Below are 121,896 nucleotides of genomic sequence, written 5' to 3'. Positions count from 1 at the left end.
GGAGAACGTTCAAACTATTTGGACACATGAGCTTCTCACCAACCAAGAACTACTGATCTAACCTGTAAAGTTAATCTGAAAGATAAATAACACACGCAAACATATGTGTTGTTTTAAGTTGAGTAAAGTTGTGACGCTCCAGCGTCTCTAAACTGCTCCTCGCTTAATACCCGCCCTCCAGGGCCGTGCACGTGCTCACAGAGGAGGCGGAGGGAGCGAGCAGGAGGGAGCGCGCGGACACGCAGCACGCGCCGGGCTGTGTGGAGGACCGTGACGGTCCGGAGCGGTGAGAGTTGGAGGAGACGAGGAAACAGGAGCGGGAAAACCCTTGACGTAGCCCCTTCAACCGCCGCCGCACTCCCCCCTAGCTCTCTGCGGCGGAAACATGCGATTCGACGGAAATGTGCGTCCCCTCGCCCGGGCGCCCCGTCCGGGAGGCGATGTGTAGAGGAGCAGCCGGCCGCCGGAGCCCCGCGGAGTTTGGATGTAGAGACGGACGGTTTGTTGAAGCTGCGCCGCGGATGTAGCCTCCAGGAGAAGGGGGACGGTTCGGAAATCGAAACGCTGTACCTGCCACAGTGTCTCCCTCTTCTTTCTTTCTTCTTCTTCTTGTTTTTTTCGTCTTTCTCCCCGCGGGTCGTCCTCCTGTGAGCTCCGGTTCGTCTCGTAGTGCCACGGGAGAGGCGGCACCATGCAGGTGAAGAAGCACCGGGACTCGGACCGGAGCAGCGGGGACATGCTACAAGGAGACGGTCCCCGCAAAAAGTCCTCCTGCTTCTCAAATATCAAGATATTCTTGATATCGGAATGCGCCCTCATGTTGGCACAGGGTACCGTCGGAGCGTACCTGGTAAGTCCTCACAGTGTTTTTGCTGCCCTTTTTTAAATGTTTTATTCAAACTAAACAGGGACACGGGGATCTTTCTCCTCTATGGAGTCACATTCCTCTGTTAGTCATTATAATAAGAAAATCTCCATGTGTTTATCTGGTAATTCATCTCATGTGGCACAACTCAATCTGCCCGTGCTGGAGTTTCCACAGAATGCACTCAAAACTAGTCTTTTTCTCGTTTAGCCGCAAATATATTTGATCTGAACATCTTTAAGATGGTAATAAAAGACAATTTCACACCAAAATGTCATTCAAGGTCAAAGCCTCCTTTTCATATGTCCATATATATTTATATATAAACCGCAGTAGATCTTTAAGATAAAATATTCCAACTGGTGTGGATGATGTTTTTTATTGACTATTGATCCCATCAATAATAACATCCTATAATGTGAAAAATATAAGGAAGTCCACCAATCAATCAAAAATGTCTATTTGGTTGGCCAAAGCATGTGCATTTGGAGAGTTATTTAACCCAGATACACTTTGAAAACACCTGGTCTTCTCTAAAATATATTCCATAACTTGTTTTTTTTACACAAGACTTCTCGAACCCCAACATATCAGTTACCATTGACTGTATTCAAAGTCATAATACAAGTCAGTCATTCAAGCTATCACCCCCCCCTCCTCCCAATACTCAGTGTAAAATCGTGGATGTGGCAGTTCTGGCAATCACATACTATATAGTAATGTCTACCTCGCACGGCTAGCAATTTTTGTTAATGACTACTGATCCCAAGAAATGTTACAGTAACAATATTTTTCTTGTGATTTGAAAAAGATATGGAAGTCAGACTCAACCAAAAAAAAAACTGCCCAAAAAATACTTAATGGTATGAGCCAAAGTATGTGCAGAGTGAGTTGGGTGTCTGATTCAAACCTCCCACACTCTGAAAACCCCTGTCTACATTAAAATATGTTTCCATTTGTTTGTATATGACTCACAATGCGCCTGAAGTGTCTCTGTTTAGCAGACCTATTAAAATTTTAATAGATTGGAACAATATAGTACACAATGTCATTTGAGGTCAACTCCCTTCTCAGTCCCCTTGTTTCCTGATCTTTTAGTTTTATGCGTTTTCACTTTCTCTTTTGTGCATTTGTAGCATTATCAGTGTGGCATGGCAAATACTTTTTTTTGATGAATAGTTATACGTATTCCCAACACTGTTGCAATGAAGATAATAAAATGGAAACAAATCCAGCGCACACAGCCACTCCAAATATAGATTTTATTTTTTTATTTTTTTTTGCAACAAAGCTCCCTGATGTGCCCTGAAATTTTCCTCAAAGCATCCCAGAGGAGCTTCACAGCCTCGGGCCACCGCTGCGAACATTTAGTTTCGACATTAGCCATGTTTATTCTCCCAGATTCTTGCTGATTCCTCTGCTCATTCCCAATTAATAGACTAAATCCTTTGCTAAATGCCTCAGCCATATTTGGAGTGGAACATCTTATCTTCCCAGTTGCTGGATCTGCTGAGCATCAAGAATCCTGCGGCTCTGAGCAGCGGCACGGCAAGCTGGTACAACTCAGTCTGTCTGAATAAAAAAAGAAAGAGGAACTTTTTTTTTTTTGTTGTACAACTGAAAGTGGCAGTTCTGATATATGTCACATTCATTATGGACACCTGTTTAAACAATAAGTGAAGCACAGACCTGGAAGTGAGAGGAAGAATTAAACAAACACATGCAGCTTTTTTTTTGTCCTGCCTTTGTCAAAATCAAGAGAATGAATTTACAGGACATTCGGTCCTGGCGCAGTGACAATCTGACGAGCTGCTTGTCGACCTGCTTGAGCGACTGTGGCATCTCTGATTGGATGACGGCACTTAAGAGTGTTTGCTGGCAGCGGAGTGACAAAAGTGGACTATCATGGCCTCGTTGCTTTCTGTGAGCAGCTTACTCTACAAGACACTTAGCAAAGTGCTGCTTGCCCTGATTTAGCAGCTCGACTTTTAACCCGCACAAATACATACAGCAGAGCTGAGACACAGGTGTCGGTCCTGTGGACCTGCTGGCTTCTTTTCTATTTCCAGGCATTCACTGAGTTCGATTTTACCTTTGAAGTGGATCTGAGCTCTGGTGGCGATGCCATGGTAGAAGGATGAGCAGTAGCTATTTTTTTTATTGTCACCGTTGGGCCAGAAATTTTTACAACCGGCATGAAAATAGTTACACTTTAGTGATTAAATTGTATCTCTCAGACCCATCTTCTATACTGCTTTATCCAATTTAGCATGGTTAGAGGTTAGAGCCGATACCAGCTGATCCTTAGCGAAGGCAGAGTAATGCTTGGACTGATCACCGTTCCAGTAAAGGGCAAACGCAGTGAGGCGAAGTGGGTTACTCTTGTGAATTCAATAGTTCATTCAATAGTTTGAAAATGGAAAGGTTCTTGGTTTCAAGTGAGACTTTTCACTGCTGTCTCTCTTGGCTGGTGTGTGATTTGGCCCTTCCTGATTCAACCGAAGCTGTTTTGTGGGGTTAAGGGCCTTGCTCATGGACCCACAGTGGTGAACTGTGGGTTTTGAACTGATGAACTCACAAGGAAACCACAAGGCCAACTCTGCCCCAATGAGAGGTGGCACAAAAAAAAAAATCCAATTTGTTTTATTTTTAGTGGTTAAACCCTAAATCAGCTGCTCATAGAACTGTTACTTAATAGGCCAGCAGCTCAGTCACTGATACTGACCAAACTGGACGTATAGAATAGAAAACACATTATTAATCCCAGAGGGAGAATCTTTAATCTAAATAGAGGAGATATTCAGCAATTGTGTGATTTTTAGACATCTAAGCACATTGTCATGAGTTTTGTTGACCTTCAATCGGTCCAAACGTCTTTATTGACGACTCTTAACTGTGACAGTGAATGGTATATAAGAAGTATTAAATCCTGGTAGATGCTGTATATATCTTATATGCTCTCTTCGGTCAAACATAAGGCCCGTGGGCCAAAACCAGCCGTAAAAAGATTCAGTCTGGCCCCACAAACCATCTTCATATTGGTTCAGTTATCACATGTTGCAATTTTGTCGTCCACAGTGCATTAGAATGCACCGTTTCAGGTGTTTGTAGGGGGGGTAGGACAAAACAATTATTTTGCTCTATTTATTTATTTTCATTTTATGTTTACTTGATTTTGTTATGCGATGTATAGACAACCTGGAATTGAACTGGTTATGTGTCCTGCCAACATGAAGGTCACCCCTTTTTTAAAACAACATGAAATAAATAGTGTACCCATGATTAGAATGGTCTAATTCTACATGTTCGTTCTTAAAAAAAGAGCTCATTCAGTGCAGTTAAAGTACATTTATGTAACCTTCAGTCAACCTTCAGTGAGCGACACCTCGTAAAACTGAAAACTGAGAGGAAATCATTCTAAATAACTGAAGCTTTACTTATAAACAGCTGCTGGGCCATCACAAATAGCACGATTTCAGCACTTTTACATTAGCACTAAAACCTTAATGTCCTGAAGTGAATATCAGCAGTGAACAGCTTTTTTTTTTTTTTCTTTCTGCCTGCTGATAATACAGCCACATGTAGTGTTATCTATGTCCATATGTAGAGTGTATGGACCCTTGTATGCACCGTGAAATTGGGGATTCCTTGTGCTCATACAAGGCTTGCTCCTGTGTCGGGCAGCATGACGAGGTTTGTTTTGTTGCCGTGCAACAGATTAGACATTTCCAGAGGCCTGGGTTGTGATTTGGTTAAATGCGGCTGTGGCTGATGACCAGTATGCATTCTACTCAGTTTTTCCTATATAATTTGTGCCGTTTTAAATCCTCCTGGAAAGCTTTATGGTAAAGCCAGAAAGGGAGAGCACAAACATGTTGATCCTGCGCACGGGAACATAAATCATTCCCGAGAGTTTCTGTTACACAAGCTGCCAGTCACACACGTTCACTTACCTCCCTCAATAACAGGATGCGATCTGATTGGATTGGATAATGAGCACTCTCCTCCCTGTGCTGCTGTACTCGATTGCCGCGATGATATCGCTAAGCTGCAGTGTCAACAGGTTGGTGTTGTCTCTAAAAGCATAATGCGATGATGTCCGTGATCATGTGGCAGCCGGGCGGAGTCAGCCAGGCATGAATGCAACCAATTTAATTGGTTTGCGTTTGTGAGAAAGAGACACCGAAAGGGCAGAAAAAAAGCTTTGACTCATTCTGAAGCTTTCCATCCACTGAACTTTACTGAAGGACTCCGGCACGAACTATCATCCTCCCCGCGCTGTGATCCATAGTGAAGGAATGACTGCAGTTGTGTTCAGAGCTGCTGCAGGAATGACCTGTACTTCAGACTCGTAAAGGTCACAGAAAATAACTTCTTTTAAACTCGTATGACAAAACAAGTACCGTATATAATAATATATATATATATATTTTTTTTTTTTATGTTGACAGTGACATTCCAAACTGTGTGCATCAACTTTGGGATCAAACAAGGCAGCAATAATCTGCATAAATACGATGATGAAGTGTTACAGGGGTTATTTATCAGCCCTACAATGTCATTTTGACAGAAGAAAGTAAACTCTAACCTCATTCGCTCATATTTACACTGACATGCGTGACATTGGGATCAAACGTTGTTATCAGATATGACATCATTCCAACAATGGTGCTCTGTGCTGAGCTAAATGCGACACCTTTGTACTCTGGATTTTTATCAGTTAAGACATCACCAGCCGTTAATAAAACATGTATCGGTGTATCGATAGCGGCACTTCCGTTCCAAACAAATATATGGTGTGATTGGTGTGATTTAATTTATTGACGCACTGAGAACAGACTCAGTTTTCTTGTTTGGTTTGGATGGCACCATTCATTCACAGTCGCCTTAGAGTTTGGTTCAACAAGTTTGATCAAAAGCGGTTTTATGAATTATTAAAAAAAACTGCACATTGTAACAGTTTAAGCTTTAGCTTTGTGTTAAACACGAACAGAATGAAGTAAGACGTTGTGATTGTTATTGTTCATTCTAAGACCTGATCAGGCCTGTTCACAGGAAATATAAAAACACAAGGAAATAGAGGTGTGGCTGACAATGACTGTCAGTTTATGGTTCTCAGCAGAGATAATTTATTGATAGTTCCACAGAAGCAGATTCTGCTCTCGTGACAAAGATGGGTGAGTGTCTTTGACTCAAAAGAATGATTTAAAAAAAAAAAAATACAATAAGGTGATGTGGTCTGATAATCTTTCACAATGTTTGATGTTTGCATCTCCAGTCCTGAATATTTGATCCCTCCTGCGACAGGAATCCTGCATTTTTGTCATGCTGTAGTTTCCATACAGATTGCATAGTTGCCGAGGCACTGCAAGTTAGTAAAAGGTTGCTAATGTGGAACCAACCTTGAAATATCTCTATCCTGATGGGAGTGGTCTCTTAACGAAATCGCAGCGAGTTGAGCGTCAAACTTTGCCAAGGCAAGTTTGTATTAGTCCTTCCTTGAATTTGTCGCCTCTCAGTAACATGCAGTGTATTTCTCAGATGTAACGTGTGAACTGATGGATAGATGCCGAGTGCAACCAAATGTGGGAAAAGAACATCATGAATATTTCATGAATATTAGTCACTCGGTGCTGAATTTCTTACATGTTTTTTTTTTTTCCCCCATGTGATAAAGATACTGAGCTGCTGGCGTCACAATGATAATTCAATGTACTCAAACAACTTGGAAACCTAAACCAACTGCGCATTTAAAATTGTACATAATTGAGTATTCAATGGAAAAAAGCAAAACCACAAACTGGATGTTATTGTAAAATCTCCTACTTAAAAATAATTACTTTTTTTTTTTTTAAAGAAGTGTGTTTATGTTTTAGGATCTTTGACATTTTTTTTTTTCAGAGCTCAATCAAAACTTTTTAAACAAGCCAGTTGAGAAATGGAAAAATGTGGTGGCCTCCCAAGGACACTTTGTGCCAAGTTTATAAATAGCATTTTTACTGTGACACTGGTTCACATCGCAGGAAGAGACTGTTCCCACGTATCACAAGCAAACATGTCCTCGCTTCATTTTATCACATTCATTCACATTTAATAGAGTATTGCTAATATAATGCTGTCCATTTGAATGTTTTATGGCATTCAACTGTCTCACAAGTTTAATTTTCTTTGCATACCCCCCTAATAGACGCGTGTCCACAGTTTTGGTCACTAACCAGTGAATGTGACCAACTGTGTCTGCCAAATGACCTTCCCACCATGTTAGCTTCCTCTGGAAGTGACTTGTTGGCACTGTCTCTGGTGTGGATGGCAGCTGGTGTAAGAGGCGCTCGTGATGAGTCGCGTTGACTGCCCGGCAAACCAGAAGCAGAGGCCTGTTAGTAGGGAGGGGCTACAGTGTGCAACATCTGAACAGCTCATTAGTCAGGACCTTCCAGTGGAAAGAAGGTTGTTTAAACAGATGATGGTGAAAATGCACAAGCTCTGTTCCAACGCAGGTCTAATGGAATTGAATGCAGACGCTTGTTTGCGGCCAATGATGATGTGCGATCTATGTCTGGATGCATTTGATTATATGATAATGACATCTGTTACACTTGGCATCAGTAAGTGTCCATATTGTTATCATGTTTTGCTCTTTTGTTTTCACCTTCTCTCAATCGAAGTAGATGCAAATGACTTCCACCCCTATGAGTTTCCTGTAGCCTTTTCCAAAGCCTGTTTAAAAAAGATTTGAACTTGATTTTGTAGATTATCTTTTTTTAAATGGTTATGTACCTTTGTGGTGTGAATTTAGATTGGTTTTTCCTGAAATTGACAAAAAAAAAAAAAGTTGGGAATAAGATTAAACCATTTTACCATCTTGAATATCGCTTTAACCAAGTGATCCCAACTGGCAAGGCGCTCACCTTGGACAAGTCACCTATAGATCACAGGGCACACATATACAGTTTGTGCAATTAAGAGCCAAACCAACCATTACAGAAATGTCCTTTATTTATGAAATATAAGGCACTAAAGGAGTGAGTTATTGATGATTTTCATTCTCAAACCACACAGTGTGACTGCAAAAGAGCATGTAAGCCACATTGTCTGTGAAGGTCATACATTGGGGCTTTGGTTCCGGTCATGCGTTGCTGTAATGAGGCTGTCCGTTTGGCGGTTTGTGGTGGGAAAGTGTCTGTTCGGTGAAGTCATCTGCTCGTGGCCCACCGCAATGCTGCACCGGGGGCAAAAAAGATAAATTTTCTGCAAACCAGTGAAATTGTATTATTATGTGCATTTTTATAACCAAATGACTGTAACAGAGTTGCGTCTGTTCTCAAACAAAGCCCCTGCTCGTAGTTTTGGTGTTGGGTATAGAAAATGATGATCTAATGATTTAGAAAATTTCAAAGCCCTCACAGCAGCATCACTTCACTCTGACTCTTTCACATGATTTGCCCCGTTGTTTATAGGTGAGCGTGCTGACCACACTGGAGCGGCGCTTCAACCTGCAGAGCGCTGACGTTGGAGTGATAGCCAGCAGCTTTGAGATCGGCAACCTGGCGCTGATCTTGTTCGTCAGCTATTTCGGGGCCAAGGCACATCGGCCCCGTCTGATTGGCTGCGGAGGCATCGTCATGGCACTCGGCGCTTTCCTGTCCGCTTTGCCCGAGTTTCTGACCAAGCCGTACATGATTAAGGGAACGTCGAGGACCGACGTGGGCCGGGACATTTGTTCAAACAGCAGCAGTGCGCAGATCCAGGATGACGAGGACGCTGTGTGCGCCAACAGAACCAACACCAACATGATGTACCTGCTGCTGATCGGAGCCCAGGTCCTGCTTGGGATCGGAGCCACACCGGTGCAGCCTCTGGGGGTTTCCTACATCGATGATCACGTGAAGAAGAAGGACTCGTCACTCTATATAGGTGAGCCAATGCTATAAGTCATCTGTTGGATTCCCATTGCTCTGTGATATGTACGAATGGTTTCAGATTAAGTGCAAAATCTAACTCCGATAATATTAATTACACATTTCCAATGGTAATTTTTATCCATGCTTTTGCAGAGTTGGAGATAAAAGTTTCAGAAGTGGCATAATTTAGAAAAAAAAAATTTCACCAGCTCCCAAGGTGGAAAGATTCTGTCACGGTCGACAAACTGTTGTTACGATGCATGTGCATCTCTCCATCGCTCCCCGCCTCCCCTCTCGTCCCTGTAAACAAACATGGCAGACCCGTATTGGTGTGACTCGTGGTCCATATTCTAGTTCTCTCGCTCATGTCGATAGTTTAACAGTTGAGATTCACCCCTGATGGCATCCGATTCGTCATCAGTCCATACGAATGTCGGGTTGTCTCGATTTTGTTTACGTTTATTGCGCATTGTTCTCTGCACACGTCTGTGTGCTTCCATTACAAAAACGAGCGAGAGCACCCTCCCTGGGCCTGGCACATGAACGCCTTTTTTTTTTTTCCTGTGGGTTAGATGTTGTCACATGAAACGTTGTCGTATAAATGAGGCCGAAGTGTTCTCAAACAAGGATTTCTGGAAGCAGCTCAAACTGGTCCAATGTTAAGTCAACTACAGGGGTGTTTGTTCATCACCAGCAGGTGTTTACATAGTTTGAATCAACACAGCATGTGTGCGTTCTCCTCTGTAGCGCATCATGTCCCTTTGTTCATCGCTCGTTGACGTGAGTGCAAGGTGAGCACATCTCTCTGCTTTTTAATCTCCATTACTGAAGTTAAAGAGGCGAAGGGGCCAAGATGCGGCTGAAATGCGTCTGCTTTGCTCAGTCCCCTTTCAAAGGCGTGATGCTGCTGATGTGGCTCTTTGGGGTTTTCAAGGTGCATTCAAAGTGCTTTCAGTGCAAAAATCTGGATACACAAAGGGGTTATGTGGGGATGTGCTTTTGCTGTTGCATATCTAGTTTGCTATTTCGGTATACAGAGAGAAGCTCTATTTTGGGACCTATCTGAATTCAAGAAAGTGTACTTGCCTACACATGTACAAGTCTTTTTTTGTTGTTGTTGTTGTTTTTTACATGGGATATGTTTGTGTTTAGTTAACATAATCATTGAACCTCACGACTGAAATCAAAAGATGTAAAATATGTGATATATGTATATAATTTAAGATATTAGGGGCTATCTCTCAGTTTTCAGGTAGATTCAACTTTTCTATAGATGTCATAAAAAGTGTGAAAGTAGATGTATGCATGCCTAAATTTAGGCTATTGAAATTACGAGCTGGTATACCATCACTGATCTTCAAGAGCACTGATCACTGACGCTGTACAAACCGGTTTCCAAAGTGTCCCAATATCTCAAAACACTCCCAACAACACGTAACACGTTCGACTTGTGAACCACAGCATCAAACCTGTGCAATCGGAGCTTTCCTCGTGTCTGCTGGGCCTTTAGCTTGTCATCCAGACTGCCGCATGAAGCTTTGATGGAGTGGATGAGATGTGTCTGCACAGTGTGCGATGCTTGTTATCAGTGTGGAGCAGAGACAATGAGAGGCTGAATGTAGGATGGGTTCAGGCTGGCACACACCCTTCCTGATGCGTCCACGCAGCAGCGTGCTGTGTGGCTGCCTTTTGTCACCCAAGCACAGATGTTTTCTGTGAACAAAGGCGTCACTGTTGATCTGTAATCTCAGGCCCAAAGTAGATTTTTCTTAATTGCCAGTCATTGTGTTTATTTGTCCCGCACTTGAGCCGTTTTCTTTCTAGTAAAAGCACCTTGAGCTTTGTTGGAAACATTAAAGATCCTGACACAATGCCATGAAAACGGCTTGGGCCATTTTGCCCCATTGTGCCGTGGCTTGTTAGAGGTTAGTGTTGGGAAGTGGGCTGTGAGTGATTGAAGTTTGGCTGCCATAAGGGGCAGCGGAGATTTGGTTCTGTCGTCCTCCGATAAGCTGCAAGGAGAGTTGGAGGAAAACAAGCGGTGAGCTGCGAGGAACAATGTGGTATTGAGTCGTGCTCAGCTGATCGTCCTAATCCTTCTGCTGCAGGCATGTCATGTGCCCCTAGCTTGCATGAATGGCAGAGATTGTCTAAATTTCTCTGAGATTTCCTTTCATATACTGCTTGTATATGGATTATTCATCATCTTACGTCAGCGTCAACATTGGTACAGCACTGAAGTAAAGTATTGTTTTGTAACACTTGGTTGACGTGGCCAAATATTTTCTGATTTCCTGCAATATCGAAACGGGGTTTATTCAGCTTTGACTTCTTTCTCATGTTTAACATTTCATTTCTTGTGAAGACATTTATGAAGAGGCCCCCCCCCCCCCCCACACACACACAGGATGATCTCCTTTAAATGTACTTTGTGTTGTTGTCTTGAGATATAGCAAATTTTCCACATGTGGCTAAAACTAAAAGTTTTGCAAAATATTATAGAACCAATCCATCCATTGATCTTCAATATTGCTTAATCTAAGCAGAAACTTAAGCCAGCTCCACACAGATTTGTCATTTCAGCACGTACAGTAAAACTTCCTCCGCTTACAGTGCGGTCTCAGTTTCACACTGCAAAATAACAACCATTGCAAAACACTGTGTGCCACGTACACTTCAGCATTTGCGGCAGAAGTTCTGTTTACGTTTTGTTCAGTATGTACAGTTTTAACATTTGTGCGGGGTTAAATATGCCGTGGTTAACCCCAATTAAAGATGCATGACTCTGAATGTAACTGAGGCTGTTCTGTGCCTCGACACAACCCGACTCCTGCTGCTGTTGTCGGAGCATTCTTTTTCACCCAGTGACGAGGGATCGTTAAAATTAGACTCCAGGTAAAATGCACAGGTGAAAAGTGTGCGCCTTTTGAAGGAGGCAGGTCCCGCCCTGCAACAGTGCAGTGGTGCTCGGAGTGCACAGCCGAGAGGCCTGGAGAAGAGCCATAATTACAGAGTGAAGCAGGAATGCCAACCAGCCAGCCATGAGGTGGGTCTGTGTGGGCCTGGACGCACATGCATACCACGCAGGCCTGTGAAAAACAACCCCTCCGAAGGCTCCAGCTGCTTGATTATACTGTGTATGCTGCAGCAGACATGTCTCACTTCTGTTTGAACAACTCTAAAACACACTCTGCTGTGACTCCTCATAGAGTTCTTTGTCTCCTTTTCTTTGGGGGACGAAACGTGCTCACTGTCACTGTTTAGATTCTTTTGGGCAAGTACTACATGTTCGTCTTAAAAGGAAGTTGTTCAGCATTCTCAAGAAACCAGTTCGAGTGCCTTTGCCACCGTCATCAAACTTTAAATTGCACATCACCTTGTTTGGGATGAAGTTGTATTGCTTCGTTTCCCCAAGTCTAGACGTGGGCGCTCGTCGCAGGCCAAAGGAAATAAATATGATTGGACAGATTGCGTCAACAGGATCTGCATTCCCACTGCTCTATGACCTTTCACTATCCACTGCTAATTCTGGCTCTTCCCACCGGACCCCCGACTGCATAAATACACTGTACGGGACACACATTGAAGGGCTTCGAGCTGAGGTGGAACAGCACACGCTGTGAACTTCACCCAGCTGCCTTTCTAGGTTTGAGAAGCTTTTAAACAGCCAAGATGTCCTTCATTAAACTGTAATGTAAAGTATGTGGTGCCAGCAAGACAGTGCATCTATGGCAAGAGTGAAAAGTATGACATCAATTAATCACATCGGGTCAGCACTTCATCTGTGAAATCCCTCAGATTTCCACACGTGAACTTTTTGCATAATGGATACACAAAGAGTGTAGGTTTAATAAAGGTGTTAAAGTGTCCCTGAAATGTTTTTCAGATTTCATCTTTAGAAAGAAGAATAAATATGCTTTCGAAAGGTATATAACATTCCCAGATAAAAGTCCGAATTCCGACCCTTTTAATTGACTTTACATGATGCAGCAGACGACGGTATATTTGCGGGCCATAAATGTGAGCCGCCTGAGCTAGACCGGATATGACGTACGAGGGGTTATATGTCCCAGCCAAAACAACATCAGCTGATTGAAGAATGGAGGGGTTTGGCGATACAGAAGCACCTAGGAGCGATGTTAGCGAAGATTTAAGTGACGTATCGTTGGTTTTGGACGAAGATGAAGGAGAGGAATCATCGGAGGAAGAATTAGAAGAAAATCAAGGCGTTCAACCATACATGTTTGAGCCGTGAGTACATATTGTGTGTGACCGGGTATTTACCCGTGAGTACATATTGTGCGTGACCGGGTATTTACCCGTGTGCACATATTGTGCGTGACCGGGTATTTACCCGTGTGCACATATTGTGCGTGACCGGGTATTTACCCGTGTGCACATATTGTGCGTGACCGGGTATTTACCCGTGTGCACATATTGTGCGTGACCGGGTATTTACCCGTGTGCACATATTGTGCGTGACCGGGTATTTACCCTTGTGTCAGAGTGGGTGTTTTGCAAAGTTTATTGGTCTATTTGTCTTAAGTCTTAGCAGGTTTTAAAAAGACTTACTGAAGGTTGGGTTTAAAAATCCGTTAAAAAGCCGTTTAAAAATGGTGGGGACAGAACCAGGTTTCAGGATACGTTTCCTCTTCACAGCAAAACCAAGTGACTCTCGGATTGCGGGTGCTGTTTCGTAACAGTCATCTGTGAAATGTTGACTGCAGAGATAGGAGGCCTCTGTTGGTGTCCAGTTGGAGCGAGTGCGCTGCACTTGTTTTGTCCATAATCTCCTCAAAGTTTGATCTTTTGGGAATTTATGGACACTTACAGACGGACTGGGCATTTGGGAACACCCAGCCGCAACACAACGCTTAGGCATGGCTCTAAAAAACTGCTAAATAACGCGATAATGCAGAGCACATGTAAACAAGACGCTACGATCAGCTGTTGTGGGCGGAAGTAAATAACCCCTCATACGTCACAGCGCAAAACTACGGCAAGTTGGGAAAACTAGGTCAGATTCACAGGCCGGGAGATTTAAAGGCATATTTAGACGTTCGGCGCTCAAGAGCAAGATAGTGGTGTGATTGTCATTGGTGTGTCATATATCATTCGAAAGGGGGAAAATAATGCTAAATACTGGTGTATTTTAATAGAATTATTTCAGGGACACTTTAAGTCTATTTTTGGGGCGTTACCTTCCTTCCTCGCATTGACTCCCACTGAGGGTAAAGTCTATTTTTTGTGCACAAAATATTCAAAATGTATATTATTTTTAGTTTGGTATGTAAGCATGCTGACATTCTGATCAGTATTTCGAGGCGAGTGTTGATAAAGCAGGTTATTTGATAGCGCAAGACAGATTTACTTGGTTTTGGATTTTTTTTTTTCCATATTATCCAAAACAGTTGTTGAGGAATTTGAATTTGTAACAAAGTCTTGCATTGACAGTGCTCTGAAGCAGCAGAATATTTTACAGTATGATGAAAACAATGGTCTGGGATTCAGGTAATTTCATGATTTCTTGTGATGAGTAAATTTTCATCATGTCAACTCAATCAATCAAATTTACCTGGATGTGGGTGAAATGGATGTTTTTCCCTCCAAATGAACATTCAAAACCTTCTCCTGAAAGTTTCTGCTGTACTTTGGTGTTTAAAGACATCTAAGTGTTAATCATTTATACAGTTAAGGTCAGTAAACGTACACAGTAAACAATGTTTGCGGGAATGGAGACAATTTGACGCACATCTAAAAACGGGCTTGACGTTTTTAAAAGAAGTCAAGAATTCAATATTGGCAGCTAAACTAAAAGTTGTACAAAAAATAGGACCCAAGAAGCTCCTTCGGCCATGAAAACATACATGGTGAAGGAGCTTTATGCATGATGGAGGAGGATAGAGTTTAACCCCACTGAAGATAAAAATATATCAGCGGTGAGAGGGATAGAAGATCCACATCCTCATCCACACAAGTCGCACCCCATACATGTACTCTGTATCTATAATTTAAATCCAAAGCGCTCACTCTTCACCTTTAGGTTATTTCCTGAGATGCTGATATATTGTTGTTGGGGCATTTCTTTTGCTGCGACTTAACAGAAGAGATTTGATGTCCTTAAAATCGGTTAAAGAGCTTTTTCCTTAGTCAACAAGGACATGTGTCACATTTGTTTATACACTTGTGACATACTAAGAAAGAAACATGTATTTTTGCTGGCAAGCCAGCTCTGATATACTTGTGATGCAGTAAGTTGCTCACTTTGTTCTTTCTCTTACCAATATTATCAGCTCATCACTTAGTGAAACACATGTACACCTTCAACTGCTTGAGTTCTGCTGGAGCATCTCTGAGGACGATCCTCTCTTCATTTTAATAAGTGCATCTTTAACCCAGCATCAGTTGTGCCTGCAGACAGAAGTGAGTCATTAAGATTTCAGTTGGGCTTTTCGGTGTCGTTCAGCAGTGACAGACAGCAGCCCGAGCGTGCAACTGTGCGAAATCCTGCCACTTTTTATTGGCGGACACAAGCTGGTGTGAGTGCCTGTAGCAGACATGTGCTTTGAACTCTCCTTCCTCTCTCTTTCAGCCAAACAGCAGCATGAAAAGCTGTGGGTGAAACTTTTTTTTTTAACAGCATCTTCAGCCACAACATAAAAAAAAAAAAAGATGGCCACATGGCTCAGCATAAAAAAATAGTCTTTTAAGCCTCTGGACTTTTCTCCCAATAACAGTTTCTTTTTTTCATTCTTTTGCAGGATCTTTCACTAGCATGAAACCTACATACGTAGCATTCGCTGATGACCCATTTCAGTATTTTATATTCATTCAGGCTCTGCAGGAATAGATTTAACTTCAGTCTTGGTGAGGAAAAACCGACACCAGTAGTTGCAGTGACAAGGGTCTCAGAGGGATCCTCGAGAGACTTGTCAACATTCCTGCTAAAATGCTCCGACTCCATGCGCTTGCTGCAGCAGGCGCGTTTATATAAGCTACTTAAACTCAGCGCATGTTAATGTCATCTTGAAGGATTAGATTCTAAATGGGTTTTTCCGTCCCTGCAATAAGCTGCGCGCTGAGTTTGCCTAGCAACAGCATTTTGGTTTATCTCAAGATGATGGACGTCGTCGCAGAAGATGCTCGTCACACGACGGCTGCTTGCCCGCGTCGCCGCATGGAAGTGCGTGCGGCGTTCCAGTGCGCGTCACAGGACGCAAAAGTATCCTGTGCCGCGAGCCGAACGGCACAGATAATGTCTGCGTGGGGGCTGCAGTCCCGGATGTAGCGCCCACCTCCTGCTTAGTTACTCTTACTCTGGTCCTCGAGGGTCGAAAGGGCACCGGACACGAGATTATCTCGTATCCAACTGGTCGACAACATGCTGTCGTTTAGCTAATCAGCAATTATCCCCAAATACTCTGTATCCGTATCGTGTAAAAGAGTCAGAGAGGAGGAAATCTGTCGCTGCGCAGAGCAGAGGCAGGCTCTACACTTCACGCTGCAAGTCGGTGTGATTGATTAGCAACTTTGCCCAGCAGCAGAAGGAGTCACATGATGGGAGTCTGCTCTGCTTCCTCCACTCTAATAAGGTCATCGCTCAGGCCCGCAGAGCAGCAATGAGGCAAAACATACTGAGCAAATGTGTCCACTTTTAATAGTTAAAGATTTTTCTAGGGCTTCAGTTGGGAAATGACAACAGGCTCCAGGAGCAGTCTGTGTTTCATGCACAACTGACTAGGATCTCCTGGCAAAGAGCTGTCTGATGATGCAAGTTGTCCTCAGGTTGGTGCATGAACTTCAATGAAGACCAGAGCTGTTTAAGGCCAGTTAGAACTCCATTTAACAAGTTCTAATAATGTCATAGATGTGGCCACATATGAAACTTGGACTTGATTGTATTGTATTTATATACTATTGTACTGAGTTTTAAAACCAAGAGCCATCAACAAGACTTACTTTGAGGCGTTGGAGTAATACTAATGGGTCTTGTACTGCAAACGTTCATAAAAATTACAGTTTAAATTCATATTGTTCACACTGAACACTAATGTTTTAATCACACCCTGATGGCTCCAATGAGATACTCACTGAAACAAGGCCAGTTAAAGAGAACTGTTGCTGCTAGTTTTTTGGGGGTTTTTTTTATATCTGGCCCTCGGTAAAAAGAAAAAATATATATATAAGTTAGGGAACCTCTGATCTACGTACGAAATTGTCCGCACAGGAAGTTTGACTTGGACCTTCCAGAATCAGACTAATCACAAACGTTGACTAGCTCAATTACGAATTATTGATTAATAAAATCTTCACTTCAAACACAAAAGCTAGAACAATTACATATGTCCAAAAAGGAAAATGATCTTGCATAGTAATCATCATCAAACTTCTGTGCATCGTTGTATTCTATATATACAATTTATATTTTATAGATTTTTTTGTAGTTATTTTTCTATGTAGTATTTACAAATCCATATCACGTATATGTGATGCACACATGCCATGTACATATCTCCACACACATACACGTACAAATATAAATATAAACGTACACACACATGAACTTGTGTCTCTATAGTGCATCCACATATACATACATTTGGTATATAATTTCAGGGATAGTAATGCAGTGTTTGTTTCATCAAACAGCTGTTGGAATATAGTGAATGTCACTTTCTCTCCATTGAAACCTGATAAAGGTTGTAGTCTGCAGTGTGGAGATGATTCAAGGCTTCACATGACATTTGTATGTGACCTTTCACTTGACTGTTAAATAAACAAACAGAGGGCAAAGAATCCTCCAAAATAACCTCCAAATAGAAATGCATTTACAGTGGTTTATTGTATTTGTAGGTCGTCATTTAGTTTGATTTCAGTTCATGTCAGAACGCAATGAATCAATTGGTAATCAGGTGTTGATCGATTATAATTTCAGTTTTACTGCTTGAAGTGGAACATTTTAAAGCCGTATTAAACGTTTGAAGTCTTTTATCAGTTGAAAAAAGGCTTTGCTTTTCATTGGAAACAATTTGTTCCTGCACAGTTAATGTCTTTTGTCGCAATAAAAATATTTATGTTCTTTGTAAATACTTGCCAATTACAATCTCGGCCATATAAAGCTTAAGCAATTGTCTCATAAAAAAAAAAAAAAAGACTCATTTAATGCACTCATTTGTCAGTTCTCACATAAAGTCAAATACAACTTGAATTCCAATACATAATTAAAAAACTGAGATAATTAACTATTTCATGGAATGTCTTGATATTGGTTTGAACCCCGTTTATCATGATGTAACGTCAACACTGTTGCAACAACAGTCTGTAAATGTGTGGGAACTGAAGACACCATTTAGAATAGAGTAAAATAAAGTGCATTATCTCAGTTTACGGCAACAAAAAGATTAATTTGCTTGATTGTAGGGGGAGACAGGTCTGAATCCTGGTTTTGGAAGAAAGGGCATCTGGTGTAAAGAGTCGCCACGTTTATGGTGCAGGTGACGTTGCTGTGGCATCTCCTGTAACAGGAAGCTGCTGAATAGATGCTAATCAGGAGAGCGAAATTGCCCCATACTTGCCTAATAGTTGTTAAAAAAGAAAAGGTAACACAACAGTGAATCCACGCTTCTCAACCCGATGATTCAAATAATCCTCATACACATGGTTTCCCCACACAGCTGCCTGTCGGTTGTGAGAAAGTTAGTGGCGTTCCTAATCAGGCTGCTTCGTATCTGAAGAGTTTGACCCTCACAGGACCAGTTTGTGGTCCAGGAGATTTGTGATCCTCAGTTTTGCTGGGAAAGTGCGAGTTTTACCAGTAAATAGATCAAATCTACTGTGTGATTATGGATCATGTCTGGATGACAGATATGAAGAACTCGGGCTGTGTCACCAGAGCCGTCTGCTGAAACTTGTGGTTACTGCCAACAGCTTGGGTTTTTTTTTTTTTTTCCCCCGTTGTTTTTTTTTGCACGAGCTTGCCATCTGCAGCAGCAGAGACGGGGTGAGATGGCCTGAAAGGTGGAGCATCCTTCTTTTTATCACAGCCGGTATTTTGGCCTCAACACGCCCGTGGTATTCTGAGTTCTCGTAGCCTCCGTGAACCTCGTCCTGCCGGCCAGCCGTCTCCTTGAGGCAATGTGGGTCAGGCTCTGTCGCAGCTGATTAAAAAGAGGATTTTTTTTGGGGGGGGGGGATAAGAGGTGGGAGGAGACGCATCATAAACACAGTACTATCAGCAAAGCTGTTACTACAGAAACGGCTGCTTGTTTGGCTGCCTTTTTTTTTTTTAAGCTATGGGATTGAGCTGCTCTGTTGCTCCTCTGCTTCTGCTGTCGAGGATCCAGCTGTGGCTGCGCTGTGCTGGCGTGATCATCAAAGATTACACAGTTTACAAATCAAATAATTGGGAGACTCCTGATGGTCTGCACCTGCCTTGGACTTAGCAGACACTAAGCAGCTCATTTTGAAGAGTGTATGAAAAGTCCTGACCTTGGGCAAGGACTTTGCTCAGGAAATAGAGATTCACCGTGCACTCTTGGCTTTACCACAAATCCCGAGCCTCATTGATTGAGTGGGGCATAAGTGCGAGCTCTGTGGACTCCTAGGATTACTCCGAGGCATGTTCAGCACTTAATCCCCGTATCAGTGACGGCTGAGAGTGAAGGATAACAGTGCCTAATTAAATGGAGTCTGATCAATAGGTAGGTAGTAATTATAAATAACAGTTTGATTCAATCAAATTTGATACATTCGTTGTGGCAAACTGATGTTAGTTGTTCTCCTGTGGTTTCCTCCACAACCCTGCTGAAACACACCTGCTCTTAATGCTCAGTTTCACTCGGTTGTAAAGTTGTATAACCTTAATACTTTCATTAAAAGTGGAAGCCGACAGCGTTGTTAATTCGCTGAAATGTGATTACTGTCAGTCAGCGTAGTTCAACGTATCGACTACAAGTTGTAATATTTCTGACACTAAAAAGCAAAAAAACAGGAGTGTTTCATTAATAAAGATTAAGCTCATATCTTGAATACAATCTTAATCTGGTTCAGTGTCATGGGATTGCATAAAGTCCAGTCTGATCTCAATTTGGCCAAAGTGATAAATTAGCCTTTAAACACATGCAGCAAACTTTTTCTTTATTAACTGCAAAAAAACACATACTTTCTGAAGATGTTCACATTAATGTTTGAACGTGCAGTTGTTAGGCCTACCGACATGTCACTTCAGGGGAAAGTCCTGTTTCTCAGATAACAGGGTTTTTGCAGCATTTAGCATCCTTGTTTTTCACATACTTATAATGTGATTCGACAAGTAATACGGTAGTTTAACTGAACCATAACCGATCCGAGTTACAAGCCTTGCATATAATATACTTGCATAATATACATATAGGACCTAGAGATGACATAATTGAGTTGGAATGTTTACATGAGGAGTCTCTTAGTTTTGATTTGTGAAAGGTATTGGATGCACTATTATCATTCTGACATATTGAGCTCACTTACATTCACAGACACTGCAGTTGAATCAGACTTTTTGAGTCTTAAAAATTGATGTTCCATGTTCGCTCATTTGCCTGTATCTATAGCTGTTTAAAATTCATAAATGAATCATGGCCATATTGGTTACAGTACATCCTTTCTGTAATTATTGTTGTGTATGAATGAGGGCTTATTATTTGAAGATGTGCTCTGGCTTCATTTTCTTTGACAATGATGACGCTTTTTAACGTTTTCTTCACTGGGTGCAATGGACTTTAAATACGCATAAAAGAGGACACAAGTGTTTGATGCTTCATGTTGATGGTGAGATTTTTACCTGATCGGAAATCTATTAAACCACATTTTAATGTGCAACGCTTCTATTTGCCTCAGCATTCTGTGTTGGGCCGTTGCCCGCTCCTCTCTGTCTGGTTTCAACTCAAACGCCTCCCTCTTAACACCGTCTTTCATAACTTCTCCTCTTCCTCCGGACGTTGCACAATTACTGCTCCATTTTCACAAGTGGCAGACGTGATATCGTACAATCCGCCCCTGTACGATGTGCCCGCTTCTCCCGAGCTCCTGGAGGAAAAAGGGGAAAACCGGGCTGCTGGCATCTCCATCCTGATAATTAGGCCAAAGCACCTGCTGAAGAAGCTGCTACCAGCTGCTGTGGAAGAGCCCCACATCTCCCTGCGCTCCTCGGCTTCAATAGGGCAGCTGTGGCTCTCCAGCAGAGAGTACATACGCGCTGGTCTTTTGCCCTTTGCCTTCATCCTACCACGCTGCCTCACAACAATTGGGGCCGTTGTGTGGCGTCCTCTCTCTCTCTCTCTCCCCCAGCGTCTGAGGCCGATTACAAACGGGCCGCTGTGTGGTTTGGGCTGCTCTGCTCTGTTACCTTGCCTCCTACGCATCGTCTCTCCACCACCCGTCCCTTTGTGTCTGTCCTCTTGTGCTGACCCGCTGCTCACAGAGTCTGGCAGTCTGGGCCGAGTCCCTTTGAGCATCACACCGCCGCACTACCCCGTTTGAAAACATGCCCGGCCTGTTTATGTAATCTTACGGCGCAGACAGGCCGCCATTGTCATTATTGCAACAGCAGGCAGACTTTGCATTACTGTAACATTTGGAAATTGCAGGCCTTTCCACAGAGCGGGCACAACAACAGTGACTCACAGCGGCTTCAAAGTAAAAATCCCTGGTAATTAGTATTACGCGGGGCTTTTTTCGGTTCGCGCACACGCATCATTAATTAGGAGTGTGGACTTAAATGAAACAAATGTAAGTGGACCACGGTCAAGTCAGATCCATCTAATACTGCTGCCATTTAGGTTAATGAAGGCTTTTACTGCTTCCTGGAATAGTGTGATGACACAAGGTTAATTGGACTCAAAGATTAAGTTACTGCATGTCAAATTAAAGTAGCTTAATGGTATTGACCTACAAGGTGGAAAAGAAACTGATTGTGGGCATACCGGGCACAACATAAATACTCGTCAAGAAAGCTCTTGGCTTGTTTAAAGGAGGCACTAACAGAAGGAACAACAACATTGCCTTATCTGACTGTAAAGTATTTATGAAACTTATCTTATAAACCATAGAGTAAGTGTAAGATACTTTAAATATTATGTGAACGGTGACGGCCAGGGTATAATTAGAGCTGGTTTTACTGCAGATGCTGTGGTGGTGTGATTAATGTGTGTGTGACTGTTACGTAATGAAATTTACACTTGGCAACAGGCCAGTAAACAATACAGAGCTGAGCGGGACAACACTCCTGCTTGGTACTGTTAGGAAAAGATGAAACAACTTGGGTTTTTTTTCGTTTGTTTGTTTTTTTTAATTGCTATTCCTATCAATCATGCCACGATTCTTGCTTTACTGAGATTTACATGTTTACACTGAGCTGTTTGGTTCAATGTAGAATTGACTTGGTTTGGCACATTATCTGAAGTTCATTCAGTTTAAAAGTTTCCTTCTTGACGTGAATGACAAAAGCCGCCTGTCTCCGCACACGGCCCTGTTTGTATGAGTCCGTCAGCTTTGTATGAGACCACATGACCACATCAGTGGATACTTCGCTCAGTTTTGAATGTTCCAATTTCCATGTTTTCTAAGCACTTCGGGGACTTCCCAGGAGTGTTGACTTTGAGCTTTGTAAGCTTACATACTCGCGTATTTAAAAATTGATTCCATATATTCACTGTGATAATAGTAAACATATTTAAAAATCCACGCGATATGAATTTCTCTGCTCTTTTATTGGGATTACTGCAACGTCTCCACTTGGCAGCAGTATGGAGAAAAATAGCATTTCTGTGCATTTTTGTTGAGTTAAGGTGTAAAGGATGAAAATGTTTGTGCCGAGACTGAGTGGGCCGGTCCGTCATCCAAACTGGATGTTTTCACAAGCCTGTTTGCCGTTCATGTGATGCGTTACACAACGTTTACCGTCTTCGCTTTTCAAACAATCACCTGTAGTTTGAACATCCATAAGCATTCCGTTGTCAGGACATAGTATTTATCTGGTCAGGAGACACACACGCACGCACGCAGGATATAAACACACTGAAATGGAATCTGTTCCTCTCCCAAAGTTTAATATGATGGCCTTATATAATAGTAGGAGGGCCAGATGTGGATTTTTTTTTTTTGATTAAAAAAGCATTTATTTCCATGACAGGCCCTTCACTCTTGCCACTATGTCTTGCATCTCACTCGACAAAACCTTTTTTTTTTTTCCTCCATCTCCCATCCCGCTGCAGTGTTTTACTTAAGTGATTTTTCTCTGTATTGTCATCTGAGGGGATGTGGCAGCTTGGCTTTCACAGCAGCCTCTGAATTATAAAGTAAGACAGAGATCTGTTGGGCACAGATCATCTCTTTATTTTAGTTTTATTCTAAGGCAAAGACCAAAAGAGTATCTGGGTAGAACAAAACAATGTGTAATAGCTGTCATATGATTGTTTACAAGTTATTGTGATTTAATTGTTTCCGTCTTTCTAATTCTTTCAAATAATTTGCCACGTGTCAGTTAAACTGTCTAATTTCTTTCTAATCCGAAGCTTTAAAAAATGATATGACAACATACATAATGGTTGATGGATTGAACTCGAGGTGAATGAATCAATGAATGAACGAAGTGTATTTTGAACATAAAACAGTGAATAAAAAAAAAATACATTAAACAACCAAAGGAAAAGGAGCTTTATCAGTCTTAATATTGTCCTAATTTTTCTCAAATCTGCTAAATGTAAAATTTGTTTTAATGATTCAATTGTGTATTAACTTCATATGGCATTGACTTGTGTACTACCCCATTAAAACCTATAATCCCAGTGCATCACAAGTTGCAATTCATAACGACTAACATTTGTTGGAAAATGTACACTTCACCAAAATCACAAAAATTGTATATCTTGGATTAATTAATTGTGTTTGAATTGGTTATATTCTCAGTTGAAATCTATAAAAATGATATAATCTTGGTGTCATGAATCCCAGAAATCCTTAGCAAGCAACATCTATAACGAAGTTTAACACAATGATAAAACAATTGAAGTCACAATTTTGGTGCTCATGTTATTTTAATGCAATTGCTTTCAATAGTGCAATATGACGATCCTCCTGCTCCTGAAATCAGAAAATATTATGAACTCGACCAGGTAATTCAGAACCTTTTTAATTTTCTTTAAACCCTTTATTGTTGTTTATCACTGCAAGGTAAGACAAGTCATTGAAAACCTAATTTTACATATTTATTTTGATTTGTACCAAGATAAGAAAGCTGTGAATTACAGTAGATACAACGAAATATGTTAAATATACACGTAACCATGATTTAATAATCATGATTTCAATATAGATTGAAATAGTTCAGTTCATAGTTTTGAACATAATCATGCACCCCCAATTTTTTCTTTATCTTACTAGAGCTGGATTTAACTAAACCTGAAAAAATGAGGAGGTTTCATCATATAGTGGGGGATAAAAAAAAAAAATTTTTAAGTGTATTTTGGGATGAATTGGCAATAGCCACAGAGCAGAAGTGTCTACTTAAAGATAATCATGTGAGCTTTCAGCTCAGGGAAAGCCAGCTGCACTGAAAGATCTTCAGCTGTGGTCTAGACTTGTTCTGGGCGGAGCAGTCTGCTGATAGAAGGTCCTGAAGGCTTCAGCCAGGCCGGACAATGACCTCCTGTTTTAGCCGGCGACCTCTTTGTGCTTAAGTTGAGCCAGAGTTCGGCTTAACGCGACGAGGCGTTGAGGGAAGACGAACCCGCTTGGAGAGCCGGCGTGTCGGCCCGGGTGCCTGGGCCTGGACGCCGCTCTGCAGTAACCCCTCCCGCTCATCCTCTGGGTCAAAATGCTAATAGCATTAAACGTATCCTCGGGCCACAGCCTTCATATAGCCACCATATGGCTTCAGTGAAACCGTTTAAGCTCGCGTCTGCTCCAGTTCTGGCGAAAAGTCAGGGGAGGATGTGGCTGCGTTGATGTCGGGCCGTGTGCTGGGCGGGCTTCAGGTTGGGGCGTGGGGTTGACGTAAGCGGAAGTCAAAGTAGGATCATCCTGATGTAATGGTATTTGAATGCGGGTCGAGAGCCTACTTTAAGCTTTGGCATGCTATCTAGGTCATCACGGTGTGGAGTCAACAGGGTTACTGTAGGCTGCAGCCCACCAACGCACCACCTCACTTTGTGATTTAAGGTGGATAGAAAAAGTTAAGGTGTGAGATAAGCCAAGTTAGGTGGGTTTTTTTTTACTTCTGGATTGAGAGGACATCTTCACAAATGTAGAAATTACTTGCATTACTTTTTTGTTGTTTTAATGAGGCAGCAAGTCTCCATTTCAGTTTTGTTTAATTATTTGTAATCGGCCTCAAAATGAGAGTATAGTTGATTCTGTTGTCAGTTATACCAACACTCATACAATATATAATAATGAGCTGCAAAAAATGATAACCTGAAGGTTACCACAATTAGATCTTAAAAAATAAGTGATCTTCTTGAATATATTTAATTGTGCTGTATTTGTATATTTGCATAACTTTGAAGCTAAAATTCTGAAAAAACATTTATGCAAGAAATCTTTTAGTATATGTGTAATATTGCACTTTGCATGTTTTTGGTGAATGACGGTTAACCTATTTGAATGTGTTAATATATTAATATATAACAAACCTTGATCTTACAATTGCGATTTGACAAGCGTCCTTTTTATTTACCTTACTGAGCAAAGCCGTTGTCATATCTTCAGGTAGAATCAAAGCAATCCGTTCGAGACTTCCTGTCTTCGGGGTGAGTAAAGTTTTCTCTGACAACTGATGTTGACGTTGATACTAAAAGCCACTTAGGTGGGTTGAGGCCTCACTTCCTGTGGAGAAAGCTGCTGCCTAATGCTGTTAGCACTTACTTATGGTTGACTGAAGATTTGGTGGCCATTAATCTTCTTTGTGCAAAGTAGACTTCACCTTAAAAGCGACTTTGCCTGGACTTTTACCTGCTTGCAGCAGGAAGGAGGGGGGCCAAGTTTACATAACAACATGGTGGTGTCACTCTGTGATCATCGCTGGCTTTTGTGTGGCTGTAAATGTTTATGGAGCCCCGGTTGTGTTCCATCTCACACAGCATTTATTCACGGAGGTTTGCACGTCAGGTGTTGACCAAATGCCACAGCTGCCGAGCAACAGCGTGCGGGAAGAGATTGTTCTCGGTGTCGTTCAAAGACAAAACTGGAAGTGCTGCGTACGTAAGATGCGTAAGATAAGAATTAATTGTGTTGCTCCTGCGAGCGCTTGAAGACAAATGACTGTGAGATTGAGATCTGATGCGACAGCAGAAGAGACGTACTACAAAGGAACTACAAGACAAAACTGTACAGGACAATCAGCATGTTTTTGCTGATTCTTTAAGCCTTTAGACTTTACCTGAATTCATGTGAATTTTTCAAAAATTCATTCAGGAGCCGGATCCTGCCGGTGCAATGTGATTGTCAGAGGCAGTCTGAGTGAGGAGCAGATTTAAGAGGCTGCTAGAAGAGAGCCAGAAAGATTATGACAATGAAGGGCCTGAATGGCCTTTTTGCACGTGAATGATGATTATCTTCTTCATAAGACTGCTCCAGCAAATCTGTGTGTGGGTCTTTTCAACAATAACTGAGGTGGTTTGTAAAGTTTAGAAGGCAATGTGCACCGCAGACCAAGGTGGCCACTTTCGCATAAAAAATTTTTATTTATCATGAATTTTGCACTTGTCCCACGAGCATATTGGGACTGAAGTCAGCTTTGATCTCTGCCAATGACCAATCATTCTGATTGCACATGGAACTTGTAAATCCTGGACCTTTAGTGGTTTGAAAAATGCTCCTTTGCCCTAAACCTGCAAGGAAGATATAAAATGAAGGTTTCTTTGAAGCAGCTCATAAACAGGTTTACTAGTTTGCGCTTCAGCACAAACTAGAAGACCTGTAGGATTATGTAATGTCAACAACTTTTTCCAGGATATCCAATTTTCTTACTGTCTTGCTTATAGTCGGTAATCTTAATACAGAAACATCAGAACTGCTCATCTACTTTATTTTAGGTTTTTTTTTAATAGCCCACTATTGTCTGTAGCATCACCAAATAATACCTTCAGCTTGCAGTATATTCAAAGGGTAAAATGTTAAACTTCAGAAAGACGCACAATCAGTCAAACTGATCATCTTATACATCAGTCTAAAGGCTGCATTCTGAAAATATATTAATATGAAATCTGCAGTTCCACAGCTGACCACTGGGAAATACTGATCAGTGGTTAATTGAAGTTATCAACAATCATGTAACTTGAAAAAAAAAACCACTGTCAAAATGGGTTGTAAATAAACTATTTTAAAATACTACTTATAGTTTTGTGTCACATTGTGGGCGGACATACTTGCAAGTCAAGCAGGAAATCTTGCCTCAGGGCAGCACTTTTTCAACTTCAGCTGTGCAACTTTGACTACAGGGAATTTCGCAGTTCCAAGGGGTACAGGATTACTCTTTAAATTGCAGCATATTAAGGAAAGAGAGCTTGAATTAAGTATTTGTGAGCATATACAAGTTTCATACGTTAGCATATACTGTTATGGCCTTTCATTTTCCAACAAAACACACCGCAGGTCACGGCCCGATAATGATCGCAGGCTCATGACCACGACGTCGGCTGCTGTCCCTGACCCGGGCTCACGGTGCGACGTTACATCCACCGATCGGAGCTGCGGCCAAAGATTTCACCCCGACTCTCTCACAATTGCAATCTTTTGCCTGCGATAGCCAGAAATAGCAGTGTGTGTAGGGGGTATTACTGCCAGTTCCTGAGCAACCGCCATCCGGGATGTGAACGAGTTGTCGCACTAAACTCATTACTTCTCACTGATTTGGTGTTTCAAAAAGGCATAGACTCTTATTCTCAGCGTTGTTCTAAAGAAATATACCTCAACTTCAACACTGGATGAAGTGTAAAAGTCGATTCTCCTCCGTGGCTGGTTCCGGTTCAGTTTTCTTTCAACGCGCGCGTGCTGTTATTACGCTGTTGTGCAGCAGATGAAGTCAGTTGTTAGGCGTGGTGTGGGCCTTCTCCGAGTTGAGGCAATCGTCTGTCTGCGTTTGTGTCTTGGAGTGCGAGCGATGCCAGTTTTACTTCAGTGGACAAGCAAGAAATGGGCCGACACCTCAGGCCTGTTGGGGAGCTCCTCCTGAGGCTCCGCAGTCTGAAGTGGAATGTTTCACGACCTGATGTACGACAGAGGAGGAAGAGGAGGGCTTTGTGTGAAAGCTCTGTAAATCTTCCAAGCCTTTCAACTCTGGAAGCCACTTAGAATATAACCGTGAAATTGCGCCCCGGCTTAAAGCTGCCGTTGCTTTTTGTTTCTTGTTTTATTTGGGGACCCTCTGACGGGACCTCAGGTTTCAGTTCCAGAGACGACGAGCACAAACGTCATTTCTCAGCTTTGTATTTAGTGATCATTTAGCTCACTCTTGGTTTCAGTCTGCCACCCCCCCCCCCCCCCCTCGTGAAAGTGGCACAAGCTGTTGTTTGGCCTCCCACACTGCAGTGTCCCTCTGCTCTTATTTAGCTCAGGGGATTACAGAGCCAACTTGAGCGGGATTAAACAGAGGAGGAGAAGGAATTCCTTTTGTACAGTGAGGGCAGGAAATGAACTCAGGACGGCGCAGCTGTAATGCAGCTGACATTTCGATTACCGTGGGCTTTTCTGCTTAACCTCGTACTACGTTGTCTTGTGAGTTGAACTTTTTGAGGGTGTAAAGCAGGTTGTCGAGCTCATTTCAGGCCACATGCCCTATGCGACCTGATTTGATCTCAGTTGGGCCACAGTGGTAAAGTGATTGTGTAATAACCGACAACTGCCACGTCTCAACCAAATCTCATGTGAGCAACCTGAAAACCTCTCGACCACTCCACCCCTCTTCAGACAAATATGGTAAAAAAAAAAAAAAAGAAAAGCATGCCGCGTCCCGACAACACCGGATTGCTGCAGCGTGGATGGATGTTGACACAAAGTCTCCTTCCTGGAATCGCTGGGATGCCAACTGGATTCCGTTCGCAATAACATTGCTGGCTTTCACTCTCTGCATTGTTTCTGTCCGCGCTCTTTCACTGAACATTGCAGACAGTTCAGGAACGGTGCGACTCCCACTGGACAAATTCAGATCAGCAGTTATTGTCAATCAAAAGCTGCAGATGATGTCTTGTGTATTTGTGTGGGTTTTTTTTGTTTGTTTTTTTTTTACTTTTCAAGGTCATCACACAGGCTGGATTGAACCTTCCTTCTGACAAGCCATATTTTTCCCACCTGATCTAAAGAGACTTCATAACTTTTTTTTAAATTCTTTTTAGGTTTTCGTGTCGAACGGCATTAAATCGGTCTCTCTCTTTCGATTTCACCTGGAATGACGTTAATCTCAGGATTGCTTATATAAAGAGGTAGCAGCATTCCCGCCTGGGCTTAGAGTTGTAGAGTTTCGGCTCTTTATGCAAGTCAGTCACATGCAGGCATTTGTATAAACGTGTGCACATTATCTTTGTAGTGCATGGCATCAAGGAGGTCCATATGAATTACCCTGTGTTCTCTGCATGGATGCTTTTATATCCAACATTTGTTCTGATTTAACGTTGCACATTTCATCTGGGGGTTCATTCGTATGTGGGAAAGAATAAAACCTCATAGGCAGTGGCTTTCCTGGCCTTTTTTGTTTGTCGTGAAATAAATTGGAGCGAGTCCCAAAAAAACCCAAACAACACCAGACTTGAGCTTTGTTATTGAATTACATCTGACATACTCCCCTGAGAGTATAATTCACAGGGTGCTGAAAGGCTTTACAACGTGAACAAATTAGTTTGTTTTGTACTTATCTTGTAACAGGACTGCTCAAAGGGAAAAGGGATTTAGAGACAATTTGGAAAAGTAATGTAGTACAAAGATTACTCACGGCTGTGGTGGTGTATTGTCCTTCATGGAGATTTAATGTGCATTGCTTAGGTTTGTCTTTTTTTTTCATTTTGTCTAACCCTGTTGCAAAAAAAACATGAAATGTGTCCCGTTACAGCTTGTACAGACACGGTCTTTTTAACTTTTACCCCTCTACGGCTGCAACAGAATACCTGCAGCACGGGGGGGGGGGGGGGGGCGTTTATAGCAGTTTAGCAATCTGTGTTCATGTGTGAAGGACTCTCTCGCCACATCCAGGTTATATCTTCACTTCAGTCCCTCTTACACCGTGTCATATTTTTTATTTTATTTTTTAGCAGTTTGAGAAGTTAGTGGACAATGATGACACGTGACATCTCCAATCATCCGGTTCCAACGGGGGTCTGAGGTTGTGCCGGGTGGGAGAAGATTGCAGTGGCAGGATGTGTGACAGCTGCACCGCACATCTGGATACCAGCCAGTGATATCAAGCTACTTTTTTTCCAATCATAATCACACTTGCAGTCCCAGACCAAAACAATGAAGTCTAAAGTAATGTGAGCCAGGCTGGGGAAAGGGGTTTTGGGTGTTCTTTTTATTGCATAACATGGCATTTGTTGAGCGATGCACTGACTGAAGTCTCACAGATATTCAAGCCACATTTATTGATTTTAACTTGGAAACACAACCAAATGGCATCACGTGTCTCCCGCGCAACGATAGATTGCAGATAGCATTGTGTGTATGAAGAGGAGTACCGCACCCTGCAAATACAACTGTTTCAATGTTTTTTTTTTAAGTTTACTTCGATTCACCTTTAATTAAATGTATTGGGTCAGAAAGTTATCGTTTGTTTTCAAATAACAGCATGGTTTTTTGTTTTATCAATAGGATAATACATTTACAAGTACAATAATTTGTGAATTCTCACTTCTATCCCTGTGTATTGCTTGCGTGTGTGTGTTCTGAGCTTTCAGTCGAGGCGAAGCTTACTTCCTCACAGGTCAACCACATACACAAGAGAGGGATCACCACGTGTCTGCTTAACACTCCAAAGGAAGTGAAGTACTTCCTGTAATTTGCATTTCTTCATTTAAACTTTTTTCCATGTAGGTGATTCAAAAGTGGTTCAGGTTTTGATTTGCAACAAGTCGCATCGAGTGGACTCGAGCAAAGAGACAAACTGCACCGAAAAAAGTTCTTCATCACAAAATCTGGTCGATGTTCACACTTGCTTAATACCACTGTGAGAGATTCAACACACTACACGTTGTTCCTGCTGATAATAATAATAATAATAATAATAATAATTCCAAATTCCCAAAAAAAAAACCATGTCAAATATATTTGACTTAATCTTTCATGTGAAGATAATCTCTAAACTTCAAACATGCGTTGCCCCGTGTCGTGTTCAGAAGCGGCAGATTGATAAGGAGGCGTGCTCCCTGGTAGATTACCCATCTTCTCCCCACGCAGCGCTGTGGCTCAGTGTTATCACCGAGCAGACAGTGCTTCTCCAAGCTGCCTCCGGGGCAAGGCGCAGCTCTCGGTGCAAACATTTATCCTCTCGGCTGTCGCCAGCGAGCAGCAGCATCGTCCCCTGGAAGGTGATTTCACTAACTGAATTTCCTCTTTGAGCTTTCCTGTGGTGAAAGCAATTGTGATGTTGTTGCCAGGAGAAGACAACACTCAGTTTCTAAGGAAACACCACAAACGGTGCACAGGCCTTGTTTGTAACACCGCAGGCAAATATGGTGTAGACTGCAGCCCCTCTCTTTTTTTTTCTCTCTCTCTCTCATTATTAAAGCACTATTAAACTGCAGACTGTCTTTGGTTTCCAGTAAACACTCCCTGATGTGCTACAACATCTCCTTCCTGTATACATTTGTGGCTTTGTGAATACTCGATGCGCTCGAGGAGGCGAAACTCTGTCCCCACATTTTTGTAGCAGTTAATTCAGTAAAGATCAGATGTAGGAAGTAAAAGGAGTACAAAAAGTACCGCAGTGTATTTGAGTTCATTGTTCAGGTAGACGTTTTTTTACTGGAGTATTTATTTATCTGGTGACTGTTTACTATACATTGGCCCGAGCTTTTTACTCTTTACATTCTCAAAATTGGTTTCTTCTTTTAACCTCTGCGGTGACAGACTAGAACTGAACAGAGAGGGAAAGAAGAAGTGACGCCCAGTCGATGTACAGCACTGATCATTTCCAGGGAACCAACTTGTGGCCAAACACTTTTCCAGTGTTCATCAGACTTGTGGAAACTCATTCAATCTTATTGGTTCTTAATCAGTTTGGCTGAAGTGAAGGAGTTGACTTCCACTTCTATCTTTTTTTTAACACAGGTTTTTGTTCTTGTATTGAAGAGTGTTATTTTGTCACCTCCTGTAGAGGAAAATGCGGTCTGCCTCGTTCTCTTACTACAGACCCTTTGAAGCAGGCAGGAGGAAGAGGTGAAGACTCGTCACTCTCCGGCGCCTCGTGGACACGTCCGCATTTCCGTGCTGGTCTGACTGTCAACCGCAAAAGAACGTTTCAGTTGTACAGAAATGAAACCGTTGCCATACTGGCAAGAAAAAGGGCCATTTCTGACTTTTGTTTTCTCCTTTCCTCGCCTAAATGAGCCTGCTGACATTACAGTGAATATAATGAACTCCACCCATCAAATCTGTGAGCCATTTTCTTCACGTGGATGAGTAAACTTTGTTGCAACGGAGGCTACGTCCCTTCCCCGTGTGGGCGGTCATGGCAGGAATTCACTCCGAGCACTGGCAGACACAGACACACAGAACTTCGTCACAGTTTCCATGCTTGTTCATTAAGTGGCTGCTCCTGGCATCCCAACAACCTCTTCCTGGAGATGCCACGCTGATGGCAGTGATGCTGAGCGCGGCCTGCCGCCGGTAAACGGGCCGTCTGTAACGCACAAGAGCTGGGAAGCCCAGTTAGCGCAGATATTTTCATTAAATTTGGGCGGTGATTTAAAAACCAGTGGCGCCGTCCTCGCTGGTAAACTTAGATCTGGTTTGTCTCTGCGCTGGATGCAGTCCAACAAGTCTAATAATACCACAGATCACAGGACACAGAGTCAGGGGGCCGGGGAGGGGGGATATTTGTCTCCCAAATTGGGCTTTGAGTCTTCATTATCTCCCTGCAGTCTTGAGTCGCAGCGGCAGACTCTCACCCTGCTGCCAGCGCTCTAATGAGGACATTTGGATCAGGCTCCACACTTTATCTCCGGCTGCCCACCAGAGCCGACCGGGACAAAAACAACCGCTTACTGTTGTCAGGTGCCTTCCTCACAGTGTGTGTGTGTGTGCGCGCGCATGTGTGTGTGTGTGTGTAACTGGCTGATTTGATCTTTGGTGACAGCAGAGATGTTTTCTCATTTGCCGTCATCCTTTCACATGGCACCGACTGGAAAAGGCCACTCAGAAGTGGAGCTGAAATGGAGGAAAGAGCGCACATTGAAATTCCAAATGGGTTTGAAAATGGGAAGCACTTGAAGATGTCACTTTGAACTTCAAGACCTTGTGATGAGCTTCTTTCAGTTTTTTTTTTTTTTTTTGTTATGCTTTCCAGTTCAGGGCAAGTTACAAACTCAGACTCCGACAGACTGAAAACCTTTTTGATGTGTTCTTTTAAAATACTATTAGGGTTTGGAAAAAAACTATTTTGTGCTTAATTAATAGCAAATTATATTACATATTATGTTTATCAGGGTATTTATTTGAAAGTGTTTTTTTTGTGTCTTTAAACTGACATGGGCTGGAGCCAGTTTGACTTTGTTTCTTGACACTTTGACAACACCTGACATTGGTGGTCTTATGAAGGGGGTGTTTTTCTAGTTCTGTTTGTCTTTATTTATGTCAGATTGTGTCAAATGAATACAATCAAACTTCATTGTTGCTTTTTGTTGTCCCTGCAGGAATCCTCTTCTCCACTCTGGTGTTCGGACCGGCCTGTGGCTTCATCCTGGGCTCCCTCTGCACTAAATTCTATGTGGACGCAATCTTTGACACCGGTGAGTCCAGTGTCCTTCCCTGTGTTAGTATTTCAGCTTCCTCTCGGAACATGCGCTTTATTGAGCCGTACCTCCTCACAGGTAGGCTGGACGGCACTCCGGGCATCACTCCGGACATCACTCCGGATCACCCGCAGTGGATCGGGGCCTGGTGGGCGGGCTTCCTGCTCTGCGGTGCCTTACTTTTCTTCTCGGCCCTCTTCATGTTCGGCTTCCCTCAGTCGCTGCCGAGGGAGCGGGAGGAAGAAGCCGAAAGCGAGCAGGTTATGCTTCCTCCCTCTCTGAGTCCAGAGTATGAGATGCCGAAGACCAGCAACGGAGCTGCTCCCAGCCACGAGCCAGCCAACAGCCCCACCTGCTGTCAGCAACTCAGAGGTGAACACGCGTCGTCCACTGCAATGCTGCAACACAATATTTACATGCACTCTCAGCAGAAACCATTTATTATTGTGTTGATTTGTGTTCTGCGTTTGATGCGTAGCATTCATCAGGGGAAATGAGCACAAAGGAGTTTGAAACCTGTAAAGTTGATCTAATGGAGCATTTCTAAATATCAGTATCAGGGCAGGAGGTGTCAGAAAAGTGACCGCAGTGATAAACTGGCTTGAGGCAGGCAAGCCTTCATAGGGACTTCGGTTTTTAATACTTCAATGTCGGCTCTTCGTGATTGTTAGCCCTTACCTGATTAAGGGAACGTGAGCTGGGTTTATATCAGCATGAGACGGTGTGTTACCCTCCTGATGATGTGTTGTTGAAATAGGCAAACAAATTTACAAACAGTAACCAAGAAAAAGAATGAACTCATCCTACTGAATTGCAATACTAATTCTTTAATGTTATGATCCAAAGCTTTTATGAAAAAACAAAAAAGTTCAACCGACCATTAAAACCATTCAACTCCCCAAAACTGGAGGTGGAAAAATTTCAGAATTTTTTTTTTTTACTCAAGTATAAATATAGATACTTCTGCAGATACAAATTCCACTTCTTCACTTAAGTAGTAGTAAGAAAAATGCATAAAAGTAAAAATGATCCAATAACTTTATTCATTATAGTGTATTTTATAGAAGGGCAGAAAAAATCTGCTTTCACCTTCTTTTCAAGGTACTTGGTAGTTTTTCACCTGTACAGATTAAAAAAAGCTTTGAGCAAGTTTTAAGAATGTAATAAGAAGAAATAATAGTGAATATCAATGCAGGGAATAAAATCAGCATCAGTGTGACTATTCAAATCCATGGAGCCAGTTACGATGAGTAAGTTACTTGAGAATCAGTGTGAATGCTCTTTTCGTCCCCCCCCCTCAGTGATCCCGAAGGTGACCAAGCACCTCCTGTCAAACCCCGTCTTCACCTGCATCATCCTGGCGGCCTGCATGGAGATCGCTGTCGTCGCCGGATTCGCAGCCTTCCTGGGGAAATACCTCGAGCAGCAGTTCAATCTCACCACCACCTCAGCCAACCAGCTGCTAGGTCCTCGTCCGGCCGCCGAAAGCACGCGCACAGCCGCGCGGTTCCACGCGACCCAGCGGCGCTGACCTGCTTTGTTCCTCCATTTTACGTTTTAAAGGTATGACGGCCATTCCGTGCGCCTGTCTGGGGATCTTCATGGGCGGCCTGCTGGTGAAGAAGCTCAACCTCTCAGCCCTGGGAGCCATCCGCATGGCCATGCTGGTCAACCTGATCTCCACCGCCTGCTACGTCTCCTTCCTCTTCCTTGGTTGTGACACGGGTCCCGTGGCGGGGGTCACGGTCCAATACGCAAACGAGTAAGCAAAAGATTTGTACGTGTGTTCTTGTTACAGGTTAGGTTGGAAGTCTCGAGCTGGAATGATGTCCATTTTCCACCAAGTATTATTCCACTGCAAAACTCATTTAACCTCGTAATGATAAGACTCTTTTTAAAAAAAAAATATATATAGACTTTTACGACCAAAACTGCGACTCAAGCTGTCATAATGTATTATATTGAGCTGATTACAGCATTACTTTAGATTTCATCACTTCTCTCTACATCTTCACACATCAGTAACTCCGGAAACCCCCCCCCCCACCAGGTGACACGTTGTGATGTGATGCATGTTTAAGGTGACAAACCATTTTTTTAATAAAATTTTTTAATGAAAGTGGCAAAAAAATTAGTTAAGAATCCCTTTCATAGATTGTCTGCTGTGCACACGAACAAAACACAGAAATGTTTCGTACGGGCAGTATGGTAGCCTGGAGAACTTTCGAAGGACTATGAGACAAGTAGAATTAGTTTTTCTGAAATATAAGACAAAGTCCTGCGTCCGATCCCTGACTGGGGCAGGAAGGGACCCCAACACTGCAAATGTCTCGCTGTGGTGACTCCTGTAATATACACATTACTGCAATAAAATAAAAAGACCCAGGAATATCCCAAAACTAATTAGGACTTATTAACACACTGAATGGGAATGAAAATACGGGTCATATGACGTTTTCTGAAACTCGTCTTTTCTTACTTGTCAGTCATTCTGGGTATTTAGTCTAATAAACTTGCTCTCTTCAAGATTTTCCGGTTTGGCAAAGAGTCCAATTTCATTGCGTCGTTTTCTTGCGTAACATCCAACCAGTCACCGCGTGGGGTTGGATGTTCCATAAAAGGAGCGGGGCTTCATCTCCAGATGAACAATGGACAAAAGATAATTTGTGTTCATACATTATGATCTTCTCGGTGTGTTTTTATGCTCGAGGTTGTGAATGAGGCGCTCGGTTAATCTAATGAATGATTACAAGCAGTTAACATTATAGCAGCGATATAAAACGCTGCTGCCAAGGTTAGAGGACTTTATGGGGGGGTTGATCTGCAGGGAGTCTGAATGTGTAAATAAAAAAAATAAAATAATAAAAAAAAAAAAAAAAAAACTTATCACTGCTGCTCAATGGGCCACAGTGGGCTCACATTTTATTCAAACAACTTTGTGTCATCTCATCGAGTCTATAAAAAGATATTTATATTCAGAAAGTGGCCTTGTGCTCCTGAAGGCTGCAGAGACTGAATACGAATGACTCTCACTGGATCACAAAACAAGTTTGGACTGTCCTGCTGATAAACTGATCAGCTGTGATTAAGTGAAGATAAATGACGTTTTCCTGAATTAAAATGAATCACAGTCACATGCTCAGGTCAGCTTTGTTGGTCTCTGTAGTTGTCGAGGCAACTTTATTTGTGTTATGCATTTCAAACACAGTGGTTTACTGAAGCTAAATGAAAACATTGGCACAGACATTAAAAACAGAATAACATCAATTTTTTAATAGGTTTCAGTTACACTTAAATCTTGGCTAAAAGAGAAAAAAAATGTCAATTTGATTATTATTATTAATAAGAATTATTTATGGGATATTAAAGCTGGCGTTTTCATGTTTTCCCTGTGCTTGAATTTTTTTTTTTGTTTGAAACGACCGTCCAGCTTTATCCTACAATAAATAAAACCATGCTTGTTTGCGTCTAGATTAGTTCTGCTCTGCGCAGCCCTGATAGGGAGGAAGTCGGTGGATAGACTGAGTGTACACACTGGTTTCATGTTAACTAAATGGATCATTTTATATCTTCTAAATGTTATCAAACCAAGCAAATCCTATTTAAACCAACACTATTTCCCCATCAGTTTCACGCCCACGGTGGTATCAACCATATTTTCACAGCTGAGCCTCAACAGTGTTTTTGTTGGGTTTTTTTTTTTTTAAACTTCATTTCAATCTGAAGAGGGAGACCAAAATCTCACACCCACATACATTATATCAACTAAAAACTGCACTTGTGTTATGCAGCGCAGAGAACTTTTTTAAGGTCCTCCAAAACTGTGTGCCTTTTATATTTCATCACAGACAAGTGAATAGTTAGAGGCCGAATATGTCTGAAAAAGACGTCATACGTGTCTACTGTCACTTTGCATCTGCAGTCCAGGCCCTGTACTGTCGTGTCAGTGAAAGATTCTGGAGGATCCAGTTTAGTATCCTTCAATCTCGCCACTCGTAATGCTCTTTCCTGCCACAGTCGAACAAGGTTGTTTCTTTGTGTGGCCACTTCAGCGAGAAAAATAATCCCAGTCAGGTTGAGATTCTGCACTTCGCTCTGTACAAAAACATAAAAAGGAGAAAGAAAGAAAAAATAAAACAAGACTCAAGGTTCATTACTCAGGATCGTCTCTTTCATCTCTTCTTACTCCAGTGTGAAGACTGTATTTTTGTGTACAGAAATACTGGACTTCCTTTCAATTTGGTGCCCTGGACTCAAGTTTCTCCAGCGCAGGTTAGCAGTTTCCATGGAGATGCTGAAAAGTGAACCGGAGAGCCATGCTATCAGTGATGAAGGGCTGAGAGGTCTTCTTCGATCTTTGCCTGTGCCTCCTGACAGATGTGGTTTGTGCTGAGAGTGGAAAAGATGTTGAGATTTGTGTGTGTGTGTGTGTGTGTGTACACAGGACTCTGCAGCCAGGCATGAAACCAGAGGCTCAGTGCATCAGTCACTGCAACTGCTTCACCTCCTCCATCAGCCCCGTGTGCGGCTCCAACGGCGTGACCTACCTGTCGGCGTGCTTCGCCGGCTGCTCCGGCTCAGGAGTCGCTCCGACCAGATCCACCGTCGCCCAGGTTTTCAAATTACAAATGCTTTCAGATTGCGATCGGTAGCGGTAATACTGTTCCAGTCCGTGTGATAGACACGGGGTGTCTGTCCACTGCAGGGGTGTTCAAACGGCGGGGCAGGACTGCACTCAGAGTCGCGCAGGAACAGAGAAAATAAATCGGGGGGGGGGGGATTTAAGATATGGAGACACAACAAAGGGACCTGTGTCTGTGTCACCAGGGTTAAAGTGAGGCTAAAGCCACTTGCGGTCCTGAAGAAAAATCTTCGACATTGCAATCCAGGATATTGTTGAGACTTTACCTCTGCTGCTGTTTAATTTTAAATTTTATTAGCAAGTGCATGGGGGCAGAGCTTGAGGGGCAGCCGACCTGGGCTGAACCCATCAACCATCGAACAAGAACCACATTGGCAGTTAATCTCGGACGTGCAACTTTATCAAAAATAACATTTGTCTACAAATCCATTCTGGAGAAAACAAGTTTTGATGGGGGAGGGTTCACTGGTTGGGAGTAAGGAGAGCCTGGCTCGGTCTTGACTTATTATATAAAAGCTGTCAATAAACAAGTGAATTAATTAGTGAAAGCTTTCGCAACACAAGATTTCTGAGTGAAACGTGGCGTCCAAGTCCTGCGGAGTGTTGTTGGCTTGCCAAAGGTGCAATGTGAAAAATATCGAACCAAACGGAGGCGGCCTTCTTTAAAAGAGGCAAACTCCCAGAATTTCCTTCTTAACCGGGCCTTCGAGTCCAGTTTAAAAAGCGCAGGAGCGTTGCACAGCTGAACACTTCCAGACGGCCGACTGTTCCTCATTACAGTCTTCACTTCTGTGCTCAGTCGCACCTTCTGCAGTTATTTATAAATACATGAATCTTTCAGACCAGGTCCCTGTGTACAATATAATCTCTCCTTAAGGCTTGGATTGATCTAATTTAGCAGAATGCAGGGGCAGGGAAGAGTTTCATGTCGTCACAAGGGGGGGGGGGGGGCTTCATCCTCCTACACTTTGAAAACCTCTGATGTATTAAGTGAACCACAGACAACAGTGCAGTGTGTTTTACACTGTGTCTGGCTGAAATATTTAAAAAAGAAAAGGAGTGACTGTATTTCACAGCTCTGTCGTCAGCGAGCACATGCTGGGCAATCAAGTGCTTCTGTGGTTGTTTCCAGATCAGATGCTGACTGCAGATTATTGTCTTTTTTTATATTCAAATCACATGTGGAGAAGCTCGCGCTCGGCCCCGGCGTCGGGAAATCTCACCGAGACGCCGCCTCGCCGAGTGTAGATTTTCAAATCCAGATCGTTTCACTTGACCCGCCAACGCGGCGCGTCACGTTTTTCAACATCCCTCGTTTCTGCCGGCAGAACCTGACGAGCTGCTCCTGCATCCCCTCGGACGGCGAAGTGGCCGCGGCGCTCCCCGGGAAGTGTCCGATGCCGGGCTGCCAGGAATCCTTCCTCATCTTCCTGTGTGTGATCTGCGCCTGCAGCCTGGTCGGAGCCATGGCCCAAACTCCGTCCGTCATCATCCTCATCAGGTGTTTGCCTTGCTGGCCTTCGCTTGCGGAGCCGCGACGAGTTGAAACTCCGAACTTCAAAAATCCTAACAGAGACTTTTTCTTTCGTTTGAAGGGCCGTGAACCCCGAGCTGAAATCCTACGCACTGGGAGTTTTGTTCCTTCTGCTGCGACTCCTCGGTAAGAACCGGCTTCAGATGATTCACCGGTTTTCAGACGCCGTCAATCCGTCTCACTCGCGTCGGTCGGGAAACGGACTGAAGGTTTTCTGAGAGCTCGGCTCGGTCCACCTCCGATGGGTTTTTTTTTGTCTTTACATGGAGATCAAATGAAGGAGATGACCTGTACTCGTGCACAGGCGGCGGTTGATCTGATGACATTGTAAAAGCTTAAATCCAGTTATGTGGCAGCAGGTCGGCGTCCCCAGATATTATTGAAGGAACCTGAAGATCGATATCGCATTGATTAGTGTTTTTTTTCTTGTGTGGGTTCATTTAATTGGATTTGTTGGATTTATTTAAATTACAAGTGTCTGTTCTTCTGTTCCAGTGGACAGTTTGTACAGCCAGCAGCCATTTACATTAACTGAGATGAAGTAATTGATCTTAGGCCTTGCTCACACTGCAGGGAAATGCTGCCTAAATCAATTTTTTTTTTTTTATTATTATTGACAAGTGACTCATATCTGACCTGTTTTGTGACCATGTCAAAGCGCCAATGCAGATTTTACATCCAAGTGCTTCGTCATGGTCGTGTGGCTGACGTCACAGATGAGCGCTGGTAGAAGCGGCTTCGCCAAAATGTTAAAAGCGGTTTAAATCTGTGCTTTTTTTTTTTTTCCCTCATTCTCCTTCTTTCCGTCGTCATCTTGTCGAGATTTTGTCGTATTCAACAAGAACTTGAAAATGAATCCACACGGGCTGACCAGCGTTGCCAGATATAGCGGTATCCCCCAATTGGGAAGCCAAACTCTCTCAACCTTTTTAACTTTGTTCATTTCGTGCCTGTGTGTGTGTTCATGGCGTGTTCTTTGTCACGCATATAGTTTCACCACTTTACATCGTTTGCTACTGGAAACGGCGAGTCACATCTGGCAACCCCGGCGCCGAACCGACGACCACGTAAATAGACGTGCCGCTCGGCGTGCGGGCAGATGGAGCGCTCTCACAATCCTCCGTCTTGTCTTCCAGGATTCATTCCCCCGCCCCTGATCTTCGGCGCCGGGATCGACTCCACTTGCCTTTTCTGGAGCTCGGACTGCGGCGACAAGGGCGCCTGCCTGCTGTACGACAACGTGGCGTACAGGCACCTGTACGTGAGCCTCGCCATCATCCTCAAGGGCGTGGCCTTCCTCCTCTACACCACCACGTGGTACTGCTTGCGCAGGAACTACAAGAAGTACATCAAGACTCACGAGGGCCACATGACGCCCACCGAGTTCTACCCGTCGCTCACGGACGGACCCAAACTGGTGGACAGGACAAAGTTCATATACAACCTGGAGGACCACGAGTTTTGTGAAAATATGGAATCCGTTTTATAGTTTGCGAAGCAGAGAATTTAAAGGACAATGAGGCGGTTTATATTCTCTCCGAGGAATATTTTACGAGTTTATTCTTTTCTTGAAAGAAGTTTTTTTTTGTTTGTTTGATAAAGGCGATCTATTTAACGGCCCTTCAGGTCTCGGGAGCTCTCTCCGCCGCACTCCGCATCCTCGGTAAAGTTTCGAAAAGGGTCCATTGTCGTCGTCTGCGTGTCGGCGATGGCGTCGTCAAGCGTTGCCAGTGAATTTCCCCCGCGTCGACCAGGTGGGAGAGGACGACCGCGGTCCCATCCGGCTCGGTCCCGGTTCTTCGTTAGCGAGCGGACGGCGTGCTTCAAACACTATAGAGTGGCCATATTGTTTTTAGGTCTGTCATGATCTCCCGCGGTCTGTGTGGGGAAAAAATAAATTCTTCCACCACTGCGTGTTCCCTCTGTCACTCACAAGAAAATAAAAAAAGGTTTGAATGGTTTTAAAAAAACATTTTTTTTTTTACAAAAACAGGTTTGATTGATTCTTCAGTTCTTTGTATTCGAGAGTTGCCAAGTGTTTACAGACTAGTAGATCAAGGGTCAATGTATTTTTTTTTTTTTTTTTTTTTTTAAGAGAAGCACCCCCCCACTGGGTTCTTTTAGTGGCCTATTAGACGTTCATAACTGTTGGGGTTCTTGTTCTCTCGCTGGATCGTAGACACTGTTTTTGATGTTCCGTAGACTAGACGACCAAAGTCTCGTCTCTTAGGTGCAAAACGTGCAATTCAGAACTGATCTGTCTCTGGTTACTGTAGCCTTGTGTCCGACTGCAGGTTTGTTTTCACTCCCACGTTTGTTTCTTCGGCATCTGCAGTTTTTTGTTTTTTGTTTTTTTTGCCTAATATGTCTTAATAAGGGATTAATTGAGTAGGAATGATAATTATATTTTTCTTTTTGGCTTTTGCACTTAGTGGAGACGCGCGGAGGGGAAATTGAAAAATACTGTTGTGTGTTGCAGCGTTCAAGAGCAGGAGATTAGAAGTAATATATTTGTTTTAGGCCAAGATTGTTTTTATTAGCTTGTTTTCAAGAGAAAAATAAAAAAAACGTTCTTTATAATCTCATTATCGGGGACATTTGTGTGTCTGAGGTCACTAAAGAGTTGGGACGGGTCACAGTAATGAAACAAAAAGAAACGCAATCCTTGTGTTTTGACTCGGCCTGTAATATTTGACTAACAGGTTGCAGAAAAGCTTCAGGAAGCTGTGTGTGTGCAGGGATTATTCCTGGATGTCTCTCTCTCGCTCTCTCACTCTCTCGCTCTCTTTCTCTGCAGTTCTAGTTTTGACGTTGTCCCTTTTCTTACACTTTTTGTATGGCAACATATTTATTTTATTCTGGAAATAAATTATTTTTCAGAAAGAAAGAAAAAAAAACCATGATCCCTCTGGTTGTTTGCTGGATTGTATTCAGGAGCTACACTAAGATCTGCTTCTATCAACAAATCATTTACATTAAATCTGCGTCCATAATTCTACTAAATGCTTTGACCAGATGAGCTTGGTGACATTTGTGTCCCTCACAATAAATAATTATACCCTAATGTCCATTCTTGGCATTTCCGTCTTGCAACCAATGCATACTAAAACATCAGGAGTAGAAAAGTTTGAAATCTAGTTAAAAAAAAATTAAACATGTAAGAGAACCATAATATGGAGAATAATGCTCATTGATATGAATTATCACCTTTGTTAATCATTTGGATAGACGTTTTAAATCCACAACTAAAATGCAAACATCAGCATGTATTTTTGTTCAATTATTTTGTTTGTGGAATAAAAAAAAGATGCCCGGATTTAAAAAAAAAAAAAAAATCTTAATTGGAGTGGATTTTTTTTTTTTTAAGCTGGATTTGAGTGAAACTCGTGAAGCACAGTGATGAATATAAATAATACAACAGGAATATATATTAGATACTTTCAGACCTTAAATATAAACCCAGTGCAAGTTAGAGCTGCATTTAGATTTTTTTTTTTCTTTTCTTTTTTAAATGTGGTATCTGATACAAACCATAGTAGAACTGGATGCAACACTCAGCGCCCGCGGCAGAATTTTAAAATCAGTTCATGGACGGAACAACACAGGAGGTGAATTTTAAGATGCGAGTGCTGGACTGATGTGGTTTTCTCTCCAGGTGAGAATCCAGCAGCAGCATTATTGAATCCACTGCAGCTCTTTGAAAGAAGAGAAGCCGCTTCACTCGTAACATATTCTTTAAGAAATACAGATGTCGGAGCCAAAGCCGGACATGAATATCTGATTTGTTTTGATAGGAAGTGTGAGGTTTTGTCTGTGAAGCTTGGCGTGTGTCTGCGCAACAGTTAAAATCTGAGCAACACGAGCAGGATCTTTCCTTCGAGAGCCACATTCCCGAAATACTTCCACAGCAGGTCACACGCTGGCTCCGAGCGAAGGAAGTGTCGCACGTGCATGCAGCCAATTAGAGGCTGACCCAGACTGCCACAGCGGCCGGAAGTCAAAAGGGCGCCACTGTCACAGTGTGCAGGGTTTATGTGCTCTGGTCCAGAGGGCCTGGAGCTGAGCTGAAGCCTTTCTGCCGCTCCAAATGGTGGCAAACATTTAGACAGGCACCTTTCACTTGTCCACATAAAGACTTTATAATCCAGTAAAATAATTCTGCTTGGTCGACCGTGGATTTACTTTTCTGTTCAGTCCACATGGGGCCAAAGTGGGGCGACTTCTCCCAGCTCTTATCTCATCCAAACTATTTGTAATCTGTTCGACCTCAGGGCCTTGTCACAGATTGGCATGCCACATTACAACCCCCCCCTCCCAACCAGAGGTTTCCCCAAAGTAGCACAGCGTGACAGATTGAGTCTCTCCCAGATGAACCCCTCACTTCTATCACAAGGAGTGAAACCTGCCACCCTGCAGAGAAAACTCATTTCAGCCACTTCTATCTGAAATGTCGTCCTTTCAGTTGCCGGGACCCAAAGTTCATGACTGGCCTGTAAACGGAGGAGGTTTATCGTTTGCTTTCCTTTCTCGCTGTGACCATTTGCCCAAACCTCCAGCCGATCTTTGGTCTTACATCACCGGTGGATGAGACCTTGAGATATTTAACCTTCATCGTAGGAAGGTCCTTCTGTTTCCTTAAGAAGACCATGGACTCAGGCTCGAAGGTGCTGATCAGACAACCTGCAGCAAATTCTCGGTGCCCCCTATTCCCACGGCACCTCCCAAAAGATTCTTTTCCATATTACAGACACAGCTGCTTCTGCAAGCAGGACACTGTGATCACCGATCGTTTCAACACGCAGATACTTATTTGAAAGAACCAGTGCGAACGCGCTGGCTTTTGTCTGTGTCGTCGTGCAGGTTGTCAGGTGGTTGCAAAGTCTAATAATAGCTCAACGACACTCTCCGGCTCGACAAAAGGCATGTGCATGACAACAGCCGGAGCATCACCGGAGACTGCCTCCGTCAACAATACTACCTCGATCTCCGACGCTCGACGCAGACGCACGGAATGCAGCGACAGGTTTCCCACACGCGGTGGGAGTCGGGGGAAACGGGAGGCCAGCGGTGGAAACAGACGCCGCTGCAGGCGCCAGTTTTCCCTTTTAATCAACGTGCGTCAATTAGTCTAATGGGCGCTCCACCAAAGGCGAAACTGTTGCACAACAGCTCTGATGGAGAGAAGGAAATAAATGAAGCTGTAAATCCTCACTGGGGGCGCTTTGATTTACGTCTTTCCTGTACTGCTGATATATCTTGGATGGGATGTGGTCCTGTGACTTTTACTCTCCTGCAGTGACTGAGTCCCGTCCTGAATTCTATTTGACGTTATGACCTGAGTTATTATGAGGCCCTGTCATTAGGCTCCGGCTGTACTTCATTTGTGTGACTCGAGAGTCTCGCGCTTGAGATTTGTTTTGACTGTTCCATCTTTATTTTGCTTTTAACAGTCACACGCACAAAAAAAAAACCCATCTGCTCCATTTGTGATGTGCAACATCTTCGTGAATGAAGATGGAAATGATGATGGGTTCTGTTCTGTCTTCCTTTAACTATGACAGGATGTGAAAAAGAAAAAACCCCACACATTTAAATTGTGGATTTTTAATTATGATGACAGCACTGACAACCTTCAAATGTGGCTAAGCCACATTCACTTCCTTTAATTACTGCTGCCAGCACTGGGCTGTTAAGATTCAATGAGTATATGCACACATTTGCAACTTGTGAATAATTAAAATGTTCACATGTGTTTATTAAAGGCCCAATGAGTGTTTAATTAGGGAGAACTGGCAAAAGAAGTCAAGTGTGTCTTTGCTGTAACCAACTAATAAGCTGAAGAAACGGCAAGAAGGATCAGAAATGCTCTGTCATGTTTTCGGAGATAATCAGACACTTTGCGGGGGGAAAGAAAATACTCAAAGTAAAATGTCGACGCAGTATAGCTGGTGGGATTTACTGAGATACAAAGATATATAGGGTGCGTTTCTTTTCCTGAGTGCAGCACCGCCACAATTTTACACTTTAAAGGGAAAAGAACTAAACTCACCGAGCAAAGCAGAAGAAGCGAGAGATGAGGCATTCAAACTCATTTTGAAAAGTGATACCACAGTCCGACATTTATCAGTTTGGAGAAGCACTCTCATCAAAAATGAAAAGAGAGAAAATTGTATTACTTTCATCAAAGACTTTCTCCCAGCGATGGGAGATAACAGGCAGAAATAGATCCACGGAAACTTAAACGACATCAAATCTCTCCGGAAACCTTCGGTGGCTCTGTTGGAATCAGTATTCACCACGTCGCACCGCCATGGATTCACCTCCAGCTGAGTAAAAGGACCAGCGGTGACTTTGTCGGGAATAAAACAACCACAGTTCAGAGCTTCTGTACCGTAAGTATCAGCAGTGAAACATCTTGTTCCTGGGTCCCTTTTTTTTGTTTGTTTGCTGTTGTTATGTGGGCTGCTGAGAACTGGGCTCTCTCTATATATATATCACCACGAATCCATCATTCCATCCATCACCGCTAATCAATCCATCCATCATCCATACATCTATCCTCCATTGTTCTATGTGACAAGTGTCTTTGTGCAATTAACTGAATCCACCAAACTGCTCCCAAAACATGGATTGAGCGCATTAGTGAGATAATAATAATAATAATAAGAAGAAGAAGAAGAAGAAGAAGAAGAGCTCAGCTGGTAGGAGGTTGGTCTCCTTGTTGGGTCAAACATGGCAGAGAGGTCAAAGGGTGGAGGCCTGGAGCTCTTCTGTCCCTCCAGGTTGGGGGGGTTGGATGAAACAACAAGTGCACCAGGTTTGCCCTGTTCACCTCACGGTTACCTGCCACCCTCGAACTGGACCAAGTTGTCTGGACCGTGACTGGACGTCCTGAGCACGTTTTTCTTTTTTGTTGTTATAAATGTGTTTGAAAAAGCTGTGGTTTTGGAGGGTTGTGTGACTACTTCCTGTGCGCCTGCCCGGACCATTTGGCGCAGACCTGTGCCCAGCGCATGGCGCGCCGCAGTGCCTCCACCCGAGAGCCAGCAACACCTGGAGAGAAGTGAGAGGAGGAGGAGGAGGAAGAGGAGGAGGACAGAGAGCCCCCCCACCCCCACCCCCACCCCCCCTCCCCTCCCTGCGCCTTTAAGGCTGCACGTCCCGCTGCTCCGCTCCGGAGCCGCACGCGTTCAAAGTTTGACTGGGGAATAGAGACTGAGCCCGGGCAGGAGAGAAGACGGGAGGGAAGGGGCGCACCGGGCACCGGGGAGGGTCCGACTCCCGGCGATAAGAACAAAGGCAGAGATGACTGAGCGGATTGTCGATTAGTGAATGGAGAAGAGAAGCAGGTTGATCTCAGACTGCAGCCATGCCGCTCGTGTTCCGCACGCTGCTGTTCGGCTTTGTGACGCTGCTGGTTGTGCTTCTCATCATTGATGATATTGCAGAAGTGGAGGAAGAAACTGCGTAAGTAACCGTGTGTGTGTGTATATCTGTGCATTTGCATTTGCATTTGCATTTATGTGTGTGCGCACAGCCTTTAAAAAAATATATATATATTATTGTTGTTGTACTGCCCTGCAGCTTCATTTCCTCCTGCAGAAGATGCAGTCTGTGAAAGTAGCGGGGAGAAGAATGAATGAGTGTCGAATCGGATGTATTTAAACTTTGCGGTGGGATGTGCAGTGCTGAGCGGTTTGTTTCTACATTTGTAAGACTTGGGTGCAGCAGCAGCAGCTGTCCGGGTCTCCAAGGATTTGGCTGTTTGTCTTGCAGCAGCCTGCATGCAGGACGGGATACATTTACACTATAAGAGGGAGGGAGGGAGGGAGTGTGTGTGTGTGTGTGTGGGGGGGGGGGGGGGGGGGGGGGAGAGAAGAAAGGGGGGTAACAGATTGGAAAACAAAGGAAGCTTCCCTGCTTCTTCTTCTTTTTCCCCCCTCGCTTTCTCTCAATTCATTTTCAGACTTTGAGCAGTGCAGTAGAAATCTTTCCAAGTCTCATTCACACACTCCACAGATGCCCCCACTTGCATTTGACCTGCATAATCCAACAAAAAGACCTGAAACATAAAATCTAACCAATCCTCCTCAGGTTCGCCTCTGATGCCGTGCTACCTGGATGTGCAGAAAGAAAATGTGGGTAGAAAAACAAAACAAAAAAACCCTACTTTGTGTGTCTCTGTGAGGCACAGATCTCAGATTTCCCTTTCAGCAAGAACATTTTGTTTTGAATGCAATTACCCCGCTGTGGCTCACATTGTAATGAGGTCACATTGGTTTGTGATGTGCCGGGGGAGAAGAACCAGAACCAATTCCACTTCTGCATAAATGCAGCTTAATACTATTATACCAATATGTTTTAAAGCCTCCAGGATTGTGGGAAGGAAGGAGACTCGGCCGGCAGCCGTTTCAGTTTCTCGCTCCTTCGCTGGCGCAGCTGCTTGACGCAATCATACCAATGTGTCCAAGGTCACAAGAGTGTAATTGTGTGAGGCTTACAAATCTGAATGATACATGCACCATGTTTACCGTGAAATGCTTCTGGGCTGACGTAATGGACCCCCCGTGTAAAAAAGATTGCTCACTTGTCCTGTGTAAAGAAAACCACCTTTCAGCGTAATGGAGCTCCATTAAGGCCGCATTTCTCCTCATTACATCAGCAAATAGGTCCACAGTGGATTTAGTCTAAAAATACCTTGATGTGTGCTTTTCACCTTCCTTCTGTCTTGAGGAGAGGATGTACAGTAACGCCTGCTGCTGACTTACAGGAGGAGCATTAAATTTAAGAAGCCAGGCTGTGAATCAGTGAGTGATTCATATTTCAATCTAAATTACACTTCTTCTCCCCCCCCCCCCCCCCCTCTCTTCCCACAGAAATATTGGACATTCAAAGGAGATGAGCTCACAGCGACTCATACCTAAACCACACAGGTTTGAAATGTTGTCTTCACACTCTCTCACTCACACACACACACACACGCACGCACACACACACACACAGCAGACCACCAGTAGGGACCTAAATGGTCCCTGTATAATTTTCCAGTTGCCATTGGTCACTGAATCCTTCGCAGCCTTGATAACACAGTGAGACATTCACAGCCGTACTCTTTAAGGCAAGACGGCAGCTGCTATAAATACCCGTCACTGTGTCCATGCGATAATGCCAACATCTGCTGCGAAGAGAATAACAAATTGAACTTGTTTTTAAGAAACCCCATCAGTTGGAGAGCGCGGTGGAGAAGGTGGATGAGTGGACGTACCGTTTTAAAATTTCAACCAAACCTGATCGGCAGCGCAGTGTGAAGATATCTCAGGTCCAGTGGACTGACACTCTGCTGCTGCTGGGCTTTTCTTTCTTTTTTTCTTTTTCTGCCTCATGCAGTCAGATCCATAATAAACATGAATACTGCTCTTTTAAATTGTGAATGTCAAGCTTGTTTGTAGTGCAGGGCTCACAAAAAACCCGACGATGGCATATAGGGCTTCCAGTAATGACAACTTCTCCATTTTTCTCTCTCCCTCCCTTATTTTGAAGAAAAGATGTATATATTGTCTACATTTTAGCCAACAAGCTCAACCGGTTGAAAATTCTACAGAAAAACTTTAACATTTTCGCAATTTCTCATTTTTAACTCTACTTCCTGTTAGAAAATGCAGTGAATAAAAAAAAAAAAAAAATGAAGGTGATTTAAAGTACAGGCATAAAAAGTGGCCTCCGCCATTTGAATCTCTTATTTTCTCTTCGAATTTCGTTGCATCCAATAACATAACGTGACTTTGTGCTTTCTTTGCCAAGTCTGCTGAAAGCGCCGGCACCCTGTGTGCTGCAGTGTTTCCCTTCAGGTTTTATGACGGCAAAAGCCCGTCACGATCCCTGCAGCCCTCGGCCCGTCACGTTTTCACCCTCGCACTGCGGCTTTGACGCCAGCGCTACTTCAGTAGCTACGTGGCGGCGATTCCCCCACTGCTGCGTCGCTGATCTTTCCGCTCGGTGTTTTGTCTGCATCTTGGAAATGAAGCGATGACCGGAGCCTGCAACGGGAACGGTTGAGCACATACAACAAGTATTTTTTTACTTCCTGCAGTGTTTACTTGATTTGAATGTAAAATCAAAAATGTGAAATGAAAGCTCAGACCCTTCACATCCTGAGTGTTTCCCTTTCGAAATCCATTGCGTTGGTGTAAGCAGATGAGAAGCAAACAATTATGTAAGACTCCTGAAAATGGACGTGGCTGTTCTCTTCTTTTCTACGTCTGCTTGGAGTCGGAGAAGTTTGGTTTTTATCCGCAATCGAAATAATTTCCAAAACTCAAAGGCCAAAAAATGACACCCTAAGGATCATTTTTTTTTTTTTTTTTTTTAGAAAGGCTGCACTGCACGTGGATCCCACCACTTTGACACCACAAAGCATAGATACCAATCGTCGCCACCCGGCCTTCAATGCTTCTGCCAAACCCTCGTCTCACCCCTGGACCTTCAATAAGACCCTCTCCAACCTCATCAGGTATTTCCATCCCCGCACGCCGTTACCACCGCCCGGTTGGTGCGCACCGCCAAATTGCCGGCTGTATATTTTCCTCTCGTCCGCAGGAAGAACATCCTGAGATTCCTCGACCCGGAGAGGGATATCTCCATCCTCAAGGGCACGCTGAAGCCGGGAGACATCGTCCACTATGTGTTCGATCGCCACAGCACCACCAACATCTCCGAAAATCTCTATCGCCTTTTGCCAACCGTGTCGCCCATGAAGAACCAGCATCACCGGCGCTGTGCCATCGTGGGGAACTCTGGGATCTTGCTGAACAGCAGCTGTGGACCCGAGATCGACTCCCATGACTTTGTGATCAGGTTGAGTATCCCCCCCCCCCCCTTTTTTTTTTACATTTAAATGTGCACCATTTAACAGTTTGCTTTTTATTGAGTAATTTCCAGAAGCTCCAGCCTCTTGGAGTTTCTACTATTTCCATCTTCCAAGCGTTCTAATTTGACAAGGACTTGTTAGACGCTTGATTCCATCATTTTCACCACTGGAAGCCGTACAGTCAGTTGAACATATAGACTTCAATAGATCTATGCCGTAACTGTTAATTAGTTTTTTTTTTATAACTTCTGACTGGTTAAAAAAACGCAGACTACATTTTATACACCAAAAGTGATTTTCTTTTTCCTTCAAACTGAACTGTAATTGCACATTAAGTTCAGTATTAGACTTATCTTACTTTACAGGGAATGTAATTCACATTTCAATAGGAGAAGAATACTTTTATGAAGGAAGGAAAGTCACTCTGGAGTTCTCGGTTTAATTCAAGTTTAGAGTTGGTTGCCCACACAGCTGGAAATGCATTAATTACACTTTTGAAAAAGCTGTCAAAGTTTCGTTGTTTTTTTAATGTCTTTGAGCCAACTGCCAGACTGAGAGCAATTAAACGCATGATTCTATATGAAATTGACATCTTGAAAGGCGTTTGCGTCCAGCAGTATCGCGTCGTGCTCGACGGAGAGATCCCGGCTCTCGTACGCCACAGAAAACTGTTTGTGAAGTCGTCGAGCCGACTCTGTCTGCGTTTGGGTACGAGAGGAGGAGTTCACCGAGGGGGCTGACCGTTCCACCAAATACATCCGTATTGCGCTCGTATTTTAACGCAAAGCTTAGCGTTCTGGTTCAACTCGCGCATTATCTGCTCGGGTATCTGTCGTGGAGGAGCCCCGTGTCATAAATCAGCGGTTTAATGTTGTCGTATAAATGGAGACGGAAGCAGCCGTGTGCAGTAACGCCTCATTGAGCCGACTGATCGATGGCTGAGTGGGCCTTAAAATCCTGCGTGTCCTTTTTTTTTTTTTCATTCGGGAATTGATTCTGTTGTCTGCATATCTTGTCTTTCCTAAGTGCTGCGATGTTATGCTGATGAGGAGAGGTCATGATTTATAGACTCCGGCAGCGTGATAATAATGCGGGGCCGCGGCAGTAATGGTTGGCTGAAGGCAGAGAACAGGAAATGTGTCATTTTTGAGAAGCTGAGGAATTTGCTTTGGCACTGGCATATCAGATGGAGAGATAACATCTCGGCTAAATATAGTTTCGGTGCCCTTCCTCTGGTTTCCACTAAGTAGGTTGACTGTTTTGGGGAAGGTACTCGATACTAATACTGCCGGGGGGGGGGGACGGCGAGTAAATTCTTGTAGCTCATTGGTGCAATAATGTCTCCGAATCAGATGTTTCATGGAACAGGTGAAAACTATGGTTGCATTTCAAAATATAATAATTCATTGAATTCATTGTTGCTGTATTTCAGAATCCACAGACAATTAAAAAAATAAAAGCATCCTTTAAGGCATTTACATACTTTATTGTCTGCTAACTGTTTTACGCAGACGGATTTTGAAGCATTTGTTATTATTCTAAACGCATCTCATAATAAAAAGGGAAAAATCTTGCTCCGTACAGCCGCATGAGAATCGCTGCTATGGTTGATTTCAAACTGTGAAACTTGCATATATTTAATATTTCTTACACATAAACTAAAATATTTAAATTTCCTTCATTTACAAGTAAAAAAAAAATCAGAAGTGCTTTTATCTCAAATTATTAAAATATTTTATACAATCAGATGTTGGGACCATTATCATAACAATGAATACTTCTACATGCTTGAATTATGTGTGCAGAAATAATCAAATGATTCACTTTTCAATTTTTTTTGCACCTGTGTGTGACTCAGATAGAGGTATTGTGATGATTTTGTGGCGTCAACATCATTTGAATACAGTTTTTTTTTTTTTAAACTGTACAAGTAGGACGGACACCTCAGCATCGATATTGGTTAATAACTGTAATCCTCACAAACAAAAACCCACGGATAAATTATTCAAAACACATGAAAATCACTCAAATTCACCAGCAGTGTTGCAGCTGGTATAGCTTCAGAGGATTTAAAATAGAAATGGTCAAATCTCATCATTTCTTGATTATGTGTGGTATTATTCATGTTCATTTGAAAACCAGCACGTAACTAAGGCTAATAAATGATTGCACTGAGATGTGGCGAAGCAAAAATAGCAGGAAGAAAACTCCAAAAGCAGCAAATTTTAATGAATGAAATTAAACAACAACAAGCACTCCCGGTGTCTTTTTTTTTTTCTTCCCCCGCCGCCTCGCTTCACAGGATGGAGATGGATGACAGTCAAGATAATTACCAGCTTTGTGTTTTCCAACATTTCATTCAAAACAAGTCAATTGCACTCTGCAACATATGATGCTTCTTTATTTTTTTTGTTGTTGTTGCTGAATTTCACTTTTTTTTTTGCCCCGCTCTGTTTCCCCCTTCAGCAAGGCAGAACGCTTTGACTAGCCTGGAGGACATACAGATGGGTGATAAATTACAGAGAAAACACACAGAATAAGGTGTTGGAAGGGGAAAACTACCGAACTGCCAGAACGGCTTCAGTGGCGTTTTGTTATTCGCTGTATTCTGGCAGCCGGCTCCCACAGCTTTACTTATGGAGCGAACTGCCGCAACACATCAGATCCAGGGTCGCTATCAGGCCGCTGCAGAGCTCGATAACAAAGAGTCCCCCAGGACCGGGAGTGAGGAAAACCTCAGCTCGACGTGGAACTTGGAACTTGTTCGTAAACATTTCTGCTTGGCTTTGATGGTTTGAACCAAAAGTTTAATCCAGTATTTCGGTAGAACTTTATTGACACAGCTCTGATTGCGACACATCACATGGCGCTTTTGCATTTAGATACAATATGGAGAAAACCAAACAATTTTCAGTTGAGCGGAGATAACGGCGAAAATGTCTAGCATTACTTTTCTAATCATGTTTTACTTCCCTTCCACCAAATGCAATTTGGCTGTAGAGGAAGAGCATATTTAACTTTAAAATTAGAATAACGTTTGCTTTTTCAAGTTTTATATACAAGAAGAAGAAAAAATTTTTTTTCACAAGTTTATGCAACTTGGCGAATTTTTACATCCAATTCCTCGACTGCTGCAACTGAGGGATCGACCTACTTCCACTCCCAGCATGAAGATTGAACCCAGTGGTAAATATTTAAATATGTATAAAGAAGTTTGGGAAAGGATATCACACATAGAGCTACTTTGGAATAGATCGACACGATGCATGCAAAAGTCAACTGGATGAAAACGGCAGGCGCGGAGACAGACGTGGGATTACAGGAGAGAGAGAGAGACGCAGAGTTAATGACATGCAATGGTGATATATGAATGTGGGCCGAGTGGAGATCAATTTGTCTTTGAAACAACCATTTGACAGTGACAAGATTGCATTTGTAAATTAATGATGGGGGTGGGGGGGGGGACTGACTGCTCAGTGACAGCCAGAGATCAGCGTCTTGAGGTTGTCTGTCTCTCTGTGCATCCATCTCGTTCTTGTTAACACCGAATATCTTGAAGGGGCTTCTCACACACTGGCACACGGAGATGATTTCGTTAGACCGCTTTTGCCTTTTCTGCAGAGTTTGATAACGGGGGACCGCGACTGAGAAAACACTTGAGTGCTTTCAATATTTATTCTCACCCCTGGATCGTCGTTCGTAACGGGAATCGACACGTTTGCGTTCCCCGGGGGGGATTTCGCTTCTCCTCTGGAAGACTTCGACTGTAGAATTTATGAAAATGTAATCAAGGTCAGTTGTTTTCAGAAAGCTAAACGCTCTGTTATTGTATGGAAAAACTGAGAAACCTATACACCCGATTCATTCCAGTAAACCGGTTCAAGGTAATGACGTCGTCTTGGCATGAATAGAAAATGAAGTTATGTCTCAAAGGTATAGAAAAGTGATTGCAGAGTTTCTGTTTTCTCACTCCGAGGAGGTTTGAACCCTCCTGGCTGTGAGCGAGGCTCGTTTGGCGTCTGCCTCTGTTCAACCTGTACTTGTTCCCCTAAACGAACGGACCTGTGCTTTCAGGTGTAACCTGGCGCCGGTGGAGGAGTACTCTCCGGACGTGGGCTGCCGGACCAACCTGGTGACCATGAACCCCTCGGTGGTGCAGCGGGCCTTCCAGGACCTGGTCAGCGAGGAGTGGCGGGAGCGCTTCCTGCAGCGTCTCCGCAGCCTCAGCGGCAGCGTGCTGTGGATCCCGGCCTTCATGGCCAAGGGCGGAGAGGAGCGCGTGGAGTGGGCCCTCCGGCTCATCCTGCTGCACACGGTGGACGTGCGCACCGCCTTCCCGTCGCTGCGCCTGCTCCACGCCGTCAGAGGGTAAGAAGCCGCCCGGTAATGGCCCCCTGCACCTGGCGCACCGCGTCTCATAGGAACACCTGCGAGCAGTGTAATCAAGAGGCCGGCAAAGTCTAACCTGCAGCCGGCGCTATTTTTAAACAGGACATTACAGCTGATCACCGGGGGCGGTGTGTGTGTGTGTGTGTGTGTGTGTGTGTGTGTGTGTGTGTGTGTGTGTGTGTGTGTGTGTGTGTGTGTGTGTGTGTGTGTGTGTGTGTGTGTGTGTGTGTGTGTGTGTGTGTGTGTGTGTGTGTGTGTGTGTGTGTGTGTGTGTGTGTGTGTGTGTGTGTGTGTGTGTGTGAAATCCACTCTGTCCAATTTAAACCAGCGTGCAGCTCCAGTCAGCTCTTATTTATCCCACCTGCGAAATGGCTCTCACTTACAGAGCGGTATTTTAAACACAATGCTGTTTTGTTTCTGAGTATTACTTGCTGATGCTTCTGTCGCTTAAAAACAAAACATGGGCTCAGCTTCTCCTTATTTGCCGTCTCGCTGAGAGTTTGATTAGACAATCTATTCTGCTCCCATTTTGTGCGTTAAGTAGAAGCAGAAGCCAGGCGGCAATTAGCTTTATGTAAGAACCGGGAGCTGCTTATGACCAGACGCCAAAAATATACTCTTGAACCCCTCAGAAGCACAATGACTACCCACTAGTTTCTTGTTGCATGTAAATATACATTAGCATGCTCGCCATTGTTTCATTTGGGCAGATTGGTCGGATGATTTCGTATTCGTGTTATTACTGTGTCATAAGGAGTAAAATGCTCTTCGTCACAGTCGGTCCAACATCTCAGCACAAATATCAGAATAATATCAAATATCAGTCTTGAAGGTTCAGTATCACACACATTTGATGCTGATGCTTATATTTCCAGGTTTGATATCCATGAGAACGTGTTTTTTGAAACCACATTTAAATGATTTATTTGGTTTATCCCTCCGTCTTATGCTCCTCCCTGGAAAACATGATTACTTCAGGTTGCATATGCAGCATTAGGAGGACTCCTTTCCTTGTGACGCAATAGAAAGTTGTCCTTGTGTTCGTGTATGTATTTTCTTAGATTTGATATCTTAGGCAGTGGACCACCCAGAGGATTATATATGATATGTTTATTGTTGTGAAGTCATGCGGACAGTACTCATTGTTTCTTTCATTGCACTGTTGTTAATGAGGTGTATTTCTTTTGCTTTTGTATTTCTTTTGCTTTTTTTTTCTCCTATAAATGCAGTCTAAAACTGATGTATGCAGTATTTGATTGAAAAGCACAAATGCCTCAAAAAAAAAAAAAACCCACAACACTCACATTCCCTGTCTTGGCTAAAACAGCAGGATGTAATGAGTCCATGTCAAAAGCATGAGATTGCCAGGCAACCAGCAGAGAATATGTATGGAAGTGCTGGACAGATGGACCTCATGTTGTTTATGAGGTCCATCGTCTCATCTGACTCACTGCAGAGCAGAACAAAGGGGCACATTTGTCGGATTCGTTGAGCTTTAATTGAGGTTGCGATGTCAACATTTCCGACGCTGCTGAAGAAGAAAATTGTCTTGTGAGGATCCGTTTGTCTTCTGTTGAATTTCTGAGCTCAGTGTTTGGTTTGGGTTTTTTTTTTTTTGTCAGCTGTATTGTTTAGAAGCCTTCAGTAGGAGTTCTGGTGAAGCAGAGATAACAAGAAAAGCTGTTAAGCTTTGGTACCAGATTTGTTTATAGCATTTTTAAATCATATTCTACATATAAAAAAAAATGTTTGTGCCAATTTATTTTGAAGCTTGTCAAAGATTTGGTGTAAATGTAGGAATGATGTAAGAGTTTTGTTTTTTTTTGCCGATCTGTCAAATCCAACCTCTGCTGCCTTCGGGCTTTCATAAAATCGCTCTGCAGTTCTTCCTCTCTCTTCCTGCCCCCATCGTCACAGGCAGACTCTGCTGCTCTGGATCGTTCCCGCCTTGTTACAAGGATAACATCACCAAATGATCCCATTTTGTATGCTTCCGCTAATTCCCAGTACTGAAGCAGACCTGACTATGACGTCAGTCCTTAAGAGTGGTCTTTTACAAAAGACATTTCAAATCAAGTCCTTAAAAAAAAAAAAAAAAAAAAAAATCACCCTGAACCAGTCTCACTGAAGGTGAAGCTTAAATATCTCTGGAGACCCAAAAGTCCAGTTGAATGTCCCCGCCGGTGAGTTTCAGAATGATTGGTTCTGTCAAACATTCGGCCTGCAGATGGTCTAATCCCATCACATTATTTTGTACTTTGCACACTTATCTTGATAGAATATACTTTAGCTTTGAGTATAAACAAGCAAGTGGTAGTTCTGAATTTGGGTGTCTGAAAAAAGTGAAGAGAGATTAGAGATCATTTTTCACAATCAATGTTTTATAGTACAAAAAAAACAAAAACGAACACATCTTACGATAAAAGCCCGCAAACAAAAGTCGTCGTGAGCCAGCTGATGAAACTATTCTTTGTAATAGTGAGGCGATAATAAACAACGCCTTGCATAGTATATATTTGGCCCCGAAATGTCAATCAAGTTTGGAAAAAAACAAGTTTGGAAAAAACAAGTTTGTTTCTTCTGGTTGTCTTGATTCGTGTTCTCTGTAAACCTGCCCCGTGTGTTTCTCCTGCACAGCACAAAATCTTCTTTAAATAGTACGGCCTCTGCATCTCAATCCAGCCTTGCACACTCTAACCTCTGGGGGTGTGAGAGGAGGCAGCGATAGCCTGAGGCCTGGACAATTGGGGCAGTGACTGGAAGAGAAAATGAAGTTAGGGCAAGTGGCGGTCTGACCATCTGTCCCCGGGGAGGCATGATCCATGTCACTGTCGCTGGGGCTTCGCAGGTCGCCTTAAGCAGAAGGCAGCTGCAGGGACGCGCACCTCAGCGGGCGCAGGTTGGTTAGAAAAAAGCTGATGCAGGGAAAGAAATAAAGTGCTCAGCAGACACGAGAACAAGTTCAGCCTTCGAGAGTTTTTGTCCTTGGAAAGAAGAGGAGTTGCTCAGCTGAGTGGCTGAACGTTCACTGTCCACTTTGAATCGAGAGTTTCTATCACTACAGGAGTTTATTTGTCTTGAAACTCGACAATGGGGAATTATTTTGCTATTATGCTTTCCGTACAGATGGAATCACGCAAACGGTACTAGACTGGACCAGTTCGTCTTCAACTGCAGATGTCTGAAAAATGGCTTTCTTTGTGTTTAGAAACATGGTGCTGGCTCTGATTGTTTTCTACAGCGATCTGCACACTGATCCAATATAGAAAATGTAATTTAGCCTGAAAATAAAAGTAGACTCCATACATTAAGTCAGCAGTGAAAAATCTAGATGTTTAGATCGCACGGCTCCACAGTGCAGACGCCCCGTGGATCACGGTAATGACGAGTGCATATATGCATAATTCTATTTTCTTTGTTTTTATGGTAGTTTTTGAAGTTCCTCGACATCATAGATGGTGAGGGAGTTTTAGCTGTTTCCAGAATATCCAGAAATTGCTTGGTAGTTGTTTCTCCCCTAAGCGTCTGTAGCTATTAAAAAATAGCCAGCCTCTTGCTTCACCTGTAAAGACATGGAAGATTTTACACTGAAACATGCTGGGAATTAAAATCAGAACTTTCATGTTTTTACTGTTTCAAGGTCATCTTCTGGATGTTCAGCTTGCGATCAAAGCGAATAGTCACTGAGGTAGTTTTGGAGACGTTGAATTTATTCTTACTCCGCGTCAAGAGATTCCTGTGTGTAATACATACTGTCATGTCCTTGTCAGCAGGACAAGACTGGAAAAACGGTGATTTTCAGCTTACGGTGATGCAAAAAGAAGCAATTAAGAAGCTTTAACCTTTATGACTGTAATCATATTCAAAACAGCTGGATTTAGTTTGATTTTATGGATGTAAAATTGTCACACACAAAAATTAATAAGCGAGTGCTTCTGCCCCTTTTCCAAGATAACTTAAAATTTTAATGACAGTTTTCAAATATGTTCTGAGTTTTCAATGGTACAATTGAGCTCTCGTTGTAAATGTGCGACACGCTGGTGAAGCTGAGCTGTGGATGTCCTGGAGGAAACTGTAATGACTATTATATGGGAGCAAAACTCTTATTTCACTGCTTTCTGGTAATTGAGAGTTCTGGTTATCAGAAGTACGCATACCAAACCTGCCAGGGGTGACAGGATATGATTAGAAGTGTTCAGAAAATCGTAAAGTTAACGACGTATGCCCGGAATGGTTTTGTTATCCGTCAAAATCACTTGCGGTATAGTGGACGTGTCAATTCTGCTGCGTGACTTTGGGAAAGAGCAGAAAAATATCCTACAGGATTTCATAATCTTGATTTAGGATTGATCCTCTTTCTGAGGTTCAGTGTCATATCGATATATTCCCGCGGGACGAAATGCTTTCCAGTGAATCCTGATTTCATCAGTTTGTCTCGTCTCGCCATGTGTTTGTCGACAGGTATTGGCTCACCAACAACGTCCACATCAAGCGTCCCACCACGGGCCTCCTCATGTACACCATGGCCACGCGCTTCTGCGAGGAGATCCATCTCTACGGCTTCTGGCCATTCCCACTGGACCCGCGGGGAAAACCGGTGAAATACCACTACTACGACACTCTGAAGTACGAGTACACCTCCAGCTCCAGTCCTCACACGATGCCTTTGGAGTTCAGAACCTTGAGCGCGTTGCATAGACACGGGGCGCTGCGGCTCCACGCCGGGACCTGTGAAGCCGGACAGACAGACCCCGACAGCAAATAAGCTGAAGGGACGATATCGTCACGGAAACCCGCTTTCTTAACTGAGCAGTTTTTTTCTTGTTGCTACCACTTTTGTGAAACTTGAAGTAACTTATTTTCAGTAATTGGAATGGACATTTTCTATTTTGAAGCTCCAACAGCGAGTCAATCTTGTATGTTTGACCTTTTATTGAGATTTCTATGGCAACAGCTCAACCTTCCGGGGTCAGAGCTCAGCTGAGACTTTTTGGTTTCCGAACCCAAGTGTGAAGAAAACAAACAATAGCACATTGTTTGTGTGAGAGGGGGGGAAACAAAGTTATTACTACAATTTAACATTTCAGCTGTATTTTCATGAGGCATAACGACAACATAGTCACTCAAATAGGAGTTGTTTCCTGGATCTTATTTACTTCATTAGTTAATTGAAGTTTAGAGCGACATTTGTGGACAAATTCCACCCTCCTGCGTTCAGACAGATCGCACATCTGAGCCCTCTGAAGAGACGAGGACCCAGGTTGTTTATTTCTCTGATGAATGTCGTCGCATTCCTCCATGAGAGCTGCTCCTAACTGGGGCAAGTCTTTATAGTTCAACTGAACTGATCCACTGTCGCACAGATACTCTATTAGGCTCTCGTCAAGCAAATGTTAGCGATCAAATACTTTAACTTCGTGATGGACCATTATAGTTTTCTTCTTGGCCACAAGAGATTTCTTTCATTTGCAGCATGATGAAAGATAAGCTCTTTTTTTTTTTGTAATAAAAACTAATGGCCTGTCTTGAGTTGACCTGAGTAAACATGCCCATTTATTTGAGAAATGCTCAATGTCAACATTTGTCTTTGAACATAAGTGTAGGGCTATTTTTAATGAGTATAGCAAAACTAAAACTAAGTTGAGGAAAATTTTAATGATTGAAACTGCACTGATGCAATTTCAAAGCCCAACAGTCGCTGCATAATTCGTCTTTCGGGTTTCGAAGTGCTTCTCAAATAAATGGATCATAATAGAAAAGTAAAATTACCCCAAAATGTAGTTTTTTTAAAAAGTTAAAAAATTCCATATAGTTTACCTGCAGTACACAGAGACTTAAACATTTCAAGTCTTGTTTGTTTTATTGTTTTTAACTTTTAACTTATAACTAGCGTTATGAACATTCAAAACGTCGTGCCCAAGAATATAAAAAAAAAATTAAAAATAGCAAAAACATTTGATCTTGTGAAATGTGAGTGTGATATTAATGAGAAAACGATTAACTTCTCAACGACAATGTAATTGTTTGAGATGTGCCTGTAGATGGAAACCAGAGAGGATGAGTAAAATAGAAGCAATAGCAAAAACTACTTTAAAAACTACAAAAAAAACAACTTTTTTGTTTTCCAAACTTAGTAATGGGACTGTGTTGGTCCCAGTTTATGACATAATAGGGCTTTAGTAAAGATGTATGCAGCATGTTCATGGCATGTAGAGCAGGTGAATCAACGGCGCCTGTTAGTCACCGTTTCAGCCACAAGATGGAAGCACTTAATAATCAGGGAGGCTGATGATTGAAGCAAAAACACCAATATTTCTTATTCACAGCAGACGTATTTGAGAAGGCGCTCCTGAAAGGGCTGACGTGATGTGCTGCTTGCGACAACGCTTCCTCTGATAGGCCTCATGTTTAGTCCCTCACTTGGTGCCACAAGCAAAACCCGAAAAGGTGAAGGCCAGCGCGGCGCGTCCGGTTTCCTCGGGAGTCAAATGAAGGAGCGCAAGTATGTTTGATTGTATTTGGAGGCTGTGAGCACAAAGGAGGAGTGTCGCAGCTGTGCACATATGAATGTTTACTTAGACTTAGCCACTGGTAAAGTCACTTTGTAAACTTTCCTCAGAGAGCGTCGGCTGCATTCTGCTCTGGAAATGTGAGTGGTGAGGTCAGCAGTAGTTTTCTGGTGAGAGCAGGGAGAACTTCACTTATTGTCATGAATGTATCGGATTGTATTTTCTTCCAGATGTTGTAAATAAGCCCCATATTGAGCTTTAAAGGGATTTCTCACCACGTCACTGGCGACGACAGAATGCTGAGGAGGAAGCGGTGGGAACATGTATGCCTTAGGTCACTTTGTGTTACTTTTGGGTCTTACAAATAATTGTAGCTGCTGATATGTTGTGCCTATAAACAATGGATTTCACTATTTCAAAATGAGCCGTTCATTCCCCTCGAAGTAAAATTGTTCCAGTTTGAGCAAAGATTAATTTGAAAGGCCAGATTTTGGTGACGTCTCTTCAAAAACATAGATGAACGACATCGCCGTGTGCAAAGCTTTCAGTCTGATCTAATATCAAATTTACTTATTCCTCTTATTGGCTTGAAATCTATTCTGCAGCGGAGGAAAACAACCTCAAACATCCATCTGTCTTCCACGCCCTTTTATCCAGCTCAGCTGATCCCAGCAGATGATGGCCAGAGGCAGATTATTCCCTGGATAATTCCACAACAAACACAGAAAGACGAGACAATCAAACACACTCACATTCACATCACCATGTCAGCTTAAAAAAATTTTTTTTTTTCAAACTGTGTGTGGAGGACTGAGTGGTAAAAATCCATGCATGCACAGAGGGAACATGCAAACCCCAACACAGGCGGGCAGCAAGCTGTCTCCCTAAGAGATGAGAGAGGAAACCACTGTGCAAAAATCCATTGAGCTTATGAAGAACTACCTTCAGAAGGACTGGTGGTAATTGATGTGATGCTGTCGCCCCTCTTTAAAAAAAAAAAAAAAAAAACCCTGTTATTAACACAATCCAGTCTGTGTGGGTTTAATTGAACAAGATAAAAGCATCTGAAGCAGATTACATCCACCCAGAGAACTGCTTAATTCTCCAGGATTCATTAAAACGACCTCTTTGCAAGTTCCCTCAAACGTGAAGCGATGCTGCTTCGAAGGCAAAGAGCATTCACGCTCTCTGAAGGACTTTGCATATGTGGGTTTTCTCTCATTTCCACCTACGCTCCAAATGACGACTGAGGCGTTTAAAGTTGATGAATGACCCCCCCAAAAATTGGCCGTACTTGTGAGTGTATGCTTGCTCGTCTCTCTGCGTTTGTGATGAACTGTGACCCAATCCACAACCCCCCCCCAAAAGAAAACCCCCCAAATTTTCAAGTTTCAAGTCTACACTGAAACACATACAAAAAATACTTAATAGTAGGTCCGCAAACTTATTCTCCAGTGTTAGTGGGTCAGGGAAGAAACCAGTACAAGACTGATTTTTCAAACATCTTAATGTGACTTTCTATTTTTGTACTTCCAGGTTCTGTAAAGGGTTTTCAGGAGATGTCTTGACACTGAACTTTGCTATTTTTCCACGCAGGAAATGTCCCCATTGACATTAAAAAAAAAAAAAAAAAAGGGAAAAAAATTATTGGAGGCATTTGAAGTATTCCAAAGCTCTGTGGCTAAACAAGTGACCTCTCATGCGATCGGGGCCATGTGATGCCAACCATGAAAGTGTTGTTTTGACAGGATGCGCCTGTTGACTTGCATGTTGGCCTTATTACGCTGCCAATTAAGTTAAGAATAGGCATGAAAGTCGTCAGCCGTCTGCAGCAATGAAAGGTTTATTTGTGAAAGCATGTCTGACTTTGGCAAAAAAAAAAAAATAGAAACTTACTGTAGCCAACACCGTTAAGTTAATTAACCCAGAATTTGAAATTTGCTACAAAGTTTGTGACATGTACTTTCTACTGACTTGTTTTGGATACTTTTGTCTTTTGTTTCTCTCGTGTATACTGTATGACTCGAGCAAAAAAATGTTGCCTTTTGCATGTTTTGTCTTATTATAAAGAACAGCTTGTGTATATTTCAATGTTTAAGGTTTTATAATGGTCAGAATAACAGCGGTTTTGACGAGGCGAATGTATTTTTCTGCGTCACAAAAGATCCAAACGGGAAAAACACACACAAAAAAAAACATCACAACTCAAGATGTTAAGACTTCAAAGAAAGCCGTTTTATTTCAGTAGTGTTTTTCAAAGTAATGGAAACTGAGGAGACAGACGTGGGCATGGAAACCGAGGAGGAACCGAGCAGGCTCGTGTTTTCCATAAACCTCTGAAACGGGATGAACATTAAACCTTTTTCTCTGTTCAAACGTGGATTGAAGGAAATTAGCTTGCGACCACTTTGGTTTCACTTTACAAGTGTAACTTGCCGTCACAGACGATTCAGTTCGGATAAAATCCCCACAATTAGAATCAATGGATCAGCAGGGTTTTTCCACAATTTCCCGACATTTCTGAAGCCGGCCCACTCGCTAAAACTGACAGAATACTGAAATGAGCATATAATTACAGTTTTCATGAAATCACGAGATCAACAAGAGTCTGCTCAAGATACAGCAAATATAATATCAAAAATATGTTTAAAACTATGATTAACATACGATTTGATAAATGCTTTTGTCAGACATTCACACACACTCACTCCACTTCTGTGTATTTAGCCATACTCAGATATAACTCTTAATTTTAGACAAAAAAAAACCCAACAAAAACTCATCTATACTTTCTCCAGGAAAGATGCCACTGAAACGGCTGTATATGACCAATCTCCGCATCACTCCCCTTTCTTTTCTATTGCTTGCTTTTCTTACTGGACGTGGGACGGAGGTCATTTGGAAACAGCTGCACCTGTCAGACATGAAGCACTATCGCATAACGGTCTGGATTAAAACCGAAGGTCACCTACAACGCTCACGCTGTGCTGCAGAAACCTAACCTGAGCCTCCAGGTGCATCTCAGAACATTTCCAATACAAAGGAAGAGTTTAATGCTCCCATCAGTGCAGAAATAAATGTCAAATAAACATTTGAATGATTATTAGATATTCTGAGGTCCATCTGCATGCTGCCCCCCCCCCCCCCCCCCCCCCCCCCCGGCAGTCTCCATTTTCAGTCAGATCTCTGGTAAATATTCAAGATTTGGTCGTTCAGTTAAAGATATTAGAAATGCGACGAGCAATTCCACCTTTTCAATTAAGGGACCAAGTAATGTTTTTTAGGGCTTTTTCAAACACTGTTTGCAAAATGTGACAGCGACTCAATAAAAAAAAAAAGCATATACCGTACATATGATACTTTGCTGGCAGTTTGTTGTGATTGGTGTTTTTGTGAGCCTCCAAAAAGTCAAGTTTACTATTGATTAAAATCACTGGGAGAAATATTCCATTATGACAAGCTGTTCATGTTCTATCTCTTTGTAACTGAAAACACTCTTTGTGCTCCAGTCCTGTGCTCACCTGATTGAATGTGATTGATCCTCGATCACAGAACAGTTACAGCATTCAGAACAGGTTGACGTGTTGCATAAATATCTTACATCCCGACTTATACGAAGCGTTTCTTCAGATTTGAACACTTGAAACTCCAGCTGAGATAGCAGCAAAACAGGACTGTGTGAAAAGACACACAGAGTACAAAAATAAAGACAAAGCCTCCGACGGTATATATGCACAACAAATTGGTTACTCGATACATATAAGATTTGGTTTGGTTAGAAAATATCTGATACTTACATTACGAGACACCTCTTTGTATTTGTTGCATGATAGTCCATTATGGCCACCATGTCATTATTTATTGATGTAAGCTTGAACTGCACTAGAAGGTTAAAATAACCTCTCTTTAAAGCGGATATTGGTTGATATTACAGACTCCTCAGCCCATCATGATGTGTACAACATCTCAAGTGTAAAAGAAGAATTGAAAGATAATTTATTTGAATTTTTTTTTTTTTTTAACTTTTGAGTAGAAATTAAACCATAAATGTTCTTTCAGAAACAGCAAAGCGTCTAATAATGGTATCCATACGACGACGATCACAGATGAACACCCTGAACAAGTGGCAGAGGACAGTGATGTGGTAAGACTTGCGATACAAAAACAGAGGGGAGGGGGGAAAAAAAAAATCACTTGAGTGTTTCCGGGGTGTCGGGCTCAACAGGAGCTATCGAAAACTGTCGTCCACGCCGAGGTTCACCTGCAAATAGAAGCAGAAACTGAGAATTGCAAAGGCTCCATCTGATCACACCGAGAGGAGGAAATATGTTTGTCCAGAGAATCCAGTCGGACTTGGAAATCAAGAATGTCAGAATGCAAACAGGACGTCACGTCTTCCTTTGAGGAAGTGGCTGTTGTGTGTTGAAGAACAACTGGAAGTTAGGAAGGGTGAAACCTAAAATCAACATTGGAGTCGAACAAAAGGTGCTTTGTTTTTTGGGTTTTTTTCTCCCAACATTGTGCGTTTCTTCACAAGCCCAGTCAGACAAATGTACAATTTAACATCAACTAATACTTTGACTTGCTGAGTTCAGGTGAGTTTAAGATCTATTGAAGCATGAAGAGTCACGGCTCATTGAGAAAAAACAGGTAGCTTATCTTGTTCAAACTCCGGAGGCAACTTGCTAGTTAAAACTAAGTTATATCATTTTACATGCAGGCGAAGCGAAGTTTTATAACCAAAATGTGACACATTGTGTTACATTTACTCAAGTAAATGAATGTTTTTCTCAATGGGCACTGATCTTCACTACTTTAAATGAAGCTACACTCTTGCAAGGGAATGGCACAATCTAAACAACCCTTTTATTCATTTCACCACTGACAGTATTTATCTGCTTCTCATCAGTAAAACTCCGAGACCACTGCTGAGATCGAGAAAACTGAAGAAATATGCGAAAGCTGAGCTCTAAAGCTTTGTGTCCACATACTGGTGATTACAGGGACCCCAGGATCTCTGCAGGACAACAAACAAGACTCACCCACGGATCACATTTGAAACGTGATCTTCTCTGTACAGTCAGTGCAGTAATTTAGTTTTCCTGGTTAAAAGGATCAGATGTTCTCACTAGTAGTTTTATGACAATTCAACAGCTATAAAATGGAATTACATCTTGGCAATATAGAAGTAAAAAGAATAGGGACATGTAGTCTCAACACGGGTTTGCATTGACTTTCTGATGACTCCTCACTGTGGCCTCTTTCCCTAAAGTATCCAGATATTCGGAAGTTCCTTTCCTGTTATGTGCACACTATTCTTATTAGGATTCACCTCATGATTCTTCCTATTAGGCCAGAGCACGGGTTTTAGGGGGGGGGGGGGGGTTCTCTTGGTGCTTCGATGACCTTGTCATTGCTTCACGAATACAAAAAAAACAAAACAACCAACAAACCTGTATTTGACATCGAAGAGAGTTGAGTCATCCTCATCGTCGTTCTCTTCATTAAGAGGGGCCATCTCCACACGCTCGGCAGGAGTAGTTATTATATCATACTTCCGAGTTTTTCTGATTCGCCTGCCAGATCTGCAAGAAAACAAAAAGTACAAACATGAGGCATAAAATCGTGTCTTTTAACGACTGAGAATCCAGCAGCTTGACTTCAGTATTTTGACAGATGGAGCAGATTAAATTGGTAAAACTCTGAGCTTTTACAGGCACTTTAATGCTCCGCCTGGCTGCTAATGTTCAACTATAACAGCCTTGTGTTTTCCTCACACAAACTGTGCTGACAGTAACATCCGATGGATAATATTTAATTGACAAACAATCTGTCATTTATCAGCAAACACGCCAAATAAAGGTGGTTTTTAAATGGGACACTTTAATTTCTCTTTGCAAACATAATTGAACTGGACATTTCCATCAATTATAGTTTAATGGACTGCAAGACTCTGTCAGATAGGCAATGAACAATTGCAACAATAATATGAAAGACTAGTTGTACTATAAAAGATTATGTACAAGGTACTTTTTGAATGCTTTGATACAGGTCTAGCGCTTTGTAAGTGTTTATCCATCATTCTCTTGTGCCATGATACCTAAACTGAGAATTTCCCGTTAAAAAAATATTAATAAACCAGTAATACATAACTTAATAAAACTCTACTCATGCAAACTCATCTTAAACTCGCTGTAATAAAGGCTTATATTGTGGGAATGTATATTAAAAAAAGAACATTTCAGATTGACCTATTTGATTTAGGTCACATGTACATGGGATGACATTACTCTCATAATGTACCGGCACGTTCAATGACTGCTTACAAGCGTTTCTCCATTAGAAGTCCCTATAGGCGCGTCATTAATAGACCTTCTACCAAAGCGACCACATGACAAACATTGATTAATTTACCAGAACCGGTGCTGAGAATTCAAACAGGGGTAATGAGGAGCCATTTATGATTTAAATAAAAAAAGAGAGAAGGGTTTTGCATGGAGCTGCCTTACCTGACTATTTTGACGACCAGGCAGGTGATGAGAGCAGCTGTTAGCGCGCACACGACAATAACTATGTTTTTCAGAGTTGGAAGATGCGTCATGATGGATGAAATCCGGGATCCCACGGTCGCCTCTGTCACATTATCGGTGATTGCGTTGTGGCTCCCGATGGATGATGTTGAATTTAAGTGCGTCGCGGATGAAGGAGTTATTAGAGGCTCGGTGCTGACGCGCCAAAGCGCCGCCGCAATAAAAGTTAAAATCACGTTGTATGTCACCATGATGCTGGAATAAGAAAGAAAAAACCCCCAAAACAAACAAAAACAAAACAAGCTTGTATGGTTCTCCCAACGAGATGAATCCCGGCAGCAGCTGTCACATTATACACAAGCGGCTTTTCGGCGTCAATTTTTGCTTTTCACACAATAAGGACCATGTGAGGCGCAAATATCCATGTCTCTCCTCTCAGCATCAGGCAGCCGTCTCTCTCGTGTCTCGCATTGGCTCCTTAAAATTAAAAAGGTTTTTTTTCCCACCCCCCAGGAGATGAGTCAAGGCTATTCCTTTCTGACTGACTGGGGACTTGGTTGGAGAGATGAGAAGGATAATCCGCCTCCGGAAGCGCTCTTATCCCGGCGCGCCGCGCGGCGCAGCGACAACAGCAGTATGTGGACTGGTGCTGCCGTGACGTCACTACCGGACTGCGTAAAACACGCACATCCCTGCTGCCTCCAACAGCAGAGGACTCATCATCATCGTCATCATCATCGTATCGATTGAAATACATATGATATTAATATATGAATATATTCAGATTATAATAAAAGTCCATCTAGATTGAGGCAAGGTTGAGTAAAGATAAGTGAACTGATTTAGTTAAGCGATGAAGTTAACATCTTTGTTCCTTTTTTTGTCTATGCATTTCCTCGTTCGTGAGATATGTTTCAGGCATATGGCCATGGCATCGTTCTGTTCAAGTGGCCACATGGTTGTTTGGAACCCTTGCCTCACCCAATCCATTGATCGTTATGGGGGGAGGAAGCTGGAGCGAGCCAGAGATCTGTTTGAACAAGCCTCGGATGGCTGCCCTGCCAAGTTTGCAAAGAGTAAGTAACTGTTAAATAAACATTGACCCTTTGTATATTTAGTGACATCCTATTATATTTGTTTGATTGCTTATGAAACGATTGGAGCATTTCTGATCCGTTTATTTGTTGTATGCCAAATTGGAGGAAGAGGATGGTTTGGCATTAGGCTATGAAAGAGCAACACAGGCAGTGGAAACTGAGGAGAGACGTGACATGTTGAGCATCAAGAGAACAGCTGAAATCTATGGAGTCACATACACCCGAGCAATCTACCAGGAGGCTATCGAAATACAGCAGTCCTTTATTTTAAAAAAATAAAAAGTTTTTTTTATATCTGGGTCATCAGGATTCAACGAGAAGTGGTGTTATATACATTTTTCGAGTTGGAAGATTTAATTTGGATTTCTGTAGGATATCGTTTCCTCTTTGCTTTTGAATAAGATTAGCCCAGTTTGTGAAGTGAAAATACACAACAGTTACACTTGAACATAGAACCTATTGGAAGTTCAATGTGAATAATATGGCAGCTACGAAATGTCTACAATCTCAGTCATACTGCCTCTTCTTGTCCAGGCAGGACCTTCCTGATGAACATGCAAGGGACATGATTTACTGACATGGAGAGTATAACTAGGTGAGAATGATCGGGTCAGAGAATCTACTTCAACTGCTCCCAGATGTGTGACCCCAGGATGAGAGAAACCACCTTCTCCTCTATGTTTTACTGAACATGAATTCTTATTCTTATTCTAATACACCAGCTAGTGCAGTGGTTGGTTGTCTCACAGTCAGAACATATCTGGTTTGAAAATGTGCCAAGAAGTATTTTGCATGTGTTTATGAACTTTTCATATAGTATTGTCTTGATGTAGTTGCCATGGCCACATATTGAGCTGATGTGAAGATAAAATGTCCATATTTTATATTAAAGTTTGTCTTATTTATGAATACACACAAGTTACATTAGAGCAGGTTTAATCCTGTAAAAATATTGTTTTCTTTTTTTTTAATTACATGCAGCATATATGAGAAGTTAGTAGTTTACTGTATAGTTGCTGAAGAAGTGTACTTTGTGAATCCCCCCCCCCCCCCCCACCCATACATTAAAACCCTCTTGATTACTATATATAAAAACTGTTTATAGCAGTTGGTTGAATATTCTTTTTTATCAAGGAGAAATACAAATATTAAAAACTAATTATCTAGATTGTCTCAACGTTTTTCCTCCAAGATCACCTCAAACAAAGGGTGCAGACCAACACATCCAATCTCAAAAAGGTTAGGTAAAAGCCAATTAACAAACCCACTTTTATAAATAATTTAAGAACGTATCACTAATAACATATAAGTCATTGCTATAAACACTCAGAAATCTCAGAACTATTGCAAATATACTCCAGACACATGAAACATTACCTATACAGCCTTTCTAAATGCAACCATATAGAAGACTGTCTTTTCAGTTCATCGATTTTGATGTCAGAAGTCAAAAGACTTGAATCTCTCCTGCTGTTTATAGACGCGTTTACAGCACTCTTGCTTCAGGGGGCTATTTGAGCCAAGTCCACTAGATGGCAGCACTAAATAATAATAAAAATGGAGCATACTCTATTCCTCAAGAGGCCAAGTTCCCACCATAATATCTGTCTGTGGTTTTAACACTCAGCATGCACAAGGCCAGGGGTGGGCAATTCATTTTCCGGAGGGGCTCCAGGAAAATACAGCCTGTGGAGAGCTGAGCTGCAGTTTGACATCACTTCTGCTCAGCATGTCCTCATAGGAAGCAGCTTTCTTCATGTTTTTTTCTTTCTATCATTCCTGCTCTGTCTCTATGTTGACTCTTGATTTGACATGAAAGGTTTAATCAAGTTCAAATCTTTGAAAACTTAGTGTTCTCTCCAAGCAGTCAGCACCCAGCCGCAACTTTCAGTTCAGTAAAAACAAAAGTAAAACAGCTGTATACTGTATATTGAATGTATTGAGTCACTTAAATCCCCATTTATAGTAGAATGCCCTACTTTCTAATGCTTTTCACATAGACATATTGATAACAGCTGTTGGAATCAATAGACATTATAAAAGCAGATCTCTTTTCCTACTAGTTGGAAGTCTAGTGGGCCTTTATAAATAATATTCAAATGACTGTTGGGCTTAATGTTTTGCACTGAAGCTTATTTTACAATTCCATTTTGTCATTTACACTCACAACAAATTAAAACTGCGTTTTTACTAAATAATTATTAGCACAGCTTCACCTTACACTTTCTGGCACCACCCATTTTGAAAACCAGTCAGACCGGGGATTTAGCGACATACCAACCTTATCTTTCTGGAGAAAAAAAATTATCTGATGACTTGACCATTTCACAAATTGTTTACTGAAGGCCAAACCACACTGATGGCCATTTGCTTTGCCAAGAGTACTTCAAACAAAAGAACAATGGAACTGAGCTAAACTGTTGTTAAGTCAAGTCAAAGGTTGTTCCACAAAGAGACAAAATTCGGGTTGAGCATTCGTCAACATGAAACTGCACACCCATTTGTCGAACCCTTCCCGTTGTTAGAGCTGTATCTGAATCATGTGGGGCACACCCTCACTTTGTTTACAGCCTACAAACAGCTGCAGTGTCATCTTTCCATTCTGACAAAGAAAGGCTCTATGGCGATGGTTAAATACTTGACACAGATCAGGGGCAGTTTGAATTGGGCTTTCTGGTTCGTCTGTGAGGGCTGTCGAAGCAGCAGTTATTACTAAGGGACTCCACAAAGACTGTTGTGTTGATTACTACTTATATACCTGTTGGTAAACAGCCACTGGCTTTTGCCACTTCCTGGAGATCAGAGCATGTTCTCTCTGGGTTTTCTCAGCAGACTCTAGTTTCCTGACACATTCGAAAGACACATGCTTGAGGTTAATAGGCGACTTGAAAATGTTTTGCTTCTGGCTTTGGGGACTATTCTGTGTAGCTTGCCTGCTTTTCTCGGAATGCTCGAGCTTCCTCCCGCAGCCCAAGAAAATCTGTTCAACGTTAACTGTTTGTGAGCGCGTGTGTGTTTACATTGGTTCAAGCCCTCTCACTATCTGAAGTCCTGCAAAGTACCGCAACATAAACACATTGCAGAAAGACAGCTATTCATATTCCCTGCATAGAGGTTCAGTAGTTGCGATACCTTCAACATGTGTTAAACAACTTGAGGATATGGTTAATCATCAACCGTTTCCATTGGATTGTATTTCCTGTGGCTGTGATACTCTCTACTTGCAGTGCTGAGTATGGCAATGCAATGCTCGACAGGGCCACTGCTGTTGCTAGGCTGAGAATCTTTTTAAAGAAATCTTCCCTTATGGGGAGCATGCGCAGACCTGTGAAACATCTGATTGGTCGGTGATGGAGGTGGAGTGCATACCACAGACTCCACACACTGCCCAACAAAGGCTACACTGACTGAAGAGTACAAGTTCTCCAATTTTGGTTGGCCTTTTGGATTACGACACAATTATAATAATAGATACCATACATGACTTGAAGCAAGGTGAGATTTCTGTTGTGTTTAGTTAGTGTGCTTCACTGAGGTTAAAAAGAAGAGTTAGAAATTAGAATCCAAATCACAACATAGTAATGTCACATTGTAATTGTCATTGTATACATGCAACAAATTCAAAGAATTAATAAAAACAGTGCTCCTTTATAACTAAATGACCTACACATGCCAAAACATACTGTTCACACAGACATGTGAACACAGGCCTGACAAATATAAGACAAAAAAAACAGCCTGCCAGACGGTCCAATTCAGCCTTCTGATGTGAAAATAACAACGATAACATACATTTTTTTACGTGTATTTGTGTTTTTCAATAAAAGTGACTGCTGTTGTGAGATTTCTTGCTCAGGGAAAAGTAGTGGACATAACATATCACATGCACCTGGGCAATGCAGCAATAAGTCAATTTCCTTATAATGAAGTATCATCAGCATAAAAGCCATATCGTGAAGGTGGTTATTTGTAAAAAGATACATGCATGAATTTAGTTTTGTGACATTTCACTGCACTGAAAGTATAATCGACTTGTTTTTCAATTATTAAATTGAAAAGTTTTCAAACTCATTTCAATGGGTCACAACATGTGGATAAAGGTAGAGGGTAACTAGTTATCCATACATATCCAGGTTACATGGTGGATGGTTCCCTAGTCCATTACAGGGCAAATACAGAGACAGACAACCACAGACACTCTGACATCCACACCTATGAGACAGTAATTAACAGAAAACTGGAGCAGCCAGAGAAAACTCACCCACACACAGGAAAAATATGCAAACTGTACACAGAAAGGCAGGTGTGGATTAGAGCCCACAACCTTGTCGTCATCCCAACACTGTGTGACTCCATCCATCTTCTCTACTGCTTCATCCTGTGCTGGAGCTAATCTAAAGCTAACTATGGGCGAGGACAGGGTCCACCCTGGACAGGTCGCCAGTCCATCATAGAACAAACACACAGACACAGACAACCACACACACTCACATTAATACATAATGGGTGTTCACATGACAGTGCTTTCAAGGAATCTTTTTGTGGGGTGGGGGAAGCCACTGAAAATGTAACTTTTTGAAAATGGTCCAACTGTCTTCATGGAACCAAGGTAAAATGCTACTTTTCTGAAACACTGGGCACCAAGGCCATAATAAGTAGTCCGACTGCACATGAGCGAGTAGATCAACAATAACAGCAACGATATCCTCTAGAGTGGCATGACTCTATGTTTATATTCTCCAAAGACTTGTTTTTTTTAATATCTGAGAGTCACCCATAATAGCAGTCCAACTTTGTTGTCTGTCTATTCAAATGTCAATGTACCTACCATCGTCAATGCTTATGTTGTTTGTTTCTCTGTGCATCTGTGTGGCCTCATTACAAAAACGAACAACGGCGCTCATGAAAAATACATAATTTTCCGTGTTTCTGCTGTTTCCGTTGAAATGGACATCCTTCTCAAAATGTTCCAGTGTAAAGGCATTCTATGTTCTAGTGTAAAGGCAACCTTTCTGAAACGAAAATGCAAAAATGACACGTTTTCTCTTGAAACGTTGTGGAAACACACAGGAAGAACATGCAAGCTCCACAAAGCAAGGCCCTTCCAGTGATTGAACCTATGATGTTCTTGCTGTGAGGTGAGATCACATTTGTGTTACTTTTAACGCATTTACATAACAAGAGTTAAGCGTTTCACAGCGTATCTTGCACCCAACTATAAAGACACGTGGCACAAAACATGCCTAAGAAATGGTGGATGCTCCTGTAAAGGACGCTGGAATTGTTTTGAAATGACGTTAGAAACGAAGCGGTGATCGTAAAGGGATTGTGTTGTGTTGTGTTGTGTTGTTGTGCAGTGGTAGTGGGATGAGCATGGCGCCGGGGCTCAGTGGCGCTCGAGAGGAAGCGCAGCTTGGCTTACGTCGCGCGCGGAGTGGGCAGAGCCGCTGAGATATGAGCCCGGCAGAGGCGGAGAGGACGACACACGCAGCAGAGGCGCGAGGCGGCGAGCACAGGCGGAGAGCGGGGCGCCAACGATGCGGCTCCGACACCCCGAGAAACGCAGAAATGCGCCCCGAAATGACACACCGGCCGCGGCAGACGACGGCGGATAGACCCGGCGAGAGAAATGGGTAAGAAGCTACGAGTAACCATACATTAGGGGCAGAAAAACAGGAGCCTTGGCGCGCGCGGCAATATGGAGGAGAGAACGGCAGTCAGACGCAGTGTTGTAAAAATGGCCATGTTGAAAGCAATGATCAGTCTAAACCCGTCTGTAGCCTGAAAAGAGACAATAATTGCATTTCACTCGATGTATTTCTGCATGTTTGTGAGCTCTGTGTTGAGTTGGGTTAGTTCAGATGTGGACAGGTATGTTTGTTCTCGTCCTGTTTGGAGTTTTTTCAACCTACGCATTTAAAATTTGCTTTGTCCTTGAAAGGACAAATGCCCTTGTCTGTATTTGCTCGACAAAAAACATCAAATTTAAGCAAATGTCTGTGTTTTTGACGTCGTGTTGAGATTGATGTACACCAAGGCTACAATTCTGGGCTGTTTTTGTATTATTTTAAGTGTATTCATTTTTTGAGGTTTTTCCACCGAATTGGAAATCCAAAAAATATCAAAAAGTCGACGTTTTGGTCATTTTTCTCACCTCAGTGTATACATACTGAGTTTGTGATTAGATTTAGGCAAGTATTACATGTTCAATACTTAATATTTATAAATATTTGATACAAAATATGCTATATTTTCAAATTGCTTAAAACGTGACTATGACCTAATTTCTTTAAATGTAGACACCATATGTAACTATACTTCACTTGATTGCCAATATTAAGGGTTTGTATGGTATAAAAGCTCACATATACTTCGAAATACAAAACAGGGTGTTGGCTTTTAACCCTTTGAGGTACTCAATGGTAAAGTAATTTAAATATACACATAAATTTCGATTTTTAAGTCATATTACATCTGTGGGACATGTTAGGTAGGATTTCTTTTTATTAGAAACCTTCTATACAAGTAAGGAAATTAAGGCACATTCCATAAAAAGCATTAAAATGTTATTTAAAAAATAAAGTCATCTTCTTACCTCGGTCTCATACATGACGTTGTAGATTTATCAACGTGTAATGTCAAATAGTACAGTTGATAAAATCTATGGTATATAGTCTCTAAATAGGTAATATGTAAGGCTATATTGTGAATTTTAAAGGATTGCAAAGAGGTTGTATGTAACAAAATGCCCTCTTTATGCTATGCTCAAATTGATGTTAATGTTAAAGACACATTTAGCTACAGTTTGAGCCAAGAAGACATACTAAGATAACACATTTGAATGACTAAATATGTAATTACTTTCAACAGTTTAATGAATATGTTAATGAGCTTTTTAACCATCAAAAAATAATTTTGCAAATGTTTAAAAAGCAAGTAACCTGTTTGAAGCCTTTTGTCATGTTATTGTCAGTTACTGTTCCTTATACAGAAATGATTGTAATCGCAATTTTTATATTTACAGGAATTCCATTTGATTCTTCGCAAGTTGCGTCAAAGAAGAAAGTAAAGACTTTCACCTCAGCTAAAAAGGTATTTTGTTGTGACCATCCAATTTTGGATTATTTTTAGCATTTTGATGGGTTTTTTCAGTTTTCCCGTTTTCACCGCAACAAACTTGTAGCCAGTAGGGTGTGCTGTTGTCGCATGTTTTCTGAACTCTTTGTTTTTTGTTTTGAAGGGTTGACATTTAGCTGTCTCGAATTGAAGAATCAAGATGATTCGCTTCAAGATCGAAACATGTAAGTATCATTTTAAGACAGAATTAATGTTTCGATACAACTGCCTGTATGACGTCTATATTTGGACTAGCCTGTGTCGGATCATATTGGCTCTTTTAATAGATCGTGTGCGTGTAATGGAATAAACATCAGTGATTAGTATTGTTTACTCTTTTAACTCCCGTGTGAATAATGAACTTGGAAATAACGGTATAATTTCACCTCTTCCATTCCCTCCAAGTGTATGATTTTGGAACAACTTTCCCATAATGTGAATGTTTTTCTTTTATCTTATTTACATTTTGCTTACATTAGGAAAAACACCACTTATGGTGAAGTTGGTTTAGCAGCTAGCTAATATATGTAACGTCTCCAATCTTTATGAATACCGCAAAATAGCCTCTCTCTTTTTTTTGTTAGAACAATATCTTAATCATAGCAAAGTGTATCACAAAAATCACTTTGCATTCATAGTCTGTGAAATTAATAAAGTAACCATTTGTGTCTTAATTGTCATCTGTGGCACATAGAAAATAAGAACTTTGCGTTAGATCAACTTTTTGTAGGTGCCGTTTTGACCCAGTGGCCATGGAACCTTTAATTATAGGGTCATTTGTTGCTCTATTTATTCCCAAATTAATGATTGATGACACATTTGTACTTCAAATCCATAATCAAAACGAAGACCTGAATTCAGACTGGTCATCAGCCAATATGGTAAAAAGATAAACGTTATTACTGATCGTGTAATTTATAATGTTTCAAAAAAAATATTCCGTTCCAATTTGAAAATTTGAAAATTTATGAAATCGATTAAATTGAAAAATGGCTAATTTGGCTATACTGCTACGTGCCAGCTAAGAATGTAAAAGTTTGACTGTCGAGTCAAATTCATGGTGCCGTGTCATATTGACGCCATTGCCCGAAATGCCTCTCTACAAATTTGTAACCTTGCGTCAAAAGTGACCGCAGACCGCAAGGGCTGTGATTGGTCCAGTCTACAACATAATTTCCGGTTTGGACGTTCACAGTAAATCTGCATTTAGCGCTAATTCTTCAACCGCTGTTCAAATGTGCTGCGTCGCGCAATACTGTACCAGAACGTAAACACTACCAACAAGTTTTTATCCGGGTTGCGATGTATCAATGGTTAAAGCACATCTCTGTCTTGAGTCAGCCAGCATTGGTTTTTTGACTTTTAATAGTCAACGGCAGTTAAATGATGTGCTGCCACAAGAACGATAAGAAATGGAGACTGCTCCATTTTGCAAACACTTACCACCTCTTTATAATTGAGACTCGCCAATGTCACCTTTTAGTATTTGCATACATTTATTATTGTAAATACTTCAAATCACTTTTCAGTATCTTTTGTACTTCATTGGCGAAAGAAACTTCTTCAAAGTCACAACATCATAAAGGCGCAATGGGGGGGAATCAGAAAGGCCACAATGGTGGTGTAAATCATTTGGATATTTTTTTCGATTTGAAGCCATTTTATTTGGCATCCAGTGGAGGCGCAAGTTTTAAATACTCACGACACACATAATGGAGACAACACTCCATACATTCAATTTTGCGTACGAAAATTCACAACACGACATTAGCGTTGATTACTGCATTTCATCAGTGGATGGAATGGAAGTGGGGCACTGCTCTTTCAAATGGTAACCCCCTACAAGTTGTAATCAGTCAGATTTGGGTTTTATGTTAGCAGACATCCAATTTCATTGTACGACTCTGAGAGTGCCTTGAGATAATGGTGTTGGTGTTATAAAAAAAAAATGAACAAAATAAAACCGGTAGCCATTGTTTGATTGCAATTGACATTTAAATGCTGCAAGACCCAACTACTTTAAGTGAAGGTTTATGTTTTGCTTTATCTGTGCTGAATGTAATTGACTCTCATTCACTTTTCCTCGTTTCTTCCACAGTGGAGACGTGAGTGACGGTGGGGAAAAAGAGGGTCGAACTTTTGAAGAAAAAGAAGACATCGCTGTAAGTGTCTTGTATTTGATGCTTACTGAATTATACCAAGTAGATCATTTCAGTTTGTAGCTTCATGGCGTGTTTGCTAACATTACATTTTTAGCACTAGAGCTTTCCAGAACACTTTTAACAACGTGTAAAGTTCCTTAACAGAAATTGATGATGGTACATTTTAAGATGGTGTCATGAAGCTACGATTGTCACTGCTAAGATAGAAACCATTTTTGTCTGATGGCTGTGCTGCCACTTGTTAGCGCTCCATACAAAATTCAGTAACTATCAAGAAACATTTTAGACTTTTGCGTTGAAAACGCTATTTGGAAAAAAGACCAACACAATGTCACTTCCTGTTTTTTATGGCACATTTTCCACCTTTTGAGTTGCTGGGTCAATTACTGCTCATGTGCAGTCCATCTGTTGCTCACACATTTTGGTTATCCTGGTAATTTACTTTGTGAGTTCGGCCAATGGATGTTATTTTGTGCAAAACACTGTTGACTCACACTAGTGTTTTGATGCTTTGATTTTAATTCTAACATAACGGCTGATGACTTTCTCCATACAACACATAGTGGTGCCTAAAGTACAATTCCAAAGTCATTGTTCCCCTGGTGGTTGGTTGGTTTTCAGATTTGGCTTCACTTTACTGATCTGATCACTTTGAATTTGCTGCATGACACTGGAGTTTCTGTCTTTTTTTTGACATATCTCCCGTTAGGGCTATTATGTTAGCATTTATCCCATTTCTCACTTTCGTATTTACATCTACTCTAGCCATTTATGTGATACTTCTTAAGTGGTAATACTTGAAAGGTCAAGATTTGCTATCACTACAAACTTCACTTCTCGAGCTTTGACAAAAAGATTATTCTCAAAGTTGGATCTCTGACATCAACGTAGCTGTAGTTAGCATTTAATTCGGGATGCTAAGTTGATTATTTTTATTTGGAAACTAAATTGGATTTTGGTAAATGTTTGTCTTCTTTCTCCCTTGTGACCACTTGTTGGCCCAGAAGGTATTCAATGGTGCAGTTCACGCTAGCCCAACACAAAGTTAGCATTATTTGTATACGCTGTTGTAGCTTAGTCAAGGTTAGCATGCTCGTTTTTTGTTTTTTTTAGTGCAGTGAATCATTTCAGTTGCACTGTGGGCTTACAATTCTTCCTTCTTTTGTTTTATCCTATCAAGACCCCAATTCAGCGGCATAATGCAGAAGTGGAGACATCCTTGTTTAACGTGAAGATGGCAGGCGATTTGGCAGTTAGCCAAATGTTGACAAGATGAAAACTTTGACTGGACTTTTGACATTGGAATTTTTTTTTTTTACCCCACAACATGGACTTTGGAACACATCGCTGGCTGTATGTCGGACTTGCGCAAAAAAAAAAACGTTGTTTGTTTTTTGAAGAAACAAAAGCAAAGAAAAAAAATTCATTTGTACATTATTCAAATGTTGTTTTGAATAAAGTGTATGTACTTGTACTTTTTCCCTGGCTTTGTTTCATTAGCTAATTGCCTAGGCAAGCTAACAGGATGGTGCTTGTTTTCCTCACTGAAGATCAATTTGATTTGTATCAAACCTTGGGTGATTGGTTATGAAAGCTAACAAAAAGTAGTGTTAGTCGCATAATTGATAACTATTGATAGTTTTTGGTATTGGGTTCTTTTCATTGGCAAAGTGAAATATTACCATGATTGACAAGATAAAAACTAAAATGCATCTGGTCAGTTTTAATCAGTCCCACTTGACAATCTTTACCAACTTCAACAAGAATAAGTGAAAAAGTGTTTTTCACATGAGCCCAAATGGTTTCCAAAGGCTTTCTAAAATGGCTACTGGCCGTTCTTCTTCCTGCCCCTGCAGGAAGTGATGTAATTGCTGCAAAATATACACTTTAAAAGCCTCTTACCCTTTCTTACTTCTGGCAAGTGTGATGGAAACTTTCCCTTCGGGGTTTACGTTCTCTGTTCGATACTCTATGCAAGTTTATTTTAAGTTAAAATTAAAAATCCTAATGTTGGGGGAGGCGGGACTTAGCCATCACCTGAGTGTGGGGTAAATGGAAATAACGTCAATCAAAAGCTTTCAGAGCAGGGAAGGAGCTCTAGATGGCGGCTGAGCCTTGGGAAGGGAGCAGCGGTTGCGTTACACCCTTCGTCTCGCCGGCATTTTTCCGCCTCGCGCCGCTCGTTTTTCGGACTCTAACCGCGAGCCGAGGCTGTTTTTGACGGGATTATTCGCGTTTTGTGGCGGTTTTCGGTCCGGTTGTGCGCCACCGAGGCGCTCCGTGCCGGGGGAAGGCTCGTTGTTGTTTTCCATACTGAGCCCTGGCAGCCATGGCGAGACTCCATTTTTAGCGAGCCGCTGCTGCTGTCTCTGTCTCTCTCCGCCTGTCACCTTCTACAGACTCTCAGGCCTGCCAGCTTTAGCAAACTACTCTTTTCACCCCTAATTGATTTGATTTTTCGTCTTTATCAACCTTTTTTGAAGAAAAAAAATTAAAAAAAAAAAAAATTTCGAGTCGGATTTATATTTAAAAGACCGAACTCGAATCTATTCATTTGCTGGCTGGCACCTTTCCCCACCCCCATTTGTTTTGTTTACATTGTGTGGAGCTTAATTTACCAATTTTCTCACCCTTAAATATTATTTTTCTTCTGCTTCATCTTGATGACGCAGTTACAATTAAAGGCATGCGGCTCGATCCGTGGACTACATTGAAACGAGACACGGTGGATCTCGGGCTCGTCGTATCGACAAGCGACGTTCCATCCCCGGCGTTTATTTGCTTTAAAACGTAAATAATGATCCCCGGACCCTCCGATTTTAAGCCGTTTTCGTCCGTCGTGTCGCACCGCCTGGGCTTCGGCTGCCACCCGAGCAAAGTCAGTCTGACGGGACTCAGTGTGATAGTTCATGCCTCCTCTTAACTTTCTGACAGTAAATACCAAGACAAAAAGATCATCCCGTCGGGTTTACAGGATACTACCATGATGAAGAATAAAAGCAAAAAGCAAGACGATGAAGGATCGACCCAAAGCAACGCATCAAGGTACGAGACTTATACTTTTTATTTATTTATTTTATTTTTACCCGTTTTGCCCCCCCCTCCCCTCCCTTCCCTTCCCCTCCCATCTGCTTTGATTGTTTACCCTGTCAGGCCTGGTTGATCACCTGTATTACTTTTGCTTTTGAAGAAGTGCTCCGCTGTCACGAATGACCTTGCCATTGTTTATTAGCCACACCCTGATTTTTCCAAGCATTTCTCCCACTCCCCAACACTTGGAGGTTTCGGGCCTGTGTTAAAGACTCCCAAGATGTCTGTGTTTTTAACAGAGAGGCGAAACTCTTTATGTTCCTGGCTGCTGCTGCTTGAATGAATTTGCCATCAGTCGCTATAATGTTATATGACCTTGTGTTTTTGTTGGTGCTGCATTGCACCATTTTAACAATATTGTAATCTGGATCATGCTTTTTTTTTTTTTTTTTTTAAACAAACAAAATGCATTTATTTACTCCTTCACATTTCTTGCATATCCTGCACTTTTCAATGTGTCACATATATCCCAAGTTGTTGCTTCTTGTTAGGCTGTTTGCAATTGGCTGGACTCTTATTTTTAACAACAATATCCACTTTTTATTTACACTTTTTAAAAGTTTTGATCAAGTTATATATTTCTGCAAAACTAAGCAATATTTGCCTAGTTTTTTTCCCCTTCTATTTGATGTATCTCTTAATTCCTGAGATTGTAAACAAGATTTCTGAAAGTTACTGCAACTTGTTCACTCTTGTGTGTGTAAAGGAATCACGTTTGGGTTTAAATGCCCACGTTTTGTACCACCTTTACCTGACTGGTTTTCAGATCATCAACTGATTTGTCTTCAGGTTTTAGGAAATTCTGGTTTGAATTTTAATCCACTTTCATTTCATGTCTCTAATGACAATGCTTTTTTTGTGTTTGGATTAACTTGTTGACTGAGTAATGCTTGAGATAAATAATGTAAATCTCCTTTTTGTTTTGTGGGGTAGATTGAAAACTGTGGGTACATAAATATCACAATGCTAACAACTTTGTCTCTTTCTTATTGTCAAACATTTCTGTGTATTCATTTTTCAGAGGAATCACAATTCTTCAACAGTGGATGCATGTTCTCATCAATAAAGAAATCATCCCATATTTTTCTTTGTTTGTGTCAGGACAATATGTGTCACAACATATATTTAATGCATTTATCTTGAAGTTAAAGTTTGCAGCCATGTTCTCACAACAGATAATTCAGACAGATTTGTCTGTATTTGAGATAAGCATCCTAAATGGAGGTAATCATTCAGAGTGTAGCACACTGCAGCAGGTTACATCACAGTTTTTTTCTGTGTGTGTGAGAGATCTTGTGGCAGCCATTTTAGTGTTGGAAGCAGTGAATTAAAACATGTCCTCTGCAGTGATGACAGGAAGACTTTAACACACTCGGATCAGCACTGTTCACACTGAAAATGGCAGTAATAAAAAAACAACACTGCCAGTATGTCATTCAGTGTGACTTTAAAGTAGCATTCACGTCCTGTCATGAGCCACAAAATGGCCCTTGCTTTGTGTGCCCAGCTCACTTATCTGTATTAAAACTGAGAACTACACAGAGGAGGACCAGGAAGTGTTCAGACTCCGTCAAGCCTGCACGCTGCGCTGTGACAGGCTGCAGCGTCACACGGGACCACGCCGGCCAATAGAAATTCAGGATTCCGCTGCAGCCCCGCCTCCTGACCCCTCATGTACTTCCGAGTTTGGCCATGAAGCAGCGCGAGCTGCAATTAAATTTTTTTTCCTTCCTTTGGTCATCTCAACCTTTGTAATGTTTGTTACGCAAGAAATTATACTTATTGTTAAAGTTCGATTTATTTATAAATCCTTAAGAGCCTTAATATTTCCCAGAGCAGCCATGAAAGACCGTCAGTTTGCACAGATTGGCGATTGTTTCCAGCCACGGCGCCCTCTGGTGGTCAGATAAAAATACTACACAAGTCGCTCCAATGACCGTCTCACCACTTTTAAACTTTTCTAAGTTTTCGTTAATCTTAACTTTCATGCACAAAATTGACTTGTGTCAAACACTTTGAGTTAATTTAGTCTCTCTGTCAAGTGACCCGATTTATAAACTACTACTGCTCTGTAAAGTTTTGAATGGTCTTGGGTCTGAATACAGTCCCTCACCACTCACTACTTTTAAATCCGGCCTGAAGACTGGCTCAGGCTTTCCATTAAACAATAGATATTACTTAATCACATTTATCCTAATAAAGCTGTCCACTTTGTATTCTTTTTGTGCCTTTCTTAATTGCTTTGTTGTTTGATTTCTTTGTCAAGCACTGTGAATTTCATTGTCTGAATGATGCTATGGGAATAGGTTTACCTTGCCTGGAAATCATGACATGAGATGTACAGTCTGCAATGACCCATGTGGCTTTACTTTCTAACTAAAAGACAAATCAAGCCTTTTTTCCCCACTCATTTGATGACAAAACATTGAGGTACTTGCTGTTATTTTCTGATTGTATTTGAAATGTTCATTGTTCTAGTGAAATGAAGAAAATTGGAAAGAAAATTCTTCTTTTTTAAAGAATACATTTGGGAAGAACACAAATGCTGTTCTACCGCGATGACCACAAATAGAAAATTCTTTGTTTAAAAGAGTAAAGAAATAATTATTAGGAAGGCATGACTCATTAAGCTTAAATTAGATAAGTTGGACTTCTTAATGTGAGAGTATGTTGTTATATTGTTGTTTTTTTAATCTTGATTTTAGCATTTTTATATATAACACTTGTTCCTGATTTGACCCTAGTGCAGCTCTTATGTTTTAAATATTTGGAGTATATCAGGAGTACGCACTGTAGAGTTTGGCTGAGTTAAATTGGATCTCATGTGAAAGTAAATCTTTAAACCCTGTTCAGATGACTGTAATAGGATTTGTGTGAGGTTATTTTAAGTGTTGTACATGTCATGCGATATCAGGTTCCTCTCGAACCGAGATTCACAAATGCTGATGCCATTAAGTCCATGCAGGTTCTTGTCCACATTAAATATGCATTTTAAAACATTTATTCAAGTTGCTCTTAACTATGAACTCGCACTTCTGCCACTGTGCTGTTAAATGTGCTTTAGCTTCTAGGACTATATTTAGCACATGTACTGTGAAGTCAAAGCAATGAACATATTCTTGTTCTTGTAGCAATTCGGCTTCAGAGGAATCCAACCACTCTGCATCGGAGTCAGGGAGTCAGTCGGAGAGTGAGCACGGCAGCGGGCGTGCCAGTGAGCATGGCAGCGAGAGGAGGAGATCCCACAACTCTGAGTCCAACAGCTCGTCCGAGTCGGAGAGTCACTCCGAGTCGGGCAGCGAGTCGGCCGAGTCCAAGTCGCAGCAAAACGCGGCGGAAGTCAAGGACAAGCCAGTCAGGAAGAAGGAGCGACTGGCAGATGTGAAAAAGGTGAAAGATCCTTGGAGACTGTCTGTGTTCGCGTCACGTCGCGGTCCCTGACGTCTGTTAATGGGTGTGGAGTTAACTTAATGTGATCAGCATCACACCATCACCACGACACTGACACTGCACACTGTTATTTTAGGATTAAAGATGCATTTTAGTAGACGATCAAAATATGTGAAAGGCTTCATTAAACTTTGAAGTCTTTGTTTCACATTGAATAATAAATGATAGTTGTCTTTAATATTTTAATACAAGTCATCCAGGACACGGTAGCCATGGATTTTGTCCTAATACAACTGGACTTAACTTTAAAATCTCAAACAAGTCACCCTTTAAGATGACAACCAGACAATCCCTGATAGATGCTATTTAATCTTCATGTAAAATGTTCATAAATCATCAGTAAAGGTTTAATTTTTATAGATTAAAAAACAGCACAATACATCATTTCAATACTTTGTCCAAATTGGAAACATAAGTCAATGTTTTATTGGATCAACAAAAAATGAACCAGCTGTTTTTAAGAGTCTAAAGCTGATTTCCCCCAAAATACCCCAGTATTTACATTACATCTATATAGTGTTGTGAACCTTTACAGCTTCTTTCACTTTTATGAAATTAGAATATTAAGTGTTTTTGAATTTTGAGTCACCAATTGACCCCAAATGTCTTATCTTTCCAAGCAATCTATTTTAAATAGTCATTGTAATCCACGTTATCGAGATATCAACTGTAGCTATTTCCCTGCATTTAAACTATTCTAACTCATAATTGACCTTAACCACATCTATTAGGAGCAGTGCGGTGGGTCACCACTGCTTTATTTTAAGGCATATTGAAGAGGCCATGTTAAATTAAGCAATTTCCTTCTGAAATCAGTCGCAATACTTCCTTTACATCCTTGTGGTGAATACGCTTTGTCACACTCTGCCCCCCATGTGTTCTCGGGGACATTTTTATGGCGCTCGCCACAAAGTTTCCACATCTTTAATCTGGACTGTACAGTTTTAGTCTCCAGTAACGGCCCTGCAGCACAGAGTCACGGATAACATGCAGGACCGAATTTGGACGAGATAAATTTGCATTCAGATGTGGAAACTGTTCGGCTCCATCACGTTTTATGAGAACAGTAATTGGATTTGGAAACTTCCACATTTGTTTGCCCACCGCCACCAAATATTGCTAAAAGACATGATAGTCATGCGACACAAGATAAAATAGTGCTGCTTTTATGCTTCCCTCTTTGTCTTTGCTGAAGCATGACATCCTCCCAGTCTCTGCACTTGAATAATGTTTGAAAGAGGAAATATTGAATGGGGACTATTTCCAGAGCAAAATGACTGAAATGATTCAAGACTAAAAGATAAGATGCACACGGTTTAATCAAATTCTGGGAATGGAAAATGCTTGAAATTCTCGGATCATTTTTGGAAACCCATATCAAGGGTTTTAAGGGCTGATCTTTGATTTCAGATGTGGGAAGAGCACCCAGACGTGTACGGCGTCAGGAGGTCCAATCGCAGCAGGCAGGAGCCGGCTCGATTAAACATCGGCGCTGGGGTAAGCTGCTGGAAGGGATGTTGGAAAAAGTGAAGCATGAAGCATTTACTGTCGATACAGACTGGGGGTCCATGTCTGGAGAGCAGTCCTCCGCACTGTGATCAGCTTGCCTAAACAACCCTCTTGCACCACCTAGCGGACGCCACACTCTACCACACATATATGCGCTGACTGAGTGCGACGTGTTTTCACAGGGTAGTAGTGGCTCTGAGAGCGAAAGCCCTAAAAGAAAAACATCACGAGCGAAGAAAAAAGAGTAAGTATGATTGTTTCTAACTTATTTTAGAATGATTGTGGACTCGTTATTTCATTTATGATTCATTTGACATCAACGCACCATATTATTTCAAATATATTTTTTGTACATTTTCTCATAAAACACTGACTTTTTCATCTTTGCATCTCTTTTAAAATTTTTTTTTTTTTTTTATCATTTTACTTGTAGTTTGTGTTCATACTGTGAATCTTATCATTTATTGTCCACCAGTAAAATGGGTATCTGTTTGCCTTAGAATGGGCTCAGTGAGTTTTAGCCGGCCAGGTGACGCTCTACATTCAAATCAAAAAGCAATTGGTCCCATTACACCAAAACAATTCTTGATTAAACTCGGTTGTGCTTAAACACCCTGAGGCCAAACGTTTTCATGAAATTGAAATTGGTCGACGGTAACGGGCCTTGAGGGTGAACTTGTGGCATTTCTTTGTTGTAAGAAATATCTGGAAAGATGATGACTCAAATGATGATGACGAGGAGGAGGAGGATGGTGATGAGGAGGAGGAAGAGCAAGCTTCCGACAGTTCAGACAGTGAGCAGGAAGAGAAAAAAGTTAGATCCAGAAGACTTCCCACTCGAAGGTAAGAGTGTAGCGAGGCCTGGCCATCAGACAGCTACCCACTGTCGCCTGCAAATCATCCACTCTGTGCGAGCTGCTGCTTCATGGCATGTTTCCTCCTGAATGCTGCAGCCTGCTGTGATCATGAAAATATCATTTTCTCATTCAATGTCTCTGTTGTGTTTTTTTTTTTTTTCCCTTTTGAGTTTCGCTTTTCAATCGACCTGCCCGTGCACAACCTGAAACTGAACAGGACCCACGAAGACGGTCCGTTTATCTCCAAGGGGCTTTTCCTGATTCTGTAGTTTGACTCTTGGTTCAACAGAGCTCAGACCAAATCGTCGTTGGCCGCCAAAAAGCAGCTGGCTCAAAAAGCAAGGAAGTCCAGGAAACAGGAGTCGTCGGGTGAGGAAGACGACAACGACGATGACGACGAGGACGAAGACGACGACGAGGACACTCCAAAGAGACAGACTCGAAGAAGAGGGGCCACAAAAGTCAAAAGGTAACGATCGGAACACGACGGAGCTGCTTTGAAGTTGCGATTATTTATTAGACACGACTTGTAAAAAAATCCAATGTTTGTTCCTGTGACGCAGTTTTTAACGCTGCATCCTGCAAACCTCAACATTTATCTGGATTTAAACGTGCGAAACATGTACAGAATATGTGCCTCCAGTGGCTGGATTCATAACTTGCATAAACTCGATCTTTTTTTTTTCTTCCATTTATTTTATTTAAAAAAAAATTGGAAATAAGGGCCATTTAAAAGTAATTTATCCACATCTCATCTGCTCAGGCAGGGCAAGTGAGTGAAGATACACTATCAAAGTAATTCAACTCAACAAAAGAATGAATTCTTATTTGAACAGACTTTGTATATGAACAGAAACCTGTAGACCACACACCGAAATATTTTATTGTAACATGATGATGGACATTAACTTACAGGGTCGATATAAAACAGTGTTTTTTTTCTACAGCCATAACATATAAGCTAAAAGGTTTGAACTCTTTATAAAATGTTGATTGTGATTAAGGGGTCTTCAAGTTACCAGTTAAAACATCCAATTTCAATTCATATGGAAATATTTTGACATATTTCATGATTTCTAAACTGAAATAATGAAGGCTATCATTTTAAAAAAATCTCAAATAGCTCAGTTTATGAGTAATACATGTGAAATATGCATGCAAGTTTAACTTTTCCAAATGCATATTGCATATTAAATTTTCCAGGATATTAGAATTTTATTTATTTATTTTTTTTTAATCACCTGTGATCCTTTCATCTCATACTCCTCTGATTTGCAAGTTGCTCACAGATTGTGTGTGTGTTCCAGTTATAAAGAGGACCAACATGACTTTGAAACGGACTCGGACGACCTGATTGAAATGACGGGCGACGCCTGTGAAGAGCAGCAGGACGACGACAGTGAGACCATCGAGAAAGTCATGGACAACAGGGTCGGGAAAAAAGGAGGTAGTGAAGCGTTGCTGCTTTTTCAGGTTGTCTGTAAAGGAAGGTCATCGTAACCACATGTGCTCTAAATAACATTTATTTTTACTACTTTAGCTAGAACTGTTTCACTGTAGGATGTGATGCGTTGTTTGTTGAAACGAGCACTTATTAGTGAGTTTTTCTATAATTGATCTCTATCTAGGAGATCTTACCATGTCTTTGCATCTTTTTGTGCATCTGCACAGGATGCACTGAATACCTAGAATCTTAAGTATATCAACTGATAAATGGATTTTAATTTATATGCAGCACCACTGAGTCTTGTAGCTTTTTTTTAATTTTTTTTTTGAAAATCATCCATCCCTGCGTCTCACTACTGGGCAAGCAAAGTCTGTTCTGTGATCTAAAGTGTCTTTTTTTTTTTTTTTTGTCTCCTCCAGCCTCTGGGGCCTCCACCACCGTGTACACCGTGCAGGAAAATGGGGATCCGTGCGAAGGCTTTGACCCCGAAAACGACGAAGGGGAGACTCAGTATTTGATCAAGTGGAAAGGCTGGTCATATATCCACAACACGTGGGAGAGCATGGACTCGCTCACACAGCAGAAGGTCAAGGGACTAAAGAAGCTCGACAACTACAAGAAGAAAAGCGACGAGCTGAACTCATGGTGAACAGGCTTTTCTCCACACTGACCCTCTCTCTCTCTTTGGCCAAACGTGCCCCTCGGGCCGAGTTTCCGCCGGTTAACACACTGCTGTGGTTTGTAGGCTGCGGAGAGCGTCCCCCGAGGATGTGGAGTTTCATAACTGCCAGCAGGAGCTCACGTCCGACTTAAACAAGCAGTTTCAGATTGTGGAGCGCGTCATCGGTAAGAAGTCAATGCAAGTTCATCAAATCCAAATACAATTGAAAAGGTTCATTCAATAGAGAAACTTCCATGTATATTTTAAAGTTTTTGCCCATAAATTATAAATGCTTTAAGCTTTTTTTTTTTTCAAAAAATGTGAGTCGTTATAAGTATTGGAATATTTCATAAAGTCTGATATTTGGCCTTTTTTTTTTTTTTTTTTTTTTACATGAGGACATAATCCTAATGATCATGATTTAAATAAATCTTTTGTTGGATATAACAATATAATTGCAGTGCCACAGATTCAGTTTTGCAACAATATAATGTTTTTTTTTTTTTTTTTTCTTCTAACCAGCAACAAAAACAGGAAAGACACCTGGAACGTCTGACTTTCCCTGTAAGTATCTGTTTTCCTGATTAATTTCAAACAACATCATGTTTTTTTTGGGGGGGGGTTCTTTGTGTGTGTCATTGATCAGGTCAAAATCAATTTGTCTCCTTTCCAAACAGCTCACAGCCATAAAACCCCATCTTCCAATGAGCCAGAGTACCTGTGCAAGTGGATGGGCTTACCCTACTCCGAGTGCAGCTGGGAGGACGGCGCTTTGGTCATGAAGAAGTTCGAGTCCTGCATCGAGAGCTTCTTAAGTCGAAACTCCAGCAAAACCACCCCGTCAAAGGACTGCAAGGTGCCCGTCCGATCACAGCGACTCAGAACGGTGGCCGAGTTTGTTTGTGTGTTTTTTAAAAAAAAAATTTCCTTTTTAATTCTCGCTCTGATTTCAGGTATTAAAGCAGAGACCAAGGTTTGTTGCCCTCAAGCAGCAGCCGTCGTACATCGGCGACGACAACCTCCAACTGAGAGATTATCAGCTGGATGGGTTGAACTGGCTGGCTCACTCCTGGTGCAGGTCATTATTTCTGAAATAATCTTTTTTTTTTTTACTCAACAAAAGGATTTTGATTGAACGGTCACTTTATTTGAACCAGGTACATCACGAGTCGTTCCGAGAAAATATAATTCAATTCACTTCAGGTCAACTTTTATTTTTTTGGTTAAAACCCACGCATGAAACAACTCCTCTGTCCTTCTCCTTCATAGATGCAACAGTGTGATCCTCGCTGATGAGATGGGACTTGGAAAGACCATCCAGACCATTTCCTTCCTGTCGTACCTTTTCCACCAGCATCAGCTGTACGGACCCTTCCTCCTGGTGGTCCCTCTGTCCACGCTCACCTCCTGGCAGCGGGAGTTTGCCATCTGGGCCCCGGACACGAATGTGGTGGTGTACCTGGGTGACGTCATGAGCAGGAAAACGGTGAGTAGAGCCAGACTGTGTCCCTTCACTGTCCTCTTCACTGGTGGCTGCATAGTCTTGAATTGTCGCATTTCTTTTGCGCAGATCCGTGACTACGAGTGGGTGAACCATCAAACCAAAAGGATCCGTTTCAATGCGCTGCTCACCACGTATGAGATTCTACTCAAAGATAAGGTAGATTTGTATTCATTGTGCTTCAAGTCTGAATTGTGGTTTTGCGCACACGACGTGGACGAGTCGCTCAGCGTCTTCACATGTTGACTCCAGGGCGTGCTTGGGAACATCAACTGGGCGTTTCTGGGCGTGGATGAAGCTCACAGGCTGAAGAACGACGACTCTCTGCTCTACAAAACGTTGATGGAGTTCAGGTCTAATCACCGACTCCTCATTACCGGCACTCCGCTGCAGAACTCCCTCAAAGAGCTCTGGTCACTGTTACACTTCCTCATGCCTGACAAGTACGTCCTTTTTCTGTTTGTTTGTTTGTTTCTTTTAATGTGACAGGGCAGGGCTTTTCAATGTGTGGGAGGACGAGCTCCTTTCTCAGAAATTCAACCGCATTGCAGCATCTTAACTTGCATCTTTTCTCACACAATGTTGTCATTTTTAGTTGAATGCTGGACTGGAGCCATTTCTATCCTTACAAGCAAAAAATGCAATTTTTTTACTACTTAGAGAAATATCCAATAAATTTCAATTCAGATAATCTGATGAGCATATATATATATAGACTGCCTGATTATTTTAACGTGTCTGTTATTATAAAAAGCAGCCGTCTGACCCCGCAACAAATCTCTTCTGCTGAAGCACCAGAGAATTCTTTCCCCATACTGTGAAAAACACTCACAAAAAAAAAAAAAAAAGCCAATGTGATAAGCAATGGATTTGAATCCCACATGACAGGAGTGATGTTTGTAATATCTGCTGTGCCCCGCAGGTTTAATTCTTGGGACGACTTTGAGGATGAACACGGGAAAGGAAGGGACAACGGTTATCAGTCGCTCCACAAAGTCCTCGAGCCTTTCCTGCTCCGGCGTGTCAAGAAAGACGTGGAAAAATCTCTCCCAGCCAAGGTGGAACAAATCCTCCGCGTGGACATGTCCGCCCAGCAGAAGCAGTTTTACAAGTACGCTTTTCTCGTTGGCTTCGCCGCCGCATCCACGTCTTCCCGCAACTCGCGTGCGCAGAAGCCGCATCTCTCCCAGTTCTTTGACTTGGTTTGTTCCTGAATATTTCCAGGTGGATTTTAACAAGGAATTACAAGGCTCTTTACAAAGGCACCCGGGGCAGCTCCTCCGGCTTCCTGAACATTGTGATGGAGCTTAAAAAGTGCTGCAACCACAGTTTCCTCATTAAGCAGCCCGAGGACGGAGACGCGGAGACGGCGCAGGAACACCTGCAGGTACGTCTCTTTGTGCACCCGCTGCAGCTCCGAGCGCCACCTCGGGATAACGCTGCTCTGCAGAGGAAATGAGCTGCGGATTAACATAGAAGAAAAACACAGCTGTTCTCTCAAACACGCTGCTCGGTGCTGCTTTAATATTTCCACATTTGCAACCTTTTTTTTTTTTTTTTTTTTTTTTATAAATCTTTTAGGCTCTTGTGAGAGGCGGTGGGAAGCTGGTTCTGCTGGACAAGCTGCTGACCAGACTCCGAGAAAGAGGCAACAGAGTCCTCATCTTCTCCCAGATGGTCCGGATGTTGGACATTCTGGCCGAGTACCTCGCGAAAAAGCGATACCCTTTCCAGGTAAAACCTGCACAGCTTTTAGTCGTTCGCTCGTGGTTTTCATGCTTGAAATATGTCATGGGAGGCCTCTGCAGGTTTGTGGGATGAAGCTGATTAATAAAGTCAGTCAGATTTGAATTTGGTTCCAAAAATGTTTCTCTTCAAATAAACTTCTACTTAATAAGGCAAAAAAAAAATCGTATGTTATTTAACCATAGAAATGTGCCAATAATGGCCAAATGCCAACACCTTCATTGACATCACACCATTGCAAAAAGTTGACATATTTAATTATGTAGGTGTTTACCTTGACTGCAGGTGGCTTTTAAACCTCTTATCAATTCAATAATACAGAAATGAACTTATAGACGAAGAACTCTTTATTCCTTTAATTGAATGTCTCACCTTACCAATACGGAAGTGAATTGTCACACAGCTTTCCGCTAGAAGACACTTGAATTGGCTCCAGTTTATATTCAAATGTCACTAAATCTCTGCTTTGTCAGGTCGTCAACGCGTTCTAATCCTTCACAATCTAGTATCGCCATATCGCAGACCCCTACTGCCGCACAAAATCTTTAGGTTACTCACTTCGTTTGATGCTATATATTTGATTAGACACCGAGTTAAATGAACATCTGTTGACAGACGCAGGCCCTTTTGTAATTGGTGGGTGTTTTTATTGGGTGTTTACTGTGAAAGGCCTTTGGAGATGGGCGCACCGGACGGATTGGGCTCGGACGAGGATCCGATGTCAGTGTTGTTGGTCACACCCTCTGCCAGGAGGAGAGTTCACGTGTTTATTTATATCGACGAGTTATTTTCTCCCGAGGACCAGCTGGAGCGCTGCAAGTCACTGGACTGGGCTTGTTTTTGCTGACTGAGTCTTTGCATCGACGTGGTGGCGATCAGCGTGAAGCGTATAGGTTGCATGTCGCGACATGGAGCAGGGTGATGCCAAGGTTACCTGCCAGGGAAAGCTTCAAAGGGTGAACCTGTTTCCTGTGTCTGTCTCCCGTTCAGCGGCTGGACGGCTCCATAAAGGGAGAAATCCGAAAGCAAGCACTCGACCACTTTAATGCAGAAGGCTCTGAGGTATGTTTACTACTGACTTAAACAAGTGAAGATTATAGTTTTGTTTTTGTTTTTTTGTTCAAGTAACAGGATTAGCTCATACATTTCACACAATTATTTGAATTTTGGCTTCCACTTTAACCAACTTGAGTGATCTCTGTAGCATGTTTACAGTGTTTCTTGACCTATTCTGTGTATTTTGTAGGACTTCTGCTTCCTGTTGTCTACCAGAGCTGGAGGTTTAGGTATCAACTTGGCCTCAGCCGACACTGTAGTCATCTTCGACTCCGACTGGAATCCTCAAAACGACCTGCAAGCTCAGGCAAGAGCTCACAGGATCGGCCAAAAGAAGCAGGTAATCTATAACCCGGACTCTTTCATTCAGACATTTCATGCTGTTTGAGTTGCACCATTGTGCTAGGATCCTTAAGTGCTTTTCCCTCCACAGGTAAACATCTATCGGCTCGTCACTAAGGGAACAGTGGAGGAGGAAATCATCGAGAGGGCGAAGAAGAAGATGGTTTTGGACCATCTTGTCATCCAGAGAATGGACACGACCGGTCGCACCGTTCTCGACAGCAACTCAAGCACTACAAAGTAAAGACTTCATGTCTCCCTGAACGGTTTGTCTAAAGAGCTGAAAGCCGAGGATGCAAACTCAATGCAAGCTTTGTTTATTTCTCCCGACAGTTCAAACCCGTTTAATAAGGAAGAACTGACTGCAATTCTCAAGTTTGGTGCTGAGGAGCTTTTCAAAGAGCCAGAGGGAGAAGAGTCTGAGCCACAGGTATCGTCATGTGTCAATAGTTATGGATCCACTGAAAAGTCTCCGTTGTGTGAATGCTGAAGGCAGAATTTCTTTGTCTGAGTAGGAGATGGATATCGATGAGATCCTGAGGCTGGCCGAAACAAGAGAAAGCGATCAAGGTTCAAGTGCGACGGACGAGCTTCTGTCACAGTTTAAGGTATTATTGCTTCACTTGCAGACATCGACACGACGCACAGGCTTCTCGCTTTTTTTCCTAAGATGTCTCCCGTCTGTTGCTGCAGGTGGCCAACTTCTCCAGTATGGAAGAGAGCGCTCCAGACTTTGAGGAGAAGCCAGTGCGAGAGTGGGACGACATCATTCCCGAGGAGCAGCGGCGCAAAATCGAGGAGGAGGAGAAGCAGCGGGAGATGGAGGACATCTTTATGCTGCCCCGAAGCAGGAGCTCCAACAAACGGGTGAGAAGGTTTATTTTGTGGGATCGATCTTGTTTGTGCATTTTTCAACATTCAGTGTCATCCTCATGGATTCTGTGAACACACACACACACATAAATACAGACAAAGTGGAGGTTTTTGTCACTAGCCCTTTAATTCAATCAGGTGTAAGAGGTTTCTTTATTATGCATTGTGGAATCTAAACAATTATCGCCAGATTAAAGTCTATTCATGTCATGTGCTCAGCAACACGCACAGCAAAACATGCAGGAAAATAACTAGAAATGAGGTATAAAAATATAATGAAATCAATGGAACTGGATAAGAGGTTCCACATGCAGTGCAGCATAAAATGAACGGTTGCTTCACCGACGGGCAGCAGCAAACAGGAAGTCTTCAGCCCTGTTTTTACCCGCTTTTCTTTCAAAATTTGTTAAAGCTCGGCGCCTTTGTCTTTCAGGCTCAGGCCAACGACAGTGACAGTGACGTTGGCTCGAAGCTGAAGCACCGCTCCTCAGGCTCCGATAGCGAGACTGACGACAGTGATGATGACAAAAAGCCAAAACGGAGAGGGCGACCAAGAGCTCGCAAAAACAACGTGGAAGGTTTCACCGATGCGGAGATCCGCAGGTAATGTGTCCTTGTATTCTTGTTTTGCGTAATTAAGTTGCATTTCTAAACATTCCATTTAATTTTGTAATTGCCCATAATCCTCTCCTCAGGTTTATTAAAGCGTACAAGAAATTCGGGTCTCCACTTGAGAGGTAAATGAAACGTCAATGCCTACGAATAATCAATAAACAATTATTTGATACTACTACGAAACCAGCAGCAATCGGGATGTTTTTGCTTCTTGTTCAACAAATTGTTGCATCTCTCATTCAGGCTGGAAGCGATTGCTCGAGACTCGGAGCTTGTGGACAAATCGATAGCGGACCTGAAGCGACTGGGTGAACTGATCCACAGCAGCTGTGTGACGGCAGTGCAGGAGCACGAAGAACACCTGAAAGAAAACCCAGTTGAAGGTTTGTCGTATTTCGCAGTCCGGCAAAGCAGGTGGAGTCGGCGTCCCGCAGGCACACCGACGATGCGTGTTTTCACTGTTCCAGCCAAAGGTCCCGGAAAACGGCGAGGAATCAACATCAAGATCTCAGGAGTCCAAGTCAATGCGAAGTCCATCATCCAGCATGAGGAAGAGTTTGAGCCACTGCACAAATCTGTGCCCGCCAACCCAGCTGAGAGGAATAAGTGAGCAACGACTGCAACTATAACGCGACGGCAAAGCTTTTGGTTTTTAAAGACGTGCTGAAGAACGGCGTTTCTGTTTTTGACGACACTCCCGTGTTCTGCAGCTTCAAGCTGACATGCAGGGTGAAAGTGGCTCACTTCGACGTGGACTGGGATCTGCAGGACGACGTTCAGCTGCTGCTCGGCACCTACGAGCACGGCTTCGGCAACTGGGATCTGATCAAGACGGATTCCGACCTTAAACTGGCTGAAAAGGCAAATATCTTTCTCTTTATTTTAAACACTAAATCATGAGCTGTTCATTTGCAAATAAAGTGTCAATTAAGCTTTTAAATGAAAAGATGAATCCAGCCTCCCTGTCACATCCCCGCCTGCAGATTCTTCCGGACGACCCAAGCAAGAAGCCTCAAGCCAAACAACTGCAGGCGAGAACGGAGTATCTCCTCAAGCTGCTCAAAAAGGAACAAGACAGTTCAGATCTGTCTAAAACTGGGGAGGAGGTACGACGCTGCTCGTCACAGAGCGTTTCGTCCACGCTGAAGTTCGCGTTTGCATGTTGCGCAATCCATCGTGTCGCTCATCCAAGCTCCTTCCTCAAAAGGTCAAAGTGAAGAAGAGGAAGCCGCGGGTCAAAAAGGAGAAGGTTCTTAAGGATGAGCAGGGCAACGACATCTCCTCCCCGCGCCTGTCCGACAACCCGTCAGAGGAGGGCGAGGTCAAGGTCAGCCACAGCCCGAGCACTCCTTGGAGTTAACTAAACGATGTGATCGTTCTCATTAAAGTTCACATAATTACAGCTTTCAAGGTTTCTCAGTCATGTGTATGTCTGTGCAGAAAAGAAAACATCAATTAGGTTGAATGAATAGCCGTCAATGATCGATTTGGGATTTTTAACACTAAAAAGCAAGACATTTTTTTTTTTCTCAAGCTGTAATTTTTGGAAATTTTAAGGCATGACGCAGCTGCAATGTACTTTTGATTGGGATCAATTGCAGCGTCACAATGTTTGTTCTTCTCATTAGTGTTCTTGCTGCTCTTTTGTTTCACCTGCTTTGTATTTCCTCCTGTTTGAGCAGGAAGATGGAGCAGAAAAGTCCCCGGTCAAGAAGAGACAAAAGAAGAAAGACAACAAAGAGAACAAAGAAAAACAGGGGACTCCTAAAAAAGAGAAAGACGGAGACAAAGAGAAGAAGGGCGCCAAGTCCAAAAAAGAAAAGGTAGTTATTGTGAACACGCACTGCTATTTATTTTTGAAAACCAAACCCGGAAAGGTAACTTTCTTAAAGGTTATGGCCTTTTTCCAGTCCTTCCCCACCCTGTGAATTATCTATGAAGGATCTGTTGAAGCTGTAAATGGTAAACACGTTTTGCTCATCGTGATATCTGCTGATCGCGTCTCTCAGACAAAAGCAACCAAAGGGAAAAAACCTCAAGGTCCGGTCCACATCACAGCCGGGTCCGACCCGGTTCCCATCGAAATAAAAGAGGACGATGAACTCGACCAGGACACCTTCAGTATTGTGAGTTTCTTTGATTTCTCCTGCCAAATATCAATCAGAGGAGTTCAAACATTGTTACCTGGTTTCCAAAAAGGGGGACATGACTTTCATGGATTCCAGGTCAACTCGGACAAACTGCATCCCCGGACAACTCGTCCACGAATGAGATTTCAGAATTTATTTGGAGAAAATAAATCCTGTACAATGTACTTTTACATATTATTTCTAATCGATATTCTATATGTGTTCCATAGATCTAGTATATGTCCATACATATTTAGTATGGCATCATATGGCTTTTCACCATTTGTGATCCTGCAGCGGCGTTTTAACTTTACGGCTTATTATTGTGTCAAATATATTGATATATCTTATGTTTTTGTGTCATACACTTAATAATCCTTCCAAATGTGTCAAATATACTTTGAAATCGAATCCTTCAAATCACTAATGCTGAAAAAAACTGTTGTAGACGAGTTATCCGCAATTGCGTGGATGAGTTGTCTGGGTTTGCAGTTGTGTGGAGAAGTTGTCCGAGCACCACTTTCATGCTACTTCATGTGTGCAGTGTAAGGAGCGCATGAGGCCGGTGAAGAAGGCCCTGAAGCAGCTGGACAAACCAGACGAGGGTCTGTCGGACCAGGAGCAGCTCCAGCACACGCGCACTTGCCTGCTGAAGATCGGAGACCGAATCACAGAATGCCTTAAATCTTACAGTGACCCTGAACATGTCAAAATATGGCGAAGGTGAGATGGACTATCACCGGCTCGACAGTGAAAGTGACACTCACCTCGTCCGTCTCTCCTAATGATCAAATTGTGCTTTTTTTTTTCTTTTTTTTTGTGTGTGTGCAGAAACCTCTGGATTTTTGTGTCCAAGTTTACGGAGTTTGGTGCCAGGAAGCTTCATAAGCTTTACAAAATGGCACAGAAGAAGCGATCACACGAGGAAGAGGTCAGCTAACACATCACGTTTGACATTGAATAATGTCTTCTCTGACCCACACTGACTGGATTTTGTGACCTTCGCAGAAGGAACAGAAGAAAAAGGATGATTCTTCAGGCAGAGGGAAATCCTTCAGGGCAGAGGCCTCCGGTTCCAGTCGTGACTCCACCGGGACTCAGCCATCTTCCAAATCGTCTCACTCCAATCAGCCGGGACCCCACGGGCACCACAGAGAGCCATATAACATGGCTAACAAGCGCCACTTTGGCAATGACGGTATGTGTGGCATAGCTTTACTTTAAGAGCAACTTTCAGAGTCCAGGAATGGCTTTTTCTGTTCAGATTTACATATTGACACCACTCTAATCAACCACATATTTATAGAAGATGACCGCTTTCCATCCTGTTCTTTTTCAGATCGAGGCGACTGGCAGCGGGATCGTAAATACTACCCAAGTAACAGCAACTCGTCGTGGCAGGGAGACCGGCACCACCCGTACGACACTCACCGCTATAAAGATCACTACTCTGATCGACGTCCACATGGAGACATGTATCGCAGCTCGGGCGGTTACCGCAACAACAACTCCCCTCGGAAACGGCCGTACGAGCCGTACGGCAACGACCGGGACCACAGGGGCCACCGGCCGTATTATGACAGGTGAGGGGAAAATATGTATAATGAGGTATTTATAATAGTGTAGCTTCCACGTTAACGTTAGCATACAGCAGACATAACACCAACACTGTCTATGGATCAAATGTATTTATTGCTCCTCAGTTTTGAGTGCTATTTAAAATATTTTTATCTCTGTCACTGTTATGATTAGTGAAGGATCAGATTTGGTTGTATGGTGATAAAACATGGTTGATTCCTTTAGTTGAACAAAAGCCACTTTATCCTGTGTCTCAGGCATCCGGACAACAAGAGAAGACGTCTCGATGACTTCCGTCCGAGCTATCACCAGGGAAGAGATGGTCCTCCTCAGGACTTCAGGAGGATGCCGGACCACAGGCCAACAGGCCCCCCGGGGTCGGAGCACTACAGCAGACCCTTCCACCCCGACAAGCCCCCTCCGCTGATGGACCCCCGCTCCCCGCAGGCTCAGAAGTCTCCCCAGGATTCGCGCTCTCCCAAAGAGCGCCCCGCGGAGCCCAACGCCATGGCAGATCCAAACTGGAACAGCAGGAAAACATAAAAAGCTGTGGCGTGCAGAAACTGATCCCAGTGTTTTGTCCAGCGTCGAGGCCTCATGCTGCTGCTGATGGACAAATCTGGACGCGCCAATTATAAGCTCACAGTTGAAAAGGGAATCAACGTGCACCCCATTTACCAGCAAACAGTTTTGCTCCTTTCCTCCCGTGACTGTGTCTATGAACGTTTAGCGTCCTGCTGGAAGATGGAAGAAAATAAAAAACTCAAACATCCATGTTTATTTAAATGGACTGGCTCATCAGCTTCTCATGGTAAAACGGAGTGGAACACATTTTGATGCTTAGTCCCGTGGACTATGATACAAGGAAAGTTTAGGATACATGAACTGATGAGTGATCTCAATCCTAAAAGTGCCTGAAGGTTGGTTTTTTTTTGGGATCATTCCCAGAAGTACCAAGACATGGACATTATCTTCTGTGTTTAGCTTTAAGTCTTGATAGAAACTGTAACGTGTTCTCATCCGCACCTTCTGAACTGTTCAACATGTAGCCGGAAGGAATCATGGGACTTGAAAATGTGGAAGAGCCAACTCTCCTGAAACACGCCAGTATGTTTCATGTTCCTGACATGTTCGCTCTCTGTACTCGTGTCGCTGTATAGATCACTGCAATCCTCTTGCTCTGTTCACTTTAACCACTTCCCTCTTCGTAGGCCCAATGAAATGAACGCTTTGTACGCAGTATTTATTGAAACGGCTTGTTGGAAGGATCATAACACTATGAACTGGAACAATCCTGTCTGTTTTTGCCGCTCAGTGTTACCATGGTTGACAGTGGTACTTCTGCGTAGTTTCTTCGCACGTCGTCCCAACCCGTCCTGAGTATTCAGTTTTGTCTGAATAGACAAACCAAGCGACGGTTTGATTGTTCATCGATGGCCTGGCAGTATTTAGGACTCTGGACAGTTTGCCATGAAGATTCTGTCATGTTTTATCACCTTTGGTCGCTCTTCTCGTGCCAAATCTCCTATTCTGATCATCTTAGGTTGCTTTTTTTTTTTCTCTTTCTTTTCAATGTTCCTCCGTTTGTGCCTTATTTATGTGTATTACCATGCTGTTTATTGGTTCACCAACAGACCTGAGGGCACGCACAACAAAGATGGAGTCACATCGTAGGAAACATGATGCAACTGGCTGACTTTAGTGGCGTCCCATGGAGGGACCACATGTTCTGCCTGTGTGCGGTTCTGTGTTTTCCTGAATTGTCGACGGGGGAAAACAAAACGCATTGACGACATTATTGTAAAGAAAATCGCGGGGCGTTCTGTCTGGTGTGCTTCAGCTGGCGGCCATCTTTTTCTTCCACACTAAGCAAAGTACAATTCCTGTATCATATGTTCTTTAAGGAAAATCTAAATAATTTATATTTGTCACGAAACCACTCTTCATGAGAAATGTGCTGTACATATGTTTGGACATATGTAATAAACTTTGTTACGCAACGCTGGCTTGACTGAGTGGTGGATGAATTCATGACGGGAGGGAGGAGCTGGAGAGGCTCTGCCTGAAACAATTCCACTCCCTGCCGTAACACAACCCACGTGCAAACAGTTGTATGAAGAGCAAATAACACTTCAAACCAAACATAAGAGTTGCTTATTTGAAATCATTTTCTTATCCTGTTTACACATTTACAAAATTCACAACCTCGATGACTAGAGGTAGACTACTTTGCCATCAAGACAATTGCCAGAGATTATTCTGCTCTTTTACGGCAAAGTCTCACTACCCTGTCACAAAGTCCATCAAGATAAGCAGGCTTCTGCTTGGCTCTCTGAGGTTGAATGTCCTACTGGGCCACTTCTTCAGGTGGTGCTCGTGATCCACCCGGCTGGATTTCCACTCCTTGATGGGATCCAGCAGGTTGAGTGTACATTGGTTCTGTGTTCACTCTCTCTCCATTCTTACTTGGTGACACTTGTGCAGGCTGAACCCACTGCTTCACAAAAGGATGCATGATGCATTATCCTCTTACCATCCTGTTCTTAGAATGAGAGAAGGTCCTTTCCGCTCCACAACCGTGTAAGTGTCCCTTTCAAACGGTGTTGACAGTTTGTTTTCCTTTTACTGTCAGAGAAGAACTTTGTCACCTGGTTGCACAGTGTTACCTTTGGCTCACCTGGATCTGTCTGCATCCACACGTCCCTTCTCCTTCCTTTCCACATCAGTGAAGCAATCAGCATCATCTCGACCTGAAAAATGCTGTTGGCCGTTACCTGACAATTCAGGGCACTTGGTCCTGATTTGGCGGTTAAACAGCAGTTCCGCTGTACTATGCCCTGTAAACACATTGAGGAGTGCTGCGGGAAGCCATCAAGAAAACATCAAGTTCAGCACCCCAGTCTTTGCCTTCGGCATGAGCCACTTGTGTGGCTTTACAAAGTGTCCTGTTTTGTATTTCAAGTTCACCATTGGCATGAGGCCAATATGGAGTGATCGCAGGGACAGGTTTGTGCCTGTACTTTCACCTCTGCATCCATGGGGAGCATTAGCATTAGCGGCAGCCATGTTCACTAGCAAGGTTTAATTGAGGGTGCGAACTATGGGGGGCCAAGAGGGGCTCAGTGCCCTTAACAAGACAGGTGCCCCTCTGTATTTTGGGAGAACTCTAAAATATTGGTAAAATGCTTTTTTTTTTTCTCCTATGCATTTCTTTTTTGTTTTTAGTTTTGTCATGATCATGTGTTTAATTTGGCTGATTTTATTTATTTTTATTTGTGCATGAGGGTGAATCTTCAATTTCACTTTAATAAAGTTGCCGGCCTGCATGTAGTTCCTGTCCTCACCATTGAAGCTTGGGGGGCGCTAGTCTTAAACGTAACTTTAAATTAGACAGCCGCTCAATTTCAAACAGGGAAACCATGTACATTTCGGATTTCCTAATAAAAATAAGCTGGGGGACTCTGAGGAGCAGCAACAGTGGCTTCTGTCTTAAGGTAAAGTCTATAAACTGTATTATTAATATTCAGCACTGTGTTATATATGATGGAGCTGAGCTCGATCGCTTGAAGTCTGGACCTTTTTTTTTTTTTTTTTTTCCTAATTCTGATGGTCATGTGTCAATTATTGGTTTGTTGATACGTGTCAAGGTATTTCAGAGGTTATTTTGTGCATGTTGATGTGCATTTGATTCATTAACATTCATTATGACCTCCAGACAAGACTTCCATGCAATGTCCAGGAAACTCATCCCAAACTGTAATTGTAGCTTTTTGCGTCCTATTGTGGCCCTTAAGCCTCAACTCGACACCAGTTTTGGCTCAGTTGCGAAGACATGTAGGCTGCATAATGAATGTGTAATGAGCTAGTAAAGCTAGTGTTAGGGAGTAATGCTACTGGGGGCGGGGGCGTAGGACTTCTTCGTTGGTGTATTGCTACTACGGTTTGGCTAGGCTGTTGAACAAATTGCTATTTTCAACAGCCGGCAGCTCAAGGCCGCTGTTTGGAGACAGGCTCCCCGGAAGCGGTTGCACCTGGCCGACTGAAGCGAACCGGGGACGAAGCGGCCGTGTCTGTGGACAGTTTAGCGCGCTACTTGTTGTCATAGGGAGACGAGGTTTTTGAACGACAGTTAGCGCAGGGAAACAGACTCCGCCCCCTGGACACCGACGCATATAATTCCAACCAATCAGCGCGTCTGACAACCTCACGCTTTGGGCGCTCCCAATGTGAGAGGTGAAACGAATGTTGTGAGAGAGAGAATTGCAGAATTTCACCGATTTGATCCGTTCAAATATCAAAATGTGTAGCTTGTTTATTGAGTGACTGCTTTGGTGTATGCTTTTTATGTCTTTATAACCATTTGCGAATAAATCATAAAAAAACTAAAACTGTATGTCCCCTACAAAACAAATGGAATAGCCCTCAAGGAGATAGAATCGAGGAGGCCAAACCAAAGGAGATCTTGACACTTCGTTGAGCTTCATCATCTTGACAATTGAGCCTCATTCAGCTTCAGTATTGTGGAAATACAAATCATCTCGTTGTTTCATGCTGTCATCCAACGGTTGGTCGACCACATAGGAATCTGTCTTTAAACCAAATCCTAATGTAAGTAAGAAGGGCTCCACAATTACTGAAAGCTACTAACCTGTATTCATGTTGTTTTTTGAATGTTGTTGTATTTGTTGTTGTTTTGCCATTTTGCTCATCTTTATTATTATTGATTAATTATTGTTTTGAGATTCTTGTTGTCGGACCCCCTTGCAAACGAGATGTTACATCTCAAGGGGCAATCCTTTTGAAAAATTAAACCAGCCTGAGCAGCTCTGTGTATTATCTTAGTTAATTCAAATTAACTCTTGCATATTTGCAAGCAGATGTGTTTGTTGTGAATGCATTTTCTTTTTAATTTTTTGTAAATCATTTGTGAAGTGATTTAACATCTGAAAGTTTCCATAGAAATAACCTTTGAGGGGACAAAAAGCCTTTTCCTAGATATGGAAGTTTTCATATATATTGAGTGGCATTGACTTGTTTGATGCTACATATTTAATTAGACATTGAGTTAAATAAAAATCTGTTGATAGAAGCAGGTCCTTTTGTAATTGGTGTGTGTTTTTAGTCCATGTATGAGCCAGAGGGAGAAGAGTCTGAGCCACAAGTATCATCATGTGTCAATAGTTATGGATTCACTGAAAAGTCTCAGTTGCACTTGCAGCGGAAACAACTAAACGCTGCTGTTCAGACATCGACACGATGCACAGGCTCGTCGTGATATCTGCTGATTGTGTTTCAGACAAAAGCAACCAAAGAAACAAAGCCTCAAGGTCCGGTCCGCATCACAGCTGGGTCCGACATGGTTCCCTTCAAAGGAAAAGAGGACCATGACCTCAACCAGGACACCTTCATTATTGTGAGTTTCTTTTATTTCTCCTGCCAAATATCAATCAGAGGATTTCAAACACTGTTACCTGGTTTCCTGAAAGGGGGACATGACTTTCATGCGACTTCATGTGTGCAGTGTAAGGAGCGCCTGAGGCCAGTGAAAAAGGCCCTGAAGCAGCTGGAGAAACTGAACGAGGGTCTGTCGAACCTGGAGCAGCTCCAGCACCTGCGCACTTGCCTGCCGAAGATCGGAGACCAAATCACAGAGTGCCTTAAAACTTACAGTGATCCCGAACGTGTCAAATTAAGACGCAGGTAAGATGGACTATCACCGGCTCGACAGTGAAGGTGACACTCACCTCGTCCATCCGTCTCTGCTAATGATCAACTTATGCTCTTTTTTTTTGGCAGAAACTTCTGGAGTTTTGTGTCCAAGTTTACCCAGTTTAGTGCCAATAAGCTTCAGCAGCTTTACAAGCTTTACAAAACGGCACAGAAGAAGCGATCACACAAGAAAAAGGTCAGCTAACACATCACGTTTGACATTCAGTGTGGGTCAGATAAGACATTATTCAGACTGGATTTTGTGACCTTCGCAGAAGGAACAGGAGAAAAACGATGATTCTTCAGGCAGAGGGAAATCCTTCAGGGCGCAGTCCTCCGGTTGTAGTCGTGACTCCACCGGGACTCAGCCATCTTCCAAATCGTCTCACTCCAATCAGCCGGGACCCCACGGGCACCACAGAGAGCCATATAACATGGCTAACAAGCGGCAATTTGGCAATGACGGTATGTGTGGCATATATTTACTTTAAGAGCAACTTTCAGAGTCCAGGAATGCCTTTTTTTGTTCAGATTTACATATTGACACCACTCTAATCAACCACATATTTATAGAAGATGACCGCTTTCCATCCTGTTCTTTTTCAGATCGAGCCGACTGGCAGCGGGATCGTAAATACTACCCAAGTAACAGCAACTCGTCGTGGCAGGGAGACCGGCACCACCCATACGACACTCACCGCTATAAAGATCACTACTCTGATCGACGTCCACATGGCTCGGGCGGTTACTGCAACAACAACTCCCCTCGGAAACGGCCGTGCGAGCCGTACGGCAACGACCGGGACCACAGGGTCCACCGGCCGTATTATGACAGGTGAGGTGACGAGAAGGAACCTGAAGAAGCTCTGTTCTGTGATGTCAAAACAAACCCATATACCAGCTTATTTTTTATTTCATCGTAAAACTATACACAGTAATAATTAAAAAAAAAAGGTGCACACTACAGCCTCAACTTGATAGATAATCTGCAGAGGTATCACTCTCCAGGAACGCTATTCCTATTTATAATAGTGTAGCTACAATGTTAGCATTAGCATACAGCGGACAACACCAACACTGTCTTTGACAGTGATTATTAACATCAAATTGAGCTATTGCTCATTAGTTTTGAGTACTATTTTAAATCTTTTTATTTCTATCACTGTTATGAAGATGAAAGTTTATCTATTGGGGGTAAAGAAAAAATGGCTTGGTGAAGGATAAGATTTGGTTGTATAGTGATAAAACATGGTTGATTCCTTTCGTTGAACAAAAGCCACTTTATTCTCTGTCTCAGGCATCCGGACAACAAGAGAAGGTGTCTCGATGACTTTGATCCGAGCGATCACCAGGGAAGAGATGGTCCTCCTCAGCACTACAGCAGACCCTTCCATCCTGACAAGCCCCCTCCGCTGATGGACCCCTGCTCCCTGAAGCCTCAGAAGTCTCCCCAGGACTCACGCTCTCCCAGAAAGCGCCCTGCGGAGCCCAACGCCATGCCAGACTCAAAACTGGAACAGCAGGAAAACATAAAAAGCTGTGGCTTGCAGAAACTGATCCCAGTGTTTTCTCCAGCGTTGAGGCCTCATGCTGCTGCGGATGGACAAATCTGGACATGCCAACTATAAGCTCACAGTTGAAAAGGGAATCAACGTGCACCCCATTTACCAGCAAACAGTTTTGCGTCCTGCTGGAAGATGGAAGAAAATAAAAATAGATTAAAAAAAAACCCTCAAACATCCATGTTTATTTAAATAGACTGGCTCATCAGCTTCTCATGGTAAAACTGAGTGGAACACATTTTGATGCTTAGTGCCGTGGACTATGATACAAGGAAAGTTTAGGATACATGAACTGATGAGTGATCTCAATCCTAAAAGTGCCGGAAGGTTGTTTTTGTTTTTTGTTTGGGGGTGGGGGGGATTTTTTAAAAGGTAAATATATGGGATCATTTCCAGAAGTACCATGACACGGACATTATCTTCTGTGTTTAGCTTTAAGTCTTGATAGAAACTGTAATAACATATAATGCACCTTCTGAAATGTTCAACATGTAGCTGAAAGGAATCGTGGGACTTGAAAATGTGGAAGAGCCAACTCTCCTGAAACACGCCAGTATGTTTCATGTTCCTGACATGTTCGCTCTCTGTACTCGTGTCGCTGTATAGATCACTGCAATCCTCTTGCTCTGTTCACTTTAACCACTTCCCTCTTCGTAGGCCCAATGAAATGAACGCTTTGTACGCAGTATTTATTGAAACGGCTTGTTGGAAGGATCATAACACTATGAACTGGAACAATCCTGTCTGTTTTTGCCGCTCAGTGTTACCATGGTTGACAGTGGTACTTCTGCGTAGTTTCTTCGCCCGTCGTCCCAACCCGTCCTGAGTATTCAGTTTTGTCTGAATAGACAAACCAAGCGACGGTTTGATTGTTCATCGATGGCCTGGTAGTATTTAGGACTCTGGACAGTTTGCCATGAAGTCGCTGTCATGTTTTATCACCTTTGGTCGCTCTTCTCGTGCCAAATCTCCTATTCTGATCATCGTAGGTTTTTGTTTTTTTTAAATGTTTCTCCGTTTGTGCCTTATTTATGTGTTTATTGGTTCACCAACAGTCCTGAGGGCACGCACAACAAAGAGGGAGTCACATCGTAGGAAACATGATGCAACTGGCTGACTTTAGTGGCGTCCCATGGAGGGACCACATGTTCTGCCTGTGTGTGGTTCTGTGTTTTCCTGAAGTATCGACGGGGGGGGGGGGGGACGCATGGACGACATTATTGTCAAGAAAATCGTGTCTGGTGTGCTTCAGCTGGCGGCCATATTTCTTTTTCTTCCCCCCCACACAAAGCAAATTACAATTCCCGTACCACATGTTCTTTAAGGAAAATCTAAATAATTTATATTTGTCACGAAACCACTCTTTGAGTCTCTCTGTTCAACCTGACGACTCTGCGTGGGCCGCAGTCCTGCTTCAGTGTGAGGACTCGCTCTGACACACCTGATTGCAATTATTGGCTCGTTATCAGGCTCTCTGCAGAGCTCATTAAATTCAGGTGTGCCAGAGTGGTGGAACAGGAGAACATGCAGGACTGCCCACCAACAGGCTCAGTGGACGCTTTTCAGTGTGAATACATCCTGCTTGAAGGCTTCAATGACGAGGTATAGTTGATCAATTGTTCGACGTCGTCTTGGTCTCGTGAAGTCAAAGTGTGAACCGCTTGATTAGAACAAGGAGATTACTTGGGGGGGGGGGGGGGGGATTCATGGATCAAACAATTCCTGGGAATCTTGCTCCTTGTTAGAAAAACACTAAGTTGTGCAAAAGACACTGGAACGTGTGCGTTCAATAGTTGAGAGAAGTTCACCTGTAAATGTTCAAGTGCATTTTAGGTTAATCCCAGAAGCGCTTTGTGAGTAGTATATCTCTGTTGGTCAAGAGCAGCAGTCTGCAACATTTTTACTGACTTTCCACCAAATAAATGCACATGGACCCACAAATAAGATGACTAATCTTCTGAACTTGCACTATTAATCATACAAGTTTGATATATTTACCCAAACTGTAGTTTATGTAGGAACTAGTATTTTATTATCATGGCGGTTCCAGCTACCGGTAGTTGTTATTTGGACAGTTTTTTTTGGTACATTGAACATTTTGCTGCTTTCAACCATTACTTTTTGGAGCTTTTTTTTTATTTTCTTGTTTTGACATGTTACAATGTGATGCATATTTGAGCAGCCTAACTATTGAACCATCCATTACATAAGCAGCCTGACATGATACCACGTGTTTTTTTGTCTCATGTTAAGTAGGTAAGTAATCATTTGTGGTTGAAAGCCATTTTTAACCAAACAAATTGGTGTCCTTGTGTAACTTTTGACTGAAAACTAGTTGAAAGCATCAATTTGAACTTAAACGTTTTGGTGTGTAGTTGGTAATTAGTGTATCTGTGTGTAATCAAACCACAAATGATGAAATCCTTTTTTTTTCTTTCTTTTTTTTTTTAACCCCAACAAACCCTCCCTTTTCGTCTCCATATTTTACATTCATTTTCATTGAAAGTGAGGCTCCAAACCAGTAATGATGGGAAATGTTCACAATTTCTACCTAACTTCTGAATTATAGGCCACTGGGACAAAAGAAGTTGGGACTGCAGATCTGTGTATTTTATTTGTCTCTCACTTGCAAAACTACAGCTGAATTCTTGTATTTCAGTGATTGAGATCCCCACTAATACTCAGTTTGTTGCATTTCACTATTAGTATTTGTTCTGTTTTTTTCTTTTTTTTTTACCCTGTAAATGTATGTAGTTGTGAGGCACTTTCCATGAAGCTAACTTTGCCTTGTTCTTTTCCTTCCTGTGGAAATGATCATGCATGTGGTCTTGGGCCAATTTTACAATTCAATCTTTATGTACTATCTTTTGACTGTGGCATGAATTTGTGAAATCGGAGCAATCGATATCTCAAATTGGCGCATAGGGAATATAAACACCCAACAAAACACTGTTCACTTTAAATGACCAGGAAAAGGCTGAAGCCATGGCTTATTTATACCCAATTCTATGAAAAACCTAGATAACGAACAATTTACAAACAAAATCCCAAAACAACAAAAGGAAATGAACATGAGAATAGCATAATTCATGATTTCCCCTTTCTCTTTTCAGTCTGAACTGTAAACCCTAATTATTGTGTTTTACAGCGAGCTACATTTAATTTGATCACAGTTTAACTCAGAGAACAGAAACGCGCTTCCATTGCATTTTAGATCTCACTTTGTGACTCAAATTAATACTCTTGAACTATATTAACTTTCCCTTAACTTACAAAAAACGCAGCTGAATGAACGGTAAGGCTTTTATTCTGTACACAGTTCACATTTCTAAATACACAATGTCTGGAAATGAATGGACGAATCCATTACTCATACAGTCCTGCCGGCTCTACGCTGTATTTGTCAATCTAGTTAGATTTTTGCATTTATATTGTTTCATACACATTTCCTCAGAAAAATGGAGATTGGATTATATTGTGGTAATTTAGAAATGTTTGTATTTGTAAAAAACAATTGGGTGATAAAATCTGGTCTTTGTTCAATTTTACAAAACTATCATAGTTTGTTGCAGATGTGGGATTTAGTTGATTGTTAATTCAAACTACTAAACAATATAGTTATGTTAGAAGTCCATAGTGCAAATCCTGCAGTTGGTGTCACTTTGTTTTCAATCTGACATGACACAAAAAGTAATCATACACCAAAGCTATTATTCCGACAGTTGAAGTCAAAATTGTATGTGTGTATATATATATAACTATTATTACTCTTCCCAAATTATATTTGAGGAGCTGTGGACAAGTTTCCACCTCTGCAACAACGTCTGTCCAGCAGGGGGCAGTCAAACACAACAGAAAATTAAGAGTCGAGACTTTTCAAAAAATGCCTCCATACGAAACAAGAGAAGAAGCCAACTTCTTTTATTCAATAAATAATTTACATTATAAACAGCTGGAGCGTGGGACCACATTTGATTTACATACAACACAGTTTGATCTTTGTGACATTTCCCATTCAGCTATTTCTTTTCTCTTTTTTTATTTCTTTAAACAATTACAAGTCAAACAAAAAAAATAAGAGCTAAATGAAAAAAAAGAACATAAAGTGCTTTAAACTCAAAAACGTGGGCATCCCAGAACATTGATGTATCTACCACTCACTTTCTCTACATGGTTAAACTGTTTAGTAACGACTGCTCTTGTTCTGTGGCGCTCGCGTTTCTTTGCAAGAAAGAGTCCCTTTTCACATTCACCAAAACAAACTCATGTACAAAAACTGGAGTGATAAATTCAAAACACAACTAGTATTGTACAAATTTGAACTCAACAATACACAAACATATGTACAATCTCACATTACACATGTCCAACTGTATACTGTAAAACACACAATACAAATTACATCTATTAACACAAGATTCAACATTACAATCATGTTTGTTAGGCTTTTACTTTTTTTTTTTTTTATTTAGTTGTCAATCTGCACCAATACATATTGTGAGTAGCAGGGGTTAAGGCCTGCCAAAATACTTCAGTGTAAAGGATAAATGACCATCAAACTGAGCCAAAGTAGTAGCCGTATCTACAGGGATGATTTGCACACTAACAGATCCTGCCGCCGAGCGCCAAAAGTTCAGACGGAGACCTCTTGCAGCGAGGAGCGCCATCGTGAAAAGCAAAAGTGAGACTGCAGAAAGTGAAACCGAGTTTTACTTGTACAGCATGCGTTTTTACTGCGGCGCCTCCACGCGAATTCACCCGCAAAGCGCACGTTATATACAGTTATAACAACCCCTTTTTGATGCAAACTTGCTGGAAGACCGAAGGTGAAAACTCGGTCGTAGTGGAAATGTCGGGCTTTGTTCTTTGGCGATGACTGAAGCCATGAAATCACGTCTCCAGGCATGTGCTTATCGTTTGCTCACTAAACCACAGTTGGGTCGGCACGCCACCCGCCTCGCAAACCAAACCCAGTCCAGGTAACGTCGCTACAGCTCGCACAAACGCCATCTACAGCTATTTAAATTCACAAAATGGTCTCAGAGTTGCCTGATGGGACCGGTTGATCGATGATCTGTAAACGCTTCGAGTGCCCTCAAGGAAGTTTTGTTCTTTTTTCTTTGTTGGCTACATTCACATAAACGAACACTGTGTGATCTACATGTCTGCTCAAACAGACGGAAGGGAAGTACGTATGATCGTCAAAGTGGATGAAAACGGACTATTGATCAGTTTCTCTTTTTAGAATCTGCTCCTGGCTGATGAAGCTCATTCAAAGTCACCGTTGAGCTTCATCGTTTCTAGTTCTAATCGCAACACTGAACGTTCCTCCCACTGGAGGTTTGATGTCTCGTCTCTGGAAACGTATGCACCCACAAACACTAAATTAACCACAGATTCTGAATTCGGCACACATTTTGTAATAACACACACACACACACACACAACCTAACGATATGACCCATTAATCTCCACAGCAGACAACTGGAGACGTTGCTCTGACATCCTTTTGGCTGAGTGCTTCCTCCAAAAAGGCTCAGGCTTTTCCAAAGCTGGAAACTAATCAAACATGGAGCTGCTTTTGGCCTAAGGTTAACAAAAGCCCCTGTCAGGTCCTCTCGCTTCGCCACATGAGCCACAGAAAGCTTCGCTGGCTTGGCACCAATGGGGGGGAGGGGGGGGGGGTGTTCAGAGGAGGGAGGGAAGGATCAGCGAACTCTTCTTTCTGCAAAAGATCATCTTGTCCGGCTTCCCATCGGCATGCAGCTCTGATGAGAATGTGGGATTTAATCCCAGGTGGATATCCTGAGCTCCGGGGGTAGCTGGGCTCTCTCACCGCTGCTCCCTTCAAAAGATAAATCCTACCAGCCAGCTAAAATACGTGCGATGATAGGTGGGAGAAGGGAGGACGGGGCGCTCCTCTGGTCATTAGACTGACGTGAGCGTACCACTGGAGGGAGACGTAAAGCAGTGGTCAGGTCACAGAGGAGAGGAGCCGGCGTTCCACACAGCGACAGAACTCTTAACACTCACTGACAGACACACCATGAGGATACCGTTGTCTACAGACTATAGGTGGACTGTGCAACACTCGCGCCACACCAGGATGGCGAGCAGGTTGAGGAGAAGGACCGAGAGTAAATCTTTGCCCCCTCGCGCCGCGGCGCCCAGTAGAGAGTCGTTCTCAAAGATGTGATGTCTTTTACTGTTCGAGTGGAGCATTTTTACATCCTCGAAGGCGTAGTAGGCCACCATGGTGAAGTTTATGTCTCCGGAGGAGAGAAGGTCAAACACGCACGATTGAAAGTACAGGTCCTCCACCGGGAGTCGCTCTTTGCACTTGGCCTTTGCGGACTGGTAGGTGAAGCCGTTCGCCCCGCTGCTGCCGCTGCCGCTCTTGGCCCGGCCCGAGCCCTGGGCCTCGGTGGCCCGCGCTCTGAAGTTCTTGAAGTCGATGCGCTGGTTGGCGGGGCAGCCGTGCAGACACAGGTACAGGTCCTGGTTATCGCCTTCCTCCACGGAGTTCACCACCTCCTCGGGCATCCGCACGGCGAAGGTCAGGTAGCGGCCCACCTGCCGCACCACGATGGTCGTCCCGATGTACCTGGCCTGGATCTCCACGTGCTGCCCGGGAACCTTCTCCACCACGCGGAGGGTGTTGGCTCCGTGGCGATCCCCGCCGTTCTTGGAGCCGTCCGCAAACGCAGCTGGCAGCTCGTCCGTCTCTGCGTGGTACATCTTCTGATCCACACATTCCTGGAAGTTCTTAAAGATGATTGTCAGCTGCGGGAGAACGGAGGGAAGAAGGCAGGAATATTATCAACACCGAGCCATGGAGTGCTGCTTCTCCACCAAACCAGGAGTCTGCAACCTTTATGACAAAAAGACATCCATTGCCCACCTTCCATCAGATAAACAATGCATGTTTAATAATCAGCAGCATGACACAGCTTGCATAGTTTGACTATATTTACCAAAACTGCAGCTAATAGTAAATTCCTTAAAAGTCCATCAACGCAATAACTGCTGACAGTTTACTGTTCCTTTTAAAGCTATTTAATCTTTTTGTAGTTTTTAGACGTTTCAGTGATTTCAGTACTTCTATTATTTTTGTAATCGATTCCTCTCCACCTACCTATATAACATGCAGGTACATCTAAATCACTGGCAGAGAAGGAAAAATTTGTTTACTCTGGGTTAGCTTTCTGAGAGGTGCCGTTAGCAAACTCTACATTTATCAGCAGATTTTAATTAAGTGTCACATTTGTCACCTGGCGCTGCGAGATAAAGAATCTCTGTGAGACTGTTTGCTGTGCATCAAAATTAAGAAGATAAAAATATTTACAGATCATTTTGTGAAAGCTCCATGGCGTCCTTACAGGGGGGAGTGTAGACCCACATGCACCTACTATTGGCCCCGACTCCCAAACATCCAATCAAGGCCATTCAATTTTAAAGGTCCCATATTATACAGTTATTCAACAATTTCACATAAGTGTCAGTGGTCCAACAATAAGTGTATTTCTCCAAATCCAGCATTGGTCCTGAAGTTCAGCCTGTCTAAAAGTCCCTCCAGTAATCTCTACAGGAGGTGATAAGACTTTCTTCACAGGCTATAGGGACACATATTACTGTTAAACCAATCGACGGTGAATTTTGAATAATATGAGCCCTTTAAAAGTGAAGATGAGTCCAGGGACTGTTGCTGTGGACCCTCCAGAGTCCTGAGCCAAGCATCATGCAGTCTAACTGAGATTACATGGAAGTCGGCCTCCATCAACACACGATGTTTGGAACGACCTCCCAGTAGAAAAATGATGGACACACCAAACTTTGATTTCTTTTCTGTTAATTCTGCATCGCCCGTCCTTAATTTTGACAGCACAAAGTCCCTCGTCTCTCACTTTTCCAACTTCAAATCCTAGTAAAACTCCAGTAAATGTAAACATCCGAATTAAAAATGCGCTTATACATGCGTATGAAGAACACGTTTGTGCAATGTGTGCTATCTACCCCGGTGTCTCACTTAAGTGTCGCATTTCAGGGCTGGCTCGACGCTGGGGAGGCCAAGGTAAACGCCCTCAAATAACACGAGTCTCGGCCATGTAAAATCAGGCCTCAGTTTGCAGACACAAAGACGATCCATTCATAGCAGTGCAAAACCTGCCCGTGAACCCCCAAAACTATGCTCCAGGGAGTGGAGCTGGGCCAGGACAGAGCGATATACTCTGCGGCTAATTAAGTGAGACTGCTCAGGACTCTGGAAGCTTGGTTACATCGGGGACACCAATGAGCCATTGTCTGTGCAGCGATGTCGCGACAGCCGAGGGACTCCGATGTCTGCCTGCTTGAGACGTTGACTTGGAGGGGAAGGGGGGGGTGGGGGTCCGAAGACTAGTCCATTAACTTGACAATTCATCTGTTGCACCGGCTGCTCTCTGTTGCACCCCCACCCCTACCTCCCCCCCACCGTCGGCTGGCAGTTCCCACCTACGTCGACTTCTGTTTTGTTCCTGCTTCATTTCTTAAAATGTTCAATGAAAGCAAACAAAAGGGAGAGGAAAAAAGGCAGCCGTTATCGCTCCATCGGTACAAAGATGGAAATAGGCAGACTGTTTTATTTGCTGTGGGGAGAGCAGCGTACCCATGCAGAGCTCTGCTAATGCAGATCTTTAACCAGAAGGGCCTTGTTTGCACAGGTGGCACAGGCCGCCGCTTTGTTTTCCCTTTGTCCAGAATCACAATCTTAAAAAAAGAAAAGCCGTCTGATTTGCTTCCAAGAATAGCAGTATAAAAATGCAATTATGTTGAAAGCTTAATAAAAAAAAAAAGAGAGAGACCACAAACACTTAATAGAGCATCATTACGAGCCCTGATTGCAGAAAATTACAGTTTCGACAATTGTGATTAAGGACAAAGTCCTCTTATACCTCAGTGGAGGATCATGAGTGAAGCGCTCGGACTGAATGAAGGAGGTCCACATCCAGTCCTGCTGAAATGTTGCCAACTCCAGCTTATGACCTCCAGTTTACCGCAAAAGCCACTTCTGAGGCCGACATCCAAACTCACCGGTGTACCATTAAAACAAAACACAAATAATGACATGCGTTCTGCTGACAGCGCCACGAGGGAGAAGTCTCTCGTACGGCTTACTTGGAAACACCATTTACTGTGCTCCGCCAGGCCCGAGCTCTAAGTAGGCCAAACATCAGGCTGCGCGCACATGAAAATGGAGTCCCGTCTTAACATTTGACGCAGCACCACTGTTATAATACCAACACATCATTTATAAGGCTTATCATGACCTCAGCGATCAGTGCTGGGCCCAGCTTCTTCATCTGCGATGATGGAACGGGTCCAAACACTAACCAGAATGCACAGTTTGACAAGAGCGGCAGCCCTGCAGCGGCTCTCACAATCAGGCCACAGAAAAATCAAGAGACGTGCAGATACAGTTACAGGAACGGCGTCACACTCTGCTGCAGCACGACACTCGCCGATCCGCTGCTACAAACCCTGGTGAAGGAGCCAGAACTCGGCTAACATCAAATCTGCCAGAGGACCAATCGATTTACTTTTTTTTTTTTTTTTACTTGTAGCCAACGTTACAAAATTTGGGAAGATTGCCAGCCACAATGTTTTTCATGATCCGTCATAAGACAAATGACCATATTTGGTTAAATGTCATTTCGCCCCTTTTACTTTCAATTTAGCCGTGAATTAATGTCAATAACTGAAAACATGGAAAAAGTAATTGACTTGCTTGTGTGGGATTTATAGAATGTGGGGAAAATGACAAAGCCTGACACTTTAGCTTTCAACATCTCAAACCGACACAAACAGTTTTTCAATTTTTCGTTACCTTGTAAAATCTCCTCTTTCTCAGTCACTGCACAAGGCCACCTGATTGATTTCATTTTAAAAATGCGATAGATTATGAAGAAATTGTGACGCCATAATATTTCACAGGGTTCATAAAGCAAGTGACAATATTAGAGGCACGTTTATGAACTTTTGTGGCTAATAACGCATTATTTTGTTGGACAGAAGTACTAAATATTGCATGAGATATGTAGTATCCTGAGAAAGGAGAATGTAAAATCAATTTTATCATCTCTTAAAGAACTCCACTGAGAATACCGAGCCCTTAAAAAAACATTTAAAAAGGCCCCAAGGTTGAAAAACTCCACTTTCAGGCATTTTAATAGATACCCGGTGAAGGATTTATTGATTTTTACTTAGAACATGTCCATAAAAACCCTTCTTTTGAGTCACAGATTATCAAGAAGATTAAAATCGGCGCTTAATAAGTAATTACAACAATCGATTAATCTTCAATTCATTTCAAGAATGACAAATTCCAAGTCCAGTTTGCTTCTTGTTCCAGTTTTACATCAAAGCTAAAGTCATATGTGTGGATTTTTAACCGATCATGAGCTAAAGCATGTTAAGATGTCACCTCAGAGAGGGAAATGTTAACATTTTACGACCATTGTAAAAACAAGAGTTATCCATTAAACCTCTTATGACAAGGACGCCTGGATCTTTTACTTTATGGCTGTTGAATTATAAAAAAAAAGAAGCAACGACTGAGTGCTCCTGCTCTTATTTCACTGAGAACTATAACTTTATATATCTAGCAATTTTTCATACAAATGGTGTATTTTTAAAAAGGTAGATTATGTTGGAATGGGAGGCCCAGGGCCACTGTCATAATTCATAAATGGCGGCAAAGCCTACTTCTCAACTTGAAGTGGATTTTCTTGAAATTCTGAAGACTCTGAGTTCTGTTATCAGAAGTATGCATGTAGAATCTGTCAGCAGTGAAAGAATAAGATTTCGAGAGAAAACGGCCTGCAGAATTTGTGATTGACTTTTGATGGTGAAGCAACACGAGGGCACGAGTGCAGGACAAACAGACAAGAGGTGTACCTTGCTGGTGGCGGTGGTTAAAGAGCCCGGCACTACCGGGGTGTTGGTCACCTGGACGGACAGGTATTTGTTGTGGATGAGCGGCCAGGCTCCTTCCACCTTGCACGTCTGGAAGTCGTCGCCAAAAGTCCGGAGGTGCGGATCCCCAAAGAAGCCACAGTGGGTGTAGTTGGGAGGCGCCGTGTTGCGTGCAAGACTGCGCTCATAGTGGCACACTTCCGGCCCGTCGGATCGCTCCTGGCTGTCGGTGAGGACCGGCGGGGGCGGAGGAGGGAGCGGGGTCCGGGCTCGCGGCTGCGATGTGGGTCCCTCCTTGGAGCAGTTGTGCTGGCTCATGAGGTCCTCGATGCCATGCTGGGCAGAGTGGTACGTCAGGTCACCCCTGCAGGTGCGAGCGGTCCGGCGCACGCAGCCGTTGTACGCTCGCAGCGCCGTGCAAAAGTCCTCCTCCGGTCCAGAGTTTGAGGTGGAAGCCCAGAATTCGGAGTTGCACTTGAGGATCTTGCACTGCAGGCTCACTGTCGGGGAGAAAGGAGACACCGTCTGAACACAAGAGGCAAAAAACGAGGCGAACCCTGCCATGAACAAGCACATAAACTGGCTGAGACTAATGCAAGTATCATAAATCATTATTACAAATGGTTCTAAAACCATGTAATAGCTGTAAACTTGGATCCAAACCGTGGTCAGATTAACCTGGATTTAAGGTAATTTTGGTCTTTTGTACTGATGGGAGTACTTTCCTTTCATACCGACCAGCTTCTACCTAATGTACAAGTGGGGGAAAAAAAAGCCATAATGGATCTTAATCTCCTAACATTTACTGATAATCTGCACTGGCAAAGACTGTTTTCTCCAACTTTGATGCCACATCCGGCTAACTCCCGACACAATTGTTCTTCAAACATATCTCAGGATGCTCTGTTGCGACACAATGTTTGACTAGGATCAACTTGAACTAATAAAACATTTATTTGAATGGGCTATGAGAAGCTTTCCCCCAGCGTCTCCATGAAGGGAGGGAGGGAGGCAAGTCGTATCAACTTTGAAGTCACACTTTAAACCATATTTCTCCCTGGAAAAAAAATTATTAAATAAAGCTTCAGTGCGGCTCTATCCCAACCCCCCCAGCCTCTCTCCCTAACTCTCCACTTACCACCCATTTGATAGGTGGCAATAAAGTCATCTGGATCAGGCCTATCAGCACATTAGCACTGCTGTTCCAGGGTAGGTGTGCAGAGTGAGCTCACTGAGGTGTCACTACTGAAAAAAGAAGCGAGCCGCTGCAGTCATTGTACCGTCAAATGAGGCATTAAATCTATTGAAATATAGAGAGAAATTGCTGCTGTAGTGTGAGTTCATGTAACCGAGCTGGAAGGCTGGGAGAAAGGCTGTTACTTTCACAGGGCTAATGTGGAATACTGAAGCGTGACCCCCCATCCCCCAATCAAAGCAAGAGTGAAGCCTCAGCAGCAACAAGAAGACCTCAATATTACAGATCTCTCTTCAAATGGCTCAGCTTACCTTAGAAAGCTGCAATACTCCTCCTTTCCTGTTGATATTTTTCACTTTCTAGTTTTTTTGAAAACTACTTCGGCACTGAGTTTCTGGGAATTCATGACCAGATTGTTGCTCAAGTTTGTACTCTAGTAAAAGTATTGTTACAAGTATCATACTCAAGCAAAAGCACCCCCCCCCCCCCCAACTAACTAGTACTAGTACTTTTTGATTACATTGTAGCCTTTAATCTAACTACCTGACTCTTTAAAGCACATTTTACCAACAAATGGCAAAACATGCAACTTACATCAAAGTAAAGAAATATTGATGTAAAGCTGGATTTATTTACAAATATAAATAAATAAATAAACAAACACATAAACGTGTTTGGTACAAGATCTACCAGATTGGAATGACTGAAGAGTAATCAAGTGCGGTTTTACTTAATTACATGTAGTGAGAGTACTCGGCAATCTGTCCGTAACTTCCTCTTCTCACTTACACACTTTTAAGCTCCATAAGTGGAGCGAATTTCACCGTTTTTGTGAGCCTGTAAAGCTCCAACTCTCCTTTATAAAAAAAAGAAGAAGAAGAAAAAAGAAAGGAAACGTCTTACCGGAGGGGAAGAGCGAGAAAAACAGGGCCAGGACTCTGCACACTTCAAGCGCCGAGGGTCTCCCTCTCTCCCCCATAACCATCCATCCAGCTCGGGGTCGCGCTTCGCTCCTCTCCCTGCGCACAAACGACAGCGGCGGGGGGGAGAAGGAGTTAGCGAAAGTCGGTCAGTCCTGCGCGGAAAAAAGTCCCAGAGAGAGAGGCGTGGAGCCCGGTCCGTCGTCTCATCGCTGCCCCGCGGAGGAGCGGTTGTTTGCGTGTGCCGTGCGGCAGCGTTAAAACCGGCCGAGGAGCTCCGAGATCGAAGCTCCGAGGAGGAGGAGGAGGAGGAAGAGGAGGAGCAGCCGAGCAGAGGAGGCCAATCGCGGCTGCATGTTCTGCCCTTAAACCACCACCTCCTCCTCCTCCTCCTCCTCCTCAGCTCAGGTTACACCTCAATGTGGAGACTTCTTCCACCACCACCAACTTTTCACAACAAGCCACAAAACCAGATAAGACATGGGTGTCAAACATGAGGCCCGGGGTCCAAAGCCGGCCCGTCACCCCGGCCCCTGAAAAGACGGCATCAAAAAACCAAAACATTTACTTTTAAAAGGTTTGTTTATTTTATTTTTTTTAAGCGCATGGAACACAATGAGAACCTGCTTACGTAAACAATATTTTGTTTGGCCATTTAAACGACAACGGTGCACGGAGCCACTGAAAATGCAACTTTTTGAAAACCGCTCCCAAATTGGAACTTCTTGAAAGTACTCAGACACATTGTGCGTTTCTCGATTCCAAGTACGCGAGTAGGTTCTTGCGTACTTACTTGTACATACTTGCACGTGCATACTCTTTCTTGCCCTAATGCATAATATGTCATTGGGCTTCCCATGTCTACACAGGTGTGGTCTTGATGCATTCTCAATAATGTGGGTGGAGCGAGTACACATCGAGTATTTCATGCGTATTCGGCAAGATACGCGATACGTGCTTTGAATTGGGTCAGTACTTTGCCTCCAACTGATGACGTTTCACAAGTACGTAAGAGGAAATGGAACAAAACAGAACTTTCCTGAAATGCTGCGACTGCGCACGCGGCCATGGTAAACAGTTGTAGATGGACTATAACAACAATAGCAGCTTCCAGAGTTGCATGACTCCCAGTCCATTTTCTCCTGGACAACTGGATCGTTTTCTGGTACAATTTAAGCAAATGTAATTTTATGAGGGGTCTTTCCACCTCTGCAAACAGTCTCACTGAGGAGACGCCCATAAAGAGTCTTTTGTATGTTATTCCATGAAAAAAACCAATGTCGCTGTATAAATTGTACATTTACTGTGCACTCCAATACTGGGGGCGCAAACAACTTAAACAATTTTTTTTTTTTTAGAGGGGAACAGGTGGCACCAACATTTAAACCTATCTGCTTCTTCTCACGAAGTTCTACACTTCCTCTTCAAGTTATTCTCTGCATTGAGTTTTTTTCTTTCTCTATAAAAATGGCAAGAGGCTACTTTATCCACAATTGACATCAACTAGAACCAATGACACAGAGTGAGCAATGAGATCACAAAGTTGGGGGGGCACAATATGTAATCACTACTCACTCCAACCCCTAAAGCAGGGGTGTAAAACTCCTTATGATTCAGGGGCCACGCAATTACACTTTTAAAGGGCCAATCCAGTATAATAGTGCCATAATAACCTTTAAATTTAAAGTTGTTTGTTGTTGTAGTGGAAAGTATAAATGATCAAAGTGGTTATATTTTCACATAACTAAACAATTACTTTTGCAAATGACTACAATCTCAACATAAAGCCAGTTATTGTTAAATCTACTGGTGCAAAATACAGTGAAGTGTCCAAAGCGAGCTTTCACGATGTCATCACGGATATCTCAGGTCTCAGTGTTGTGTCCGCTAATATTTTTTTAAAAAAGTTTAAAATTTTTACAATTTCACTAGTGGTTTGGTGGGCTGGACTGGAGCTTCTTGTGGGCTGGTTTTGGTCCATGCACCTTATGTTTGACCCCCCCCCCCAAAAAAAAAACACTAGTTTACATTTCTGATTAAAATATATCATTGGAACAGCAAAGTTGAGGGCAGATTTGCTGTTTTCACTTGCATTTGAGAAGCTTATAAAAGGGCCGGTGACTGTA

The 121,896-nt window shown here is 42.5% G+C and overlaps 5 protein-coding genes across 6 annotated transcripts in view; 3 read left to right on the top strand and 2 right to left on the bottom strand.

Annotated features, from left to right (window-relative positions):
* Nucleotides 1–231: 231 nt before the first annotated feature.
* slco3a1a (solute carrier organic anion transporter family member 3A1a) lies at nt 232–43,075 on the top strand. Its single transcript, XM_080504494.1, has 10 exons — nt 232–850; nt 8,323–8,779; nt 33,636–33,731; nt 33,813–34,106; nt 35,036–35,200; nt 35,298–35,496; nt 38,179–38,347; nt 39,705–39,877; nt 39,972–40,036; nt 41,047–43,075. Exons 1-10 carry the CDS (start codon nt 692–694, stop codon nt 41,397–41,399), a joined length of 2,130 nt encoding a protein of 709 aa, XP_080360620.1. The 5' UTR covers nt 232–691; the 3' UTR covers nt 41,400–43,075.
* A 4,129-nt stretch (nt 43,076–47,204) lies between these two features.
* Nucleotides 47,205–59,969, top strand: st8sia2 (ST8 alpha-N-acetyl-neuraminide alpha-2,8-sialyltransferase 2). Its single transcript, XM_080504495.1, has 6 exons — nt 47,205–47,377; nt 48,787–48,843; nt 50,280–50,420; nt 50,507–50,764; nt 54,852–55,145; nt 59,628–59,969. Exons 1-6 carry the CDS (start codon nt 47,280–47,282, stop codon nt 59,929–59,931), a joined length of 1,152 nt encoding a protein of 383 aa, XP_080360621.1. The 5' UTR covers nt 47,205–47,279; the 3' UTR covers nt 59,932–59,969.
* Nucleotides 59,970–64,847: 4,878 nt separating this feature from the next.
* Nucleotides 64,848–101,439, top strand: chd2 (chromodomain helicase DNA binding protein 2). 2 transcript variants are annotated; one of them, XM_080504493.1, is made up of 46 exons: nt 64,848–65,819; nt 68,719–69,281; nt 69,837–69,897; nt 74,373–74,440; nt 74,660–74,935; nt 76,327–76,394; nt 76,543–76,603; nt 78,517–78,580; nt 79,761–81,625; nt 84,802–85,060; nt 86,531–86,617; nt 86,812–86,873; nt 87,329–87,472; nt 87,776–87,955; nt 88,794–88,933; nt 89,353–89,578; nt 89,679–89,779; nt 90,117–90,158; nt 90,272–90,480; nt 90,548–90,672; nt 90,864–91,080; nt 91,165–91,254; nt 91,348–91,538; nt 92,018–92,206; nt 92,320–92,482; nt 92,677–92,829; nt 93,832–93,903; nt 94,088–94,237; nt 94,331–94,479; nt 94,573–94,669; nt 94,755–94,847; nt 94,933–95,106; nt 95,546–95,715; nt 95,808–95,849; nt 95,971–96,110; nt 96,195–96,333; nt 96,438–96,588; nt 96,711–96,833; nt 96,935–97,054; nt 97,410–97,550; nt 97,737–97,853; nt 98,401–98,579; nt 98,688–98,787; nt 98,865–99,054; nt 99,196–99,439; nt 99,692–101,439. In XM_080504493.1, the coding sequence occupies exons 9-46, from the start codon at nt 81,564–81,566 to the stop codon at nt 99,975–99,977; spliced, it is 5,517 nt and encodes a 1,838-aa protein (XP_080360619.1). In that variant the 5' UTR covers nt 64,848–65,819; nt 68,719–69,281; nt 69,837–69,897; nt 74,373–74,440; nt 74,660–74,935; nt 76,327–76,394; nt 76,543–76,603; nt 78,517–78,580; nt 79,761–81,563; the 3' UTR covers nt 99,978–101,439. The 2 variants fall into 2 exon arrangements, with proteins under 2 accessions (XP_080360619.1, XP_080360618.1); XM_080504492.1 differs by lacking the exons at nt 64,848–65,819; nt 68,719–69,281; nt 69,837–69,897; ... (3 more) ...; nt 76,543–76,603; nt 78,517–78,580 and having other exon boundaries at nt 81,549–81,625; nt 90,272–90,450.
* Nucleotides 65,799–68,703, bottom strand: fam174b (family with sequence similarity 174 member B). The gene is made up of 3 exons (XM_080504497.1): nt 68,185–68,703; nt 67,129–67,260; nt 65,799–65,936 (listed from the first exon to the last, which is right to left on the bottom strand). The coding sequence occupies exons 1-3, from the start codon at nt 68,454–68,456 to the stop codon at nt 65,933–65,935; spliced, it is 408 nt and encodes a 135-aa protein (XP_080360623.1). The 5' UTR covers nt 68,457–68,703; the 3' UTR covers nt 65,799–65,932.
* A 9,182-nt stretch (nt 101,440–110,621) lies between the features above and the next one.
* The window catches only part of rgma (repulsive guidance molecule BMP co-receptor a), a 15,250-nt gene continuing 3,975 nt past the window's right edge, over nt 110,622–121,896 (bottom strand). Inside the window, exons 2-4 of the mRNA XM_080504337.1 lie at nt 119,754–119,869; nt 117,638–118,155; nt 110,622–113,488 (exon numbers count right to left, since the gene is read on the bottom strand). Of these exons, the coding sequence (XP_080360463.1) occupies nt 112,775–113,488; nt 117,638–118,155; nt 119,754–119,869 (1,348 nt within the window). The 3' untranslated portion in view covers nt 110,622–112,774. The remainder of the gene's footprint in view (nt 113,489–117,637; nt 118,156–119,753; nt 119,870–121,896) is intronic.

Source organism: Blennius ocellaris (assembly GCF_963422515.1).
Source record: "Blennius ocellaris genome assembly, chromosome: 11".
Taxonomy (NCBI): Eukaryota; Metazoa; Chordata; class Actinopteri; order Blenniiformes; family Blenniidae; genus Blennius; species Blennius ocellaris.
The sequence above is the reverse complement of the archived record's forward strand: the minus strand, read 5'-3'. Positions and strand labels throughout refer to the sequence as shown.

What these genes read in the sequence shown, in the direction of transcription:
- st8sia2 (XM_080504495.1), top strand. Translation starts at nt 47,280, where the DNA reads ATGCCGCTCGTGTTCCGCACGCTGCTGTTCGGCTTTGTGACGCTGCTG. An exon ending in CTCATACCTAAACCACACAG is followed by an intron (nt 48,844 to 50,279) that starts GTTTGAAATGTT and finishes TTTTTTTTTTAG; the next exon opens with AAAGGCTGCACTGCACGTGG. An exon ending in CTGCTCCACGCCGTCAGAGG is followed by an intron (nt 55,146 to 59,627) that starts GTAAGAAGCCGC and finishes GTTTGTCGACAG; the next exon opens with GTATTGGCTCACCAACAACG.
- slco3a1a (XM_080504494.1), top strand. Translation starts at nt 692, where the DNA reads ATGCAGGTGAAGAAGCACCGGGACTCGGACCGGAGCAGCGGGGACATG. An exon ending in TCCGTCATCATCCTCATCAG is followed by an intron (nt 39,878 to 39,971) that starts GTGTTTGCCTTG and finishes TTTCGTTTGAAG; the next exon opens with GGCCGTGAACCCCGAGCTGA. An exon ending in CCTTCTGCTGCGACTCCTCG is followed by an intron (nt 40,037 to 41,046) that starts GTAAGAACCGGC and finishes CTTGTCTTCCAG; the next exon opens with GATTCATTCCCCCGCCCCTG.
- fam174b (XM_080504497.1), bottom strand. Translation starts at nt 68,456, where the DNA reads ATGGTGACATACAACGTGATTTTAACTTTTATTGCGGCGGCGCTTTGG. An exon ending in CTGGTCGTCAAAATAGTCAG is followed by an intron (nt 67,261 to 68,184) that starts GTAAGGCAGCTC and finishes GTTTTCTTGCAG; the next exon opens with ATCTGGCAGGCGAATCAGAA.
- chd2 (XM_080504493.1), top strand. Translation starts at nt 81,564, where the DNA reads ATGATGAAGAATAAAAGCAAAAAGCAAGACGATGAAGGATCGACCCAA. An exon ending in AGCGACGAGCTGAACTCATG is followed by an intron (nt 89,579 to 89,678) that starts GTGAACAGGCTT and finishes TGTGGTTTGTAG; the next exon opens with GCTGCGGAGAGCGTCCCCCG. An exon ending in TTAATGCAGAAGGCTCTGAG is followed by an intron (nt 93,904 to 94,087) that starts GTATGTTTACTA and finishes TGTATTTTGTAG; the next exon opens with GACTTCTGCTTCCTGTTGTC.